This window comes from Cajanus cajan, chromosome 11 (assembly GCF_000230855.2).
Source record: "Cajanus cajan strain Asha chromosome 11, NIPB_CcT2T_4, whole genome shotgun sequence".
Classification (NCBI taxonomy): domain Eukaryota; kingdom Viridiplantae; phylum Streptophyta; class Magnoliopsida; order Fabales; family Fabaceae; genus Cajanus; species Cajanus cajan.
Window position 1 is genome coordinate 36937709 of NC_138527.1, and position 123391 is coordinate 37061099.

Below are 123391 nucleotides of genomic sequence, written 5' to 3' on the forward strand. Positions count from 1 at the left end.
ACCTTCATAGGAGTTGGAATTTAGGCGATTGTCCTATTGAAGCTTAAACATTTGACTTAGAAATTTGTCTAGTCGGAATTTGTTTACTCGTGACTTTGGCTTTAACATGGAAGCCTTTACATACCTTTATTATCTCTCTTACTAGGCATTAAGGCGATACCTAAGTCAAAAACCAAAATTGAATTCAGAATCATAGCGGTTTCTTGGGAACCGAAGTCGGAAACCGATTACCTATGTTTTGCTTGGATAAGATGGCAATCTGTTTTGGGCCGATTGTTTATACGAGTATACACCCTTTAGAATTTTATACTTATTGTACGAATCGGAATTTGACCAATTGAGTTCACAAAAATTCACTTTTACGTGGCAAATCTTACTCGGAATCTTAATCGGAATTTTGACAACTAACCTGTCGTTCAAAAGCAATCTTTAACATAGGATCTTATTCGATTCCTAGGGTTGATAGTCAGAATGCCGATTTACTTGTAGTTCGAAAGTCAATTTTAACTTAGAATTTTTTTTCTACATTTTGTTGGAGTCAGAATTTGGGCGACAGCAGTGGTTTAAAAACCCTTTCTAACTTAGAATTTTCTACCTTTTGTAAAATCGGAATTTGGGCGAGCTACACTTTGAGTTTGATTTTAAAACAGAAAATTATCCACAATTTGTAAACTCGGAATTTGGGCGACGTCACTGTAAAATCTGACTTATCTCTACTCGGTCGATACCCGAATAAGTTACCAGGCCACAAGCCCTCTCGCCTTATCGGCTCAGGGCTGGAAGGCTAGTGTACCGTCTAGGTAAAAATCCGACTGATCTCTACTCGGTCGATACACGACTAAGTTACCAGGCCACAAGCCCTCTCGCCTTATCGGCTCAGGGCTGGAAGGCTAGTGTACCGTCTAGGTAAAAATCTGACTAGTGTACCATCTAGGTAAAAATCCGACTAGTGTACCATCTAGGGAAAAACCCGACTAGTGTACCATCTAGGTAAAAACCCGACTAGTGTACCATCTAGGTAAAAATCCGACTTAACTAATCCTCACTCATTGCGCGGCCTCGTAACAAGAACGGTTGAGGAAATCCCTATGTTCTCGGGGCCCATAAGGCCCATGGACGACGAAGTATAAAACCTAAAATCCTAAGGCTAAGAAGGCAGATTATACTTTTGAATGCTCTGGCTTTGAGGCTTGACCTAGGCAGAAACCCTAGCGCACCTCGTGGCCCAAAGAGCCCATAAACAAGAAAGTATAAAACCTGAAACCCTAAGGCTAAGAAGGCAGATCACACTTTTGAATGTTCTGGCTTTGAGGCTTGACCTAGGAGAAAACCCTAGTGCACCCTTTGGCCGGAACATATATAATTGATTTGTCATATTTTATTATAAATTTTATCTTTTTATAAATTAAAATTAGGTGAATGATGGCTTATATTTTTTAAAATATTATTGTGATGTATAATTTATGCTTAAAAATTATATAATTATTTTTTATATTTTATTTTGTTTTTAATTAAAATTTAATTTTTTAAGTTTTACAATGGTATAAATTTTTATAAATATTTTGAATAATTATACATCCAAATTTTTTAAAATTATATAAATATTTTTTAATATGTATAATCAAATATAACAACTTATTAAAATTTAAACACATATAACATAAATTTTTATTATCTAAGAATTTATTAAATATAATTTTAAATAAATCATTTATCTAAATGGAGACTAAGATGTATTTAACACTGATCAAAGCATATATCGACAATTTGTCCCTTCAATTAAAAAAAATAAGGATACATCTCTCTCTCAATATATATATATATATATATATATATATATATATATATATATATATATATATATATACATCTCTTTTTTTTTACAAAAAGAAATCTAAGAAATATTCATCAATTTTGATTAAGAAAATTTATGATAACTTTAGTATTTAGTGATCTTTAAATTAGAAGGGATTGTGTAGTTATCTTGTACAAACTTATACATTATATAATAATAAATTTACTTTTTGAAATTTATTTCTCAAAATTTAAAAAAAATAATGAATTAAATTTTCATTAGAAGTGACAGTCAGTTTATATATTTTAATTTTTGCACAAAAATTCTCATTTACCTTTTCCAAATGCTGAAAATTTATTTATAAATGTTTAGAAAAAAATTATTGACATAAAAACGCACATATAATTAATTTGTCGCATCTAATCAAAGAAAAACGAGAAAGTTTTGGTGGAACACATAAGTAGTGGAAATAACCACAGGTGGCATCAGTTTAAAATATTTACTCTCGCTGACGCGTGACGGCCCCACGCGTGCACCGTGCACCGTGCACGAATTCTCTTCCCACCAAAAATACGACGACGAAGAAAAGCACGTAGACCGTATGCATAGATAGCCTGCGTGAGCTTAATCCTTAGTCACGAGGAAACTTCATGGTAAGTTCCTTAATGTTTGGTCAACATTTTACATTTTATAAATTATTTTTTAATAATTAAAATTAAGATTAGAAACAACCCATAAATATCTTTTCATTTGAAATTAACCGACCAAGTTTAATGATTATTTAATAACAGTCAACTAATTAGAAGTTATTATTAATATATTTTTAATTTATTAATTAAAACTTTAATATATTAAATACTATAAAAGTTTATAAAAATTGTATTAATATAATTCGATTATTTCTGTAACGTCTTAATAGACCTATGCACTTATTATAACTTAATGACTAGGCAACAATAAACATAATATCATTTAATTTAGGATTTTCATATAAGTAATACCTAGATATTCATGTAATAATATAGGTAAAGAGTAGAAGATTTGATACAAATTTTGCTTATAACAATTTAAAATATAAAATCCTTTTGTGAAATTATAACATAATCCTTTACATACATACAAGTTATAAAATTAGAAAACAATAAAATCATAAATTGTCGATCAAGCAACAACTGACTATATCATAATAACATTTATTAAATAAATGATATGTTGCTAAATGTTGTGTTGTTAAGTTGTGATGTTGACATGTTGTTAAGTTTTATAACTTATTAGAATGTTGTCTAATAAAAATATTGTTGAAGCTTATATGGATTGTTGAATGTTGAGCTGAAAGTTATGTGGCAAAGTTGCTTAGTTATAAAGTTGCATTCATGTGATGGAGTTGTTTATGTAGTTAGCTTATGACTTTTATATTATGTTGTTTTTTTTGCATACAAGTTTACTCTTATTTTTCCATGTTGTTGGACTCTGATAAGAGTATAATCAGGCCAAAAGGCAAACAAGATGTTGTGTCATGCTAAAGATGGCTTGTTTGGTGGAAGTTGTTTCATACAACTAGTTGTTGCTTGATCGACAACTTACGATTTTTAAATTTGCAAATCTTGATATGATATGATATATGTGTATGTTTGTGTGCATATATATGGATGACAAGTAAACTTATATTTATAGGTAATACCCAAATTTGTATGATTTTGACGAGGAATACCTGATTTGACAAGTCGTAGATAATATTCAATTTATTAAATTAGGTATGAGGATGGAAATGAATATATATATATATATATATATATATATATATATATATATATATATACTTGTCTTACACCCGTACTCGCTTTAAATTTCTAAAAATTTAATTTAAAAAAAATACTTGACATTTATGTAATTCTTACTCTATTTTAAAAATGTAATTTTTGTAATTGTTACTTTATGTTAAAATTTTTAAAAAAAAATTAATTAATTTTTGAACAAATGCATCTGACTTTTTTTTTTTTTTTTCTGACTGCTTGAGGTTCATTCCTTGGATTAGAGAAGATAATTTCGGTGTATTACTAGCTTGTATGATTGGATAGTTTTATCATTTTTCTTTCATCTATCTCTTTCTTAGAAATGATAGAATTTATGCTCTTTATACTTTTTATTTGTCTTAAATTTATGACACCTGTTTATTTCATTCAAACAACGCCGATTTGCCCTGCAAAAATAACAAGAATTCTGCTGATTACAGGACTAACATTACTCATCATATTGCTCCAAATGTCCATGTTCAGCTTCTTCTTTTTCACTGAAGTTGTAATTCTCTTGTTCTAAATTAAATCTGATTTCATATCAAATAGTGTTTTTAACTCATTCTAAAATCTGACTCTAAATGGTGTTTTCAGGCCCTTCTACGATTCTATCTATTTTTTTATAGCCCACTAGATGGGAGATTGCAAGCAAGCAATATACATAAGAACTGGAAAAAGTGTTCTTTTGGAAGTTAATCCCAATGTTAGAATTTCTTGATCATTCAAACGGTTCACCGGTATCATGTATAAGTTTCTTTGTGAGCAAAATGAAATAAGTTCTCAGATGTTGCTCCTAATCTTTACTAGCTGGCACTGAAACTGATCCAAAAAGTGAGCATATATGGCTGGCATTATATAGTCTTGGATCATCACTAGTCTGATTCGATCGAAGTCAATTTTTTAACTTAGAAGAAAAAAACAAACTTGTCATATATAAAAATTATTCAGGACAATAATAATTTTAAACCATATAATAATTTCTCACGTATGAGAGTGTTTTCCCACTGAGCTCGTTGATACCTCCAATCATCACCAACAGCCAACTTCCTTGGTACCTCCTTTAATCTTCACATATGGCCAACTATTATGCTATTGCACAAGTAGAACTGAATCATATGACATTAATCAAGATAGAAATAGGCACAATTTTATCATCTGTGATCTTATTAAAAATTTAATATAAGATTCATTGCTTCCAGTGATGAACCTATCCTATCCCTGTAAAAAGTGTATTAGACTTACAAGGGATGTACAATACCTTACAGAAAATGTGAAAGTTGAACGAACAAGCTAAAAGGAAGTGGTTGATCTTGGTCGGAAAAGTAAAACTATCTCACTTATTACATGTGGATCTAGTCAAGATAAATTTTTCTGACATGCTCAAGTGTATAATGTTCCAATGATCAACATGTGCCTAATAGAATAATTATGGTGAAATACAGCCAAAGAATTCACTTGTGAAATTCTCTTCTGGACCTAAATATAGTATGTTTTATGTGAAATCATAAAAAATTAAATACATTTAAATAATTAACGTTCTTAATATATACACAATTGAATTTTTTTTAGTTATACATTTTTACAAAATTAATCTTTTTGTGCTGGTACATAAATTCATAGACCAAAAATCTTAAACGATAATAATGTACTTGGAATATATCAATCAGTATTCAGTGATCAGTGACGAGGTAAGAAAAATAATTTGAGGTATGAACAGAACCTAAAACATGGAGCTACCACCTGAGTAAATATGTTAAAACGATTTCCTAATCTTGATTTGCTGCACCACCTTTACATTACCACACTACATTATTATTGAAATCGATATTCCTAATATATGGGATGGGAAATTAAGAACCAATGGTTGGCTATTATTGAAATCGATAACCCTTGTGTCAGAATCACCGCATCCCTTCATCATAACTATTACTTACAAGTTACAATTCAAAGTGCTCTTAAGTTCATGAAGAAAGATAATTCTGACCCATAAACACAGTCAACAGAAAGAGTCTGAAATATAAAATAAACAAGTATATAGCATAGGTAAATCTACATGGACGATCTTTGATAAACAAACAAGCATATAGCATAAATCCACATGGCAGATCTTTGATTCAGATTTTATGAGCTTAACAAAATCATTCAAATGCCCATTGGTTTTCCCGACGAACTTCCTCTTCTTCCTCTGGAGTAAAGTCATTCTTGATATTAAAGGTCTTGCGAATTTCCTCTGGAGTCTTCCCCTTGATCATGTCTGCTACAGTCTGGCATGTAAGGTCCAGCAGGCTCTTGATATTCAAGTAGTTCGCAGCCTAAAGAAAAAACTTTTACATTAATATTTAATAATACATAATTAACCCACTAAATAAATAGAGTATATGTGAGCTTTCCATTGCCCAAATAATCAAAACATGGAAAATGAGGGATCGTAGTAGAAAATTAAAGTTTATGAGTTGGAATTTGCAAATATAAATATGCAGGCATTTAATTTCTCCAAAGTACTTTAGACATAAAAGCAGAAGACCTCAGCCATTGATGATAACATTAATAAAGTGGACGGTAATATTAAGGAATGATGAATGTCATCAGTATAAATCTACAAGTTTACATTTTAAATATTAATTTCAGATGTTCTAAAACATGTTCTAGTTGCACTTTTACCACGACCAACGCAAAATTTTGGTTCCCTAACAATAGTGTTATAAACTCAAGATATCAGGGTGTAGCAGTCGGCCCCATAAACACTATAGCACATAATAGTGGACAGTGGGATGACTGCTACTCTGAAATTTTCTACCCCCTCCGTCCCAAATTAACTGCAGTGTTAGCATTGTAAATTGTCCCTTAATTAATTAAAAGTAATGCATTTGTTGGGAGGGTGGGGTTATTGTAGTAAAATTGCATAAAAAGTGATACATTTATTGTCATTTTTAATGTGTAGAAACTTTAAACTGTAATCTTTGTGGGTGGTGAGAGTATATAGTTTTGACTAGTAGTTCAATTCCCCAAAAATGATACAAAAAATAACTCAAAATTCATTAGTAACAGGAGGCAGCAGGTCGCCAGAAAAGTAGCAGCAAGGCATCAGAAAAAAGGAGAACAAGGGCAGCTCGCTGAAGAGGAGAAAAGACAGAATAGAACAGCAGCACCCTCCAGAGAAAAGAGATGTTGCTACTTGTCAGAGTAAACAGCAACAGTTGCCGGAGAAGACAGAAGCAAGGCAACACCAATGGAAGATAGGTAGAGCGAGGGTTTGAGAAGAAGAAACAAGCTCAGGATACGAGAGAATCAAAGGCTGGGTCTACATATTACAAAACGATTATTTATGGGATGTAAGTAAACCAAAGCAATAAGCAAGTCGACAAGAAGTAAATTCAGTAAATTTGCATGCCATATATGTAAAAATAAAAACTGGCACATTTAAGCCCAAAAAATATTTGGACATCAAAACTAGGAACCTATATCACAATAACATTGAACAAAGCAATTAGATATCATGCAAATATTCAACCTAAAAAACAGCCACGAACAAACAAAAAAAAAGTACAAATATACCATCATCGATTGAATGCAAAAAATACTCACCTAAATGTACAAATAAACCATGGTCAAAAACTGAGATACATAACCACAGGTAATGTGAGTGTTGTTCTCCAGTTATAATTGGAGTTTTACCTAAGTAATACACGTTGACATTTAATAGAATCCTTTACTTGGCACATTACCTTACGAAAACTCCAACTCTTATTGAAGAAATACACCAACAAAACCTATGGTCCTGCATGTAAGTCTAATCCATAAACCATGTCTACAAAAGAGCAACACTAAATCCGCATCAAACTCACAATCAACAAAAACAAGCACAAAAACCCTCCGCTAGGGTTAACCTAAAACATCCCATCACATAACAATTTGCCCAATCGCCAGTTTTGCAACCACACACAGCTCGAAGAACCTCGCCAACTACATCACCGATCACAAAAAAAGCAACAGCAAACACATGAAAAATACAACCTAAAACCAAATTCCAAATAAAAAAAAATCGATTAAACCGCCAAATCGAGAAAATAAGAATAAAATAAATAAATAAATAACTGACCAGGATGAGATCGAAGAGCGTGGCCTGGTCGACCTTGACGAAATCCGTGTCCCAAGCCTTGAGATCCTCTTCGGAGGGTTTGTCGTCGGGGTTGGCGGCGTCGACGTGCTTTTTGCAGTACTCGATTACCTTGGCCAGGATCTTGCTGGTGACGTTAGGGAGAGGGATTCCGCTGTCGGCGCAATCGTCCTCGATCATGTGCTTGATTGTCTGCGACTCCAGCGCCACCGCCTCCTCCACCTCGAACGCCTCGCCGTCCGAGCTCTTCAGGGTGATCTTCTTCGCCGACGACATCGCCGATTGATTGGATTCTGATTTGGATTCGGAAAAGGGAAAGTCGCAAACCCTAGCTTTTCTCTGATTGGGGTGAAAAAGGTGTAAATAATAAAGGGATTGCCTTATTTATACCGCTATTGGGTTGGGTTGGGCCCTCTTTTCCTTTTCTTTCTCTTTTAAATGTTTTGTTTCGTTTCCTTTGTTTATCCATTCTCCTCTCTCTCCCACGTGCCTAAATAAATCACTGTTGTTTAATAGCGAATTTGGTTTTCTGATGCACTTTTTTTTTTTTTTTACTAGATACATTTATTTTCTCTTTTTTTTTAACCACCATAACCATAAGTATAAATATTACACTTTTTACTGAGAGATATGGATATGGATTCAAGTAATAAATGTATTATTTTTCTAGATTATATGTTATTCTTTTCATATTTATTTTTGTTAAAATGGTAGATTGGCCATAAAATAGAAGGATATAATTATTAGATTTAATCTAAATATAATTTACGTTCTTATTGAATCATAGATATGTAGATAGCTGAATCAAATAAGAGATAAAATAATTTAAAATGTTATATACATATATCAACAGAGATAAAAATAATTAAAAAAGATAAGAATAATTTATGTCTAAGAAGTTATAGAAAGTCTCCATAAAATCGTAAATGAAAGGAATAAATAAATTTAACTCAAGAAAAAATGAAAAAATAAAAGATTAAAAATCTATAAATTTTTTTTTTTTTTTCTGATTCGTCCCTGGAGTATCCATCATTGAAGGGAGGCACCTCAAAGTGGGATAGCTGGTCCCAAGATTTAACGTGGCTGCATAAATAAGGCAGGACTCGAATCTCTGACATTGCTTAAACGTGGATCAACCCTTACCACTGAACCACACGCTTGGGATTAATCTATAAATTTCTTTAAATATTACTTGAGATATATTTTATATTTAAAAATTAAAATTGTATTCTTAATAATTAAAAACAACTTTCTATTGAAAACTGAATTTAGACCTATTAGGAGTAGTAACAACGGGGTTTTAGTTAGTTGGATGGCATTAAAGACATTTTTTTTAGCTTAAAAAAGTATTTTAAAAAAATAGTTGAATGATACTCTAATATGAAGTTAATGGTTATCTCAAATTATCCAACTTAACTTAAAATTTTAAGTATAAATATTTGAATATTAAAAAATAATTATTGATAGAAATCTAGATATTTTAAAGTCAAATAGAGACAAAAGAAAAAAAACAAATATATATATATACACATTGTTTTTTTTCAAAATATTTTATTTTAAGTTCTTTTTGATCCTCAACAAAAGTAAAATATTTTGTTATTATTGTTTTGGTCACTAAAATGCTTATATTGTTCTATATCAATATGCATGTCACCAAACAAGTTAACTAAAAACACAATATGACAACTAACATGTTATATCAACCAGCCAATGACTCATTGTCATTTTATTTTTAGTAAATATTGTCTCTACTCTTATATATAAGACCTAAATTTAATGTACTAAGATAAAAAAAAAATAGTTAATCTAATTGATATCAATAAATTTATCTTATTTTTATATATTTTTTAAACGTATTATTGTACTATTTTTATATTTAATTAATATTTATTTCCATCTCAACCAATTAAAGTGCATGTCATACATTACTTCTCTCTTATAGTTAATATTGTTTATTCTCCAAATCTATTAAAATATATATCCTTTAAAGAATTTATAATTAATATATTTCAATAAATTAAGAGAACATATTTTAATTTGGAGTATTGTAGTCTAAAAATAATTAATACATTAAATACTATGAATTGAGTCTTATAATAATGAACAATTATTTTAAGTTGAATCTTATAAAAAGGAATATAAGTAGTAATAAATTTATTTAAAAAAATTATTATTTTTATTAAATAAATTTATTATTAATTAAATTTTAAGCTAAATTAATGCTAGATAAGAAATTTAAGAAAAAAAAATTAACTCAAAAAATAATGTTAAGTGTTCAATTTATATCTATAAAGTTAAGTGATTTAGTGATTTAAATGGTAAGTTTATTATGAAGGTCAAGAGTTATAATCCTTATAAGATCACTTTATATAACATTTTTAAATAAGGAATCTCATATTTTAATATTATACCACTAGTCCATGATATCACTGCAGTATTCTTATTATTAAGAAAACTAAATGAGCTTTATTATTGAGAAAAAACGGTTGAACAAAAATAATTATAATAATTTCATAAATAATCCTGCACTTTAAAATGTTATAAAAATAAACTTCAATAAAAATATAATCATTTTAGTAAATTAGTAGTTTTTATTAAAAATATTACTAGTTTAAAAAAATCTCACATCAAAATTAGCTTTAGACCTTTGATGTTCGCTTTAAACCTCCTGATTATCTGGCTGAAATGTGAACGCATGTCAATGACAACGATTTAGACAGTCCTCCAAAGATTAAGAGTATCAACACTCTTGCAGGCTGATATTATGTACAAAGAGCTTCGAGATTAACTCCGTCTCCTTTAGCTTTATTATTTTGTCAATGTATCAAGAAAATAAAAACCAAAATTAACAAAAACCAAGATTAGTTTATTGAATTAGTTACGACAAATGATATATTTTAATTTTATACATGACAAAGCATGCCAAGAAATTAACTCAAGACAGACTATATTAAACCAGGGAAACAAAAAATAGGTTTATGATACACCATCAAGGCATCTACTATATCTAAAAGCAACTTTTACCAGTACAACAACATAAAACTACTGTACAATAGTTAAACGAGGCCAGGTGCGGTAAGAATAAAAATACATAATTCCTGCCTTCCAGTGAGAATTATAATATGCTCTTCAAGGAACATTGAATCCCTAAACAACCAAATGATAATATCATTTGTTAGTTAAGATTCCATGTACTGGGAGGGTGGAGGGCTTGTTTTGGTCTTCTCATGGCCTGCAAAATGGTTTTAACATCAAATATTTCGCATGCAACTTGAGCATTGATCAGCAAGAAAAATTTGGAGCTGGTAAGAAAACGCCGCGGTAAAATAGAAATTTATTATAAGCTAGAACAAAATTCAACAGCTTTTGCTGAGAAAAGGAAAGACGACAAAGACACCTGCATGGTTAATTAGCACTTCGAATTTTGCATTCAAGCAAGCTGAAGAATTAGGACATACCACTAAGCCCACGGATCTCCACTTCTCTCCATTCTTGCACAAGGGCACAGCAGCAACACATCAAATGAGAGAGAAAATCATCAATAAAGCCCCCCTAGCATAGAAAGTAGTTGTGGGTAAAAACACATTGAAAGGGAGCAGCAAATGTATGCATAATAGTAAGACTAAATACTTATGTATGCTCAAATCTTAACATATTCATTATCTCTATATTTTTAACTAACCTTGAAAATTCGACTATCAGAACCTATTTTGAAATAATAAGATACCGAATGATATGAGCATGCTTAAATAGATGTGGATTATGGAATATATCTCATGGAATAAAATGAATACATTTACAATGAGTAATGACTAATGATGTCAATAAAAGTTTCCGTGCAAAGCTAATCATGTCTAAAAATCCACAAATACTGGGTAACAAAAAGGAGGGGATGTGAAGTCATATTGATGTAGAGAAGGAAGGAAGCATTACTGTGATGTTCAACATCTTCCGAAGCTTCCTCCTTACGCAGCAAGTATAGCAACAGCAAGACAATATTAATGAATATGCCATCAAGTCATTACATGCTTCTCCCGAGGCTGAAAAAACACAAAACTGAAATCATAGTAACAGAACCTCAATAATGCTCAAAGTGTTTCAAACCAACCAAATTGATGGTAAACATAACAAGCAACCAAGGTTGCCAAACTCGAGTCTACATAAACTTCTGGAACTTCTGTAGACTTGACTCTTAAACTCATAAGATTATGAGTTTGCCTATTATTAAAAAAAAATTAAAAATATAATGACAAATATGCATAATATAATACTCTTAACAATAATCTAATATTTCACTCCATGATATAGCAACGTAAAGTAGCAAACTACAACAATAATGTGTTATAGTACAAAAGTACTAAGTAAGATTAAGCTACACAAACAACCAAATTATACATAAATCCATAAAAACATACGATACTAAAGTGAAAACATTTGAAAAATGAGTTGATATCTTCAAATCACTTGAATCACAGTAAAACACTAACATTATGGGGTCATGAGGAGACAAAAGTTACATTTGATTTCAAACTCATTAATTTGCTTTTTTGACTCGATAGTTTATACAAATTTAAAGAGTTAACCTAGCTTTATCCAGAATAGAGTTTGAGTTTGACATAAAGTTAACTTGTTTTCTCTACCTAGAATCGCAAACTCATCAGTTTGACAACCTTGCAACCCATGAGAATTTTTTTTGCAACAAAGAGAACCCTTAGCATTTACTTGTAAGGTATGGAAAAGATCTGAATTACATAAAATTATGTCTTCATTATTGGTAAAATTCAATATATAACTCTGCTTCTGATAGAACACCAGTTGTAATAGATGAAAATAGGATTAGATGACTCCAGCAGAAACTACAGCAATTTATTGAATGTCCTAGAGTTCAGAAACCCCTACAGTGACTCCCCCTTATAGCCGAGTTCTAAAATTACATTTATTAAAACTAAGTTCCATTTTTTCTAGAATAGACTTTCCAAATAGTGGGTCTATTGGCCTGAGTGGTTTGAGTCATTATCATGTCCAGTCTTCAAAACATAAGAAAGTGTAGATAAGACTTCAGACAAGGTTTATTTTAGTCTGAACAAGACATTAGGGTTATCTGGAAGCATCAATGAGTGATCAGTCTAGTTCTGAAATGGAGTGTGGTGACTGTAGAAACCATAATTTAATCTTCAGCTAAGCTAACAAAGTATAGATTCCAAATTTTATCACTCCAGTTTCCCAAAAAAAGTCATGTTAAACAAGGAAGAGAATTGAATACGGCACGATATCTCATTCGCACTGATACATAATAGTGTTAAGATTGATGTCAACATAAGTTCTAGCTTTTTGTTGGCAGGAAACATTTAAAATGAAACAGCAGTCAGAAGTAAATTCATCACTTTAAAGCATTGTAGCCAACTTACATATGGGCCTGTTTCTCGCAACAGAAGCAATCTTTGAAAATGTCCCGCAAGGATAGAAGAATGTCTTCATACCTGCAGAGCAAATGTTATACTTATTATTAGTGATGGAAGTATAGAGGTATTGAAGGTTCTCTGGAGTTAATTCTTTTTTGTTTATACTATTTCCTTTTTTTTTTTTGCGGTTCAAAGGACTCCAGATATCTATTTCATAAAAAAAAAACATGAGGGGTTTTCAAACAACTATTCATGTGTGTATCAACATGTAAGTTAAAAACGGCGAAAAGCAATTTCCACAACTACTATCAACAGCATCTAGTCTGATTGAGATTCACAGATGAAAAAAGGTGTCCAGCAACATAAATCTTACTAGTTCCTGATTCAACATGAATTCATCTTATTCCATGTGCATTTGACAAGCCATATACATCAAGACAACAACAACCACCAAACATTTCCCACTAAGTGAGGATAACCACATCAGATCAAATAAGACCATAATATTTTATTATGAATCATATTTACAAACAAATAAATCATTGGCCTCTAAATATTTCTTAATGGTTTTGCTTATTCTTTTCTTGATCTCTCTCTTCCTCTAGATATAGGGTACCCTCCATCTAATCTATTCTCCTTATTTAAGCTTCTTCAAGTCATCTCTACACATGTCCAAACTATCTAAGGCAAACTTCTACCATTTTGTCTATGGTAGGTATTACCCTTACCCCAACTTTCCCTCTAATTCATTCATGCCTAAATTTTGTCTAGTATGACCACTCGTGAAACACAACATTTTAATCTCTACTACATCGAGTCTATTCTCTTGTTAGCTTTTTACCACCCAATACTCGGTTGTACACAACACTGCGATTCTTATAGCCATGCAATCATTTTTTTCCTCAAGTTTGAACCATATCTATCTTACTTTTGAATTTACACGCAGTTGTCTATTTCATGAAATTCAGTGTTAAGTAGCATATCATGCAAATCACATCCCCATAAGTGCAACTTGAGGGAAATTACATTTGTGAAAGAGAAACCTTAGTTTACTCAAACAAAAAACCTCAAGATGATGGCACAAAAGAACATGGTTTTGTGACTTGGATTTTGAAGCATCATATATGAAAAAGGGTTGCAGACTATAAACTAGTATTACTGACATGATGGAAATGAACAAGAAAGTGCATTATAGTTGATAAGGCTACAAATACAGTGAACCACAATATACAGGTAATGAACCTCGGGTGAAAGAATAGTAAACAAAACCTAAAGAAAATCAAGCAAGGGAGAACATACAAAGAGAAGGTTCAGAACAACAAGCAAGTAAATCAGTGTGCCAATCCTCCTGCTGATATGAACCTCCAGTTGATACCAGATCCTTTTGTGCGACTGAATATCTGTTTGACATCAATATAAGTAAAAAATCACAAAGGTAAAGACAGATAAACTAATTAAAAATAGTTATTGGCTGCATTCCAATGGAATAAAGGGATGGAAGCAGGAACTTCAAGCTTTTAGAATTAGAATAGCTAAAACTAAGGGTAAACTTTTGACTTCCTAGATGAGAGAAGGGTATAGTCAAAGAATTCAAATTTCACATAAATATTTCGACATTTGGACAACTAGTTATCCTGATTGAACCTAAACACATTGAAGTTGAGGAAGAGAGAAATAAATCACCTTGCCGGTGAATGCTTGTCAACTTTTGCATTGTATTTTTCATCAGATGAATGGTCCTTGTCACCGTTGGCATCAGAGTAACTGTATTCCTCTTTCTTGTGATTTTTCTCCGCCAAACACTTCTCTGGAACAGAATAAGCTGCAACTTCTGTGACATCTAATAAACGTTGAATGACTTCACACTGATTCATATCCAAATTTGCTTGTGACCGCTGTAGCTCTAGTTTAAGCTTTTCATTTTCTTTTTTAAGTGCTTCAGTGAAAGAACAGTTAGGGTATGAACAAGATAGTGTTTTCTTCAACACAGCAGTGTCATCTTTGTCAGGCTCAGGTTTAAAAATAACTGTCTGTGCCTTTTGGTCCTCATCATCCAATGTGTATTCACGTTGATCCATTTCAATAACTTCAAGTCTCTCCTGAATATTCCAGAGCATGAAAGAAGTAATAGATTGTTAACCATACATTCAGACCAAATTTACAAACACAGATGCTACCATTAAAATGACAATATAAACCAGGTCAAAATCCTCATAAATATTGGGAATGCGCAAAATCCAGAAACAAAATGCTGCAACTTGCACAACAGCCAGACACATAGACATTCATCTGTATTCTCTCACAAAAACACGAGAAGAGGAACAGGGAGTTTATTAATTGGTCGATGGCTTACAACATAGGCTACTGCCTTTTTTATAGTGTTGCTGATTGAAAACTAAGGTAAAAGTAAAAGAAATACCCAACTCTGTTTACAGGATCAAAATGAAGCAGCTAAACCTTATGGGCTAGGTAGCAAATAGTACAACACAAATGACAAAACATCAAGGGATGTAGTGATAGGATCAAACTAAATGGATCCTTAAGAAGACATATTCAAACTAATTTTCCATAGATTTAAGCATACAAGTTGCATATCAAACTAAACCATTTAATATGGTTAACTGGCTGTACGCTGTACATATTCAGTACATGCAACTAACTAGGGTGGGACCCAAATTTTCACAAGCCAAAATTTCAAACTTTCAGTGCAAATACACTACAATATTTCAGAGAGGTAACTGAAACAATCAATAACAACTAATCTGGGGTATCTAGCAAAATATGGACCATGCTGGATAAAATGTTTAGGACAACACTGAAGATGTGAGTAACCCCTTTTTAATAGCCTCAAACTAAACCACTGTACAATGTTGAAGCTGACAAGAACATGCAACAAGTGTTGAAAACCTTGAAATCAAGATTATTATTATAAGCTAAGATGGCTAAGTAAACAATATAGACATAGATTTGAAGGGGAATACAACTCTGGCATGATTGATCAGTAGCTTCCTAGAAGTTAAAAGAGTAATTCCAATAAGTAAAAAAACATTAACTTTTTCCTCTATCATTTTTTAGGTGATCAACAATACAAAGACCATTCACAACAAGAGATAGCATACAATTGAGCACGGCAAAGTAATACCCTGACTCGAGCATTGTCCACAAGAGTAATGAGAGGAACAAGACGCAGGTATCTGTCAATCTCATTCTGAGCCTTCCTGAACTGGTAAACAATGTTCCATCCCATAGCCAGCAAATAAAGGTAACTCCGGTCCTGACAACTATTGACCAATATGTAAGACCTTCTGAGCGCATCTTCCAGCTGCTCTAGAGGCTCCCTAGTTTCTGGGTACTTCTTCAGCTCCGAGATCTTGAGCTGCTCCAGCAAGTTCCCAATCAACTTCAGATGCTGAGCAAACTGCCGGCAGTTTTTCTTATGCATCCGCGCAGTGCTGGCAGCTCTCACAATCATCCCAATCAGCCGCACAGCATCCACGCCAGTCAACTGCGCCACATTTGCAAGCTCCCCCATTTGATCCCATGAAGCCATGCTCTCAACAAATCAACCTAAAAATCCAGCCACATCAGCTCAGAACACCAATTTCCAAAACTCCATTTTAATCCTTAATAATTTCATCAAGAAATAGCAATAAATAATAATGATGATTATAAAATAAAATAAAATAAAATAAAATGTCAGAAAAATTAGAATAAATTATAATGATCATTATATAAATAAAAAAAATAATGCACCCTGAACACACATGCATAAAAATTATCCATACCTTGTAAGAAAATAGAGGCTGCTCCACTCGCACGACACAAGACAAAGTGAAGCAGAGAAATCTCAACAGTAGAATAATATTTCAGGCCGGATCAAGCATTCCTCAGAAAAATGTCTCTCAGAGATAGCATTGCCGTTGAAGATCTTGGATATTCAGGGACAAAGACACTGCAAAATTAGCAAATGCAATTAAATCGGTCAACAAAATAAATAAACCGAAAGAAAAAAAAACAAAAAATCTTGACACTGAAGAAATCTAAAGTCACTGCATCCATGCATGAAATCTATAATCTATAATTAAAATACAACCAAATCCGGTTTAATCTCTCTGTTTAGTTATTTATTAACATTTAAAAAAAGTCGAGAAGCGTGATAAATGCAGGATTAAACAGTTTTACCTAAACAAGGAAATGAAAAGAATCGATGAGACGCTACAGAAAAATGCATAAGCAGTGGTTGTTATAGGAGGCTCGTGATACTTACGTAAAAGAGACATGCGGAGAAAGGGAAAAGGAGCATAGAATTCAGGTGATTGCAGGCATTGCTTTGCGCGAAGGAGCTCTAGTCCTTGTATATCACTCTTTGTCTCTCTCTCTCTCTCTCTTGCTCTTATCGCTCACAGTTTTCGGTTCGGTGGTGTTCTGTGCAGAGTGGAGCTTGGCCGCATGTGATGTGCACCTCCCACTACGCAAAAACCCTCCGTTTTGAGTGTTATTACGGCAATGCCACTCCGTTTCACGGACTGTCACACTGTAACGGCGTGACACGGAGAGGTTGACCCTTCCAGAAGGAGTTTTTTAATGGCGTGCCAGCTGGCACTTCTAGTGTGAGCTTGCTTGCCAACAAATGAAACGCACTACTTACCAAAGTGTAGTGTAGTGTAGCTAGCATAGGTAAAGGGCGTAGCTTAGGGATACAAAATTCATGTAGTAATATAAAAATCTAAGAAGCGGTTACGGTTTTGGATGGACCCGTCAATTAAAAATAATTATAAAAAAAATGGTGTTTTAATTATAATGTGATTAATGAAATATTAAAATAAATGGAGGACTGTCTCTAACTCTAGGGTCGTGTCAATGAGATTCTTGCAAAAGAGGAGTGATTGATGAGGAAAAAGAATGGTTGGTTGGTTGGATTGGAAGTTGAGAGGTTGAAAAGGAAAAGGAAAAGGGAAAAGAAAAAAAAAAAGGAGGTTGCAGTAGCACAGTCCTACCAAACGTATTGGTTGAATTGGAAAGGGCGAATAGCGTCATTTAAGGAGGCATAATGGGATTGATTAATTATGATGAAGAGGTGTGGATTGAGAAAAACGAAGGGCAATTAAGAAGGCGTGGAGGATATTCTTGTGTGTTGGAATGGTGAAGATTCATTGATTGTGGCAACTGCGACGTGGAGAAGCAGGAGTGTAGTGAGGAGCACGTGGCGTTCATCTTTTTATGTTTTCACAGTTCTCAGTTCTCACCAATTACAAATAGTGGCCTTCTGTCTGCACCACCTACGATGCATGCAGCTCCCAACTGTCTCCCAGGACACCACTATGCTCTATTATGGTCTATGGAAATGGACCCTGCCCCTAAGGGATGTTTATATTTATATAAATACTTTTTTCACCAGATATTCATATGTTTTAAATATATTTTTAATTAATATAAAATGGACAAATTTTAATTTTAATGTTAATAAAAAAAAATATTTTTCATTCTTTTAAAATTTATAAATATTATTTTTAATTTTTGTAAAATAAGTAAATATTAATTTTGATCATTGTAAAATATTTTTCTTAAACTTTTGCCCCTTTAAAATTTAAAGTTATTAATTTGATTTTTAAAGATCATTTTAAGGTATATAAGGAATATTTGTTTTAAATATCTATATAAAAAAATTTAAATGTCATTTATTTTAATATCACTAACAATTATGATAATACTTGAAAATGTCACTTAACAATCTAATAAAAAAAAAGTAATTAAATATATGTAAGTGGTTAATAATTAGGTGATATAAAAGATTTGTAGTAATTTTAAAAAATGTGAGAAAATTGAATAACAAATTTACAGAAGAAAAAAAAACTAAATAAAATGATATTCCAATTGTGAATACTTTTTTTTATATATAATAAAACCGGTTATGATTTTTAAATAATTTTTCATATATCTAAAACTAGTTATATATCCGATTATGATTATAATTGAGTTTGCAACCGGTTATAGTTAAAACCAATTAAAAGTAAATTTATATCTGATAGACTTCTACTGTTTATATGCTTTAATTTAATAATTCTTTCTATATTTAAATTATAAAAATAATTTTTGAAAAAAAATGTTTTTAAGACTATTATTTAATGAGTTTTTTTAACTATTTTTTTTTCAACAACACTTCTTTAGGATTTTTTACTAACTTCTAAATTTTTTTAATCTATTATATTAATTTCTAAATTAAATTAAATTTTTTAAAATAATGAGAAATAAAAAATAATTCAATTATAATATGCTTTACATATTAAAAAGTATTCATTTATTATAAAATTTAGTTACGCTTAAAAATTATAAATTTTAGTCACATGAAATAAAAATGTATCCTATGCATTAATTTTAAATATTATAATTGATGGTGTAAAAAGTATATATATTTTTTCAGTATATTTTAATTAAATTTATGTATAGAGGTATTAGTTTTCTTTATTTATTGAAATTTTGTATAAAAATAATGAACAATGAAAAGTTTTTTTTGACTGTGTAGTATGCATGATTGTTAGTAAAAGAGAGTTAGCATGAAAAAAATCAAGATTGATTTAATTTAAAGTTAGCATTATTTTTATCCCCCACAAACACTTTGGCGTCTAACTTGAGCACTGATTAAAATGCAATTCTAATGTTTTTCTTGTGCGAAATCTGTCCCCACGATGTCGTGATTGCACTTTGATTGTAGCACCATGTCGTGGTTTTCTCTAAAAAATAATCTAGTTACTGTGATTATAGTAAATGTTTATAATAATAATAATAATAATTTACTTTACATTTTGTAATTTTGCATTAATTTTTAAAATATTATTATTAGTCCTTTACTATTCAACTATCCAACAACTTATGAAACAGTTATTGGCTTGATATAATTTATTTTTAAAGTTAAATAATAGTAGATTTTAAAAGAACTTTTTATGGAGGTGTTTATGAGGTAAAAAATTGTAACTAGTTAGGGATATGCACCTACTTCTAATTACGTTCTATTGTGCTATCCATGTGATCTGTTATATCCACCTCACATTAGCACATACTGATACTTTACGTGCGCTGTTATCTTAAAATATGGAATGTATGAATGTTTTTTATAAATGGTAGCGTTTAATAACTCTTTATCAGTACTTAGTGACCATAATCTCTCACATGAGACAAACTATGATGCTGCTGGCAGGCAAACTACATGATACATCATATTATATCAACACATTGGTTGTTGCATCACTATAATATTAAACTTAGGTTTGCAAATATTCTACAATATTTATCAAAGTTTGGACCCTTTACCACACTGCCAACGTGGATTCAAGTATCATGCATCTAGAGGGCTTTTGAGATAAGAAAACATTATGTAATGCATATTTTTTTAAAAATGCCAATATATTATTTATTTGAATTATAATAAAAAAAATTGAATTGAGTTGAACTCTTTTTTTTAAAAAAAATAGTAATTTTGAAAGATATTATTTAAGGAGATCGAAATTTTATTTAAAAAGATCGTATCACTTAAATTAATGATTTATTGATACAAATTATATTTTTCTTAATATTTTATACTTGGACAATTATTAATATTCTTTAATAAATAGGGTGTTGTTGGAAAAGAAGTAATTAACACTTCTATGAAAAAGACAATATTTTAAAATAAATTAAAATATCCAAAATACATATAATTAATAGTCTATGAGATGAAAAAACAAAGGAAGGGATGAAAGTAAGAAAGATTCCGAGGCATGAAAGCCACATTTGGTATTTTAGTTAACCACTTAGTTTTCATCACATTTAAAGGAAACACAAAGTGGTTATAACTTTATGTCTTTGTCCAAAATTGTTTTAAGCCTAGAGACAATTTTTTATTTTTTTTTGGTGTGTGGATGGCATGCATAAGAGATGAAGATGGGTTTTAATTTGTCTCATGGTAGCTATAGAAATTGCCAGATTGGGACCCTTATATTTGTTAATCAGGAAAAAGACACCCAATTGACAAGATAATGCTGGCTCATGTGGCTAAAACAATTGAAGAAAGAAGCATAATTCGCTGTACACTTCCATTTGTTTTAATTAATAAAAGAATATATATTCACGGTGTAAGATTTTATTATTGTTTTTATATAAATACAAATTTAGATTACACCAAGACATATCTCTTTCAATAAAAAATAAAAAAAAATAACAATCTCAATAAAAATATACAGTAAGATTTATACATTACTGCTAATAAAATAAATATAATAATTTAACCTATATCATTACTATTTTAAGCGAAAAAAAAACTAACTATATGTGTATTTGTCAACTCCTAATTTTAGTATAAAAGTGATTTATTTTATGATAATTAATTTATTATATATTTAATAAGTTTGTTAACTTTATAATAATTATTTAAAAAATTATACCAAAAGTGATTTTGATTGGTTTATAATATAAAAATTTGATTTTAATATAAAATAAAAGTTTGATTGAAAAAGATATTGATAGCGTAAAAATATTTTTTTTATTATCATTTAAATATGAACTAACATGTTAACAACAATTTTAAAATTATATTTAAAAGGATTTCTAGTTAATTAAGATGTAAGTAATTATGTACAGAATATATATATATATATATATATATCAAAATTAAAATTCAAAAATAATGTTTGATGGTATAAAGGAGTTTAATTTATTTTTATATATTGTCGATGTACCGGGAGGACCCTATCGGTCACGTGGACCAACACGTGTCGTCCCATCAGACACCCATGCGAAGTGAATTATGCCCAAAAGTCTTGACATCAGCATCGACTCGGGCTATAACCAAAGGCCGAAGTGAGCTTGATAGCACGATCGGCTCAGCTTAAGGCCGATACGAATAGAACCATAGACATCTTTGCAGGCCACGAACCGGCTCGGACAAGTCCCGAACAAGCAGTTCAGCGCAGCAAATGCGTAACGAATGAGGAGGCAATAATTAGAGCCTTTATCGTGGTTAATAAGGATAAGTGCGTGATTAAGGCATAATTAGCCTATTAGCATCGTATTACCTAATTTGGTAAACTTCAGGAGAGGCCCACTACTGACAAGGCCCATCAGCAGTAGTATAAATAGGTCACTTTTGTCAAGGTATGTCACTGTTCATTAATTATCCTAAAATATCGTGCTTGTCCTGACTTGAGCGTCGGAGTGCCTTTTGCAGGTACCTCCCCCCTATAAAGAGTCCGTTTGAAGTATCTGTTCGGCCCTTCTCACCAAGAAGACTACGAGTGTACCCTCAAGCAGGTACATTTTGGCGCCCACCGTGGGGCCAAACCGAAAGCATTGCAGAAACATCGAAAGTTTACGAGTAAAAGAATCATGGTAAAGACAAGGAATACTAATTTTGAAGGGCAACAGTCCGAAGAGGAGCACCAGTCCGGGGCCGAGACGGTTGAGGAGACAAACTTGACCGATATGGTACGCCAGATGAAGGAGGAAATGATCGCCATGAAACAGCAGCGAGAGAGAGATGTCGCCGAGATGGCCGCATTGAAAGAAGAGAATGCTGCTCTAAAAAACCAATACCGAGACCCCACATGGAAACCATCTGAGACGACCCACACTCAGGGATCGTTCCACTCGCACGGTCATCACACCTCTATCCCTCATACCTCTGTCGCGCCCCCAGGCATCCATGCTTCGATCGGAAGACCGGCACAACCAATGCCGGCCGGGGCACACCGACATCCATTTACGTCGAACATCATGCAATCGACACTTCTTGACCACTGGAAGTCCCTGCCCCTTGACAAATACGATGGTACAACCGACCCAGATGAGCACGTGGATGTGTTTTTGACACAGGTTACCTTAAGCACCACCGATGATGCCGCGCTATGTCGAATCTTTCCGACATCCTTGAAGGGGCGAGCGCTGAGTTGGTTCACCCGACTCCCAGCCAATTTTGTCGACTCATTCGGCACGCTGGCCTCCCAGTTCACAATCCAGTTCGCCACCAGCCGCCCTCATCAGCTAACCTCGTTGGCATTAGTTAGCATTCGTCAAGAAAGAAAGGAGTCTCTTCGGACGTTCATGAGCCGATTCAACAAAGCGGCTCTTGAAATCCGAGACCTAAACCCTGTTGTGGCTCTACATCATCTCACAACCGCTCTAAAACCGGGTCCCTTTGCCAACAGCATCTGCAAAAAACCGCCGACCGATATGGATGACTTGCGGCGACGAGCCGATAAATACATGCAAATGGAATAATTAGCAGAGTTCCGCAATCAAGCCAGAACGGAGACAACCGCTAAGCTGGAAAAGCCGACTGAAAATAATTTTCGGAGCCGTCCGAAAGAATTAGCATCTCGCGAGAGGCCCCCTCGTGGCCCAAGGTATTCACAATACACACCGCTCAATACCAGTCGGTCGGCAGTGCTAGAGCAAGCGTTGACCTCGGAGGTCCTGGCCGTCCCGAAACGAGCTTCGACCCCTCCTAGGGCCGATACAACGAAGTCTTGCAGGTATCACCGCAATCGAGGGCATTCAACAGAAGAATGTGCGGCCTTGAAGGATAAGATTGAAGATCTGATCAAACAAGGACATTTGCAAGGTTTCATCGACCGCTCGAACTCATCCCGAAACACCCACCGGTCGCGACGGGACGATCGGGCTGAACAAAGAACAGAAAGTCGTTCGTATCGAGAACGCAGTCGGTCTAGAGAAAGGCGAGAAGAGCCTTCAACGCAGCCTCGCCGGGTCATCAACACCATTGCTGGCGGCTTCGCTAGCGGCGGTTCGTCTTCGTCGGTGCAGCGTAGACACCTACGGGCCGTTCGACATGTGCATGCCGTTGAAACTGTTCGTCGCCGCCTACCCACCATAACTTTCACCGAGGCCGACTTCAAAGGTATCGACCCATACCAGGATGATCCTATGGTAATTAGTGTTGAAATTCACAACTGCATTGTGCGCAAGACATTGGTAGATCAGGGGAGCTCAGCCGATATCCTTTATTGGAACACGTTCAAACAATTGGGTATCCCAGAAGCCGAATTGATTCCCTACGATGAACCTTGGGTAGGATTTTCAGGGGAAAGAGTCAAAACAAAGGGTTATATCAAGTTGTCAACCCGGTTTGGGTTTGAAGGAACCGAATACAGAGACGTTTCGGTCAAATATGTGGCGGTTCATGCCAACACGTCCTATAACATTTTGCTCGGTCGGCCGTCCTTAAATCGGCTCGGTGCAATCGTCTCCACTTCGCACCTGGCTATGAAGTTCCCAGCCGACTCAGGGCGAGTAATCACGGTTCACGCTGATCAAAAAATTGCGCGAGAGTGCTACTTTGCTAGTTTGCGATTACCGGAAATGAAGCACGAAGCAACAAAACCAGCAGGGGTACATTCGGTATCACAGCAGTCGGCCTTAGACCTCGACCCCCGGATTGATCAAGATGAGTGGGTCGAGCCTATTGAAGACAAGCAACCCATCCAGGTGGGGGTGTCCGGAGCTCAAGTCACCTACCTCGTGACCAATTTATCCGAACAAGAGCATCTGGCCCTTAAGCAAGTGGTCCTTGAAAACAGTAACTTATTCGCCTGGTACCCGTCTGATATGCCCGGCATTGACCCCAACTTTCTTTGCCACAAGCTATCAGTGAGCAAGCAGGCAAGGCCGATCACTGAACGGCACCGGAAGGCTTGAGAGGAAAGGAAGGCGGCGATCGAAGCTGAGGTGGGAAAGCTATTAGATGCTCGGTTCATCCGAGAAGTACATTATACAACATGGTTGGCCAACGTAGTCATGGTCAAGAAACCGAACGGGAAGTGGCGCATGTGCACCGACTACACCAACTTGAACAAGGCATGCCCTAAGGACGCATATCCCTTGCCCAACATTGACCGACTTGTTGATGGGGCATCCGGCCACAGATTTTTATCCTTCCTTGATGCATACTCAGGATATAATCAGATCTGTATGCACCCTCAAGACGAAGACAAGACAACGTTCATTACTGAAACAACCAACTACTGCTACCGAGTAATGCCGTTCGGCTTAAAAAACGCCGGAGCCACATATCAGCGATTAATGAATAAAATTTTTCATGATCAAATTGGCCGAAGCATGGAAGTGTACGTTGATGACATGGTGGTGAAGTCAAGTACAGTGTCGGCACATGCACAAGATTTGACCGAGGTGTTTCAGGCGCTATGGCACCACCAAATGAGACTTAACCTTGAGAAGTGTGTGTTCGGAGTCTCGGGCGGTAAATTTTTAGGATTCATGCTGTCCAGTCGAGGCATTGAGGCAAATCCCGACAAGTGTCAGGCCATCCTAGACATGAAAAGTCCAAGTACTTTGAAGGAGGTTCAAAAGTTAGCAGGCCGACTCACCTCCCTCTCTCGGTTCCTTCCTTGCCTGGCCGAGATAGCTAGACCTATCCTTCTTTTACTGAAGAAAGTTAAACGGTTCATATGGACCCCGAAGTGTGAGGCATCGTTCCAACAGTTCAAGGAACGCCTGGGCGCACCTCCAATCCTTTCCAAACCAGTCGTCGACCTCGACATGATTGTGTATTTAGCCGTTTCTAGCACATCAATCAGTGCCGTCCTGATTCAGGAAAAACAAGACGAACAACATTTGGTGTACTTCATCAGTCGGACATTACAGGATGCCGAACGACGCTACCAGTTGATAGAAAAAGTAGCCTTAGGGCTCATCTACACCGCCCGCCGGCTCAGGCAGTACTTCCAAAGCCACAAGATAATTGTCCGAACCGATTGTCCAATTGCCAAAGTCCTGAGGAAACCTGAGATTGCCGGCCGGATGATGGCATGGTCAGTTGAGCTCTCAGAGTTCGACGTAACTTTTGAGCCGAGAGGCCCCATCAAGTCACAACATTTAGCCGACTTCATCAACGAGCTCACTCCTCTGGGCCGTTTCAAAGACGAGTCGTGGACCATACATATTGATGGGTCCTCTAATGCTCAAGGAAGTGGGGCAGGTATAATTCTGGCTAGTCCCTCGGGCATCACTGTAGAGCAATCTCTGCGTTTCGGCTTCCGAGCCTCTAATAATCAAGCGGAGTATGAAGCCTTGCTAGCGGGAATGCGGTTGGCAACCGAGATGGGTGTGAAAAAAGTCATATGTTGGACTGATTCGAAGATTATGACCGAACAGGTCAATGACAACTTCCAGGTCAAGGATCCCAACTTGTTGCAATACTACCACCTCTTCCAAAAGCACAGGGACGATTTCATTGAGGTTCAGGTGCGGCACGTCCCACGATGCAACAATGAACGAGCTGATCAGTTAGCCCGACTCGCCAGCAGCCGGAAGCCCGGACAGTTGCGCAGAACCATTCACCTAGAGATTCCCTCCCCGAGTGTGACGGCCGAGTGCATGTCAACCGAAGTCAAAGCGCCGACCTGGATGACCGCCATTCGAAACTTTATTGTTCGAGACGAATTACCAACCGATCTGATGAAAGCCAAGAAATTACGAACTCAAGCGGCTCGGTACTCCATGGTAGCCGAAGTGCTCTATCGGCGGGGATTCTCCACCCCACTGCTCAAGTGCATTGACAACCTACAAGCCGATTATGTGATGCGGGAAATTCACGAAGGCATTTGTGGATCTCACTCGGGGGGGCGAACCCTGGCGGCTAAAGTCTTACGAGCCGGTTATTATTGGCCAAATCTAGTTACCCGCTTCGGCATTCCCTATGCCATCGTCTCGGACAACGGCCTTCAATTTACTGACAAGAAGTTCAACACCTTCCTTGAAAATCTCGGCATTCGTCACCGGTTCACATCAGTCGAGCATCCCCAATCAAACGGCCAGGCCGAAGCAGCGAACAAAGTTATCCTCACAGAGCTAAAGAAACGACGTGGTTCGGCTAAAGGTGCATGGGCTGAAGAATTACCGGAAGTCCTTTGGGCATACCGGTGTACACCACAATCAACAACCAAGGAGACACCCTTTCGCCTAACATACGGCGCAGATGCAATGATTCCGGTTGAAGTAGGAGAACCTTTGTTTCGACGACAACACTTCCATGAAGAATCTAATGATGATTCACTCCGAGCCGAACTCGATGTCCTTGATGAAGTGCGAGAAAGGGCACAAATTGTAGCCGAGGCCTGCAAGCAACGCATGAGTAGACGCTTTAATTCCAACTTAAATCCAAGAACGTTTCATGAAGGAGATCTTGTTTGGCGAGCGACTGGGTCGGCCAGGCGCAACTCATCCGAAGGGAAGCTCTCGGCCAATTGGGACGGACCGTTCCGGATACGGCACGCACTCCACAATGGAGCATACAAGCTGGAAGAACTGTCCGGCAAGATCATTCCGAGAACGTGGAACTCCACTCATCTGAAGACATATTATAGCTAAACTTGTATTTACATTTCAACTGCGTGTAAAATGGTGCACTCTTTTCCTTGAACCGATCTTTTTTCCTCTTATAAAATTGTGAAAAGGGGTTTTTGGTTGGCAAGGTTTTTAACGAGGCACCAGTTCATTAATGAAAAAGCATTCTCAGTATTCAAGCTTGTCAATTGTTTCGTCTTCGTGTTAAATTATACAAGTCTTCCCTCCCGAGATGTCTCTCGGTCAAGGATGTGGCTTTAATCATTTTACAAGTCTTCCCTCCCGAGATGTCTCTCGGCCAAGGATGCGGCTTTCACTAATTCAAGTCTTCCCTCCCGAGATGTCTCTCGGCTAAGGATGTGGCTTCAAATATTTTATCAAGTTTTCCCTCCCGAGACGCCTCTCGGCCAAGGATGTGGCTTGTTAAAATTTTTTCTCTTCCCTCCCGAGATGTCTCTCGGCCAAGGATGTGGCTTTAATCATTTTACAAGTCTTCCCTCCCGAGATGTCTCTCGGCCAAGGATGCGGCTTTCACTAATTCAAGTCTTCCCTCTCGAGATGTCTCTCGGCTAAGGATGTGGCTTCAAATATTTTATCAAGTTTTCCTTCCCGAGACGCCTCTCGGCCAAGGATGTAGCTTATGATTAAAATTTTTTAAGTCTTCCCCCCCGAGACGCCACTCGATCAAGGATGTGGCTCACGGTTAAAATTTTTTACAAATCAATTTTTAGTATTACACAAGCAGGGTAAGTTGAACAGCTAAGGAGTAATGACAACACAAATTCATTATGGCGCCATCGGCCTGGAGAAGTACAATGATAAAAGGGCACTATCGGCCCATTCATACAAAAAGCGATGAAAATTCAAAGAGCACTACCAGCTCATTAACACAAAACGCACACAAGAAACAATTTAAGACTGCACCTCCGCCTCCCCCTGCACTGGGCCATCTTCCAGAGCGCCTTCCTCATAGGCCGTCTCCTCGTTCGGCCCGGCTGCACGAACCGGAGCCTCCTCGTCCGGCTGCTGATCTGGCGGGATAGAAGTTAGATCCACTAACTTCCCCTGGAAGAAGTCCTTGGTCATGTCCAGCTGGAAGTCGGAGGGGAAGTCACCAAAGCAACGCGCCTGCCGAGCCGCCTGGTTGAACCCAGCCTGATGCTGAGACAGAACCTTGCTACGAGCTTTTTCTTGATAAGCCCCGAAGGCTATTTTCTCGGATTCCAACTCTTTGCTCAGCAACTCAACCTTCCCCGTTTCATTCTTCAAGGCAACCTCTAAACGCTGGACTTTCAGCGCCAAGTCATCAGCCGTACGCCCTCGACGGTCCAACTCGGCCTGGAATTTGCTGTTGGTCGTTTGGGCGTCGGTCAGCGCCGCCAAAGTCTCTTGTAAAGACTTCTCCTGCTCCGCCAGCTGACGAAGGAGGCCGTCCGCCTCTCCGTTCGGCTCCATCACAATACTCTGAGCCAAGGCGATAGCCCGAACCTGGAACTCGCATAAAAAGTTCCACTTTTGAGCCGAGCTCATGCGACTCAACACCCCTTGCCCAGCCTCGGAGGTCAGGTCCTGGCTCAAGAAATCTTGAGCGTTGACATTGCCGGCCAAGAAACTAGGCCCAATCAACCCCTCAGGAGCGTTCGGGTTGGCTAGTCGTTGCTGCTTCGCCCGCCGGCTTTCATCCACGGCCCTTACTCTTTCGGGCCCTCTCTTTTCACCATGAGGCTGGGTCGGACCTTTGCCCCCTTTCTTCACCCGGGCAGTTGGCCCCGACCCACCACCTTGTGGAGTGGAGGTATTCCCAGCCACGGGAACGTTGGTTGGAACCCTGTTCCCCGCCGTCGCTGCCAGTTGGTTCCTAATCAGCGTACGGATGTCCAAGTCGTCATCAGCATGGTTCGCCATTATACCTGCACATCATTAGTCAAAATCAATGATAACGTAAGAATTCAAACAACTAGGAAAGTTACTATACCAAGTAGTTCCTCAGTCGGGTCAGCCGTTTCAAACAGCCGAACCAGCGGTCGACAAGGCAGTGGTCGAGGCAGCTTCAATAAGAAGTTTAAGCTAGTTCGCTCCTCGGGAGACAGTCGGGACTTAGACACGGTATCGTACTTGCGTGGCTTTCGGGTCTAGTAGAATGGAAACAAGGGCCGTCCGTTGTCATCAAAAAAGTATTTCTTCCCTGTTGACGGCCTAATCATCACTTTAAGAAATCCTCCCTTGAAATTCTTGTAGGAGGTCGTAAACGGCTGCAGCAAACAATCGGCATGCCGAACCAATGACAACCACTTAACCTTCTTAGCTGGCCGAGATGAATAAAAATACAGAAATAAGAGAGGAGTGGGCTCGAGGCCGAGAGCTAGGCACAGCCGCCTAAACCCTTGCATGGCGGCCCAAGTATTGGGGTGAAGTTGAGTGGGGGCCACGTTCAGCAAACGCAATATCCCCGAAAAATACTCGTCAAACGGTAATGCGACCTTTAAGTCGCGAAACATGTAATCATATACGTAGAAAAAGTGATATTTACTATTTCCTTGGTCTAAAAAGACGAAGTCTGGGTTTGGATCGCCGTCACCTCGGCACGGCTGAAAGAAGATCGGAGAGGGATCCTCTACAGGCTGGGAAAGTTACACAATTCGTAGCCGAAAGAAAAAGCGCGAGAGAATTCTTGTCGGCATACCGAGAGTAGACACTACCCACTTCCCCGTGCACCCATGAATAACCAGGCGTCACGATAGGAGGAAACTGCCTCGAAGCCGTGGAGGGCCGATCTTCTGAACCTATTACAAATGCGGAATCGCCTTCACTCATCGTGTGCCTTGACCCTGAAGCAGATCCCGCGTGGCCCGACCCATTCGAGGCCGAAGCCGATACATCGTGTCGGTCCGACGCTGCCCCCGACGCGACATTAGCAGAACCACCCGTATCCCCAGAGGAGTCAAGATGAACGATATTTAAATCCGCCATTACGTACCTGATTGTTGAGCTTGACCTATCGTTGATGAATAATCCAGCACTTGAATGATTTCGGCTCGGAGCAAGTACTCACTGTGTACCTTTGAGGTCCCCCCCCCCCACATGCCTTTTTATTGGCGCTCCCCGCGAACACCCCAAAGGCCACACCCCTCTGCGCACCGTTGGATCACTGGAATCCAATGGTTCACAACGGGCGGCCTTTCGCATGCGTCATTAATACCCAACGGTTACAACCTTTGGTATTCCCCCAACGGGCACAACCCTTAGTCTTCCACCAGCGGCCATAACTCCTCGCGTAATTAATACTCAACCGTTGCAACTCTTCGTTTCCCGCCAACGCTTGACCTCATCTTCAAGGCCACCACCAAGACATTTTTACCCTTTGCGTCGTTCCACTCCTCAAGGCTGGGGGGCTTGTGTACCGGGAGGACCCTATCGGTCACGTGGACCAACACGTGCCGTCCCATCAGACACCCACGCGAAGTGAATTATGCCCAAAAGTCTTGACATCAGCATCGGCTCGGGCTATAACCGAAGGCCGAAGTGAGCCTGATAGCACGATCGGCTCAGCTTGAGGCCGATACGAATAGAACCATAGACATCTTTGCAGGCCACGGACCGACTCGGACAAGCCCCGAACAAGCAGTTCAGCGCAGCAAACGCGTAACGGCACAGTCTAAGGCCGAGCCGAATGAGGAGGCAATAATTAAAGCCTTCATCGTGGTTAATAAGGATAAGTGCGTGATTAAGGCATAATTAGCCTATTAGAATCGTATTACCTAATTTGGTAAACTTCAGGAGATGCCCACTACTGACAAGACCCATCAGCGGTAGTATAAATAGGTCACTTTTGTTAAGGTATGTCACAGTTCATTAATTATCCTAGAATATCGTGCTTGTCCTGACTTGAGCGTCGGAGTGCCTTTTGCAGGTACCTCCCCCCTCTGAAGAGTCCGTTTGAAGTATCCGTTCGGCCCTTCTCACCAAGAAGACTACGAGTGTACCCTTAAGGAGGTACAGTCGATATAAATTTCTTTATTCTATCAACTAATTAAAACATATTATAAAGAAACCCTAAGCGAAGAATAAGAAACCCTGAACATATTATAAATATTTTTTAAAAAAATTATTACATAATTCAACAATTTCTGTTTATATCATAATTTATGATTAAATGAAAATATAAAAAATATAATGTCAAGATATATTAATTAAATATTGTATATAATTATTGTTATCTCTTATTTATTTTTGTTTTGTAAGTTTTATATTTGGATCTTTATCCTAATTTAGTAGTATAATTTACTAAAACTTATAATTTTCTGTTAATAATAAAAAAGGTTAAATTACATATCATTTAGTCCTTCCATGTTAACATCTATTAATTATTAAGTTTTAATATTTATTTATGTTTATATGATGTGTTATTTAGTAATATGAATATTCATGGATAAAAAAACTACAAAAATGTAAATAAGATTAAAGGTATGAATCGACAAGAATAAAAAAAATAAAAAGGCAATTTAACATAGTAAAAAGTATTACTAGCAAGAAAAATTTAGAAAGTGTCGCTATTATTTTTTTCTGTTTTAATATTCTAAAAACATTACCTGTTATACTGCAGCAAATGCAGATTGGTGGAATCCAGATTTATGTGTCATTTAATCAAGAGAAACAAGTCTTTTTTTTTTTTATAATTATTTTTAGTGTTCAAGCCAAGTATGATGAAAATAAATGAAATAGTTGATTTGTTTCTAAACATTACATTTTCTTTTGTGGTAATAACATTGCGTTTACGTCACGTCAAGGCAAAACTGAAAATCGGTGTAAGTTTAAATGCCCAACTTCTTAAAATATTCCAATGCCTAAAGTAAGTTATTCTCTTCTTATGGAGTTTGAGTGCATCGAGTAGTGCTTTGCGTTCATAAATAGCATGTTGGAAAGAACTGTAAATAAATAAAAAATAATAATAATAAAAAACAACCTAAGAATAAGAACAGTAATTATGGTCCATTGACGTTGGTGGACCTTAAAAAAGCATGCAATCGTCCATGGACAGTTGGAAATCATAGTAGCTATCGTTTTCTGATTTTGTAGTCTTCCTTGTCATGGCCATTCGGTTGAGATCGCAAAGGAAATCACTAACCTTTAGAACTGTTATAATTAACCCATGACACGGTATGGTGCCAACAATCATGTAGGTACCATAGTGGACACGAAAGGTAAAATTATAAAGCATCATTCAAAATCATTGTCCCCCTCGTCCTACATAAGGGCAATCAATCACAAGGTTGAACAAACACAAATGCATAAGTTACGGCAAAAAGAAAAAAAAAAACTATATTAAACAAAAACAAAATTTTTAGGATACAAATTTTGATGTAGGTTTTGTTTATCTATCAATCTATTACCACCTCCTTCCCATAATAAAAAAAAAGGGTGTTATTTTATCTTTTAATATAACTATTTTTTATAACCCTAATAATATTTTTTTTAACATGTTGCCATTATACTAAATGTTTCTGACAAAGAAAATTGATGATAAGTTAATTTGGTAAAATTATTATTCTGATTCATTTATTTATGAACTTTTATTGATATGAGTAAAAAAAATTTAAGACAACAATTGTTTTGGGAAGAAAGGAATATTGTCAAACTTGGTAAAAAAAATGAGTAAGAAATTAATTTGAGTTATCTATAATTTATAATTATAATAAGGATAATAGTATTTTTTTTGTATACATATATTTTTTTTCCTAATTTTATTCTTCTAATAATTTTTTAACTTATTTTACAAACTACTTTCATTTTTTGAATAATTATCTATTCTTATATAAATTTCATTTTTTTTATTCGTAGTGCATTTTCTCTCTCTTTTCTAATAAGTGTAAGAATTTTAATAAGGAGTTAATTATCTATATACTATCACTATAATTTTTTTTTAAAGTGATAATGTATAAATGATTAACTCTTTCCAAAAGAACAAATTAATGTTGGGAATAGTGATATTAGGGAGCAGAGAAAATGGTGGTCAAGGAGATGATTCAGGCTAGGATTCTGAACCGTTTGGGTCCAAAAGGAAGAATTGTAGGAAACTGGGTTTTTTAAAAGCCGACCTTTAGATAGGCCTTAAGGCCCAAACCCATTTCTTTTACAAATAATAAAGAAAATACTACATTTTCATGATTATTTTTTCAAATTTCGAAAAAAAATATATATTATATTTTCATATTTACATTTGCAAGAATGGAATTTCAGTCCGTGAAACAAATGTATTCTAAATAATTGATTCATAAACATTTTTTTATATAAAAACCAAAATATAAGATTTTTCTTTAAGAATTAAAATGAATATATATATATATATATATATATATATATATATATATATATATATATATATATATATATATATATATATATATACTTACATAAAGAGAGTGAGAGAGAGAGTCTCTTTGATTTTTCTTATCAAGTCCCACACCAGAAAACACAATCTTTTCAAACCTTCCTTTTAAGGAAAGGTCATGATTGGGAAGTCAAATTTATATGATTATATCAGAAGAAAAAGAAAAAAGCTTTTAAGTTTTTATTATAGAGTGAATAGTACTTTGATTTCTGAATTTAGGTGATGTTAGTCATATTAATATTTGAATCAAAGAAAATTTCAAAAAAACTATTTGAAAGTGCAATTATTTTATTACATTAGTTTAAAATTAAAAAAAATTGTGTAAATAAAATAATAATATTGATATGTATTGATAGTAAATAATTAAATTTAATTATTTGTTTAACATTTTATAAGTTATTCAGCATTTTCTTAGATTCGGGGATTGTGACAATGTTCTTTTGAGAACAAAAGTGTCTTATTTACTCTTTCATCGTAAATTAGTTACTTAGTTTGATAAAAGAAAGAAAATGAGGAGATTTGACGAGTGAAAATAAATGAGTTGATTTATGTAAGCAAAGGAGTGAAATATGATAAAATAAATTGAATTTGATTGAGAACTTAAAAAAATAGTTTTTTAAAAAAACAGTGAGGAGAAAAAGGCTTATCTTGTTTTGTTATCAAGTCTCTTGGAAAAATTAATTTTTTTGAACCTCCCTTTCTCTTATATAAATGAATGTTTTCTACGTATTTCAACATCTAAAATAGTAAGCACTAAAGTATTAAGTTTATATCTTTTAATTAAATTTTTATTTTTTGGGGGAGTGTATGTTAATGTCACTCACTGGCTCAGTCCATGAAACCCCTTTTAGGTAAAAACAAACAAATAATGATAAAAAAAAAAGTAAAACAAATAAAACATTAAAACTTAAGCTATTTAGGGAAAACAAATTAAGTATTAAAAAATTATATATTTTGTAAGAAAAATATTAAAGAAATTAAAATCATCAAATTATCAGAATAAAGGTATCTAAAATTACTAAATTAACAAGCCGTCGAGTTTAAAATTTAAATTCATCTTTGTATCTAAGTAAAACTTTATAAAATTTAAGATCATCAAATTAGTACAACTCAAGCATAAGTGTAAGTTAGCATGATGTTACATCTACATTAATTATTAAAAAGATTAAAAATATTTTTTAAAATTTATTGTAGCAATTACACTTTAAAAAATATATATTTAAAAAATGTCAAAATAATCAAATTATCATCACTAAAGTTTCCTTTGAGAAACAGAGTTAACACGGAGTACCCTCATGTAGACTCTCCCTAAAATTTAATCAAATGACAAGAATTTTATACATTGTTTGAAGATTGAATGCATAATTTTATGCATATTGAAACACATAAAAAGTGGTTCTTTATAGAAGAGAACAAAGAGTAATTCTTGACTCTTGTAACTATTTTTCAAAACCTTTTTTTTTTGTTCCCATTAGAATCTAATTTTCTTCACCTTATTTATTTATTTCCTTAATGTTTAGAAAAAATGAGTGTTAAGTATTTACACTATTGAGATATCTATATATAATTACTAAATCCAAATGATGGAACAAATAATAACCCAAAAAAAGTAATCTTTACATTTTCCTAACTTTGTAATTAGCTAAATTCTATCTAGTTTACACTGTTACTCAACACCACCAGTTAATACCTTAAACCTTACAAATGTGAACATTATCACTTCCCAAATTTTAAGCATAAAATTGGGTTCACAAATAATGAAGTATTTAATTAACTTTTATGATCAAGTTTACACTGCACAAACACAAGTAAAAGAAGTTTTGGTGTATAGAAGAACAAGTTTGCAATTTTACTACACATGTCCAAGAATAAACTTGAAGAACTAGTTCAAATAATTTACACAGCAATGAGTATACACAATTATTAGAAACATGTTGAAAGTAATATTGATTTTAATCGTAATGAAGATAAAAACGTAATTCTTGATACAGATGATGATAATTATTACAATGGTGTCAACTTGGGCAAAATCCAAATCCAAATTTTAATTATTCCTTTCTATACCTATTTCAATTATACCAGGAAAGAAGAGACACTATGTGTGTGTTTGTCTATTTTTCAAATAAATTAAAATAAAAATAATAGAAAAGCCTTTTTGGGCTTCTGATCCTGCAGCTTATTGGGCCTGGGCCAGAATTCAGCATACACACGCATGTACCTCACCCCTTCCATGCCTTTCAATGATTTCTTCACCTTTTTCTCGCACCCATAGGCCAGAGCTTGCACACTCCATATTTCCACAGTCTTCAGTAATCTAAATCATCACAAATACTCTAATTAGTAAATAAATATTACACCTAAACAACTCTTATCTACAAATATTGCATAATTATCTAAACTTAAATTATTGAAATTGAAAGCAACAAATTACATAACCGCGTTGTGCTAATGACACGACTCATTCCATATAACAGAGTGTACTAAGAAAGATAAATTACCCAGCAGGAAGAATACGAGAAAAAAGGATTTAAATAATAGACAAATTATGTATATTTATTTCAAATGTTTATTGAGATTCTGCCAAATTTTTTATCATTATTCAAATTGAATCCGTATTATAATTATTAGTGGATAAAAGGCATCGTCTCCTTTTCTTAAATATACATAAATGTTAGTGGTGGTAGTGAGTAATTATTAATTTTTTTAAAAAAATTATATCAATTTTTTTTTATCTTTGTTAATTATTATTATGTAACTTTTTAAAGATTATAATTGTCAAGAAAATATGTAAAGTAAAACAAGAAATCTGTTTTATATATAAGTATAAATAATTATAAATTTAATTAATGGAAGAACAAATTTACTATCTTTTATAATTATTATAATATATATGTTGCAGTAGTATGAAAATATATTATATTTTAAAATAGTTAGCGCTTAATTAGAATATCCTTAAAGTAAATATTTTTGTAAATTATATATATATAATATGATCTATACATTTAATAAGAAAAACATTAAAGTGTAATTATTTTTATCTCCATTTTTTAGTAGACTATTATACATATCAGATGTTAATAAAAATATTTTTTTATATATAATAATTATCCATAATCATGGATTTCACTATCTCTCTCTTTATATATAATAATAATAATAATAATAATAATAATAATAATAATAATAAATATAACAAATGCATTAATGATCAGAAAAAAAGTTTATAAAAATTAAATATACAACTTCATAAAATGACATAATCATCCTTATAAATATACATAAGAAAAATAACAAATAAGTAGAAAACATTAAACATAAAATAAGATAAGTATAATAAAAAAACATGTGAACATTAATAATAAAGAAATCAGACAAAGAATAAATAAAATTACAATAACATCCTTTATATGTCACACCAATATCTCTTATAAGTTCCATTAAGTAAAAACAAAACTTTTTTTATTATTTAATTGCTGTAAATTACTATTCATTTTAACATTTTTGTTATATTTTATGTTTTATTTTTACTAATTTTTATTTGTTGTATTTTTTCATAACATGAAAGTAATTACAACTTTAATAGGTGACTTCTATGAAGTTCTTATTTTTTTTAAATAATCACTAACGATGAATATTTTTACTATATATAAATGCAAATTAAATATAAACTCTATAAATTAGTTTAAATAAAAATTTACTCTCTTTAAAATACTTTTTTTATTTTAATTTTTTACTTCTAATTATTTTTATTTATTTTATTTAAATTTTAATTGTTTTTATTTTAGTATTTTGTTTATTTAGTTCGTATAATATTTTCATTTTTCTATTTTAATCCATGTACTTTTTTTGGTTTTTTTATTAGAACGAATGAACGATTAATATGACAGGGAAGAAAAAAAATGAAACAAAAAATTTGTAGGGAGGAAGATTTTATTTTTTCAAGACTAAAATAAAAAACCCCAGTTTACATAAGTAAAAAGTCATTTAAGAAAAAAATTAAACTGGTAGTTTTCTTTTTAGGAAGTGGAAAGAATTAAGATGTTGGTGAGAAAAAAGAGGTCATAAAGCACAGTAAAAAATAAGTAATAAGGCTAACAGGGGTGAAGTAGGAATAGGGAGAGGTTAAGAGGAGGCATATTCTCCATTTCTCTATTACGTAAATCCCAAGCGGAGACCAGCACGAAGAACAAACACAAGCTTGGTTGGACCGGTAGTTAAGAAGAGGGATCGAAGCCAAGTTAGAGGCAGAGAGAATGATGTTAGACGGAACCGAAGATGAAGACAAGTTTCTGGCCGCCGGAATCGCTGGCCTTCAGCAGAATTCCTTCTACATGCACCGTGCATTGGTATCTCCTCCGTTAAACCCTAACCTCTCTCTTTCTTCCATTCCACGCTCCCTCCATCACGCTAATTTCAGATTCGCCTTTCAAATTCCTAATTCATTGGATCCAATTTCGATTCGTCGCAGGACTCCAACAATCTCAGGGATGCTCTCAAGTATTCGGCTCAGATGCTCTCCGAGCTCAGGACTTCCAAGCTTTCTCCGCACAAGTACTACGAACTATGTCAGTTCCTCTCTCAGATCCACCTTCGCTTTGTTTTGTTTTTTTCCGTTGGATCCTGCAACTCTTTTCTGTCATTGCGAATTGTTAATTGCTGTTTTAGACATGCGCGCCTTCGATCAGTTGAGGAAGCTCGAGATGTTCTTCGAGGAAGAGACTCGTCGCGGTTGCTCCATTATTGATCTTTATGAACTCGTTCAACACGCCGGCAACATTTTGCCTCGACTGTAAGTGGCGGTGTTGCGGATTCCGTTTTTCGTCTTATAGTATTTGTTGATTATATGCTGTTCGTGATATAAAAATATTCTGGAATCTTCTGTTACCATAGATAGTACTATCTTTGCGGTCCCTATGGCGGAATGCGTTTGTTTTTAGGCTTGTTTCTGAACTCTAATTGTGCATTATTTTATTTCATTTTATCTCTTTGTGAAGCAATGTGCCGTCGTGTTGATACTTATGATTCCTACTAATGATGTATTTCCGAGATTGGTATTATTTCGTCATAACTTCTCTCACTGATGCCTTGGCATATGTTTTGGTGGTTTTGAACCTTGTTGTTTACACTGATTTTCAGTGAGAAGGGTTTAATGTTTTGAAGTTTTGCAGTGGTGATGTGTTCATTTTTTCAAGTTTAATATGCTTCTTGCTTGTGAGCTTTTAATTTTATTATTGTGATCAGGTATCTCCTCTGTACGGTAGGATCAGTATACATCAAGTCCAAGGAAGCTCCTGCAAAAGATGTTCTTAAGGATCTTGTGGAGATGTGTCGTGGCATTCAGCATCCTGTTCGTGGACTGTTTCTTAGAAGTTACCTTTCTCAAGTTAGTAGGGATAAATTGCCAGATATTGGTTCAGAGTACGAAGGGTGAGTAAGCAAGGTTTTTTGCTCTCTGCTCCCTTCTTAGGCAGGTTAATCCTCTTTGAGGTTTCTTAGTTGAGTCAGATTTGAAGTTTCAATGAGCTGTGTCAATGGTAGTGAACATTTGGAACCTAAGTGATGGCACCCTAAGCATAACCATTTCTCTATCTGGAGTCTGGACCACCAACCACACTATTATCTCACCGCACCTTTGCAGTGTTGATGCATGATGTCAACTCTTGGTGTCTAGTCTTTAGAATAGTGGATCTTCCTTCTTTGTTTCCTATTTTTAGTTGTTGGTTGGTTTTCTTCTGTCTTTCCGATTCACTCTGGTTTTTGTATATGCCTTGTTTGTGGGGCAGTGCCAATTATTTTAAAGCTGCACCAATTTGAAATTGAACTTCATGCATGAATGCCTAATTTGACAACTGCAGGGATGCGGATACTGTAGCAGATGCTGTAGAGTTTGTAATCCAAAATTTCACTGAAATGAACAAACTTTGGGTGCGGATGCAACATCAGGTTGGTTGAATTGTCTGCACATCATTACAGCACTCATGTTCAGACATGCATGTCGTCACAATAGTTGCACATCACGAGGGTAAAATATATCATGAGGGCATGATTTCTGGACATGCAGGTGTAGTAATGCATGTGAATCATTCATACTCTTAGCTGACCCTGAGTTGAGGCTTGCTGTCGGGCTTTCTGGTCTGCAGGGGCCTGCCCGGGAGAAGGAGAAACGGGAAAAGGAAAGGAGCGAGTTGCGTGATCTTGTAATACCTGAAGCCTGTAAACTGGTTTGCTTCACTACAATGGAGTTGTATACATGATGCAATGCTTATAGAAGGCTTCTCTTGCTTTTTTGTCCTTGATACATTGTTAGGTTGGGAAGAATCTTCATGTTCTCAGTCAGATAGAGGGTGTTGACCTGGATATGTACAAAGATGTTGTACTTCCCAGAGTACTGGAGCAGGTCTAATTGCTTTATTGTTTCTATTTCCAATCATCGAAGACATGGTTTACTATCTAACCAAAAAAACCTATTCCTTTTTCTCAATTATCATGCACAGGTAGTGAATTGCAAAGATGAGTTGGCTCAGTTCTACTTGATGGATTGCATAATACAAGTCTTCCCCGATGAGTATCACTTGCAAACTCTTGATGTGCTGCTGGGTGCTTACCCTCAACTTCAGGCTAGTGAACTTGCATGTTTTTTTGTATTGCTTCCTGGAGGATGCCTTGATGTATATATGTTTTTTCTCCCTCCAAAACATGAAATGTTTTATACATCAAAGAGGGTTGTGAAGAAGCACCAATAAAATATGAAGAAGATACTTATCATAATATTCAGAAAAATAGAGAAAGTAAACATCAATATAGTTAGAATTTTCTGAGTTAGCACATTGTCCGAGCTGTCAAACTATTTCACAATTATCAGTCAGCTGTAATACCGGTAGAGTTAGAATTTGAGGAGGGGCTGTATCTGGTGTCTATAAATTCCAATTTTTTCCTATAGAATATGACTTTAAGTTGAAGCTTGCATTAGTTAAATAATTGAGTGTGTCTGTTCATATGTAATAGATAATAGATGAAAGCCAGCATGCCCTACCTATATTTTGTTGCATTTATTTGCAGATAATGTTAGACTCACTGAAGCATTTTAAATTATATTTTATTTTTGAGATTTATAATTTTCTGATTTATGGTACAGAGGTACTAATAATTTGTTTAAATAAATTAGCATCTGCATTCTAAGTTCTAGTTGACGTCTCATACATCGGACAATAAAGTGACATCAAGGGAGCCACTCTGTGTTGAATGCCATGGTTTTATTAATTAAACATACAATTGTTTTCTCCTCTGGATTAATCGATAAACACATGCTTGACTGTGGCTAGTGTACTTTGCTCCGAACTATAAAATTTACATCTAATTTTCGTTTTATGCTGCAAGTTCCAGTAGGTATCGTCACTTACTATTTTTCTGTTTTTTTTTTTTTTTTTTAACTGTATTTTTCAGCCATTTGTTGATATCAAGACAATACTGTCCCAGTTAATGGAAAGGCTTTCAAATTATGCTGCTTCGAGTGCAGAGGTGTTGCCAGAGTTTTTGCAAGTGGAAGCATTTTCCAAATTAAGCAATGCCATTGGCAAGGTATTTTTTTCCCCATTTGTTTTTATCTCAGATATTATTGTCATCTAGTGCAAACATATGTATCTCTATACTGCTTGCTTCCTAGAAGTCAAGAAGGTATCATGGTTGTCTAATTTTGCAACCAACATGATTTAACCCATAATAACCAATAGCAGGCTATAGCTGAGTGGTGGAGCGAAGCTGTGTTGGACTGCTCAATGGGATTCAAATAGCAGAGCAGTTTTCAATAGGGGCCATTACATCCCCAATAGCAGCCAAAATAGCTGCTTTTCGTGTGCTATAGTGACACTAGCATATAACCTTCAAAAACTCATTTTTACCTCTAAAACACTGATATGAGGGTGTTTTTCGGGGTAAAATATTCCACAAAAAAGTTACCTCTGTTCTTTCACACTTTTTAAGACTGTTTTTTTTTTTCATATGTTTTGTTCTTTATTCTTCCTTTATACTTCCTAGTTCACATTCTACTAATTTTTATCTAATTTTTTATGTTTTTTTTTCTATTAATTTTCACCATTATCTTTCATTTTTTTTTTTACTTCATTACTATGTTCTTATTGCCCCTAGGTTGATAGTGATCGTGTGTGCAAACTGTGACATATTATTTGTCATGGATTTCTTTAATTTTTGTATATTTTGTTTTGTTTTTTGATTATTTATATGCATAGTATATTTACTATTTAGTTTGTATTATAACATTTAAAATAGCAGTCATCCCGGATCTGAGATTGATAACTATGATTTAACAAAGGACTGACTATAGGCTAATTGATAGACTTGATTCGTAAGTGATGAATGATAAAGTTCTTAATGTGCTGTCACCAAAAGAAAATTTCAAAGGAATAATACAAATACAATGTCACCTGTTAATCATGCTTAGAGATTGTTGAAATTGCACGGTAGAGATGGAGGAAAAGACAGAACAAACTCTGAAAAATAATATAATATTAAAATATTTTAATTGATGTCATGCAAAAGCAATGCACTAACCCTTATTTATACTAAATTACTAATAATAGATATTAGATTAGATTCTTGATCCTAACTAATTAAGGAAACAAATTATACTTTATAATAAAAGAGTTAATCATTCATACACTGCCAGTGTAAAGTTTTTTACACTAGCAACCAATCATATCTTTTAAATTATTTTATTTTATTATTATTTCATTAAATAAGCAAATGACATGGCATTATTTAAAAATATGATTGGTTGCCAGTGTAAAAAATCTTTACACTGACTGTGTATAGGTGATTAACTCATAACAAAATATGATCCTATTCCTAAAAGGTCATATAAAAATATGTAAACATATTTTGATAAAATAATTTATAATGATATGATGAGATGTTCTCCATGATATTTTAAGAGCCTGTTTTATTCTCTCTCTCTCTCTCTTTTAATTTCAAAAATGGTTTTCTAAAACAGTTTTACTCTTTTCAATAACGAATTTCTTATTTAAAATCTATTAAATTTTGAAAGTTTTTTGTAAACATAGTGTTTTAAAATTAAAAAGCAGAAACAGCTATTAATTGTTTTCTCTTCCTCTTCTTTTGTTTTCTTCCTTGTCCACAACTTTCTATGGGTCCCTCAACTATGATCTTGTTCCAGCAGTTGCGAGAAGCTGTGTACTAGTTGTAGTTTCTTTTTACTACATCGAGAGCTCAGTCACAGGAGAGAGAGAGGGAGGGAGAGAGAAGCTTGAGTGAGAGTGTGAGGGCTCAGGAGCATGCCATTGATCGAAGGAAGAGAACATTTGAGCGAGAAGGCAGAAAACATGCTACTGTGAAAAAGTTGCACCCATCCTCTGTTTGTAAGTGTGTTTCAGGAAGGAGTCCAAGCATACGACACACTCTGTTTGCGCAATGTGAAAAGAGGAAGTTCTTAGTTCACAGGGAATGCAATTTTTACCATCAAACAATTTTTTTAAAAAACAGTAAACAAACAAGGCCTACCAGTCTCTCATACTGAAGTTTACTAGGCTTTAAGCTTGTTACAATTACACACTCTCAAGGGAGAAAAAATAAATTTAAAGGGTGGTAGGTGAATAGGTGATAAATTTGGGAATAGGGATGAGACCAGAGCATCTGTGTTTGGAGACGAGTTGAGAGTAGGCCAGAGACAGGGGGACCAGATGGTAGGCCATGTCTGGAATTGGAGAAGTGACAGACCACATCTAGGACAAATAATTGGGACTAGACACCTGCTGTGCTTGCATTAGACAGGAGCCATACAGGAGCCTAAAACAATGACAGGCCATAGATAACCACAACAAAGAGCACCAAGAAACAATTCAAAATTGTCAAACTTGATGAACAGGGAGAGAATGTCAGTGTTGACCATTGGACCACTAAACTGCTGTCCAAGGTAGCCAAACAGCCACAGGAAGGTCAGGAACAGGCGCAAGGGGGTCTGGAAAGGAGAAGATGGTGAGGCAGGGAACAGATGGCAACTGGAGAAGGCTTAAAAGAATAGGACAAAAGCAGCAGCTATGAAAAAGGTGAAAGATGTTTGGGATTAATGACACGCTACCTGAAGTTGGTGAAACTAGACCTATGATGTTGAAACAGAACACGGAGCCATTATTGAGAAGATAGCAGAATAGGACCAGTAGCATTATGATCTAAAAAGATTGAGAGGGGCATACAAACTACATGCATTGACAGGAAAGGGTGCATGAGCATGCATGGATGGGCCTCTAGCTACAGAGCTTGGAAGGACAGCTAATTGGCAACATGACAGTGAAATAGTGATGGGATATAGGTCATTGGGGATTGTACTGTTCTAATACATAGTTAAAATTATAGTAGGAAAGGAGGAAGGATGAAGAGAGACAACAAATGCTGAGTAATAAATTAATATTAATATATGTGTAATGACATGATGCTAAATCAAGGCATTAACCTTTTTCTATCAATTCTGGACTCCTGATCCTAACTAATTTAGGAATCTAATGAGATAGAATAACTTAAGTATTCCTCAAAGATAGGATATGTCAACATATGATATGATATAATAATGATAAGATGAGATATTTAGATATTCTAATGATCCATGTCTTTGTGCATCTTTTTTATGCATGTTTGGGTTATGCTCCGTTTTACAGGGAGTGAAATACTCTGGTTAATCTTTGATTCTTCCTCTTTCTTTTACATTCTGTTTATAATTAAATATTTCTTTCATAATGCATACTTTCAGTCTTCGATTATGAACTTTGAGTTTGTTGTTCTGATTCTCATTTTCCACTTGAATATTGAAATTGTCTTATTTTTCATACTTTTTGATTAGGATGCTCTTGAAGAGAAAAGTGTACTTCTTTACATCTTTCTCATGTGTTTTTCCTATGATACAATGTTTAATGTTATTATCGCTATGCTCATGGATCGTGAAATACGGTGTCTTCAATTGTTATGCAGGTGATAGAGGCACAGCCTGACATGCCCACTGTTGGAGTTGTAACTTTATATTCATCCCTTCTCACCTTTACTCTTCATGTCCACCCTGACCGACTTGATTATGCTGATCAAGTTTTGGTATGTTTTATTGAAACTGTTTCAGCACATTCATGTTAACTTTTTGATTCATACAATTAATCTTACCTAAATGTAGCCATTGACATTGTTTTATTTCTTAACTCCTGGCTATACACTAATACCCTTTCAAAGAAAGACACAATTTTGATAGAATTTTATGTATTAGAATATAGTTGCTGCATTTAATGCATGTACATTTGATTGAATATTTAGCAACAGTTTTTTTTTTTTTTTTTTTTTTTTTTTTTTTTTTTTTTTAAATGTAAGGAAGCAAACTTATTACTTTGCTTTCTCAGCCCCGTGCTCTGACTGTGTTTGCTTGTTAGGGAGCATGTGTGAAAAAACTCTCTGGCAAAGGGAAAATCGAGGACAACAGGGCAACCAAGCAGATTGTTGCTCTATTAAGTGCCCCACTAGAGAAATATAACGATATTATGATTGCTTTGAAGCTTTCAAATTATCCTCGCATAATGGAATACCTTGATATTCCAACTACTAAGGTCATGGCAACTGTTATTATTCAGAGCATTATGAAAAATGGAACACGCATTTCTACTTCAGAAAAGGTATGTTATATTTTACTTGTCTGCTTGTCGGTTCAAGTTCTTATTATAACATAGCATGATTTGTTTGTAGGTTGAAGCATTGTTTGAACTTTTAAAGGGGCTTATCAAGGATTCTGATGGTATTCCAAATAATGAGGTCAGTTCAGTACCATGACTACTCTCATGAGGCTATTTCTACAATGCCCATTTGACTTCTTCCATTACATGTCAGATGTCACTTTTATAATATAATGTTTTATATGTTCTTATAAATTTAAGATAAATATTCCTTATTTTTCTGAACAGTTTTTTCCGTGCATTATACTTATTTTTCCTCCTTTGCCCTAGTTGGATGAAGATGATTTCAAAGAGGAGCAGAATTCTGTTTCCCGTCTAATCCAGATGCTTTATAATGATGATCCAGAAGAAATGTTTAAGGTGAATTTCTTATATCCATTTGTTATGATGATGATGATCAAAACAAATATGTTTTGTACTATTTTTTTTGTCTGCTGGAGATTTTCTCTTTCAAACTCCAATTAATAATTTCAGCTGACTTCACTTTTTACATGCTAGTGCTTCTGTACTGAAAGCTGCACATGGATTTTACCCAGGCTAATATTAGAAAAGAAATCTTTGTTAAAAACTAAAATGAAATTAACTTGGGGTATTACTTTAACATTTTAATTTAGATCATTGCTGGTCATGGACTCCTGTAAATATGAATGATTTTATGTTATTTTAATGTTTCTAACTAGAGCATAATGATGCTTGATATGTTGCCTGTGACTGCAAACTACATTGTTGACCCCCTATTCAGGGGGGTAGGGGGTTGTGTTAGTATTTTATGAGTTCAACCTTTAATTTGTGTCATAATTTTCATGCTCTAAATTGCAGATCATAGATACTGTGAGGAAGCACATACTGGCTGGAGGACCAAAACGTCTCCCTTTCACTGTTCCACCTCTTGTTTTTTCTTCTTTAAAGGTTTGGCAGACCTTTTTGATTAATTGCCTGTTTTTATTTTGTGATGTTTTGCTTTGTTTGTTTCTTACATCATGATGAATTGATGGTGCTGGCAGCAAGCATAAGTTGGAGACCAAATCTATTTAGCTTCTTGGCTTGGTTTTGATGTTGAGGTTGATTGACATATTTCTTTGATTTTACTACATAATTTATTTGGAATCTTGGATTATAGCTTACTTAACATACTTAACATGCTTACTTCATGCTAGAAGCTTGAGTTGATAATTAACTTGTCCTCTATTTGACATCTTCGATAAAAGAGGCAAATGGGTTAGTTAGTTGTAAACATCATCAGATAAGAATTTTATCTTTCTATTTCCAGCTTGCAGGAGTCATATTGGGAGCTCCATTGCTCATTGAGATAAAGTGGCACAATGAGCCTTGGTATCTAAATCAAATTCAAAATGCCAAGACTCATCATATTATCTTTTACTTGATGATTTCCAGTGTTGTTCCCCTGTTTTATCTTAAATGAAAATGAAAATGAAAATGAAAATGGATGTCTTCTACTATTCTGCTTTTTTTTTTTTAATAATGCAAAATAGTATATTTATTCTGTGTATGTTACTTTCCTATTACAGTTGGTCAGACAATTGCAAGGTCAGGAAGAAAATCCTTTTGGAGATGATGCATCAACAACACCGAAGAAAATTTTTCAGCTTCTAAATCAGGTAATGCTTTTTTTTTTCTCCCTTAATAAAAGGATGTGGGTTTTTGTTTTTTTTAATGGTGATTTATGCCAGCATAATTTTGTATAAATGATGATTGAATATTTAATTATATAGACTGAAGATTTGTTGGTACAACAACTAATACTCTAAACAGTTGACATTTGCATGATTTCTCTGTTTTAGGTTTGTGTCCAATGTATTTTTAAAATATTATGCATAATTAATTGGCTAATTTGTTTGATGGTACTTTTGTTTTTCTCAGACCATTGAGACCTTGTCAGGTGTCCTGGCACCAGAATTAGCCCTGCAGTTGTACTTGCAATGTGCTGAGGTATTAGAATATATTTGGTTATTAGCAATTAGCATATCAAAATGATATTTCCAAACTAAATTTGCTAATTTTATTGTTTCTGTTCTTGCATTAGGCTGCAAATGACTGTGATTTGGAACCCGTTGCTTATGAATTTTTCACTCAAGCTTATATTCTATATGAAGAAGAAATTTCTGTAAGTACCCCCTAATAGTTTTGTACTTCTCTCCCTTCCCAAGAAAACAGTCCTGTTTTCTTTCATTGGATTGTACCGAGTTTGGAGGAGGAATGTCTGTGTTGACAAAAATTTACGAGTTAGCTGTGCTCAACTATGCATTTATGTTTTTTATAATAGGATTCCAGAGCACAGATCACAGCGATCCATTTAATAATAGGAACTCTTCAAAGGATGCATGTCTTTGGTGTTGAAAACAGGGATACTTTAACTCACAAGGCCACAGGGGTGATTATTGAACTTCGTTGTTTACATAGTGCTTTATATGTTTCTCTACTACATCCTCATTTTTGGTGCCTTCTCATTCGACAGTATTCAGCAAAGCTTTTAAAGAAGCCAGATCAATGCAGAGCTGTGTACGCATGCTCACATTTGTTTTGGGTTGATGATCATGATAACATGAAAGATGGAGAGAGGTTTGTTTCCATTGACACTTCTAAGGAATGCTTGTTTCTTTGCAGTGCTATGCTTGTTAGATTGTTCAGGGTTTTGTGGTTGCTGTTTGGTCGAACAGAAATAGTTGGTGAATTTTAATTGTTTGCCCGCCCAAATAATCCTATTGTAGTTAATTCCATCTCAAATTTATAGAACTATGAGCTACATATGTAGCTATCTAGTATCGCGTACATTTTACACGTATTTGTATATATTTCAGTATACTTAATGTTGATTGAAGATATTTGAGGATTGATCAAAATAATAAAGGAAACTAAATATCGTCTTTGCTTCTAAATTCTAATTAAAGAGGGGGGGAAGTATTGATTTAATATAAAGGACATGTTACAAAATGAAGACGTGCGGCTGCATAAGAAAGAGAGTACATATAAATGATATGATGTTTTCAAGAATGAAGACTTGAATTTATAATATATGGTATTAGATAAGAGTAAGAATGATTTTGTCAATGCTGCCGACCCTCAAGGGAATGAATATATATTTACATTGACCATGCAGAACATTATAAGCTGGAAAAGCAGGGTGAGGAGAGAAAAATATATGTAGGAATTTGGGAATTTTTTTCTTTTATTTATCTTATCTTGATTCTTAATGTTTTTGTCGTTATATTCTAAAATTTTGAACCAGGGTCCTATTGTGTCTCAAGCGGGCTTTAAGAATTGCAAATGCTGCCCAACAAATGGCAAATGCAGCACGAGGTAGCACCGGATCAGTAATGCTCTTCATTGAGATATTGAACAAGTAAGATTAACATCTATAATCACGAGTCAGCGTTGTTTATTTTTAGTATTTTGCTTCGCAACAGTAAAAAATGGAATAATGATAATGTGTATGTTTTTTCTAGGTATCTTTACTTCTTTGAGAAGGGAAACCTACAAATCACCGTTGCTGCTATCCAGGGCTTGATTGAGTTAATTATGAATGAAATGCAGAGTGACAGCACAACTCCAGATCCAGCTGCCGATGCTTTCTTAGCCAGTACTATGCGATACATAGAGTTCCAGAAACAAAAAGGTGGCACAGTTGGCGAGAAGTATGAAGCCATCAAGGTTTCACATGCTGGATGAGTGATATTCTCATGTTAGATTTTGAAACAATTTGTTCTTGGGCTGTTCAGCAACTGATTTCAATTGTCTTTGGATTTCAACTGAAGAACCACAAGTTTGTGTGTTCCTGATATGTGCTGGCAGCAAAACTACTCGGTCATTGAGTTAGGACTCCCATTCACTGTGTAGCTAAACAGACCGAGTCACTATTAAACATTGCTAGATTTTTTCCCCCCTCAATTTTACATAAGTTAAGTGAAATTATTTGTAGTACAGTTGCTATATTTTAATTCTTAAAAGTGTGCACAAGTGTTTACACGGATTTGTGGATTTCCAGTGCAGAGTCTCTATAGTCAGACAATTAGTCTATGTGTTACGATTTTTTTAATACTTGTAAATTAAATTGTAAAAACAAAATTTTAGAAAGAGGTGGAAGAGGAATAAAAAATTGAAGGAAAAAAGTCTAGAGATGATTTGTGTTTTGATTTTAAAAACTAAAGACTTATTATAAGAAAATTAAAAGTTACTTTGATGTTCTTTAAGGTTTCTTTTGGGAAAAATTAAAAACAAATTCGGTTTTTTTTTATAATAGAATTCTCTTATTATGGGGTTTATTATTATTATTATTATTATCATTTAACTAGTTTGTATTAAGTATTATGGATTATTGGTACATTTTTAGGTAGGAATGGAATGTTGGATATTTTTGGATGCTTTGCTGTCTTTCAGATTTATCATCTCGCTCTTTGGCTTTATTTATCTTTATATTAATTTCGAAGTTAAATTCTTCGAATAATTGAGGGATAATAAAAAATTGTAAGAATTGAGACCGGTATTGGATTCTTGTTTTAGATATGAAGTTAGGATTAGATATATTATTTTATCTTTGCAAGGGTCAATCCAATTGAGAAAGAATTATACCTTTTAAAAAAATCTTTTTCTTTGTAAGGTCAATCCAAAGGGAAAGAATCATACCTTTTTAAAAAATATATACATAAGAATTGAGACAGGTGAATGCAACTGAAAACGCATGTAAACACGTTGGTTAAAGATTACAAAAATGGGGCTAAGCAAGAGTACCGCAGTCGCGCATGTTTCTAAAGGCTGAGTTATTAGATTTTCAATAGTTTAAAACATGATTAGTAATTTCATATTCCTATATTTTTATAGTGTTCCGCTTCATACATTCTGTCTTTCAAATAGGGTAATCCATAAGTGTATCTGCTTCATGTTTTGGCTTCTAACAAGAAAGGTTATTTGATTGCTTATTGTTTTGCTCCATAGTTGTAGTTCAATAAGTTATTAACATTATTAACAAGAAAGGTTACGATTCGGCAAAACCAATCATCAACCCGAGTCTCGTCTATAATTGACTCGGTGAAAATCGTAGTTCTCACTTCCCGCGCTATTGTAGGCGTGATTCTCATGCAACATAAACCATAATTATACATGAAGAAAAATCCATTTTCATAAACCAAAATAGATTTGACTTTTCATAACACTAATAATTTTCCTTTGCGTACTATTCGTACCTTGTAATTAGAATGGATAAAAAAGTAACGTTGGTTGACATTGTAATCTGAATTTTATGAAATTGACTTGCAAAAACTCAACCCACTAAACACCTTACTAAGGTCAGGTCAACGCCCAGAGATTAGCACAACACATAAAAAAGGGCAGTCACTCGTCATAAAAAAATTTAATGGATGAAGAAAAACTTTTGTTGGCGTTTGTTATTCGAGGCACTTGGGATTTGTCATGGAGACAACGTGAATAAAAATAATACGAGGAAAGGAAGAAACTGCTTCAACCTAACTATTCTGTTCGGCCAAATGACAACTAAGAAACAACTAAACCTGTGCACACGGCCAAGCCTTGAATCGAAATATAATATAATTTAAATATATATCTTCAAGCAAACAAGGTCGTTATCCTAACTGGGATATTCCAGTCTATTAATACATAAATCAAAACGGAAGTTATAAGAAAAAGGTGGGAACCATGAAATGCAAATTTGACTATTATAGTTGACAATAATTCAAAGAAAGCAAAGCATTAAACCACCTTATGCTTCAAGGAGATCTAGAGTATTTGTCCGAGGAACACCCACATAAACTCCAACTTCTTCAATAGCAAAGAAATGATAAAAAGAAAGAAGGGGAGGGTAATACAGGTAGAACAAAGGGCAGTCAAATGTTAACACCTAGTGGATCACAATATTGAACAGGCCTTTTGTGCTTTACCCTTCTTTTTCTTTTGCTTAGGTGGTTGAAGGACAACTCTTATGGCTGCATCAAAGACTGCCTTCACGTTCTGCAATAAATGCCACAAATAAATTTAAAAATATTGCATTAACCATTGTGATTTAAGGGGGGAAAAAAGAAGAAGAGAAGAAACACATTCAACCATGTACCTCCTGTGATTTCGAACTGCATTCGATGTAAGCTGGTGCATTAATCAGCTTCCTAAGCTCTTCTCCCTTTAAGGGAATGCACATGTCAGATTTAATTTATTAAATAACTAAACGAAGATTCCAGGGCAGAAGCAATATTCACCTGAGCTGAGGTAATAGGCACGGCACCAGGATGGTCAATGCAGAACTGCTTATCATCCCGAAGGTCTACCTCATTCCAAATCACAAAATAATATGGAACAGACTCTTAGTGGAGGAAACCATTCATATAATATGCACCAGTCAAGAAACTTAAACAACCATTTGTCCACTCAAAAGAACAAAAAAGGCTATGAACCTCACTGGAAGATTATTTGAAAATTTGAATACATGTCTAGAGGCAGGGCCAGCCTATCAATGTATGAATAAAACTAACAACCAACCAGAAACGTCAACAAGCGCTGATCCTAATGGCTGTAACAGTTAAGTTGAAAAAACAATTGGGAAGAAAATCTAAAGAAAAAAGAATAAAATGCACCAGAAATCCACCCGCTTCCGGCCAAAAAAAACAATCTGGTTCAGCAGTTCATCACTAAGATAATGGAAAGTTCAAAATTAGAATGTTGCACTTGTATCTAAAATCAACATTTACCAATCATGAAATCCACAGGGTTAAGTTCATACATAATGTAGCAATCTAACGAATGCATGGTATGACCATATCAGTATCACATAATGTAGCAATAAACTTACCGAGCTTTGTGCCAACCAGAATTATGGGGACACCAGGTGCATAATGCTTCAACTCTGGAATCCACTGAAAACCAAACCAACCAACACAAGCAATTCATCACCTTTTTTTTATTTTTTTTTATAAATGAAATATTTTCGTAACATAAAACATCCTTCATTACATGCCACACGGAAACCTTATATTATTTTCAAATGAATGAAGAGAAAACACATTCAAAACACCGGAAGTACCTTTTTAGAGACATTTTCATAACTGGCCTTACTTATGAGAGAGAAAGCCAGTATGAAAACATCCGCACCACGGTAACTCAAAGGTCTTAATCTGTTATAATCCTCTTGTCCTGTTCCACAAACAACACAATAAATCCAGAGAAAACTTCCAACATCACAAAGCTCACAGAGACACAATCACGCAGCATTACCAGCAGTATCCCACAAACCCAGATTCACAATGCTCCCATTGACAACCACATTTGCGCTGAAGTTGTCAAAAACAGTCGGCACATAATCCTGTTTCAACAAAAAACCCCAGTGAAAACAAAAAAACGACAATGCCTCTCTTTTCCACCAAACATTCAAACACAAAGTTACCAATTATACTAAATTCAGACCCATTTAAATTCAACACATGTAGTAAGCCCATGAAACATGACCCATTACCTCCCAAATGAAGATAACATGCAAATGCAACCAAACTTTCATTTTCCCGGAATTCAACAAACACCCAGAACCAAAAATTTGATTTTTTCTAAAAAAATGGAAAATTAGAAAGGAGAAATAACTAACGGTGGGGAAAGTGTTGCTGGTGTAGGAAATAAGCAAGCAGGTTTTGCCCACAGCACCGTCCCCAACAGTGACGCACTTGATGAACCTAGAAGCGCTCATCTTTGGAACTCGGAGTAAAGAAAAGAAACGCGAAAAGCCTCAGATCTTCACCTGAGGACCCGATCACACACCCCCTCCAACTTCTTCTTCGTCTTCTGTCTCAATTACACATCTGCGCCAAGCAACGCACGCACACACGCACACAAACAAAAAAAGGAATGAATGAAAATGGAAGAGAAAGAGGAATGTGAGAGAGAGAGGAAATGGGTTGCGAAAAAACGAACCCTAGCTGCGAAAATGCGGAAAGAGAAAGGGGGAATGGAAAAAGGAGAGAGGAGGAAACCCTAACAAACAGAGGCTGAGAGAGGAGAAGGCATTGACGGAGGAGAGAGAGAGAAAGAGGGAACCTTTTTGGCCCGCGAGTTTTTCCTGTTGAACCGTTCTCTCATTACGATTACAAACTCAACTCTTTTTTTATTCTTCAAATCAAATTCATACCATTTTAAGTTTAACTTCCCCTTTTAATCGCACACAATTTCGGATCCTCTTCCATCAATTCGTGGTCACCCCTCTTCTTAATCTCATTATTCTTACTCTTACTTTTACATTTTTAAATTCATTATGCTTTCACGCAAACTCGCCCTAAAATCATATCTAATAAAAGCTTATTCAACTTGCAACCAAATATAGCCATTGCCCCCACAAAAAGAAAGCACACGAGTTTTTATATTAAACAAATTTGTTTCATTCAAATTCTAGATGGAAGAATAGTAAAGCCTTTTCAAAAATATTCTTATTTCTATTTTTAAATTTAAAAATGCAAGAGTAAGATAAATAATTTTTGAAAATTTTCTCCTCTCCTTATAAATCAAATAAGAAAATAGTTATATCTCTTTCTCTCCATTAAAGTTTTTCTCTTCCTTGCAAGTTGCAACCAAACAAAATTTCAAAGTAGATGAAAAAATAATTTGAACTTTTTTTAAAATTATCTTTATAATTTTTTAAAATAATTTTCTCTCTTTTCACTTAATTTTTTTTATAATCTAGTTAACTAATATTTAAAAAGAGAAAGATGAGAGAAATATAAATATGTCATTTCTAGTGATTTATGATTAATTAATAATGTAAAAGATTTTACACTAACAATACATAATTATTAAATTCAAAGATACAATAAATTTTATTACCAAAGATTATTAATAAAATAGTCATGTACTTGTACTTATTAATCAATGACTGAGATTCACTCTTTAATTTGGACATAAAATCACGATTAGATATATTACTTTACTTCTATAAAGGTTAATTCGATAGAAAGAGTTATACTTCTTTGTTAAAATAAAAAAGTCTTATTTTAAAGTATATTTAACAACTTTGAAAGCATTAACATAAGCTTAATAACTAAAATTTTACATCATAATCTTAAATTTAAATTTTATTGTTGTCAATGTACACACACACAAAAAAAATTCTTACAATATTCCTTGTTTTAAAATAAAATAATGATACATATACAACTATTTAAGAATTACTATGATTGACCTAATAGTAAAGGGGTCAAAGTAGTGTTGTTGTCGATGTAATTCAAATTCATGAAAGAAATATACAACTTATATTACATTATTTTCTCATTGTAATTTTTAAATATCTAATTATTTTTAGTATAAAGTAAATAAACTTGAATATTTATTAAAAATATAAATGTATTTAGTTTATATAAAAAAAATAGTTTACCAAGCAAAGGTTATAGAATAATGTAATATACTAATAATTTATTATTATATAATGTATTATCTATGATATTAAGCCATGGTTGCCCTTAAAGTCCCTCCACTTCCCATCAACTCCGCATTTCTGTAACCCTAAACTTTTAATCAAAATTGCTGTAAAAATACCACTTTTAATCAAAATTTAAAGAACATACAGATATACCTAACTTTTTTCTTTTTCAACAATGTCAATATATCTATTTTCTGGTACAACGTACCAGCATGTTGTGAAACTCACTAAAGATATACATTAAGAGCAAACATCATTGATTGATTAGGATGTCTAATGAATATGAAACGCCAACCAACAAAATTTATGATTACCATTATATTGATAGTAGACACCAAACTTGTATATTCATTTTTTCTTGTTTCTTCTGTTGGGCTTTCATATACAACGGTAAGTACGCTATCTGATTTGAAACTTAATCCGCAAAACAAAAAGAATGTAAATGACTATAATTAAATCAAGAACGATATAAAAAATTTCCAATATTCTTTATTTTTTTAAAATTATGATATTGATGTGAAATATCTACCAATTTCATTGATCTTTATTGAAAAATTCCATTGGCCACATTTAGTAGCTATGTGCAAACATTTTTTTATATAATTAAAGAGTATTGATAATTACTATTCTAACTGAAACCCTAATTTAAATAATAAGATTAATTAAATATTTTTTGTGATTGTATGTATAAATTTTTTAATAGTTAATTCAACTAAAATTTGGTTGTGTTGTAAAATAAACAGTGTAAACTTTACAACCAAATATTTGAAGAAAATTATTATGGTTAGTCACTTGTAGTCATAAATAAGCATATCTTAACTTTTATCCTAATTGTGATATTGCGGATTAAAATAAAACTATTTTATTTGGTATCAAATATGTACTTAAAAATTGCATCTCTTATTGATTTTGTACTTAAAAATATCATAAATGTGTGCATATGCTCATGGCTTAGTGAAAAATTCTCGTCTTGAGTTATATTCTTTGTTTTTTTACCGTGTAAAAATAATATGCACTATTTTGGATATTTAGCTACTGTCTTGGTTGATAAAAAAGCTTTCTTTGTGACTTTTATGACTAAAATGTTATATACATGATTATACATAATAGTATATAAACTTTTCATCTTGCATGTGTTTTTGGCCTTTTTCTCTGTATAAATGTGGTGTTGTTATGGATATTTTGGTTCTTGAAAAATAATGTTCCTATGTGTATTTGAATGTATTTTTAGTTTAAATTTGATCGGGTTTTGTTTGAGAATGATTTGAGCCTAAAATGGCCAAAGCCCTAAAAATCTCTCAAGCCTTAATCTTAAAAAAGATTAAAGCTTGGACTTCTGAATTATGGATCCCTAAACCTTCCATATTTGTTATCGTGACGACAATCTAGTTGATACATTAAATAAAATTATAAACATTCAAATGGTTTATATGGTTGGTTTATTGGGCTGCAACTAGAATCATGTACCTGTTCTAAAAATATGAAAAAATCATTTCCTATTTTTGTTGGTAATGATTGAATTATAAACTCTTTTTTTTTTGGGAATAAATTGTAGATGATAATAGATTGGGGATGAAGCTAAAACCTTGTTTCTATCTTTTTGTTTTCCCAGTTATCATTCAATAGCGTTCTTGAAGCTAAAGGAAAATCTTCTGGTTGTATTAGATGAAATGGTAGGGAAACTAGATTGCATATAGTTTAGGGAAGCTAAAGGGAAACTATCTTAACCCTCAATAGAGATACAATTTGCAGCAAAATAGAAAACATACCGTGGATACTGCTGCTCCGTCATGTTCAAATGCAATTTAGGCAGATTTAGACATTATTCTTAGTAACCTTTTAGCTGTTTAGGAATCTGTAATATCAAATTTGGATTTTGTACATGAACTTATTTGTTTATCAGACAATAGATTTTGCATTGGTAGATAGGAAATTTTTCGGCGATAATGCAACTATATTTGTGAAGAATGGTAAATTGGTAATCAATTAATTATATATACATCGTAGTTCTTTTTTGTTTTCCAGGCACAACATGGTCCTTTACTTTTATAAGTATTATATTTGGTTTATTACACTACATTCTCCGCATGAAAATTATAATCGTCCATTTCTAAACTCCATGCAGTATATGCAACTGTAACAGTTGGCTTCCACACCCCCAATGGAACTGTTTTCATTTAATTATATTAGAATTTGAGGAATCATCTTATTCTTCATGCCACTGAGTTCTCTTAACTGTTACTTCAGAACAAGAGATTATTTTGCATCCATCAGGTTTAGGTTGTTGCCTTTAATTTAACCATACCCCCACCTCCCCCCAAAACAGAAACAGAGATAAATTTCAGCATTGTTATGAGCAACAAAAAAGATGAGAAGATCAGAAGAATATGATCTGCTCAAATGATAATTATTGATCATTCCTCAATTTCTAATAATACAACTTCGTAATAGACTCTTGCATACATAATGGGGGCCATGGTTGGCAGCCAAAGTACACAAGAAATATACAAGTGAGGTTATCACAACATACAAAAAACCCACTAAACGGAATTGGATAAAGCTGCAATAGAAACATGGAGCACAAAAATCAAGATTTACAGAATGCATGAAGCGTATCGTCTAGGGCCTTTCTGTCATAATCCCCCGTGAAAACACAATTTCCCAGAGGACCCTTTAGAAGGATAAGCCTTAGCAACCCATCTGCTACCTTCTTATCCACCTGATATACCAAAATAAATGAACCATAAACCCTACTAAACAGAAATTAAACATTAAAAAGGTACTGAGAATCAAGCATCGGTCATTACCGCCATGACAGATTTAAACATGTCCACAGTCATGGTCTCAGGAGGAGCTGTAGGTAACTTAGCCTGTTTTAAAATGTCTCCAACTCGCTTCACAATAGAATCATCAATCCAACCTAGGCGATAGGACATGTCAACAGCCATTACCTGTGTACATGGCAAACAGGTTCCTCAAAATAGACCTATAGTATTAAACACAAAATTCACGATATTATTTTGTTAAAAGAATTACCGTGCCAGCTGCAACAGCCTCTCCGTGAAGCCACTGCCCATAGCCAACCCCAGTTTCTATTGCCTAAAATAAGTGCCACAGAAAGAGTTAAAATCAGAGGAAAATTTACTGAAAAGGAAAATGCATAAAACAAACATTTTTGGGAATAGTTCAATGTCACAACAAAAAAACAAACATTTTGGATTTTTAACCATTATATTTTAAAACCTATAACATTTAAAGAACTTGAGAGACTGTCTAATAAAGAGGATGTAAAGAATCTATAATAAAGAGGAGTTCTAGCAACATACTCTTTCTAACACATTCTACTATTGCATAAAATTTATTGAAAACTACAAAACTAGAGAGAGTCATTAAATAAGAAGTAAGACCCCCACAAAAAATTATGATTTCCAATAAATTTCATCAGTGTGTTAAATATTGTATTGTTAGCATTTCTCAATAAGATGATAACCAGTAACAGACAATAATCACTTACATGACCAAATGTATGACCCAAGTTCAATGTTGCCCTCAGTCCACTTTCCTTCTCATCTAAGGAAACAACCTCAGCCTTGTTTTCACAAGATCGCTTTATAGCATATGCCAGTGCACTAGGATCTCTGCAGTGGATGAAATTAACTTGTAAAAACTAGAACAATGAAAGGGCAACGTGAAAGCAGTTGCACAACATTTTGATAAAAATGAATGGACCAATGGAACAAGAAACTATGTGGCACTAATAAGCTATGATGCACGGGTAAACCAAAAATTGTATCTGAATCACATATTCATATAATATATCAGTACTTGGTATTTTTGGTGTATCACTTTTTTGGATATCCGTCATCTTCCCAGTATTTACCAACCTCAATTACTACGTATTACATAGGGACTTGAGAGAGGGGGAACACAATGAACCTTGAATATGGATAAGATAACCACGTGTAAGTAGTTTTATTTTATTTTTACTTATATAACATATCTTGTTTAATATATAGGTATTCCTGTATCTTAAACTTCTCAAGAAAACTATTGCATTGTATCATATCGGATATATTAATTTGTACCTGTGCAACATAGGTAATAAATAATGTCAAGTCATAAAGCTCAAGCTTGGGGTACTTTTTCCAGCCAAAATACACAGTTTTTAACATAAATCTCCCAGACAATTAGCTTTTGTGACCTCTTAGATGTTTCACCTATCAGTAATGAAAATGGAATGGAACGCACTAATAGCAGGAACAAAAGCTTATAACAGCACAGTACTTAATTAAAAATTTACCTTGCCAGTAATGCCTGCATATTTTCCTCTTGCCACTCAAAAAACTCTGCATCCCTAATGAGGCCATACTTTATAACCTCTGCAAACCCTGATGCCAGTTCCCTATCTGGTAACGTATTTAATGTGTCTGTGTCTACAAGCACACACTGAGGTTGGTAAAAAGCCCCGATCAGGTTCTTTCCAAGGTGATGATTTATCCCAGTTTTGCCACCAACTGAAGAATCGACCTGGGAACATAATAAACAGGGAATGGAACAACATAGATAGAGTGGAGACTAGAACCATTAACAGTAGCTCGAGCCACAAGAGGTTAAATAAACATATAACAATAAAAGTAGTTTAAAAAAAAGCAGCAAAAGACCTGTGCCATCACAGTGGTAGGAATCTGAATAAAATTAACACCACGTAGGAAGGAAGCAGCAGCAAAGCCACACATGTCACCAATCACACCGCCACCAAGGGCAACAAATGTACACCGCCTGTCCAGTCGCGACTCGATGGCCTTGTCGAAGACTTTCATAAGAGTATCCTATCAGTCAAACACAAACACTTTCTTATGTAATTCCCAAAAGCACCAACAAGCACCACACCCAATTCGAACACAGACGACCTACCATGTCCTTGTACTGCTCACCATCAGGTAAAATTACACTCTCCACAGAAACATTTGGGTTTCCCCTTGTCAAAGCATCTACAACCTTGTCTAGATAAAGTGGTGCAACCGTTTTGTTGGTTACAACTAGGACCCTCTTCCCATGAACATGCCTATTACAACACAATTATCTAGTAAGAATAGAGCACTTTAGAATAAACATTAAACAAGTAATAAAATTCATGCCTTATTAGAAACTTCAATTATTGGAAGTAAGTACAAGAAGAAAAAAAAAATAGGATTCTCATCTAAATTCAACTTCTTCCATAAGCTAAAATCAACTTATGTCCTTAACTTTTATAGGAGCTAAGAAATTCAATTCATTTTACCTTCTTCTTTTCTTCGTCTTCTTCTTTTAAAAGAGTCTGATTAGATGAATTTCTCCATAAAATATGAAAGAAAATCCATAAATTAAAATTAGTTTATGTATGAGCTAATTTGTAGAAGTTCTCTCATGTCAGTTTCTCCAAAAACTTTTTTCTTTTAAGTTGTGCATAAGCTAATTTTATCTTGTCAAGAAGCTAATTTTATTTTTCCTTTCTATTTTCTTCTACTAAAGAGTGTTTCTGAAGACGTTTACTCACACAGTCTCTATGTCCTAGCTCGGAAATAAATTTATTCAAACATGCCAAAGTAAGACACAATACACTCCACATTGCACAATAGAAAATTCCGAAAGTGCAAATCCACATACACACATATCGGAAACAATTACAGGAAAAAGATAAACACAATTAAGTTAAAGATATTGAATTGATGAAGTAATCATTACCTCTGGAGATAGTCTGGTTCGTGTAGCAACCCGGATCCGATATAAATGGGATAGCTCCGATTGCCCAAATCGACTTGGACGATTTCGGGAAGTGCAGGTTGGGATTTAGCAGCGAAGGGATCCATGACTTGGGACGACGATGATGAGGCGCATATCCTTGATTTGCGAGCGGTGGAAACAGAGGCCCAAAGCCAGTTATTGGAGTTGAAGTGGAGGTGGGTCTTGGGAAGGGAGAAGAAAGAGGATTTAGGGATTGGGGTTTGTTGGTTGGTGCGGAGGGAAAGAGAGAAATGGGTGGGCGCGGAAGCCATTGGAGATTGAGGAATGGAATGGGTTTGGTGGTCACAGGTTGGTGAGTGAAGAAGGAAACATTAACAATAACATCATGTGTTGGTACAAACAACACTAAGAATGACCAGAGGGTAGGTAAGGACCTCTGTTTCAGGTGCATGTGTTTGGTTGGAATCACGTTTAGATAAATTAAACTAACACTTTAATTTTCATTCCTTTTTTTACACCATTTTAATTTTCAAACCTTTTTTGTTATAAATTTGATCTTTTTATTAGTCTTTAAAATTAGAGAAGGATACTTTTTGGCTGGAGTGGGAGTGAACATTAAAAATATAAATATGCTTATCAAAATAAAATAAGATTTTAATGATTACAATGAATATTGAACTTGAAAATACAAATTCTGATATGACTTTGTGATAACTCAATAATATTTAATAATTATTTTAATAAATTTTGAATAAATGTATTTATTAAAGTAGAATTTTATTCATTTTTTATAATATATTAATTATAGGAGACCACATTTGTAATAAAAATAAATGAATAAGATTTACTCATTTGCGAAATTATATGATAAAAAATTTAAGCCTTAAACTAAAAAAACTTGTTAAATAGCTCCTTCAATTTGTAAAAAAAAAATAAAAAAAATTTAAATTATAATAGTTAAATTGCAAAAGAGTTCTTTTATAACTTTTTCTTTAATAAAATTATGTTTAGTTGATTTTCTAAGATAAGAGTTTTTTTTTTTTATTTATAGATATTCTTCTCAATTTTTTATTTATTTATTTTTATTTTTAGCTTTATATTGAATTCAATATATTTTTAAAAGTTATCAATAATTAAAGATAACTTCTATTATGATATAACATAATTAATGAAATCTTAAATATAAGTTATATGTTTAAAAATATTTATTAAGAATTTTAATTATAATATAATTTATACATTTAAATTATTTATTTATTATAAATTATAATTATATAAAATAAATATTTATTTAGTGCATTTGTACATACTAAAATATTAGTATTAATACGTTCATGAAATTTTTAAGAATTTTAAAATTAGGTTTTTAAATTAAAAATAATTCTAATAAAGTATTTGATATTTGTAATTAGTTCTTTAGAGGTAGTTAAATTGTCGCAAATATTTTTGTTTTTTTAAGATTTCAAGTTGCTAAGAATTGATTTCAAATACTCAGTTAGAAAATTTTTAAAATTCATACACTCAATTAAAAATATCTTAAAAAACTTAAGAACCTAATGATGTACTGAATCTATAATAACAGCAAAGTTTAAAATATCATTTGGTTTTTATTTTATTTTATAAAAATTTAGTTAAATTTTTAAATTAAAAAAATTATAATCGAGACTCTAACTTTTTAATTTGTAAATCCGTGCGATGTACAAAACTATGAATATATTAATTAATATAAATTTATTTAAATTATATAAATTAATTTTTTAATGTGATAATAAGTTGTAATGAATAAAGATGCTTTAAAAATTAGTAGTTTGAACAAAAATAATAGTGTGCTTTTGGAATATGCAAAATACATAAATCCAATCAAAACAAATAACTCACCAGATAAATTGTTATAAAAATAATTCCTTAAAAAATGTCTTATATCTCATTATGTCTCCTTGCAAAATGTGGTGTAATTATTGTACAAATAATAGGTTTACCTTTATTCTTAACCATCAATTGTTTAAAAAAAATATATCGAACAAATACAATATAAACTCAAGGGAAAATAATACTACAATAAAAAGGAGGAAAATAGATTGCAATTGCACAAATCTAATGAGGTTCTGAAATTGTAGTTTTCAAAATAATTCTTAAATTATTACCATCACATATATCTTTATGCATGTCCTCCAATGAAATATCATTCAACACAAAAAGGTGAAGCATTGCTCAACTGTTTTTTTCCTTCGATTCTCCTTGGTATCCTTAGTGGCGAATACAACCTATTATGTATAGATAGCACAGTAATCAATCATTTTCCTATGAAAATGTTTCAAATCTCAATGTTTTTCATCTTTTCAATTACATTTTCAATAGACTATTTTAGCATCCTCATGTTCATTTTACTATCCATAACCACTAATATTATACACACATACACATAAAATTAAATTATAAAAGTATTTTGGTAACATCAAATGTGATCTTAGATCACTTAATCCTTGAAAACTCAAAAACCTAACCAAACAAATTACAACCTTCAAATTCAACAAAAATAAACCTAAAAAATATTTTAAATAGTAATAATTAAATACTTTTTTTTTACATAGAAAAATTATATACACTACCCTCTCCTACATTTTTCATCGTTTGTTATTTTCTTCATCATCTACCACTTATAATCTCATCGACAAATAAATAATCACCTTCCACTAACCTTTGGAGTTTAAGTAATGACAATTTATAGTTGTTGAAGTTAATAACATCTCATATTCTCACTTTTTTTAATATAAATATATGCTTAAATAATATACAATGAAATACACCGTAAAATATAAAAGTAATGTAGGTAGTTTCGGTGAAAATGAAGAAAAGGTTAAACAAAGGTAATTTTGGTTTATTCATGATTGGAAAATCTATATACTTTGATTCAAAAGAAGAAAAAAAAAGGTGAAAGGATAAGAAGTTTGGGAGTTAAAGATGAATATGAATGAGTGCTTCATTAGGAATATGGATAGATGTAAAATGTGACCTTTTTTTTTGTAATTGAGTGCTTCATTGAAAAGTTGGACAAATGTAGAATATGAATGAGTTTGAGTTAAATGCATATCGAGAACATTAATGCATGTGGAGGACATAGACAACGAATCTTATTTATATAAAAGCAATGAACTCTTTCATATAAATTGCATACACAAAAGAGATTATCCTTTAAGAAAATACGTGCTTTTTGAAAGTAGTAATTTTATTGTGATTTCATTGTCAAATATAAAGTACAAATGAATAAATTTTTTTAGTTAATAAGATTATGTGAGAAGAATGATAGTCTGTTACATAATTATATATATTTATAATTAGAAAATAAACCCTACAAAAAAAGGAATGATTTTAAAAAGAAAAAGATTGAGTGTTTGATAAATTGCATATAATTAATTTCAAAGGTAGCAATTAATTTTTAATGGATAGTAAAAACTTAATAATCATGTCTTAATTGTGTATAGATGTAGAATAAATAAATAAATAAATAAAAATAAAAAAGATAAATAAGAGTAATATCATAGGATATATATATATATATGTATATAAGGATAAGGATATAAATATGTGAAATTAATTTATGACGTTTTGAATTTTTATAAAAATAATATTATGTTTATCTTTTGTTAAGTATGGATCTTGAGCAATATTCTTAGAAAGAATTTGTCTAGATTAGTTCTTAAATCAAATTAAATATAAAATTAAAATCAAGTAGTATATTAAAGTCTATTAAAATTGACTTAGTGATGAAAATGTGTAATTGAGTGTATAAAATTTTAGATTTTAACTTTGTTATCGTTATTATATTTTCAACAGACACAAAATAATAATAAATAAAATAAAACAAAGTACTTTTTTTACTCCATAAAATTAAGTATTTAATATGTGAAAATATGAGAATACATGGACAGTCACAATATTTAATAGATTGATAATCCCAATAACAAATTAAAAAAAAACACTTTTATAAATTTTTAATTTTTTTTTATTCTATCATAAATATATCTAATTCATAAAGTTAGAGACTAATCACGTTTATGATATTATAACTATTACTAGCTTAATGAGTTTTTTTTTTATAATTATTTTTTTACATAACAAAGGTTAAACATGGACAAGTGATATTGATATTTTATTTTAACAAATTTTTGTTATTATTTTATTTATTATTTTAAAACAAAAAGATTTTTAGTCCTACCATTAGAAAAGTGTTAGAGAAAGAGTATTAGAGAGTGTTAATAATGATTTTGAATCCTTATTTTTAGTATAAATAAATTATGTTAAGAGAAAATTTTGTATTTTGTATGTGCTCAAAATCTTTAACAAAGATTAATCATGATTAAAAATGTCACTAATAAATATTTTATACTAATATCATGTTAAAATTTTAATATTTCTCATTATACTATTATATCACAATATAAATATTTTTCACATCGTAGTATATCTAACCAATATTATATCACAATACATTTACTAGTAATATAACAAATGCAATGTATAAGATAGATATTGATTTTACTTAACTAAAATTGATAATAAATAAATATTTTTAAATATATAAATTATATTAAAATTAAAATTTACAAAAAAAATATTTTTAATATATAATTTCATATTTTAAATTTATAATAAATCATTTATATTATAATATATAAATATTTTTAACCATATCTTTTAAAAATATATTATAATTATTTTTTAAAGTAAAAATGATAAATTGAAAGATATAAGAGATCGAACAAAATCTTAAAAAATACTATGATAAGAGAAAACACCCCTAAAATGTTATTATAATTAAAATCTCTTAAAAAAAGCAAATTTTCCAAGATATTTTAATTCATATATGAAGCGGGATCGTAAATTCAAAATATATTTTATGTATTAAAATGTTTATTTATTATGAACTTTAATTATAATATAATATAATATATATTTAAAAAATTTAATTATTATAAAATACACATATAAAAAATATATATTTAAAATGTACGTTGTACCTATTAAAAACACTATTTTATAATATTGTAGTAGATATTTTTTTAAAATAAGTATTTTATTAAATTATAATTTCGTTTTCCTAAAATATATATAATGGATAATTTATAATATTTATGACTAAAACTATTAAACTAATCAACAAAGCGTTTACTTTGCCAAACCTTGTTTGGAATTTTGTTGGTTGGCAAACGAGGGTTGTTTTCAAGGATTCTCTGTTCTTCTCTCATCCAAGGATCAATCTTAATCGGAGAGATCGGCTTTTCTCTTAGGTAAATTTTCCCTCTCCTCTCTCCTTTAGGGTTTTCAATAAGGTTTAAGAAAATGTTATCAGAGAATCAATAACTGACATCACAACATAAAATGCCTAAACTGAGATACCCCTGATTTCGGATGATATAAAGTTTACGTCTTGGCCCTTTTTTGCTGTGTACTATGCTGGCAGTGAATCATAGTTATTTCTGGGTGTTCATTGATTTTTGTGTCCTCCTCGTACCAAGAATACTTGCTTATCATGCTGCCAATCTCACATTTATTGTCAATGGGTGGGCTTTGTGTTGAATGCACTTTTTGATTCACCACTGCACTGTTAGTTATTGCTAGCCATATTCAACTAGAATCTTATGAACAAAAGAAATAGAATTCACAAGTCACAACGTGTTTGGAATTGTTTAGGGCCCACATTGAGGCTGAATATACAGCATGTGTTTAGTTATACCTTGGTTACACATCTCTCAAAATTTCATATCAAAACTGTAAATTTCATGTCAAAGCAGTCAGTTACATACTATGTCATAGATATCATATCAAAAAAATGAGCTTATGCAAAAGCTACTTCTATTTGCTTCAGAATGGACACGCGTCCCTTGGCTTGAGACGGGAAACCGAACACACCGACAATATGTAGTATTGTGTTGGATACCTGAATGTACGTTTCGTGCTGTGTGATGCAGTTCCAAATGCCTACTCACTCTTGTTATGAACATTCTATTGTGGATGCACGTGTGTTGTGTGTGTTTATGTCCCTCTTTATCAAACACTTAATGTAAATTAAACTATAGATGGCAGGCCAACTTACAAGATCAAGAAGACTAGAAACTCAGCAGCAGGAACAGTCAAGGGCTAGGTGGACGACATCACTCACTAAGATACTTGCACAGCTTATGGTTGACCAAGTACATAAAGGGAACAAACATAACAATTTATTCAATAAGAAAGCATGGAAATATATTTGTGATGAATTTTACAGCAAAACAGGTCTGAAATGGGACAAGGAGCAACTCAAAAACCGGTATTCGGTCTTGAGGAGGCAGTATGCTATTGTAAAGTCCATACTTGATCAAAGTGACTTTAATTGGGATGAAGCCACAGGATCTATAACAGCTAATGATGAAATTTGGGCTGAATATATCAAGGTATGTTCCTTCATCTTCTGTTTGTTCTTATTGATTAAATATCGAAATATGGTCCTGCTGAAGGAGGAAACTTTGAACATATGATCAGTTTGACCTTACCTTATATAATGTCACCCCGTCTGCTTTAAAGAAAGGGAGTGGAGGAAAAATAAAATAATTTATCATTATACTCTTACAGAAGACAAATAAAGTCATTAAACTCAAGTGTTCAAGTTAAGAATAATTTAATTAGCAGGGTTTAAAATCTCTTTAAGTATTTTCCTTCTCCTGATCTCCTTAATATTGCAGGGTAGACAAGAGTGGGAGGTGAGATTTTGTCCCCCTTATTTCCCTCCCTCTTGCCTCCAAGTGAAGATTTTAAATTGTAGTCACAGCTGCAATTCTTTATATTGCAGGAAATTTGGGACAAATGTGGCCAGTGTGACCACAAGTGCAGTCTGAGTGTCCAAAACCCTTGATTTTGCAGTCAAAATTGTGGTCACAAACTGCTTTATATAATCTTGCTCCAGATATTTGAACAAAACAATATATTAATGAGGGTACAGATTCATGAATGCGTTAAATGAAAAATGTTTTTGATGTTTTTAGCCCATATGTGTGCAATTTGAAATTCTCAAAAAGTTTGCTTTTCATTTCAATGCTAAAATGTGGAATAAGTAATTTTAAGAAGGTAACTGTTGAGAATGCTGTGGCATAATCTGTCTCTGGAGTGGAACCCTGTTAGTTTTTAGAAGAATGCTAATAACACATTATAATTAACACATTACAATTGGGTGAAATACTAAAATCCGTGTGGAACCCACTAAACATGTGTTTGTTGGGATTATTTTGGATCTCTTAGGAAATTAGAAAGAAACTATTATTTTTCTAAAACAAAATTAAATTAAATACGGAATAAATAGAGAATAAGAGCAACTTGGATTTAAAGAGTGTATCGAAAAGAGTGTGATTATATTTCTAGCATTTTTTGTAGTTTCTATTACAGCCTGCAGTATCTTTATCACAGGATTAGAGCTTCATTGAACACAAGTTGGAGCTGTTATCTGTGCTCTATATAATAATAATACTTGATTAACTCTTTTAGAAATTACAGAAACATCCCGATGCTGAGACTGTCAAAACCGGTGGCTGCCCAATCTTTAAGGAACTCTGCACAATATTTTCTGAGCCAGCAACCAATGGCAAGCATGAATATTTAGTTGCATCTGAGAGTGAACATACTTCTATAACTCCTTGTCCAGAGTTCTTGAACATGCACCAAGAGGAGACCTCATCTGAATCTCAGGATGAGGAAGATGCTATTGACCCTCAAACAGTTCAACCTACTACACCTACTGCTACTTCTACCCGTAAAAGAGGGCGTAAAGGAATTGATGATGCTATTGCAAATGCCATATTTGAGATGGCATCTGCTTCAAAGATGAGGGCAGTTGCCATAGAACAACAAAATGCTAGATTTAGCATTGCTGACTGTATTAGGGACTTAGATTTGATGCAAGGTGTTGATCAACAACTTTATTTTGCTGCTCTAAATCTGTTCAACAAACCTAATGCAAGGGAGATATTTTTGTCTCTCAAAAAGGATAAACGTTTAACTTGGTTGCGTGGCAAGTGTGCTGTTGCATCCAATTAATTTTGTATAGGATGAAAAAAAAAGAAGGAAAAGATCTCTTTTGTTCAGAGTTTGATCCGTTTGTGGCAAGTTATTCACAAGCTTTGATTAGATAATCTCATTCATATCACATTATAGTATTATACTTCCTCAAGTTTTAATGTTGAAACTTGAAACAATATCCATGATTGCATGACACCAATCAATGTTTCTAAAAATTCTAAAATAGATTATTGAACTTGTTAAGTAACTCGCTTATAGTTAATTAGTCAACTGCAATTGAATTGTATCTAAAAGTTACATTGGCAATTATTTAAGCAGTTTGTTATGTTATAATAACTTGTTTTTTAAGAGTAATTTAGTAAATTTTAACTTTTGTTTTCATAAAATATTTTCTCAATGTAATTTATTAATTTTTTTTTTCAAAAAATAAGTCAGTATACTTGTTAGTAAATGTTATATACAAATATGTTAATGTACTAGTTTTTAGCCTATATAATACACATGATGATTATTTATTTTATAAATAAAAAATATAATGAATAAATACTTATATGAAAAAGTATTTATATAAAATTGCATTGGAAGTGTGACATGTTAAAATACTTATATAAAAAATAAGTTAGTAAATTTAATAATTAAATATAATATTCCAAATAATAAACTTATATAAAATTAAATTATGCAGTTTTTTTAAATTAATATACAAATATTATCTTGCGTTGATAAAAAAATAAGAGTAAATATTTTGTGCACCGACAGTGTAAAAGATTGTTAAGCCATCATCTAAAACAGTTTATTTATTTAACAAAAATATTTTATAATCAAATTTCTTCATAAAATTAAACCGAAAGAACCATTTTTTTTTTGGTGGAATAATCGATTCAAATAGGTTATCTAGTTTGTTTTGATTTTGATTGTTTGTCATCAGTTTAACCGATCAAACTGGTCGGTCCAATTTTAAAACAACGGCGCAAAGCATGCGGTCAGTAATAGATTCTGATTTGATTTGTTTCATCCAAATCTGATTTCTCAGCATCGTTGAAAACATTTTAAGCAGTAGCACCACTTAATCTGAAATCTGACAAGTGCAGAACTAACATTTATGTTTCCAAATCCTCCACAAACTAATCGAATATCACATCGAGCATTTCATAAAACAAATTATTAAAAAAATTCATTATTAAAAAAAATCCATCATAACTATTTCACATATTTATGTCAAGTTTTCAGCCTACAAAATTATATTGTTTGGTCGGAAATCCACGTACCAAATTAAATTCCATTCCGCACATATAATTGCAACAGAAAAATTCCTGCAGGAAACGTGACAGGAGCAGTGATTCGTTGGCATTGACAAGACACGTTGGCAACAAATTTCTCACTCCTCTAATCATCAAATTTTCTCGACTATATATAATCATATTAACAGTACATCATGAAACCAAGTGAAACCCATGCTAAGTAAGTGCTTAAGGAATGCGGATTCAACACCAAACTTGCCCAAAAAAGAAAAAAGGTGAATTAGATTGCAATTGCACTCTCCCAACATCATGATCCATGATATTAGTAGTAAACACAATCTAATGATGTGGGCAAGGGTGATTATCATCTATACATGACATTTGAATGTTTGATATGAATTTGAATTCATTCTCCTATGGTAATATTCTCTTCACGTCATGCTCCTGTTCAGCAACTTTGGCTTTGTTGTATACAGACTCAAAAACCTCCATGCACACACTTGAAAACCCCACAATCCCTTGAAACACTTGAGGGCAACCCATTTGCAAGTTGTTCAGTGTCATTGCCCTTGTTACACTCACTGACTTCTCATACTTGCTCTTCTCCTCCTCTGCCTTGGCCCTCAAGCCTTCCACCTTGGCACGCTTCTCGGTAACCGGGTCCTTATTGCTTCTCAAGGATTCCGGCATGGAGTATGGACCATACTTGCACTCCAAGGAACGAAGCTGAACCACCTTCTTCTCAAGTTCTTTGAATGCAGAATCTGACTTCTTCTTTTGTTTGTGCTCCTCTGCTTGCTGCACTACAATGGCATGGATAACTGTCAACAAGCTCTTTATTCCTTCTGATGCTGCTGTGTCCGGAATGCGATCGACGGCGAGGTGCCACTCTTCACAAAGGGTGTATATCTTTGACTCCTCCGGGGTTCTGCTCAGAGGGTTCTTGCTGAACTGGAAAAGGCTTAGCCTTAGCCAGCCTGTGAGGGATTGGATGTAGTCACGGTGCGCCTTGAAGAGGTTGCAGAAGGATTGGTGCCATTGCTGCACTTCTAGCTCCAGCTGAAGTGTTGATTGCCTGTGGATCTCGGATGTGGGATTGTTTGATGGTATGGTGTTGAGGTACTCTAGCTGCTGAACTATGTGCCTTTGGACTTGGTGGCACTCATACATGCTTCTCCACATGCACATTAATCTGCCAACATAACAAACACACAATGGTTAGAAGGCTTATTTATTTATTTTTTTTGTTTTCTCACAAGGTAAAACTAACTTATGAATCTTATAGCATGTTTGGAACATCATCATAAAATCACATCAACTAAGTTCATTGATGTAGAAACTACTTCTTGTTGCTTCAGTTGGATATGATCAAAATTATAGATTTTGTCCCAAACACACTTAGTTTTTGGAGAAATTAGATGAGTGTTTTTAAAAAATTGAACTACTTTTGAGAAGTTAGATGTCTAGAGACTGATGATGATCTGCACTATAAATTTGAGACCAAATAAGTTCAGTTGACGCAGAAGCTATTTCTAATCATTTCAGTTTAGGGTTTCTTGGATGTACTGAGAGAGTGATGGTCAACATTATATATTTGGTCTCAAACACTTAGTTTTTGGAGAAGTTAGATGTGAGTGTTTTTATAAAAATGAATTACACAAGTTTATTCTAATTTAGAGAAACTTAACTTATTTTATATTCTAATTGTTTATGAAAAAAGTTATTCTACTTTGTTGTATTGTAATGTCAGTTATGTCAGTGTCAAAGAATATCCAAGCAGGAAGGGATTATGCTACACATTCTGTTAGAAAATCAGAAGCAAGTAGCCAGGACAACCATGCAGTGACGAAAGTAAATAAAATGGGCATGGAAGGATTTAAATTTTAAACCGTTTGACAAGGATCAAATTATGGCAACAGTTTTGCCTGTACCCAACAGAGTAGTATATAACAATATATCACGTTTTGCTTGTACGAGTTGCCAAAGTATAAAGGATATCATATTTATAAACAGAAAACAGACAGATGAGAATCATCAAGCGGGACCTTAACATCCTATCCGTTGTTACTTGTTAGTACATATATCATAACTTACCGAATTGAAAGTCCAATGGGAAATTATATGGTACAAAGTGCGCTACAGTAATGCCTAGTTCATGAAATAAAAGGGGTTTGTTTAGAAGCGATAAGCCCTGATCACAAGGAAACACACTTGATCAAAAATGAGATTTTGGCTCGTACGGTTGTACTTGTCACGCCAAGTTTGGAGCACAAAATTAATCAGTGAAAACTATAAAGCAGTCAAAAGCAATATTTTCTACTGTTACTGATACTACGCATATATTCTGATTCTGACCCAATTTGTAGTTGACTTCCACTCTATTGCATGCCACTTAGCTTTTCTCATTCCCACCAGCAACCTAAGACACCAAAAGGGTCCCAACCAAACAAAAATGTATCCCTTCCTTTAAGATTCAGTTGCTTATTTGCTACTAAACTAACATTTTTTTACTATTGCTGGATAACTTTTCCTTTTAGCTCATGACCATCCCATTTCTGACACAAAGTTATGTATATAAATAAAGTGGAGAACTTACCCTTTGACAAGCTCAATGAGTTGAGGGTAGAGCTCTACCTCCCTTAATTTGTTGATTTCAGCAGATGTACTATCAATGGCCTGAGAAGCAACCATCATTTGTGATTCTAATTTCTCCACTTCTTTCCTTGTCTTCTCTGTCTTCACATAATCAGCTCTCTTCAACTCCACCTTCCTTAGCAGTGCCAACTTCTTCTCATGCTCCATCTTTATAGTCTTAGCATTCTTAAACCAAGCAAAGAAAAAGTATTAGAGAAGTTAAGCAACGATCAGCGGCAATTGTCAAATTAGCTAATCTAATAAAAAAAATAGTAGGGTACTAGAAGTTTTATACAAAATTGAACAATTCCCAAGTAAATGAACACACGAAACCTTAGCATGAATGAAATATCAGTTGTGAAGAACAAGACTTGTTCACCAGACCCACATCAAAATTTATGCCCACAAAAGAGAAATCCTCTCCAGCCTTTATTTTCCTTTTCTTTTTCTTTTATTATTACCCTTAAAGGGAGCTCAGGAAAAAGCAACACACCTTAACCTCTTGGTACAGTTTCTTCTCCCATGCATATAGTCTCTCCACAGTGGAGCAGTGCCCTACAGTTCCAACTCCATTAGCCCCAAAAGCACCAACAGAAACAGGAGTTGCCTCAGCCAGCTTGCCAAACCCGTTCAGTTTAGGACTTGAACCCCAAGCCCATGATGAAGGACTCAAACTCCACCCATAGCTGTGCACTTTACCTACCACCACAACAAGTACAAACACAACCCTTCAAAATCCAAAAAACTGAAGAAAAACAAACTTAAAACAGCATACAACATCAAATGTAAACAATAAACATAAGGATCAAATCATCAATTCAACACAAGATCTCTCTCTCTCTCTCTCTCATTTTCCACAAAATTAAGAAGAAATGAAGAAAAAAAGGAAATTTGCCAACTTGGTTAATTTCAACAAGGAAGCAAATCTGAAAGAGACGCACACTGCACAAAAGGGGTTAACACTTGACACTTAAAATTTTTATTACATGCATGTGATTGTGAGGCTTACATGCTTTACTTCTATCAGAAAATCCAGAGCTTGGAACTTCAAGGAGCAAAGAAACATGGGAACCAGCATCAGCAGCTTTGAGAAAATAGTCATCAAGCTCTTTGATAACTTCAACAAGATCTTTGCCATTCCTTGACACCACCATTGCAAGCTCACTAGGGGTTTCCTTGGAGAATCCACTCACCACCGACGGCGGCGCCGTCACGCTCGCCGCCGCCATCACCACCACCTCCGACCCCGCGGTGGTCGTCGCCTCCCACTCCTCCTCCGTCGCCGACCGAGAAGCCACTGGCGCCGGCGTCTGCCTGAACGGGTCCCAGAAGTCCCAAGCGGAGGACGCCACCGGAGGTGGCGGCGGAGGCGGAGGTGGAAGAGCGGGGGAGGAGGTGGTGTCGGAGGTCCACGTGTAGGAGCTGGGGCTCATCGGAGGAGGAGGCGGCGGCGGCATGGGGGTGGGAGTTCTCGGCGGCGGCGGCGGGAGAATGGGGTGAGGTCGCGGCGGAAGGTGGTGGTTTCCGTGGCGGAGGACGGTGGTTTCGGCGTTGGCGAAGTGAAAGAGTGCGGAACCGGTGGCACGGAGTGAGCGAATGTACATGACATGCGCGGCGGAGAAAGCGTGTCTTGCTTGCACGAACTGCTTCATGTAACGCTTCCTGGCTTTGCAACGCGACACCGTTTCTTCACTCTCTAGTTTGGAGTGGCAGCAACCCATCTTGTGTTTTTGGATCAGCCAAGGGAACGGTGTTGTGGGGAAAAATAAAGGTTTGTTTTTGTGTCCGTTGGTGTGCTTGGTGGTGCTGCAAAAGGTGCTTTATTTTTGGGCCAAAATCAAAACTCCAAAACCTTCTTCACTCTGGGACACTTGAACTAATGAACTTGAATCAGAATCAGAGGTTAAAGCAGAGAGAGTGAGAGAGAGATAATGAAGTTTATGATAGTTATGTTATATTGTTATGCAGTATTGCATTGGGGTTTCTCTCTTTCTCTCTCTTTCTGAGGAGTGGTGGAATAGCGATGGAGAAAGAGAAAGAGAAGTATAGCACACAGACAAGGGGCTTTGGGCAGAGAGCCTGCAATTAAAAAAGACAGTAACTGTTATTTTATGTTTGGAACTAAGTGGACGAGAATACCCCTCTCAGCTTTGCATAACATGCATGATGCAGGGCACGACATACCCAAAGGCTCAGTGCCAGATCAGATGCACGGTCTCATGGGATATCCTCCAACTACAGCATTTGCTTATTTGGACTCAACAGTAGAGATACCGATAGATTCTCTCATCTATTTAAAATTCATTAAAAATTACATAAAGTCATAAATGCAACTCATTAAATAAAAAGTAAAACTTTCTAAACATTTATATTTTTCTATAAATATCGGTCAACAATAAATGCATTTAAAAATAAAAATAAAGAATGTATTAAAAAGTAATTAAATACTACATATTATATTCATGTATTGAATTATATATATGGGATAATTTATTATTTTTTTTCTCATCACTCTCTTTTTTTTATATATAAAAGAATGTAAATGACTGAAAAGTGAGAGGACTTTAATTCGATTTATATAATGTGTTTATAATATTTTTATGGATGAAATATATATATATATATATATATATATATATATATATAATTGTATTAGAAATAATATATATAACAGAATTTCTCTTTTAGTAGTTGGGTGTGGACATAAAGGCCATCTCATCACAGGATTCTCACTGGTGGACGTGGTATTGGATGAGAATAGTTTCAAAATATTTTCTATTGAACAAAGGCCGTTACTTTTTCAAATTGACAAGCAGGAATGTGGCATAAGTTTTGTTGTGATGGATAGTATATTACTTCTTTATAAACTCCATGAGTTAACTTACCTGTCCAACCTTTTGCTAATAATTATATCATTTGTGTTCCAAGTTAATTCGGGTCTCTATATTTTATAGGACGGTGCATGGTTTACTCCTGACATAAGAATGGGAAGAATGATTATATAAAAAAAAAAGCAAGCATATAACTTATAATATTCATGAAATAATTTTATTGGTTGTTTGAGCTGAATCTTCTCCTTGTGAAGGAAACAAATTCTTTTTCTCTAGCTGCAGCAAAGTAATTAATGAAAGGAATGAAATCCCTTCCTTGGAATGCCAGCATGAGCTTCTTGTTCATTCCGTTGTCGATCTCTCGCCTTATATATAAAGCCTTCACACCAAAAGCTTTTCCACAAAACAAATTAAAACATAGTTGCATCTGCAAAATATAACTAGGACAATATGGTAAAGGCTACAGTTGGTGGTGAATATCTGAAGGAATTTGAGAAGGCTCGTCGTGACCTTCGTGCTCTTATCTCCAACAGAAACTGCGCCCCTCTCATGCTACGATTAGCGTACGTTATACCTGCTTTCATTATTCTCTTTCTCAGTTCAGAATATTACATGTGACAATAGTTTAGTAACAATTTTATATGTTATTAATTTGTAGGTGGCATGATGCTGGTACCTACGATGCTAAAACAAAAACAGGAGGTCCCAATGGCTCTATCAGGACAGAAGAAGAGTTGAATCACGCAGCAAACAAGGGGCTGAGAACAGCAGTTGAGTTCTGTGGTGAGTTTTCTTCTTATCTAAGTTAAATTAATTGCTCTTTCTTATCAGTTTAATATCCTAACTACTTTTGGTTAATTTCTTTGGGGAATAGAGGAGGTGAAGGCCAAACATCCAAAAGTTTCATATGCTGACATTTACCAGGTTATAAATTTAGTTTTGGCTTTATAAGTTGGAAAATATTAACCATGTCTTTGAAATACTGGTTAAAGAATTAAAAGTAGAATGATTTTAATGAAAAATGTAACTTCACATTCTTTCACATAACTTTATTGTACTTAAATTTTTTTTTTTTTTTATATATCAATTCTTTAACTAATACTCTAAGGGCAATAATTAGCAAGAAGTTATTTATTTGGAGAGTCACTTGTTAAGTTATATGAAGTTGGATTTGTATTTCAGCTTGCTGGTGTTGTTGCAGTAGAGGTTACTGGGGGTCCAACTATTGATTTTCTTCCCGGGAGAAAGGTATATCATGCATGGGGAAGTTTTGTTTTGTTTAGCCTTATAATTCACGTGTTTTGATTTTCGATTCTTTATAGCTTATATTTACTATATACTATTTTCTTTACTAGGATTCATTGGAATCTCCAGCAGAAGGGCGTCTTCCAGATGCCAAACAAGGTAAATCACTGTTGCTTGTGTTGCCTCCGGTTTCTACCATTTCTAGATACAGATATTTAGTTGACATCACTTTTAAGTTTTGTTTTATACTCCCTTATATAAAATTAATGTCACACTATTTAACAAATTAAAGAGAAAAAAGAGAAAGCAAAATAATTTATTTATTTTAATAAATATATGAAGTGCAATAGAAGTTAACGTGCAAAAATTACTTTCCCTCAGGTTGGCTTTGCTGTTCAATGTTACCATTTGATGAGAGAGTTGAATTTTGCAATCTGCTTATACCTTAAGCTTTTGGAGGAGCCAAAAGCATTTTAAGCAATATTTTTCTTCTTTTTTAAAGTATATAAAAGCCAACGCCGTACAAATTAATAAAAACTAAGATGAGGTATATTTTGAGTATGAAAACAGTATACATGAAAAATCAACAAAATTTATAATCAAATAAAGTTAGCAAATTTATTAGGAAAATTCATTGATATATATGGAAGAATTTCAGGTGCATCTCATTTAAGAGAGATCTTTTATCGCATGGGTCTTGGCGACAGAGACATTGTGGCTCTATCCGGAGGCCACACTTTGGTAAAAACTATATTAATTACATACAAGAGTTCCTTTACTTAGTATAAAATATACAATTAATCTCATCATTATTCACTTAAATTGATAAGGGTAAGGCACATAAAGATCGTTCTGACTTTCATGGTCAATGGACAAAGGACCCTTTGAAGTTTGATAATTCCTATTTTGTGTAAGATGCTCAATTACATGATGTCAATATTGTTTGTGTATTAAAAATGTATAAAAATTGAAATTTCACACAACACTAAACAGGGAATTACTGAAAGGGGACTCAAAAGATTTATTGAAGCTTCCCACAGACAAGGCTTTAGTTGAGGATCTTAAGTTCCGCAAGTATGTTGAACTGTATGCCAAGGTAAAAGAGACAAAGAGTTGGAAACATTTTATTATCATTATTTTTTATTACATATAATAAGATATATTCAGGCTCATACTAATGATTTTCAATTGTACTATAGGATGAGGATGCTTTTTTCGCAGATTATGCAAGCTCACACAAAAAACTCTCAGAGCTGGGCTTCAATGTCAAGGATCGTTCCATGTTGGTGAAGGGTGCTATAGGAATTGCCATTGCCTTAACTGCTGTTATCTTGGGTTACTTACGTGAGCTGAACATTAATAAAACCAGTTGAAGAGACTATTACTCACGTAAATGTACTAGTCCTTACAACAGGACACACTTGGCTGATTTTCCTCTTTCTCAAAAATAAAAAAGCTTGTATATAATGCGAGGTTCAAATATCATATCGTCTCTCCATATTCATATAATGTAATCTCGAATCAAATGATAGAATTAGTGACTATATATAAATATAAATATAAGACAAACAGATAAAAATAAAATAAAAAAAAAAAACAAAAAGTGAGATTTTTCTTTAGTTATTTAGAGCATATGTAATGAGAAACAACTTCCTGTACCATATGACTGTCACATCAGTTCTAGTCCACTTTATGAGTTACTTAAATTTTAACAGAGTTGCTTATAAAAATAATTCTGCTAAAATTTAAGCAACTCATAAAATGAGCGAGAATTAATTTAACAGTAATGTAACACAGGAGATTGCTTATAAGTAAGCTAGTCGAGATGCTCACATGATTAAGAATCAAGTGACTTTGGTGGTGTCTCTTGTACTCATTTCTTAAACAACAGACGCAGCCTGCAACTGGAGGCTGTCCCTCACTGCACATACACATGGCACGTACTCTGCCGTTATTCTCAGGTCACGCCCCATTCTGCAAAACGCCTTACAATCTGTCTATTCATAGCCATAAATAAGCAAGGCATTCTAATCCGGACACTGCGTATCCATCCAAATCTGCCCTAATTTAGAAAGGAAAAATCTATGTTGACCAAGTTTGGATTCAAATTTTTCTTGGTAAAATTGGGAACGGGAGTGAGGACCAAAATGTTAATACCTATTCCATCCTGTCCTCATACTTATTTTGCCCCGCTTAATAATATAATTAAATTTTTTTATATATATAAATTAAAATTAAAAATTTTTATATGTAAAAATTTATATTATCTTATTTTTTTTTCATATTTATTAAAAACAAAAAAAATATCCAGAAGTGAAGGTGGGAAAACCCAAACTACGTCAGAAGTGAGAATGAATACCTAAATTTTATCTCTAACAAATTTCGGGGACGAGAATAGTTTAAATTTACAGGGACAAATGTGAGAAACATAAAACCTATCCCATTATCATGCTTAACTATAAATATGGCATATAATTAATATTATAATAGTGTAATATAATTGTAAAAAATTATGTTGATTTTGTAGAATGAATTAGTTTCTAAACTTATTTTCTTAAAATATAAAGACATTTTGATTTTAATAATGAATTTATTTGAATACAAATTTAAAAATGTATTTAAAAGTCCTATGTCAAAAAATATTTATTATTTTTAATAAAAAAATTCTTAAAAATACTTTTCATTTATGTAATAAGTTAAAGTTTTGTTGGTGAATTTAAGACATTATATTGGTTGGGTTTAAACCACCATGATAGCCAATATATGTAGCCATTAACAACTCATGCACCACATTGTTCCTTTCTTTGTGAAACCATGACCATTATTATGAACAAATTAAGTTACCCTAGTCAAGAACCAAGCGGTCTTTGCATATCCGACGCTCACTTTTCCATTGATTGATTTTCACTGGCACATGTATGTGTAGTGTAGAACAAGTTAGGTTCCATTTAGTATAATAGCCTGCAAAAGATGCGTGGCTTTTCATGTCTGGATACAAATGAAGAAACAGAGTCATGGAACGTGCATGAAGGAACAACCCGGCTGCGATTCATGTTCAGACGAACGTGCATATAGAAGATTTAAGATTGTCAAGACATACATGAAGCCCAACATGGGAATGAGTTGGTTGAATAATCTTTGCAGCCATTTCGTTTTGACTTGCTGCAAAAGTTGGATGCTCCTTCTGTGGGATAATGAGTGTGTATTTTTATGTGATATTATTGATAAAAAAAATATGTCTATTTTGTTAATTGTCGATTTCTATCGGTTAATTATTTTTAATGAAGGTTCATATTTTAATCATATATTTTTTATATACAAGATTCAAATTATTATGTTATATATATATATAGATATAGATAGATAGATAGAATAAAATATAATAATATTAAATATTATTATTTGTAATGTTTTAAAATCAAATTTCACATTGAATGAATAAATGTATTATTTTATAATGTTTAGTTGGTAGAAGTTATATGTATATAAGAAAATTAATTAGTCTATAGTTATTAGTTTTGAGATACCATATTTGTGAAAAAAAAAGAAAGTATTACTTCATAATTTATTTAAATTTTTTTGGTATTATTTGAAAAATTATGAAAAGTAATTGAATTAATACAATTAAATATATTTTTAATATTATATAATATATTAAGTAATAAATTAATAAAAATATGAAAACTTGAGTGAAATATAAATTTAATATGAAACATTTCATAAAAATAAACAAATCTTTTTATATAATAAATTTTTTTTAATACATTACTTCATAAAAAAATTCAGAATTTTTAATTAGGTTTTTCAAATTAAAAAAAAAAATTCAATTCGATCGATCATGTTTCTATATGTTTATAATTTAGTGCCTCGAATTATAAATTTGTTTATAATTCGTAAATAACATAATATACTTTAGAGCTTCATACTTATATATATACCCACATTACATTATTGTTTAATGCCATCATTCACATGCATAAATTGTTAATCTTTACTTGTTAAAATTCATATATCAATTCATAATTTTTATGATTAGGGAGATTTATAAAAAAAAATTACGGGTCAAAATTAATTAAACCCTAATATACATATATAATTAAATATTTACATGAAATAACAATATGATGTGATTATCCACCTAGATGTAATCAAGTAATGAACATTCTATCAAACTTCATAAATTGTTAATGCACTTCTAACTACAGACTAAATTATAAATGAATGACTTAATTATATATATATATATATAGTTTAAATGAACCTATATTTTAAATGAAAATATTCCAATCTACAATGATACCTTGTGAAAATATACGTGATAAGTAAAGAAAGAAGGTAATGTGATGGTTTGAAGGAAAGGCAAGAGAAGAGATTCTTTTTCCAGCGCCTGCAGCGATCCTTTGCTTACACACACTCCCATGATCTCTCTCCATCGTTAACCTAAGCCTTCATAAACACCATCAAAGCAATCATAATTAGGTTGGACATGGCCCTAGTTGACGAGGAGTATCTGGAAGAAATAGAGAAGGCTCGACGCCAACTTCGCCTTCTCATCACCATCAACAAGTGCGCCCCTCTCATGCTTCGCTTAGCGTACGTCACTCACTCACTCACTATAATTGCTTCAGCTGCTTTCCACAACCACTCTACCTACGTACCTTAACATGTTAATTCCAAACAGGTGGAACGATGCTTGTACCTACGATGCCCAAACCCGAACAGGAGGTGCCAACGCTTCTATTAGGACCCCACAAGAGTTGAAACACCAGGCAAACATCGGATTGGAACGAGCAGTTCGATTATGTGGTCAGTGCTCTCTTTCCTTTTCGTTTCTTCTTTCTTTCACTCAATTCACCAACACAATTAACATTCTTCCTCGCTCTCTAACAGAGGAAGTCAAGGCCAAACTTAAAAAAGTTTCTTACGCCGATCTTTACCAGGTTAACTACTTATATATACTATCTCACTATAATTATATTTATGGTTGGAATTGGATTAATTATTTTCCAGTAATTTCAGCTTGCTGGTGTGGTTGCAATTGAGCTCACCGGGGGTCCAACTATTAACTTTTATCCCGGTAGACAGGTAGGGTGTTCATGGTCCATGGATTTCATTTTTTTTTTAAATCTAAATTCAACGGTTCATTTTTAATAAAGTGGATCAGATGTTTTTGAATTATGGATTAAATTTTTTAGAATTGAATTTGTTTAATTATGAATCATGTCAAGTTGAATTTTTTGTTCACTCTTATATAAAGTTACATATATGGTGTGGGACAAATTTTGTTTGGATATATTGCTAATTAGTTAACTTATTATTTTGTTTCTTAGGATTCGGATGAGTGTCCACCAGAAGGCCGCCATCTAAGTGGCGAAGAAGGTAAGAAACCTATCTTGCTAGTCCATTTTTGGCTTTAATATTTTCTAAGTTTCCATGTCTTTTGTGGAAACCTGATCACTTCAGCCTTCATGTTACTTATGTGAGATCTTGCCTTTCATTTCATAATTTATCGACTTTTTCATAGAAACTGTTGTTATATATAGATCCTATGGGTGATGATGATAAAGTTTGCCCGCGGATGTCTGTTAAAATTGTTTGGTTGTTCCTTTGTTTATTGTTATTAGGATCTAGTTCTTAAAACATTCCAAGTATTTGTATCTTGACTTACAATTGTTATGAAAATTAATTCTTTGATATGGAAAAATTTTAGATGCAAAGAGTTTAAGGAATACCTTTTCTCGTATGGGTCTAAGGGACGATAAACATATTGTGGCTCTATGTGGAGGCGTAAGAACGATATCATATACCAAGGGTCCTTATGGTAAGAACGATATATCCTGCAATCCCTACTTATAGTTTTAAAGATACAATTAATTTCATTATTATTTGCTTTAATCGATAAGGGAGACACATAAAGATCGTTTTCACTTTGAAGGTCAATGGACAAAGGACCCTTTGAAGTTTGATAACTCCTATTTTGTGTAAGATGTTTGATTAATTACGTGATGCCAAATTGCCAATTGTTTGTTTATTTGAAGAAGTATAAAAATTGAAAGTTTCCATAACACTAATTAATCAGGGAACTATTGAGTAAGGATGCATCATCAAGGCTTCCCATGGACGATGCTTTAGTAAAGGATGAAAAATTTCGTCACTTTGTTGAACTATATGCAAAGGTAAAGATCAAAGATTTTTTTGTTGTTTTAGGACAAATACCGTCATAGAGTCGGATGAAAACAATATATTGTCATTACGGTTATTAGACATATACACATGTCTTTATATTGATAAAATATTATCTTTTGTTGTGCATAAGAGGTTATTAGACACATACACATGTCTTCATATTGGTAAGATATTGTCTGTTTTGGATCTAATCCTCACAGTTTTATTTTTAGTTACTACCTAAAAAACCTCTCTACCAATGGAGACAATTGTGTGTATATAAACTCATGTCTATCCTCTTATTTAAATGATGTAGAACTTTGCTTGCATCTCAACACTATTTTTTATTCATTGTAATAATATAAATTTAGTTTTCTTCTCTTCCATCACTCACGATTATATATACTTCTCTACGATTTTATTGTAAGATAAATTCTCATAATTTTGAGAATGGAATGTAATGCAGTAAAAAACGATACATTTGGTACAATTGGTAAATTACATTTATTAGATAAAATCAAACAGTTCAAATTATGGTCTCGTCAAATCAGATTAATTTAAAACATGAATTCAAATTCTGAACTTGTAATTTGATTTTAATTCAATGATTATGATTTCTTAATTAATTGCATCAACTGCACTCTTTTTTTTTTTTTTTTTACTGTATTGAATGTCGATCATAATTTCCATTTGTATTAGGATGAGGATACGTTTTTCAAAGATTATGCAATGTCACATGAGAAGCTCTCTGAGCTAGGTTGCAATCTGAAGAAGCCAAATCAGCCAAAGGGATCATTTGAGAAGCTAAATCAGCCCAAGGGACTTATAGGAATCGGTTTAGTATCACTTGTGGTGACCGTGATATTAGGTTACTTAATGAAGAAGCGGAAGAAAAACCAATTAAAGGTCGAAGAAGATTTAGATACCAATCTTTAGATATTATTTGTGATATTTTTTAATTAAAATTATAGTTTTATTTGATAATTTGTATAAGCTTTTAATAGAAACTCTTATTTGTAGATGATTTGTGACAAAATTGTAACTTTAGTTGAATAACATTATAAACAATGCTTAAAAATTATAAGTTTTGTTATTAAAAAAAATATTCACAATTGGACTTTGAGCTTATTTTCTTCATTTTCTTATTTTAAAAAATAGTATATATAAGGACTATTTTGTTCAAACTTAAGAAAATAATTATTTTTAAATAAGTACTTTTAAAATGATTATTTAAAAAGTAGATAGAAGTGGTTTCTTAAAAAAAAAAAAAGTAGAAAGCTGCTTATTTTAAAAAAAAAATTGTTTAAACAAGTACATAAAAATAAAAGGTGCTTATTTTATTAAAAAAAACATTTTTAAAGAAAAAAGCTTAAACAAACAGCCCATAATTTGTGAACTTCAGAAATCTTCAAATACTACTGGAATATAATGTACATTTTATATTCCTTTTGACCCATCACCCACCTATTATTATTATTATTATTATTTTTTACATTAGCGACTTTTTTGGTAAATGAATTTACTCTGTTTTAGTCCGGTAAATTATCATTTAATGATTTGAAACGAAATTAATAAAAAAAAAACTTATTACTTTTTTTTTTTTTCAATTATAAGCTTGGATTTAAAAAGTTAAATCAAATATTCACAGCGAGAGTTAAATACATAACATATAGGCAGAAATGCTTGGCGTATGAACATAGCGGTCAACATAATTTGCATATAGGACTAACACGTTGCAATGTTGCATATTTGCGGATGAAAATTGACTATGTTTTTAATTTTTTTATTTTATACAAAAATAGTATAAATAAGTTTTTTTATTTTATAATTTTCATAATTCAAATAATTATGGCTTAATAAAATTAATGTTGGTGAAATATATATAATAATGTTAGGTCACTTGTGAGAACCCATTTAGTAATTTTTTAAAATTACTGGGTTGAAGAAAAAAATTTCTTAAGTAATAATTTATAAAACAATAGACTTAATTACACTTTTTAGTCCATTTTACTATTGTCATTTATCAAATTTGGTCCTTCCATTTTTTTTCTCACGATTTTGGTTCCACAATTTTAATTGGGTTATTGGTCTATTTATTAACTTAATATTTAATATTTAATAAAAAAAATGACATGGCAGTACGTAGAGTATTATTGTGAATGTGTAGTATGTGTTTAGCAACAACATTTTTTTTAAGTATCATATGTTAATTTAATAGATGAATTAAAATTGCACAAATATAATGTTTAATGAAATCAAATATATAATTAAACCTAAATGGTAATATTGAATGAACTAAATTCGTGAAGAAAAAAAATTGGGAGAGGAGGATTTTGAGAAATGGCATAACAAGGAGCAAGGAGATGAAATGTATAAATAAACCTAAATGGTAAAAATATATATTGTGAAAACATAATTACAAATATGGATATTCATATTTTTTACGTAGTAACCCAAGCCAAAAACTTGAAGACGTGTGATGTTTGAAGTGAATCTTGTCCTTCCCCTTGGGAAAGAAACAAATTATTAATTCTTCCTTTCTTCACCAAATCAACAAAATGGACGAAAGCAATGAAATCCTTTACTTGCAATCATGATAAGCATATCCTTGTGTGTGTGTGTTTTATATACCTACGTACACATGCACGTAAACCATTTAATTAATCCTTGATTGGCAAAAGCAGTTGGAAAACAATTTAAAGCGTTGGCTGAGAAAAGTAATGGAGAAAACTCCAGTTGATGATGAGTACCTGAAGGAAATTGATAAGGCTAGACGTGAACTTCGGGCTCTTATCTACAACGAAAGATGTGCTTCTCTCATGCTTCGATTAGCGTACGTGCTGCTTCACTTTTCAATTATTTCTTTTGTTAATTTATGAAAATTTCTCTGAATATCATCTCAATGGTTTTAAATTAATATATGACAGGTGGCAAGATGCTTGTACCTACGATCCCGAGAGCAAAATAAAAGGAGGTCCGAACGGTTCTATCAAGAGTGATCAAGAGTTGGGTCGCCAGGAAAACGGGGGATTGAGCAAAGCAGTTAAATTATGTGGTCAATTTCATTTCTTATTCTTCTTTCCTTCTTCACTCTCTTCTTTTTAGCCTTCACCGTTTTTGCTTTCTTTCCCAAACAGAGGAAGTGAAGGCCAAACTTAAGAAAGTCTCGTACGCTGACCTTTATCAGGTTATCTAGTTTTAATATATGATTTCACCAATTAATTACACTATAGGATGTCATTGAATCATGTTTTATTAACATATCATAATGTTTCAGCTAGCTGGTGTTGTTGCAGTAGAGGTCACTGGGGGTCCCACTATTCACTTTCTTCCCGGTAGAGAGGTATTTTCATATTAAGGGTTGCCTACTTTCTTAATAGGGTTTATTACTTTACAAACAAAATGCATAATAATTTTAATATAGAAGAAGAAAATTAACCTATTATATAAATTATTGTATTATTTCTTTAATAGGATTCACTTGAGCCTCCACAGGAAGGACGCCATCCACATCCCGAAGAAAAAAGTAATGCAATCTTGTTGGTAGTTCAGTCTCCTACTTTCAACCATTTCTGACTCTCTCTCTCTTTTTAATGATAATATTATTGATATAGAGTACTTTCACCTATTTAATTGCCAGTTTGATTTATGTTTATAGCATACAAAAAGATGAATAGTGCCGATAGGTTATGGTTATAATTTCTTCTTGGTATAAAGCATATAGTCATGTCTTATCATGTTGATTCTTTGATATTGTAGAAAAAATATTGTATTTTGTGACTGCTTACGCCGAATAATCAATTGAAAAATTAGCCTATGTTAATTGATTATTCCACCAATCCATTTCAGAAGTCGTAACTTTTTTTTTTCTTGTAGAATTATCTTATTATAAGAAAAATATTAGATGTACACCCCGTTTTAAGGTGGATATAATATAATGGAAATTAAGGAGAAAGAGAGAGAGAAAAAAAAAATCAAAAGAAAAAGTGGTAGATACAATATGTAATGTGATGACAACAGTAGAAAGAGATGGAGGGAAAAAAAAGGTAAAAATAAGTTGCAAAGAGGATTTATGTCTATATTACTCATTTTTTTAATATAAATTTTTTAGATGTCTTGTGTAGAAATTTCTTTCATATGGAAAAATTTCAGGTGCATCGCATTTAAGAGATATCTTTACTACTCGTATGGGTCTAACTGATCAAGACATTGTAGCTTTATTTGGGAGCCACACTTTGGTAAGAACGTTATATCCAAGAGTTTATTTATTTATTTATTTTAATTAAACAATATATCCAAGAGTTCATAAATAGTTTTTGACTATAAATGTTATTTCGTTATTATTATCCCCTTCAATTTATAAGGGCAAGGATGATCATTTTGGCAAAGGAAAATGGATAGGAAATCTTAAGAAGTTTGATAACTCCTATTTCGTGTAAGTTGTCTAATTACATGGTGAGGATTTTATTTTTTATTTTTTATATTAAAGTATAAAATTTGAAATTTCACTCATAACACTAAACAGGGAATTATTGAAAAAGGATGCATCCTTGTTAAAGGTTTTTCCCGCAGACATTGCCCTGGTAGAAGATAAAAAGTTCCGCAATTATGTTGAAATGTATGCCAAGGTAAAATAACCATTTTTTTTTTTTTTAAAGGTCGAATACACGTCTATAGAGTTAGACAGAAGCAATATAATCTTATTTATTATGGAACTTAAATTTTTATGTATTTATTGATCGTGTGGATTTTTTATTATATTGAATTTGGATCTTGATTTTCAATTGTACAGGATGAGGATGTTTTTTTCAAAGATTATGCAGCTGCACATAAGAAATTCTGTGAGCTAGGCTGCAATCTTGATACTTCCATTATTCCGAAGGTGCCACCTGAGAAGTTAAAGCTAATTATGCCGAAGGTCAAGGGAGTTATAGGAATTGTTATAGTCTCAACTGCGACATTAGGCTACTTACGAAGGAGAAAAAATAATCAACTGAAGAAATAATTACTTACATAATAATTAGAGAAAAATAACTGATTGAAGAGATAATTAATGTTCAAATCTCCAAAATAGGCTCGTTATCTTCTTTCTTCTTAAAAAAAAAAGGATTATGTATAATCTGTGAACTTCGAATTCTTCAGATACAACTTGAATATAATGTAGATTTTATATTTAATTTTGATATATCTTCTTAATTTGTTATGATTTACTCAGTTTTATCCATGAAATTATTAGGTAGTTCATATTACTGCCTCGATTCATGGTCGAACCTTTTTTTACGTGACACGAATTTAAATTTTTTAATTGATTTAATACATTAATTGGTCTTTTGAATTTTTTTTAAAAGGTATAATTTGGTTTTTAAATTAAGAAAAAAATTGTAATTAGATCATTTATTTTTTTATTATATATTTCATAATTTAATTTTTAAAATTAGATGCTTGTTTACTATTCGTGGAATTTAATAAAATATTCTTTTAACACATAATTCTATGTTAATATTTTTGTATGTACATTATATTTTAATTCTTATCCATAAAAACTACATACAATCTCTTTAATCGAAAAAATTATAGAATGTAGAAAATTTTAAAAGATATTTATTAAAATTTGATACAAATGAATGATGATACTAAATATATAGTTGTTTAAGTACGTGGATATAACAAATATTATGTGAAATTTCAAATATTATGAATGGATCTATATAACTACAAAAGGTGGTAAAGTGAGTTAATATATTTAAAGTGGGATGGAATAGATTATTTCAACAAATATAATGAGTTAAAAAAAATGTAATTTACTTCATTTAGTCTTGAGTTGGTTTCACTCGGTGTTGAGTTGATAGATTGATTCAATTTAGTGGGTTAGTGCTTTTAAAATGGTAACTTAACAAGTTGAGCCATTTTTAACTCATCCAATTTTTTTTTTATAAAAAATTATTATCTAAAATATTTCAATATGCATTATCACTTCAACTTATAATTTTATTATTATTTGTAAAATTGATTAGGAATGTTATATTTTCCGTGAAAAGAGGCAAAGTAATTGTTATTAGATGTCAAATTTATTTGAATTGGTTGTTGAAAGGGAAACATCTAACTTCAATTTCAAGTCTTATTTTTTTTTTAAATCTCAAAATTAGTTAATTTCTGTAAGTACTATAATTAGTAAACTACTTTTTATATTTATAACTATTTAACTAATTAATATCAATAATATTTTTTGAATTAGGTGTAACCTTCACTAAGGGGAAAAACCAAGATTTGGGAAACCAAGATTTGGGAGAGGAAGAAAAAAAAACTTATTTTGAAGGAAAAATAGGAGGTGAAGCAAAAATGTCAGATTTTAGCTTTGAACTGGGTTGGTGGGACAATTATCCAACATTGATCTAACATAAATCAACAACAAATTTATTTTTCAAAATTATAAAACAAAAAAAGTGGCTTAACGAGATGATCCATCGAGTTGATTAATTGATTTAACAGGTTTGTTCGTTCAATCTAACCCATTAAAAATAAGTAGGTTGGTATAGTTCAACCCACATTATCACTCCTGAATAATGATGACTTTGAACATGAGTTGGTGGGACAACTTTCCAAAGTACCATTATTGAAGGAGTACCAAAATAAATGATATTTAGTCTATATAATATGAAAATAAAAATTTACATAATTCAATTAGATAAAAAAAATATGAGAGAAAATAAATTAATTGCAAAAAATTAATTAATAATTATTTTTCTACTAGTCAACAAAAATCTGCTTATAATTTTAGAAAAATAAATCAATAATATTAAATAAAAAGAAGAAAGTGTGACCTATTCCTTTTTTTTTACATATGTGATCTTCCGTAAGTATTAATGTAAAATTATAAATAAAAATTATCTTTAATTTTTTCATTTTCCTTTCATCTCTAATTTCTATAAGAATTAAATATATATTTATAGTTATTGTAAAATGCACGAGTTTTGATGTTGGACTCCATTATTTTTTTATTTTTATTTTTCATCCTTTTAAAATTTGTAAACATTAATTTTAGTCTTTGTTAAATATTTTTTGTTCTTGTAAAATGAGTAAATTTTAATTTTAATCCTTGTAAAATATTTTTATTTTTGATTTGGATCCCTCTAAAATATAAAATCATTATGTTTAGTTCCTATAAAATAATTTAAGTAAATAAATAACATTTATTTTAAGAACTTATAAAAAAAATTAGAAATGTCACACACTAACATGATATTACTAACACTTATGAAAAACATCTAAAATGATCAATTAACAATTTAATAAATAAATAAATAGTTAAAAATAATTATAAAATGACATGAAAATAATGATTATAAATTTTATAGGGATGAATTGCAATATTTTTTTATAAAGACTAATATCGAATTTGTTTATTTTATAAAGATTAAAAATATATTAAGTATTTTTTAATTCTTTTTTTTTTAATCATGAACTATCTTATTATACTAAAATTTATCATGAATGTTTTTGTGATGTGTTATTATTGTCTATCATTTTTTCAATATATATTGTACATTTAGTCAATTTTTTTACCAATTACTTATTTAATTATTTATATTTTTAGGTTTAGAATCAGAGTGATAAACGATATTTAAATAATTATAAAGACATTCTTGCAAGAATAAATAATAATATAAAAAAAAACTGAAGTCCGACCTTAACGAAAGTTATAACTTATAACTCATTGTAAGGACTGTGAGGAAGTAAATAAAAAGAGGAATAGAGTAACAGAATCTCTCAGAACTTGATTTGGCTCAATTTGATTACTTAGGATTTTATAATATATTAAAGACACAAATTTATATGAGGCTTTTGAAAAATATAAGTACTTAAATCTAAAGATACATATATAGGATAAATGTGAATCTGACATATGAATTTAGAATATAAGGATTGTATAGGATCACACTGGTTGTTCGGTTGTGGTAGAGCGGCAGCCTCGGTGACGGTGTGGTGGGAGTGACGATGATAAAGATGGTACTAATTCTAATAATAGTGATAAGTGATAATTTTATTTATAATTTTTAATATAAATAATCTATTTCAATATGAGAGATATTATTAAATTGTTTTTATTTTGTTTCTCATTTATGAGGAATTTCAAATAATATTTTTTATAATGAGAAAAAGTATAATTAATATTTTTTAGATTAAAATAAATAATTTAAATTAAAATATTAAAAAAATAAAAATATCATATATTATTATTGTAATTATTTTTTTATCATAATTACATAATTTTCATAATCACTACTATAATTATTGCTTTTAAATCATTATCATTGTATTATCATTGTTATCACCATTATTATTATGATCATGGTGATGGTAATGAAAATGATAATGATTGGTGATGTTGTTACAATGGTAGTAGAGGCAGTGGTGTGACAATGACGACAATAGTGATAGTGTTGATGATGATAATTATGATGTTAATTATGAAAAAAATAATTAAAATGACAATGATACATGATACTTTTATTTATACTCCTTTAATTTAAATGATCTATTTTAATTTGAGGATTGTTAATTATTATTTTCATTTTTTATTATAAGAGATATTTTTATTTGAATGTTGGAGATTCCACGTTAACTAAGATAAGATTGTAATAATATATAAATACAGAATAATTTTTAGCTTATAAATCAGTTTTATAAGGCTGAATTAAACTTTAAACTACTTTCTTAATAGAAATGCTTTATATATATATATATATTTGAACTTATCTAACTAACAAAAATATAAAGAGTTACTAACAGTACCTTTATAAATTATGATGTTTTGTTACAACTAATTTTTTAAAACAAATAAAAATGACTTAAATAGTGGATATTTTTTTCTTTTCACTTTCACTTTTTTCCTCTACACTAAGTGATGAATTCTTAACAAGCAAATAATTTAAGTAATTAAATTACTTTTTCTTTTTATCAAATACTATCCCAAATATTTTAAATCGTTTTGTAGAAATCAAAATAACATTGAGAAAACTATAATAAAATTGTATTTGCTAAAGTAGAGAAAGATTTTATGAATTTTTTATTCAACTTGTTCTTCAAAATTTACACATAAATATGAATAATATTAATTTATGATAACTCATAATATATTAAAAAATATCTTTAGTAAATGAAAAATTTTCTTTTATATATATATATAAATAATTTTTAAAAATATTTAAATAAAAAAGATAAACGTCAAATCAAACTATTTAAAATACCAAATGTTAACATGTTTTTTTTATTTAAAAAATAACAGTTTTAAAACCTTTTAAATATATTATGGTACCGTAAAATTTGTCATAAGTATATATATATATATATAATAAAAATAAAAACACTGTTATTAATTTCTTTGGTGAAAGTTTTAAAAAATTTCAAATTTGTTTTAGTCCTTTAATTTTTTTATATATTAAATTAATTTCCATAACACCGATACTAATCGAATTGTAAGCGAAAGCAAGTGAAGTGAATCTTGTCGTTCTGGCTTGTGTGAAGGAAACAAATTCTTGTTCCTTTCTTGACCAAATCAACAATTGTTTTTCCACCAAAGCAATCAAATCCTTTACTTGCAAACACGATGGGCATATCCTTATGTTCTTTCTCAATGGCTTTATATATACACACATGAACTGTTTGATTTTTTTAAAGCAAACAAGAATGGAGAAAAGTCGAATCGATGAGGAGTATCTGAAGGAAATAGAGAAGGCAAGACGTGAACTTCGGGCTCTCATCTACAAGGAAAAATGCGCCCCTCACATGCTTCGCTTAGCGTACGTCATTCCTTCGTATTGTTAATCATGTCTTCACTTCATTTCTACCTATCAAATATACAATGTTAGTTATTTAATGGCAGATGGCAAGATGCTTGTAGCTACGATCCTGAGAGCAAAATAAGAGGAGGCCCTAACGGTTGCATAAGGAGTGAACAAGTGTTGAAACGCCAAGAAAACAAGGGCTTGGACAAAGCACTTCAATTATGTGGTCAATTTCACTCTCAAGTCTCATCCATTAACACTCTTTATTTTCACCCTCACCATATCTTTTCTTTCTTCTTTCTTTCCAAAACAGAGCAAGTCAAGGCCAAACTTAAAAAAGTTTCATACGCCGACCTTTACCAGGTTAAATGCTTATACGATGTCACCACTTTAATAACTTAATTAGCTAATAACTCATAGCATTAAGTTTGATTATATTAACGCTTCAGCTAGCTGGTGTCGTTGCAGTAGAGGTCACTGGGGGTCCATCTATTCGATTTGTACCTGGCAGAGAGGTATTTTTATATATGTATTCTTTTTTTATGTACAAAAATCATAGATATATATATATACCTCCCCTTTGAGATATAGGACCAATAGGAGGTACAAGGGACATAGATTATCAAAGAAAAGAAACTGATTTACATATATGATAAATAATGTAAAGTAACATGAAGAAACTAGAAAGAAATAAAGAATACATATATATAGATCAATAGAAGATTTATATACTAATTTTGGTCCCTAAAGTTTCATAAACACGACTTTTTAATCTCTACTATTAAAATTATTTTGTTTTTATCCTTATAAGTATCATTTTTCTTGTATACCACAAAGGTTAAAAAGTAAAATTCATAAAATTGTTTCGATATGAAAGATTGCTTTTATTTGTCACATATGTGTTTCATCTTCTTTGACCAAAGTTATAATTGTATTTTTTTTAAAATATGGTTTAATTTTGTCTAACGTTTTGGTGTTGTAAGTTTTAAAGTAATTCAATATGTTTATTTTTAAGATCGAGCTAAATTGGTTTTTTCATCTATTTTTTTTTCTCTTAGAACCATAATTATATAATAAATTTTTCTTCAAATTTTATTAGTTTTTAATTCTTTGAAGTTATTATTTCATTTGTAAAATTCATGATAAAACACTATATATAATCTTTTATTATGTATAATTAGTATATTTTAATTCAAACACTTAAGAAATATTCTCCTCTTTTAAATTTTAAGATAAGAACCTGATGTTAATAATTTTGGAATATATTATTTTTAATTAATAATTGTAAAAAAAATTAACAAGAAACAATTATTTAAATAAATTCGGTTGTTAAAGATTATTATGTAATATATTTATTGATTCAGAAGAAAAGAGACAATGTTTGAATGAATTAAAAAAGTTGCTAACAAATTTCTAAACTTACATATATTTTTTTTTGGGTACATAAAATCGGTAACATATAATATTAGCAAATAAATATTATTAAACAATATAACAAATAAATACTACTCTATTTACATATCATCAAATAATTAAAATATTTAAACGTATTAATCATCACCTGACAAAATAATAACCTTCGTATTAAATAGCAATTTACTGTTAGTTTCAATACATTACCTTATTTTGTTTATTAGGATTCAGACGAGCCTCCACAAGAAGGACGCATTCCAAATCCCCACGAAAGAGGTAATGAAATCATGTTTGCTACATTCTGCCATTTCTAAATCTCTCTTCCTTGCCTTAATTTTGCTTTTCTCATATTACCATTTAACAGTTGAATTAAGGTATTTTAATAATGGACCAAAACGTGCATGCGTTGGTTAAGTATGGTGTGAAATTGCTGGGATCACTTATCAATCAATTTGCTTCTGTTTGTTAAAACATTCGATATACATGGTCTTCTTTTTAGCCATTACATATTTCTGTCTGGTCTTATTTAAAGCATTTGTAAGTTTGACTTAAAACTGTTATAAAAAATCTTTGATATAGAAAGTTTTCAGGTGTATCACATTTAAGGGATATTTTTACTACTCGGATGGGTCTAACTGATCAAGACATTGTAGCTCTATTTGGGGGCCAAGTTTTGGTAAGAACCATATATCCAATTAATAATAAGGGAGAGACATCTGAAAATCAGTCTAGCATAAAAGGAAAAACAGATGAGGCAACCGAAGATCACTCTAGAAAAATAGGAAAAACGAGTGAGACTTCTGAAAATCATTCTAGCAAAACAGAAAAATTGAGTGAGACATCCAAAGATGACTTTGGCAAAATAGAAAAATCAAGTGAGGCATCTAAAGATCACAATGACAAAAAAGGAATATGGACATCGAATCCATTGAAGTTCGATAACTCCTATTTTGTGTAAGATTTCTAATTGCATGATGAATACTTTTTTTTATTAGTATTTAAAAGGTATAGAAATTGAAATTTCATGCAAAACCAAACAGGGAATTATTGAAAAATGATAAATTTACACTTAACATGGACAAAGCTCTGGTGGAAGATAGAAAGTTTCGAAAGTATGTTGAAAAGTATGCAAAGGTAATGCCAAAGATATTTTCTAGGTGAAATACAGAACCAAAGAGTTAGATGGATGCAATGTAATTTCACATGTCTAATGATTATGATTTTCAATTGTCTAGGATAAGGATGCTTTTCTCAAAGATTACGAAGTTGCACATAAGAAACTCTCTGAGCTAGGCTTCTCGAGTCCTTTCATGTTTCCTAAGGTGCCACCTGAGAAGCTCGAGCAAATTAAGCCAAAGGCCAAGCGAGTTCTTGGAATCCTTATGGTCTCAGTTGCAATATTAGGTTATTTACGAAAGAGAAAAAGTAACCAACTTAAGACATAATTAATTATCAACACAATAATGTTCAAGTCTCCCCTCTGTCTCTTTTGTTTTATTTTGAAAAAGAGATTATATATAATTAGTTCAGATTTCTTATAACACTTCTCGAATATAATGTGCATTTTATATTTTTTACCCATCTACTTAACTTGTTATGTTTTGTTCTTGAAAATTATCATTTAATGATTAGTAAAAACTCATTACATTTGTACAACCATAATTTTGAGGTTTCAAAAAGTGAAATCAATCATTCAAAATAACCAATCAATCAAACTCCATACAGCCCATACAAATAAATTAATTAACAAAAAAAGTTGCATTGGTTTACTTAATGATGGATAAACTCTCAAATTGATCTCCTTAGTTACACGTCATTGTATTAGTTCCTTTAGAAGTTAAATAAATACATATTTTAAAAATATTAAATTGTATTATTTTTTATAGAAAAAGTCTTTAAATTAGTCACTTGAAATTCTAAAAGTTACCACATTTATCTTTATGGAGGATTAAATTTGTGTAAAAAAAAAAAAAGATGAATAAAACCTTTAACGAATTATTTTGGTGACAAAATTATTGAATGGCCATTGGTAATGTTTTAGATGTTTGAAAGATTAATTTTAAAGAATGTTTGATTGTCTAAGGTAAATTGTTCATAAATTCTTTAGCATCAACTTTTTTAGGACTCTAATGTTATTTTGATTTGCCATCAAAAGTCAAAGTTTGACGTTTAAAACAAACTAGTTGCATGGTTTTTATTTTAATGGAAGGATTATTGGGCTTAAGATGTAGGCATTATAGTTAGCATTTGAGCAACAAATTTCTTGGTGGCTCCAGGAGACATAAGCATTAAAGAAGAGTAAAATATATATATTAGAGTCCATAATTTTTACCACTCTCTCACACACTGCAAGAAACCAAAAAAAAGAGTCCATAATTTTAGACTATAAAGGGCCGTGGGCCCGTTGCAGTGGCAAGCGAGTAAAGCCACTGCCTTAGATCCCTTAATTTTTTTTTTTATATACGTTATTTAAAATTAATTAATTTAAATTATTAAAATGATACATTTTATAAATTTATTTTTTTCACACTTAACTTATTTGAAAAAATATAAAAATATGAAATTAATTTGAATTTTTTTACAACTATCCCAGTAAATGAGAGTTTAAAAAAGAATAAATAAAAAATATTATATTAATTTTAAAATAAATTTAACTTTTAATAAACATTAAGCCGATCTTAATGGAATTGACTTGTTTCCTAAATTAAAAAAATTAAAATAATTACTTTAAAAAATTTATTTATTTTATTTAAAATATTAATCTATATTAAAATGATTTTTTTACATACATGTAATGTCTATAAAATAGTATTGAAGATATTTGAAATTATTGTTATTGTCAAAATGATTTTTGAAAATTATATTTTAAGATTTATTTAAGATAAATTATATATGTTACAATAAAATGATTGAATAAATTATGATTAAATAAACTATTAAAATTATTTGATTATTAAATCTCAATTAATAGATTCGCAGTTCACAATAATAAAAAAAATACAATGAGTTATATTAGAGTATGACTCAATATAATTAGAATGACATGATATTGTTGATAAATAATTTTGTTTCTTAAATATATAATTAAAAGTTTGATTTTTAGTTAGTGTATAATGTTAATAAATATTAATTCTTTAAATAAATCTCAATACCTAAAAAAATTAGTCTTTAACTTTTGTCTTAAAAAAATGTCTTAATTTATTAAAAACAGAGCATAACTCATAAAATTTATCTAAGATTTCAAATTTTCTAAATACGACCAGACTATTGGAAGACAGTTCTTCTACCAGCTATGCATGGCTTTTGGTCTTTCTTCTTTTGTTGCATGTTGTCAACCTGAAAGGTGGGTTATTGCACCATAGTTGAATTGAAAATATCAAATATTTTAATTATTTTATAGGGCCTCTTGAGCCATATAGTATATATCCTCTCCACGAAAGTGCCAACTTCATTTTGAGATTGAAAGGTCTCAAGTCTCAACCATGTCATATTGTCACTGAATATTGAACCAATAAGTCAGGAGTAATATCTATGATCAAAGAAATATACAAACCTCTTTGATAGCAAAAAGTTTGATAAAAATTGTAGAAGCTTATATATGTAAAAAAAAAAAAGAGGATGGTTTGCTAACCAGATGAACACGGTGATTTTAAACATAATCAGCAAAAGTATATTATCGGGTTGTTAAGTTTAGCTTAGAAGTTCAGTTGCTAATTCATGTCAAGTGGCCTATTAGCTCAGTTGGTTAGAGCGTCGTGCTAATAACGCGAAGGTCGCAGGTTCGAGACCTGCATGGGCCATTTGTTTTTATCTTTTTATAAATTTATGATTTCAATTTAGACCATGCTCCTTAGGCTTCATACTTCGTAGCAATTTCTATGTTCTTCCTCGAATCTCAATTCTCAACCACCTAATTACACATGTCACCCACAATAAGAACAATAGAATTAAATTACATTTATAGGATCCAGTTCTAAATTATAAGTACTAAGAACATTTATAATGGGGGTTGCTTATAAGCGACCCCTGTGTCACATTGCTGCCCCTAAAATTTAAGCAACCCATAAAGTGAGTCAGAGCTAATTTGACAGTGATATGGTACAGGGTTGCTTATAAGCAACTTCCATTACCGAAGTTCTAATAATAACTGAACTGAGTCAACAAACATTTGCCAGGTTTTATTACTCACTGACATGTTAAAGCATTAATGTGGATATCATAGAGACCAGGCTTTTAATATTAAGCTGCCAAGGCACACACAACAAAAACCACAGACCAACTAAAAAACATTACTCCTTCCGAACTGAATTATTATAAGCTTCATTTACTCCTTCCTGATAACATGTTGAAGGAACCACTGAACTAGTTTTCTACTACCAATTTATTGGACCTTGTTGAGCCTTTGTCATTCAACAATTGCCCTGTTTATAAGCATTAAGCACGTGAACAACAGCTTTTAGTTCACCACAAGCAAGGGCAATGTGAGCATCCATATTTACAATCTTTCTCACCCTTCTGCATAACATGCATGAAAAAAAAAAAGATAAATGCAACATACGTCATAGTACCTTGCCATGCTCAAATTATTCTTATGCTTCTATCACTCTTATTGTGCTTGTTGCTTCTTAAGCATCAGCAAGAAGTCGAGTACACTTATAATGGACTGGGTTGAGGAACAGGCCTTACCCAAACTGAATTTCTAATGCCACCATTGCAAGAACAACCATATTGAAAATTTTTGCGGGCCAAACATTAAATGTAGGACTTGCATTCAGTTTGTTTATGTGGAGCATGGAAAACAATATGAGAAACATTTATTTGCTATTAGGTGTTATTCAATGAGCAAAAGCAAAGAGACATAACTCATAGACAGTAGATGCCCAAATCTCCAAAGTCACCATGGACAATGGAGGAAATGTTGATGTCAAAGGTAAAAGTGTTGCTGCTGTTGAAACTTTTTTAGGTATCAAATATATTTCAAATATTTTATTTGTTATTGAAATAAATCAAAATCTTTTAAGCGTGATACAAATGCTTGAAAAAAAAAATATTCTGTGTTTTAAAAATATGGGATGTACAATTTTTTATCTTTCCGAGTGTGAGCTTATGTCCACTAAAATGAAAGATAAAGGTTTTCCAATAGAGTGAAAGAAAAAAGTCACACATTATTTTAAATAAATATGAAGATTTGAAAAATGGGTTACTTGAATAGACATTTCAAACTTTAAAATGTGATTTGAATGGGTTAATGGTAGAAGCTACTCAAGAGATGTCTACATTTGAGTACGACAAACTTGAAGAAAAGAAAGAAAATAAGGTTTTAAAAATTTTAAAATTTATGTTAAATCCTTTTTTATGGATCATGGAAATTACAATAATTATGGTCATGACTTTAGTCAATGGAAAAGATAAATTTTTTGATTGACAAAATTTAGTTGAAATTATTGTACTTTTTTTCAATTCAATAATGAGTTTTATAAAAAAGAACAATGTTGATAATGTTGCTGCAACTCTCATAGAAAAGGTTTTTCAAGATGGAAAGTGGATTAAGAAAATTGTAAGGATTTTTATTATTTCAAGCGAGAAAATTAGTGTTAAACTCCAATATGTTAAATTTTTTAAGGTTCATTTACTTGAAAAAGATCCAACAAAGAAGTGTAAAACATAATAAAGATCAAAACTTGAAATGATGAAGAAAAATCTTTAAAAGGAGTATTGACAATTAAGATTTTTCTATTGTCATAATTTAAATATTTTAAAGTCTTTGGAATCTTTTGTTTTGGTTGTAAGTTTAATTAAAGGTTACTTATATTTAGAAAAAAAAGTAAGTTATGCATGTAAACGATGTTTGTTTGTTAACTTAATTATATTTTGTTATTTGTTTTACCCAATCAAAGATTAGTCAATTTTAGTATTTAAACACTTGTTATAAATATTTTTAAAATGTGCAAAACTGAATTCATAACTCAAATATATCATATTACTTTTTATCCTTTTTATGTGTAATATTACAGATTTTCTAAGTTAAACCCCTATATTTTATTTAGTTATACATCTATATTTTTCATATTCTTCTAAAAACTTCTCAATGTAACACTAATCAAAATTCAAGGCACATTTCTTACATATTTATTGTGAGGGGACTCGTACTCCTCGTGCCTTACTATATTTATTTATTCATTTCAATATATCAGACAATATGTAAATGGTAGTTGATAATAGATTAGTAAGGAAAACATAAAGTTTTTCCTTCTGCACATTGCAATCCTCTATGCACACACAATAGACCACTAGCTACTACAGCCATTGACTACGAGTGTCAGGAAAAATGGATTTCATTTCTACAATACATAAGTCAACCTATGTATTTTTATGCGGTAATTAAACTTGTATACTGACTATACATTTCTAAGCAACCCTTTGTTAGTTTGGGCTTTATGAGAGAGAAGTCAAGATGTTCTTTTGGTGAGTGAAAGAATGGTGGACACCATCATTTTGAAGTCAATTGGCTTTGTTAAGTAAGCATCCATGCCCACCTCCAGGCATTTTGCTTCATCACATGACATTGCATGTGCTGTAAGAGCAACAATGGGAATGTGCAAGCCTGTTCCCACTTCTGATTTCCTTATTGCTTTTGTTGCCTCGTACCCATCCATCTTTGGCATCTGTTTCCACAAAGAAATAGACGAATCAGAATAATAAAGCTCATATTCACTTGCTGTAGAAAAGAAAAAGAGGTTATTTTAGAATCTATTTAAATTTAAACTTAAAAATATTTTGAGAGATTCTCTATAAAAAATATTCTTTATTTGAGTGAAAAAAAACTCTAAAAAATCTTTCTAACTTCTATAGAAACAAACTCTTAATATATAACATTTGCCCTTGTTAGAATTTGAAATTTTTTAGATTGTCATAATAAAGTATTTTAAAGTCTTTTTTTTTTGTTTTGTTTGTAAGTTTGAATAAAGATCGCTTTATCTCTTAAAAAAAAAGTTGTAGTTGAAATAAATTATGCTTACTTTTTAGTTTTTAACTTAGTCACACTTAATCTAATCAAGAGTTTGTTAGTTTTAGCATTTAAATATTTATCGGAACACTTTTGAAGTGTGTAAAACTAAGTTTATAACCAAAATAAATTATATCAATTTTTACTTACTTTTTTATCTGAGGTTGCTGGTTTCTTTCAAAAACATTTCTAGATAGCCCGATTCTAGTGTCCGATAGCTATTTGAGAGTATTCTGTACTAGCATTTATAACTATTTGAGAACATCTAAAACTATTAAAAGTAAAGATATGATATGCTTTTTTATTATTATTTTTTTTTATCTCATACCTGACAATCCATTAGGATCAAGTCATATGGAGTGATTCCCTTCTGGAGTGATTCCCTTCTACGATCTTCAGCAGGGAACATGCAACCAAGAGCTTCTACTGCCTGTTGTCCATCACCTACAGCAACAACAGCTGCTCCCATTTTTTCAAGCATTATGGTTGCAACCCTTTGAAGCACCGGTGTATCTTCTGCAAGCAATATCTTTAGTCCTTCAAGAGATTTCTTTCCATCTACTGCTTTACTTGAGCTGGTAACCCTTTGTGTTTCTCCACATTCAGAATCTTCATCCTGATCTTCGGTTGAAATGGATGATTCTTTGGTGGACTGTGATTTAGGTTGGTTGTCTTCGGTTCCATAACTGGAGCTTGGACTAGAAGATTCTTCCTTCCCCATATTATGTTCTTCCAAATATTCATTTTCATTGACTAGGGAGTTATTCATATGGTATGGTGATGATGGATGGGATTTGGCTACCTTTTCAACTGGTTTATCTCCATCAGCACTAACATGATTAGAACCACCTACTTCAGATATGTCAGAATCATCAGAGCTAGCAGCTTCAAAGTGAGTAGAATCTATCTCAAGAAACTCATGCAAATCGCCCTCTTTCATTCTTGGAGCAGTCATGTTCTTCCTCTGTAACTCAAGATTTCTCTCCTTTATGACAGCATCCAAAATATGAATCATTTTTGCTTTGTACAGGGGTTTGTTGACCATCAGTACATGCCCTTTCCTACGAATCTCCATCTTTATGGTATTGGAGGTGTCATGATTTAGCACCCATACAAACTTTGCTCTACCAAAGTACCTGTGAAGAAAGTTAAGCTGCTCCTTCCATATATCTGTGCTCAAGTCAAGGAGTCCCATGTCAACAACAATGACAAAAACCGGGTTCCTCATATCTCGTATATTGAGTAGTTTAGACTTCAATTCCTCTTTTGCTGGATAGTGTGCATCAAAGTCAGTATTATGGACTGAACTTCTTGCATGAAAGAGTTCCCTCAAAACTTGAGTTAGTCCGTTCCAATCAGATGCTTCCATTGTGCACACCCCGTTTTTCTGTAGCCACTTCGATGTAATTAATCGACCCATGTTTCCTTGCTGTGCAAGCAGTACCTACATTGACACTTCTTATTAAAGAACCTGTTTATTATCCTTCCAGTGATTTTCTGTTGTAGGTGTAGGGTCTGACTAACATGTCCACATGGCACATGCATTTGCATTTAGTAACAAGCATATTTTCAAGATGAACTATATGTAAATTTAAATTTTAATTAGTTAATGCACAAATCAATACAGAAGTCAGAGTTAAATGATAACATGTTGCACACTAAAAAGAGGCACTACATTGTAACAATATATTTTTAAATATGAACTACTTTTATTTATAAAATCAAAGCAAATGTATGCATTTGTTGCAAAACAAAACATAATTGTTTATGGGATTTGTATCCTATTCTAATTTTGAATAAATCCTTTCATGTTAGTGAATAACAGCATATGATTGATTAAAAAAAATTTGATTAACAGAAGAAGGTAATGTTAGAGAAAGAAAGATATTGTTTTTCATTATATTAAGGATCTATCATGATTGGTTACAAGATCACTAGTTATATTTTAAGGAAAAAAATGTCTTTCTCTCTTTAACAAAACTTTATCCTGTTATTTAAGAATACGATAGGATACAGTGGCACAACACAAAAGAAGCCTGATGTCATTCTGCTTCTGCTTTGTTTACTTGCAAAGTCAACTAAAAGACTGCAACTACTGTTGCAATGTTGTCAATGTTGAGATACAAACAAGTCTCACATCGATAAAATAACACAACAAATAACAATTTATATAATACAAACATACTTCAATGATCGAGAGGCCTTTTAGCTGATAACCAAAAGCAAAACCGTGAGGACTAAGGCCCAAAGCGGACAATATCTCATCATTGTGGAGTATGTTTGTAAAATAACCGTATAAAAATAACACAACAAATAACAACTTATATAATACAAACATACTTCGATGATTGAGAGGCCTGATGACCAAAAGCAAAACTGTAAACTGTGAGGACTTAGGCCCAAAGCGGACAATATCTCATCATTATGTTTGTATAATAACCTTATAAAAATAACTTTCATAAAGTATTCTCTCAGACAAATACCATATCTCATCATTGTTGAGTGATGACCAAAAGCAAAACTGTAAGAGCTTAGGCTCAAAGCGGACAATATCTCATCATTGTGGAGTATGTTTGTATAATAACCTTATAAAAATAACTTTCATAAAATATCCTCTCAGACAAATATCATAAAATAACTCTATCAGTCAACTGTGCAAAAGTTTTTGCATTGTGGATTCTCAGTAATGCATAGTCTATCACATACACAAACATTCACACAACTCAAGCATATAATATTTCTTATTTCAAATGTCATCGGTCCAGAACAGTGGTTCTACTTACCACTAAGCCATTTTCTGTCAAATCTACTGCACACTGTTGTTCTATGACATCCATGGGCGCACTGAGTATCAAGCATAATCGCATCAGTGTTCCTGGACCCTCCTTTTTGACAACTTTGATGTCTCCACCCATCTTGTTAACCTGCCACCCCACAGTAGTAATGACATCAAAGAAAATTATATTCAAGTCTCACAATTGATTTTATATGTTTGTGCTGTGTAGACACATTCTAGACACATTCATCATGATTTATGAATGATAAGTGTACTAATGTGAAACCGTACACGTTAAGGGTCTTACTCACCAAGTTTCTTACAATGCAAAGTCCAAGACCAGTGCCTCCATGCCTGAAATGAGTAAAGGTTTCAGAGCTCCATAAATCTTCAGCATATAGCTTTCAAAAGGCTTTTAAACCATTGGATATCAGTTTTATACTAGTTTTGAAGTATAATGGCATTTAATGACAATTTCATAACTCATCTAATGATCATGATCATTTGTTAGCTAAAAGAATGTTATGGAAGACTTAATCTTATCTTCACTGAAAATTTAAATTCCTTACAGTCTTGTAGTTGATGGATCAGCTTGCTCAAAGCTTTCAAACACAGAATCCCATTTGCTTGGGTCAATACCTATATCACATATACAGGAAGAAAATGATAGTGATTTATACTTGAATTGATTTTTATTTTGACAAAAAAGGGACGGTTCGGTGTTGGTTTTTCAGACAAGTTTTTAGGTTCATACCACAGCCTGTGTCATCAACTTCAAACCAAAGTATCACTTTATTATCTTTTAAAGATGTTTTCTTTGAATGGTTTGCATTTGGCTTCTCTCTGCACTTTTGTAAACTCCGTGATTTCTTCTGGTCAAGATGAAAATTTGGACTACCAACGGAAGAATTTCGATTTCCACACCATCCTCGCAGAATAATATGACCCGCTGCAACACATTTGAAAGAGTTTATATTCGTCTTCTTTCAGAGCTTTATTGATTCGTAGTCATAGCAATAGACCCGCTGCAACAAATTTGGACTACCAACGGAAGAATTTCAGGCTAATGAATGTTGATATGATCACCAATTGATTTCTGATCAGACAATCACCCCTCTCCCCACAACAATATAATAAAATTGAAAGGTGTTACCTTGATGCTTCAACACATTAATGTGATTTATTTAAATAAAATGATAATTATTTTTTAAAAATCAAAAGATCATCACTCAATACTTTGTTGAAATTTAAATGAAATTCATTATAGAAGGAATGAATAGGGTTCAGATAACCCACAAATGATTGACAACTTACATAATGTAGGAGCTAACTACAAAACAACCAAAACTAACTCTCAAATTGTAGTCCAGTCATTATGTAGTACTCCCCATAAGAGAAACACTCCTGAAAAGAAGAAGCCTTTTATCACCTTCTAACATCATGCTTCAGGAAATGCAATGGAACCGACCAGTGTTTGAAAATTTGAGATAATTTTGGGGGGTGAACATGGAAGTTATTTCCAATGATACAATTTTAAATTTTTGTGAGATTTCTTATATTTCAAGCTGTTAAACTTCATTTTTTTTCATTACCACTAATCCACTATCATAACAAGACTTGAACATAAAAATATTGGCTTACATGGAGTAAACTTTATTGAATTGTTGATCAGATTTGCAAATATTTGAACCACCCTTGCAGAATCACCGCGAACTACCTTTGGCATATCATCTGCAGGATAACAGTTATTGGCTTTGATGCATCATTTGCTAGTTAAAAGAACTTATAATCATCTTCTTGTCACTGAAATTACAATTTCTCATACTGAATCATACCAGACAGGTCTAAAACAGTCTCCACATTGTGGTTAATGCACTGAACAGAAAACATATCTACAAGCCCTTCAAGTTCCCTTCCCAAGTCAAATTCTGCATCTTCCAGGACTAGTTTTCCAGATTCCACCTAAAATCTTTATAATATCAGGAAGCTTATGGAAGAAGTGCAGTGGTAAAGAACTGAACAAAATGTTAAGCTCATAGCTCACCTTACTCAGATCCAAGATGTTATTAAGTAGACGGAGCAGAGCAGTTGAGCATTTTCTTATTTGAGTAACGGTTGAATATTGTTCATTTGTGAGACAATCATCAGATATAAGAATGTCAAGCAATCCAATTACTGCTGCCATAGGTGTCCTAAGTTCATGACTGTAATACACCAAAGAAAGAAACCATGAAGCATATTTGTGAATGCTCAATGGAAGGATCATCTCAGACTAATAAACCAAATGAAAAGATAGGTCATTAGAATAGCTTTAGTACAGTGTCATAAAAAGGATCTAGTTTATAGTAACAAATCAACATGTTTCATAACACAATAAGTTTTAGAAAAGTTGCCTCAAATTCCTTCAAGCCATTGATTATTGTCGAATAAATTATTCCTTGTTCTCTAAATTTTATACTTAGACCATAAATTGGATAAAGCAAGCTTCTTTTATTTGTTTCCAAAACTATACTTGTAAAACAAACCTCATGTTTGCTAGGAATTGACTTTTATAGTTGCTTGATGCTTCTGCTTTTCTTCTTGCTTCCAGTTGATTTATCAGTTCTGCTCTTAGATTCATTTCCTTTGATACTCCGTTTGTCAATATCAAAATGCAAACACATCCAATGACCAAAATACATAACGATGCAGATATCAGAATAACCAACGTTTTGAAGGCTCTTTCATCTACCTGCCCCATGATATACTTTCTTGGTATGATGATCACACCTACCTGTAGTCATATTCCAATAGACTCTCAGAAACTATAATAGGCAGAAAATTTCACTACAATATTCTACCTTATCATCAACAGATCTTAAGTTTCAAAAGTGTACCATATTCAAATACCGATCCTTACAAAAAGTAATGTTATTTAAAAGATCAAATATAAGGAATAGGAATAGGTGTAGTATCTTCGAACTTACCAAAGGAAGTCTCTTCAATTTTAGGAAAAATGAGTCAATGTAATATCTCTGGTGGCCTAGCTTGACATTCTCTACATGAACCTCATGACTTGGAGGAAAATTGTTCCCATAAGTTCTCTGTAACCACTCAGCTCCGTGTCGTATTACATCATCTTCACAGTCAACAGCCATCTTAAGCTTAGGCTTTGTTGAATTTGCCAGTAGAGGTGCACTTGTGGAAGTTGCAAGTAAATAACCCTCTTGTGATGTTAAATACATATGGCCACTGTGCAACTCGACTAGCTCTCTCATTAGCTGTCCCACACTATAAAGTGCAGTTGTGACCCCCACAACTGCCATAATGGTCTTATTAGAAGAGTCCCAAACTGGCAATGCTGCTGAAAGCAACGGTGAATCAGTAAACTTGCTCACTGCAACGTGCCAAGAAGCTACACCATCAGGTACTTGTGAAAACCCAGCTATGTTGATCAAGTCTTCAGGTGCAATTTTCATAGCTTTTCCAATCTTTTCACCACTCACTGGATCAAGTGGTTCACGGTACCAGATTGCAGAATAGTTACCGTGAAGGGCCTTATCATCCCAAGCTTGATGTGTGGAAAAGGAATTGATCTCATTTGAGTTGCTGGCACCCATTGAGTAATTTGCAAGATCAGAGTATATGTAAAATGTGTTGTTGTCTTTCAGATCCCTATGGAATGCCTGAACAAATCCATTCTTATAATTGATAGTTATAGAGTTTAGAGCTTTCCGACTAGCAAACAAGGACCATGTTATAGCCCTCATAGCTTCATACAGCTGCTAGAGTTACAACATCACAAATAAGCAACACATAACCGGTTAATAATCTAAGTTCTAATATAGTATCAAACACAATACACAGAAAGAAGATGAGATACATGGATCCATTTAATAGGTCATTTTATGATAGTTTGAAACTGCAGATTGAGTAAATCAACTATTCGAATCTAAAATTTTTGGTACAATTTAAAAATTAATTCATACTTTATGATATAATTTCATTTTAACATGTAACATAGTTTTCAGTATCCAATTTATCTAGAACTTGGTGTGTGTAAATTGTAATCATCAAAATAATACATGATTCAATTATAAAATTTAACTTTGTATTTATTAAAGGGCAAGTGTATTTGAGTCAACCTCAACTTGCTCTGCTTGATTTGCAGGGTTGCTGTAGCGTCTGATCACATACTGAGATAGTTTGACCTGAGCTGTAGTAATTTCAGAAGTAGAGTTTAAAATATTCCACATCCTCAAAACGGGGCGTTGCAGAAGTTCATAACGCAAACCATATGCCAAACTGTTAAGTGATTTTGTTGTGTAAATCTTGGTGAAATGCCATGTCAGTATAGTGAGCAGCCCTATCAAGATGGCTAGCATGATCTGCATGAAAACAAAATAGTGGTTAGTTAGATTTAGGAAAGGGTCTAATCTAGCAATCTTTTCTTTTCAACTAATTATTGGCTTCACTTATGTAACTTCAAATATAAGTAAGAAATAAGAATATGTTTATACATATAAATATTTAGTTACTAGCAAAATTAGAGACCAAAATTTGAGCAAAATGACTGACCATGATTGCTAGTCGAACCACGAAGACACTATAGTAAGATGTGAGACAGTGACTACTGGCATACTGGAATTCTTCTTTTTCCACATCCCTATGGAAAATTCTTCGACCCTTTAGGCTGATGCTTTTGTCCCATGAACTGCATAATCTATGAAACAAGTATCTATGCTTGCCACCCATTGGCGAGGTTGAGGCTGGTGAACATTCAGAACTTTCAAAATGGATTTCGTCTTTGCTTTCTGCCATAACATAACTCCTTGCAGAAGCTATGAGCTTATAAAGTAACACATGAAAGAGATTTCAACCTGTTTATGCTTGGCCTGCGTGTCAGACAGAGAAGACTCAGTGTGTTCAGTTTTGAATATATAGTGAGTGTGTGCGTAACAATGCATTAATGATTTATTAATAATATAACATCACATTGTTTAATAACAATATATATTTAATCTTCATAATGCATTCATATTAGATATACATTGAGAACAACTTTTTAATAAACGATAAGATTGTTTAAAACTCGCATTCCAATATTGTATCAAGAAAAAGCCAAGACTGATAACTGATAAGTGCAAAGAGAAAAAACTTTGCCCCCAAAAAAATTATAAAGAAAATATAACTATTTTCTTAATTTTTTAATTAAGTATATTTTAATCTCGTGTGATTTTTATCATTAGGATTTTAATTAAATAATTTTAATCTTTCAAATATTTCAATTGTGTGATTTTATCTCTAAAATTTAATTAAATAATTTTAACTTTTTAAATAATTTTGATCTTCCAAATATTATAATTATATAATTTTTTTATTTATTTAAATTATATATATTATAATTTTTATTCATATATTAAATATATGTATTTATTATTACTAAAATTATTAATGTATATAATATAAATAGATAAAAATTTAAATAATTATAATACTTAAAAGATTAAAATTACACAATTATAATATTTGATTTGCGAAATAAAAATTATATAATTAAAAATTAAAAAATTAAAATTATATAACTGTGATATTTTAAATACTAAAATTTTTCATAAAAATTTAAAAAACTAAAATTACATAATTACTAAAAGATTAAAAATCACTTTTCTTTTTTAAATCTTCTGTGACAAGTATATCATGATTCATAACTTTACATATATAATATAATTAACTCTCAACTTTCATGCACTAAAAAAATCACTCAACTGGAACGAGTGACTGTTAATACCTAGAAAAATAACTCACCATTATCTTTTATCTTATATTTTATTTTTAAAATAAAATACATAAAAATATGGAGTATTTATTTTCTCATAATTTGTACCATTATGTAAAGAAAATATCTTTTTTTACTAACTACGTTTAGTTTTCATTTTTTACATAAACTTTTTTGTCTTTTTCCATATTTTATTTCTGAAACGGCTCATAAATAATTCATGATGAAAATAACTGTCATTTTTTTTAATGCAAACGAGTTTTTTTTACTTAAATAATACTATTTTAAATTTTTTTTACCTAAATAACAACTGTGCACATTTATTTTCCCAACTAACACCATTTACTGTTCACATTCAGAACGGGCCGTTCCAGATTAAAAAATAACACATAACGAATGGATCAAAATGGGTCGTTCCGGATTCAAAATTAGCACATAAAAAGTGGAACAACCCGTTCTGAATCCGGAACAGGTCGTTCTAGCCTATAAATAAAAAATTTTTTGTTCGATTTTCACTTATCAAATACTAAAACTCAGAAACTAACATCAAATAATTAAATTTATTGAATATTAACATTATAAATATAACTAAATAAATTTATTAAAATTCAATACAACATTAAAGATCAATGATGGCGGAAACTGAATTCATGACCAATATTTGGATATGTCTTCATAGTGTGACCAGGGGTGTGACCATGCGAGCAAGGAATATGAACTTTTTGGAACTTGCCGCAATCATACCACATTACATTTCGTCTTACTGTAAATCTCCCAACGGGTCATGTGAGTAAGAAATATGAACTTTTTGGAACTTGCCGCAATCATACCACATTTCATTTAGTTTTACTATAAATCTCTCAGCGGGTCATGCGAACAAGGGATATGAACTTTCTGGAACTTGCCGCAATCATACCACATTTCATTTAACCTTATTGTAAATCTCCCAGCGGATCAAACTTCTCTTGGATGTTGCGTTTCTTTTAACTTTGTGGCCAAATCTAGAACTCAAGAGAACTTTCAAGGGTTGGCCAAAGTCCAGCAGGATTAGAAAAGAGATGGACATTAGAGAACAACATAATCGTGTAAAAAAATTGTTTCTATTATCACACCCCTAGTCACACTAGAAAGACATATCCAAATATTGGTCATGAATTCAGTTTTCGCCACCATTGATCTTTATTGTTGTAATGAATTTTAATAAATTTATTTAGTTATATTTATAATGTTAATATTCAATAAATTTAATCACTTGATGGTAGTCTTTGAGTTTTGGTATTTGATAAGTGAAAATCGAAAAAATAAAATAAAATGTTCTGAATCTGTAGGCCAGAACGGCCCGTTCCGGATTCAAAACGGCCCGTTCTAGTTCCACTTTTTGTGTGCTAATTTTGAATTTGGAACAATCTGTTCTAATCCATTCGCCATGTGTTATTTTTTAATCTGGAACGGCCCATTCTGATTTCAGAACGGTCCGTTCTGAACATGAACAGTAAACGATGCTAGTTAGAAAAATAAATTTGCACAATTGCTATTTGGGTATTTTTTTTAAATAATATTATTTAAGTAAAAAATTCAATGCAAACATGAATTATCTTTTCTCTGCTAGTAAATAATATGTAACCAAATTGTCAAGTAGAAATTGCAAACATAAGAGTAACTAGCGAGGTCAATTTGAGCAAATTAAAAGAAAAAAAAAAGTAACTATCAAACAAAAGCTGCACTTAATGCTTAACACCTAATAGAAGTATATCAAATGAGATTTAACGATATAACTAGAGGCTATATGACTTCATGCTTAATCATTGGGCTTTTTGACTAAAGTGGGGTTGTTTTAAAAGTTTATTACGTAAATGGGGTTGTTTTGAAACTATTTACGCCTTTGGGGCTGTTTATAACGGTGTCGCTATGGGCTATAGCGACACCGGTGACACGTGGCATTTTTTTCACTTCAGGGAAGCCATGAAAGCCATATAGATAAAGTCGCTACAGCCCATAGCGTCACTAAACAGCTTAAATAAAGTCGGTATAACCCATAGCGCCACCAAACAGCTTAAAAAAAAATAAATTCAAATGTAAAAAAAAATTAAGTTAATAATTTTTATAAAAAAAAATAGTGGCGCTATGGCCTATAGCGACACAGTGTCGCTATAGGCCAAAGCGCCACTGTGATAAATAATAAAGTACATATTTAATTCGTGATAAAATAATCTAAAGGAAAAAAATATATATAAAGAAAAGAAATTACACAAAAAATAAGTTTATAAATAGAAATTAATATTTAATTTGTAATATAAAATAAATAAATTTTAAAAATAATTAAGTAAATAATTCAAATAAAAAAAATAGTGGCGCTATAGATATGTATAAAATAAACAAATTATAGAAATAATAAATTTATAAATATATATTTATATGAAATTGATAATATAATTTACTAGAATGTTGAGTATATAATAATTTTTAACAGATATATTTTATTTAAAAAAACTGGGCAAAAAATAAGTGAAGGAAAAAAATGTAGAAAAACAAAAATGAAAAAGAAAAACTGGTAGAATAAATCTGGAGACTCCAGCCTTATTTTTTTTATTTTTTTTTAAAATTTTTGTTTTTTTTTCTACTTAAAGTCGCTATGGGCTACAGCGACTCCAGCCTTTTTTTTTTTAGTTTTTCATTTTTTTTACCTCAGTTTTTTTTAAATTTTTTTTTTTGTATTTTTTGGTTATTGGGTCATTTTTTTCTCCAGATTTATTCTACCAGTTTTTTTTTAAAAAAAATTTTGTAATTCATTTTCTTTTGTTTTTCTACAGTTTTTTTCCTTCACTTATTTTTTGCCCAGTTTTTTTTTTTAAATTTACATATAAAAAATTATTAATAAACTTAAATAATAAATTTTCTTTAAACTACACAATTAATTATTTTTAATTAAATTTATTAACAAATTAATGATAATATATTAATTTTCTTTATTTACTTATTTTTGCCACAATTTTTTTAAAATTTAACATATTATAATATAATTTTATTTTAATTATTTAGTTTCTGTACTTTTAATTTTAAATATAAAAACGCAAAATTAAAAATAAAATCTCATTATTGCAAGAAAAAAAATACAAAATGTGTGGCGCTATGGCCCATAGAAAAACAATATAAATTACAGAAAAATAAACTTTATAATTACAAATTAATATTTAAGTGCTAAATATAAATTAAAAAAATTTCCAAACAAAATAAGTTAATAACTAAAATAAAAAATAAAAAATAATTAGTGGCGCTGTGGGCCACAGCGACACTAAGAGTCGCTGTAGGCCACAGCGCCTATTTAAAATTATTTAAAAGGAGAAAAATATATATACAAAAACAATATAAATTACAGAAAAATAAACTTTATAATTACAAATTAATATTTAAGTGCTAAATATAAATTAAACAAATTTTTAAACAAAATAAGTTAATAACTAAAAAATAAAATAAAAAATAATTAGTGGCGCTGTGGGCCACAGCGACTCTGTGTCGCTATAGGCCACAGCGCCACTTACATAAATAATTAAATCTATTTTTTAAAATTACGTTTTTAAATAAATATTTTTTATTTTTATAAATATATAATAAGTATACTCAGTTGATTATTTTAAGATTACATTTAAATTATTTCAGTTTTTTTCATTTTTTTTCTTAAATGGTGTCGCTATGGGCTACACCAGCTTTGTTGGCTCACATACTGTGTTGGTCCAGCCCATAGCGACACTGTTGTGGCTCATTCCAGCCATCCCTACGCCAAAAAAAAAAAAAGCCACGTGGCATGGGTGTCGCTATGGCCCATAGCGACACCGTTGTAAATAGCCCCAAAGGCGTAAATAAATTCAAAACAGCCCCATTTAGGTAAATAATTTGGTCAACAACTCCACTTTAGTCAAAAAGCCTAACCATTGTGTAGAACCCATCAACATCATCAATTAAAAAAGAAAAAAGAAAAAAAGAAAGCTTAAAATCATGTAAGGTAAAAGTAAAAGAAAATCATATCAATACTAATCACCCAAAGTAGAAGTTGTTGTTTAAGCTCACATCATCAATGCTTAAGCACTAAGGGCAAAAGAAAATAATGTTCAAATAAACATAACCAAGTTTTTAAGAATAACAAGTAAAAGGAAAAGGAAAAAGGAAATCATGAATAGATGCAACATTGATACTCCAATAAAGTTAGTCATGCAAAGAATATGAAACCAAGGGGAAAAAAAGTGATTTACGACATACGACACACCTTAAAAATAACAGCATAAACAAAAAGTTACAACTCAAAATTGAGGAAGAAATCAAGAAAAGGAAAAGGGCAAACTTTGAGAGCCCTGAGTAAGAGGAATGCAAAGTCTTTTTTCATGATGGATGTCATCTTTCTTTGGTCATTTTACCTAACTCTACAAAATAAGTTTATAAGATAATATAGTTGTCCAAATTAACCTTATAAGAACAATAATAATTACAAATTTAATCTATATATTAAAAATTTTAAATTTAATAGATCGTTTAAATTTAATGTAGAACATGAATTATTGAACAAAGTAAATCTAGATCCTTCTCATATATATATATATATATAAAGTGAGTTTTTTTTTTTCATAATTCTTAAAGAATAGATTTGCAATAAAATTTAATTAAAATGTACAATAATCTAAAAGTATTTTACAATGTCGCTTAATAATATATTTTTATGCACAGTTAATTTATTAATTTTTATAATAATTATACTTAATATGATTTTGGATTGATTTGGAGTATAAAATGTTTTAATAAGACGAACACTTGGTTTGAATAAGAGTGCATAAATTAATTTCGTTATGATAATACTGTAAAACACAAGTTGTATTTGAACTTAATTAATGGGGTTATTAACTGGACTAAAGTTTGATCAAGTAGGCCAATTTCATTTGTAAGGCGATTTAATTATAAGAACACAACATAAGAAGACAAACTATTGATATTAAAGCATATAATCCATTGTAATGTCAATTACAACTAGCTAGAATTAATGAAGAACACACTTTAATTGTGTTGTATCGTTACGCACTTGTGTAGAAAGACTCAAGAGACTGGTTTTATTAAGTGGAGACGTTCTATTTCTTATATATCCATGATGCTTATGGCTTTCATCATATGCCACATTTGCCACTCACAAAGAAACTTCCAGGTTTCGATACTATCATATTCATATATATATATAAAAAAAGAAAAAATTCACACCTTTAGCCAAATTAATTAAGATTTGGTGTTTTGTGGCTATTTTTCTTTTTGTTCTATATATTTCACAATTTTCGTGTATCTTTGAACCTATCTGGTATAACGCGTTGATGTTAAGAAGTAACTCTTACACTTCATTAAAACCGAATTTTCTGTCTTGTCTGAAACGAATCATCTTTTAGTTCAATCAAAATTACTAACATGTGTAACTCTTTATACTTTTTTCTTTTAAAAGATTTTACTACATTCTTTTAAGATTTTTTTTTATAAAAATAGCAAAGATTACAAAGATGATCGCAATAAAGATTGAACCTAGGTCTTCATGCTTCTAACTACTCTAACTTCTCCTCACCCAACTACTAGACTAACCCTAGTGGTTTACTTTCTTTTAAGATGAACTCTGGTATTATATCTATGTATTATTGATCATATTATGCAGAAAGATAAAAATTATCCAAGAGCAATTTGACGATCATAATAATAATAAAAATAATAATATTTAAACCCATAAACTATTTATCAGAGTTTGTTTATTTTAAAATCAAATGAAATTATTCTAAACCGATAATCGTAATTAAAATATGTATTTTTCAATCATAAATTTACAAGTGGGTTAAGAAGACAATGGATGAGTTTATATTTTAATTTCACTTACTTGTAAATTAAGTTGACCGAAATAAATTTATTTGATAGATGCACCAGACAATATTGTGCTCTATCTTCTAATTTTTGTTCTGCACTCTCATCTTTTGTTCTCTCTCTTTTTTATTTTTATTTTTTGTTCTCTCTCTTTTTTATTTTTATTTTATTGTTAATCTTCACTATTAATCATGAATATAGATATTCTTTTCATCATTTAAAAGGTCTCTGACAATCTTCTCCTCAAACAAAGGATCATCCGATATTAATTTCATTTTACTGCTTACTTAATTTTATTCTACCAAATAATTACAAATTTTATTTTATTTTTTATCAAATCAATTTTCATATATTATTTCTTATTTTCTTCCATTCCTCCTCCTCCCAAGCATTAAAAAAGTTTCAACCGACTTTGAATTTTCTTCATACATAGTCTCACTCGGTCTCTTCCGTAGGAACCCCTTTTCTAGAAGTAATGATAGTTCTCCCCATTTGAGTTCCAAGTTATGAGAGAAAATGCAAAGCCTTTGGCGGTACGTCATAGCCATCCATTTTCCATAACCATCATCATTCATCATTCATCATTCATCATTCATCAACCTCAAATCTTTTATTTTATTTTCCCAAGCAGATTAGTCTTCCATGCTAACTAATCCACTCATTAAGCCCATTTGCTAGCATTTTTATATCCTTTCCCAGGTTCACACTATAACATACAGTATGAACACAAGTGCATTACAACACCAATGACTAAATATGACACATTCTCTATTTTATTTCCTAATATTAAAATATTATTTATTTTAATTTTTTCTATTACATTTTTATTAAAATAAAATTACATTTTGTGACATTGACAAAGAATAAAACGAGAATTTTATACTTATTTTTAGTGGAGACCATAAATATCATCTACATAAGTTGATTTACAGGGTGAATAGTAATTTATTCCCACTTACAATCTGAAAGACTAAAACAGGGGGATTATTCTATTTTATTCACTGCACAATGAAGTCTTACATACATATTTGTTCTCTGAGCATCAGCTACATATGATATGGCTGCCAAAGGATAAACCCCAACAAAATGTCAAAAATGAAAGTTAATGATGCAGAACGTGTGAACCAAGAAAGAACCAAAAAGTCGGCATCATATATATATTTTGTGTCACAACTCTCAAGTGGTGGTAGCTATAGTAATCAATACACAATCCGATTCTGATCACAATATTTAGTGTGACTATTAAAAGAAAACTTGGTGTAGATAAATTATGTGGGCCTATTAGGCGTGCACATTTGACTTCTAGAACACATCTTTTGTGCTCCAACTCACTAATCCACATCAACCCTTTTCGTGGTCTCATAAGCTAAGGGTATTAAGCTCTTTTAAATAGTGTATAGTGGGAAAAAATTTAAGTCTAAACCGCTTGGTGCCAAACAGTGTTAGATTTCCATTGCATGGCTAAAAGAAGGCCTAACAAGAAACAATATCATGCCATAAATCCAACCAAGTGCAGCACTTTCCTTTACCCAATAAACACCTCTTCACTCTTCACACCGTTTCTTCCATCAATCACTATTGTCATTTTAATAATCTACTATTTCTTATATTATTTATTTTTCTTTTTTTACTCATCATGTTATTACTGTAACTATTCATAACCCCGTTGATGAATTTATCAACATACGTTATCCATTATTTTTAATTACGTTTTTTTCTACCCACAAATCTTAAACTCGCCTTTCTTAAAGAGGAATCCGTTCCAATTCAACCCGGCTAATGATGAATAAATTTTGAATTGAATTATTATAACTTTATAAGAATATGTAAAAGTAAAGTATACGTAGTAAAAGGCATTTTCCAAATTAACTTTGTCGACCACTTTAAATTCCTGACCAAGAAAGTGTCTTCGGGGATAAAATTTTAGGAATTATTTGATATGAAAAAAAAATATATCTTATTTTTATTTGTTATTTCGTGGATAACTATAAAAGTGTTATTTTTTTTACGTAACTATCTTAAATATTTATAAAAAAGTTTTATCATTTATAATAATTTTTTATGGTTCTAAAAAATTGTCGATAAATAATACATATAGTTTATACTAAAAAAATATATATTTTATTATTTTTATTATATAAATATTTTAAAATAGGAAATTATATTATGTTACTTTCTTATATGTCGACTATTTATGTTAGTCTTTCATATGATAATTTTTCATATTGGTCTTCCATATCGGACTATATCTATCAACCGTTAATTGATATCAAATCTCAAAAAGATCAATCTTTACATCATAGTCTTTCATAGGTCAATTATCTCTCACTCATGTCGAAGATAACCTAGCATTCAAGTGATCAATAATAAGATTTCATGATCTCAAAATAGGTATGATAATGACCATAAATACCAACTGCTTAATCGACTATCTCTTACTTGCACAAGAAATGACTGAGTATTTAAACGATCAATAATAAGATCTTATGATCATCAAAACGAGCAAAATAATGATCATAAATACCAAGATTTATGATCATATTAATGACAATAATAATATGATGTGATTTGCGGATTTGTAGCAACAAGCATGAGATTTGTGTCTATAGCGTCACGCTAGTATAAATAGAAACAATAAGGTCTAGGGAAAACAGTTTTGATACTCACTAAATATTCGTAGTGAAGTAATAACATTAGTCAGATGAAGCGCAAAGAGTAGTTAGATGAAACATTGGGTATTTTTATATTAGTTCATTTCAATCACCTAGATTATGTTCAGTTCTCAATTCAACTAGATTGAGTTCCACCATCTTTAAAACAAATATATAAGTATTCTTTCAACAAGCCACTTATGGTTTAACCCTAAATATTCTTTGACTTGTCTTTTCAAGCAACTACTCAAATATTCTTTTAACAACAAGCCTCTCCAGGCTTAACAACCAAGTATTCTTTTATAGTCAAGTCTCTCTAGACTCAAAACAAGTATTCTTTTTTAGATAAGTCTCTCTAAGATCAAAACAAGTATTCTTTTTCAGACAAGTCTTTCCAGGTTCAACCTTATAACAATGGTTAATGAAGGTTACACAAATGTTGTATTCGTCTCACTTAGATATTATATAACCAATACAAAGCAGTGAACGTTTACGAAAAAGAATAAATTTATAGAGAATATGTTTATGTCCAAGTGTATCTATATGTGTGTTTTCTGTTCTTTCTTGAGCTTTGAATCTTCTTATATAGTAGCTTAAAGAAAATTATCGTTAATTACAACACTTTTAAGTCCATCTCACAAGTTTGCTTTATTTGTTGTCATTGTTTTTCTTTGTGAAAACAAGTAACCGTTTGACTCATTTAATGCGAGTATTAAATACATTTTACCAATTGGTACCTCTTATCTGATCAAGGAGGCTACTTGTCAACTTTTAATACCAAACAGAGCTTGTAGAAATAATGTCAGCGTAGATTAGTTGTAGTAGCGACTTTATCCGCTTTTCTATGTGATTTTAGGGATCTTAGTTTTGACGGAAAACATAGTTCTTCTCTTTAACATATTTGTGACTTCCAAGATGATTTTCTGGTTTAATCTGTTAAGGAATAAATCATTCAATACAAATTTGTCACTAGTCTCAATAAATAATAAATAATTAATGTATTCGAGACAAACTATGTTTCATTTGATTTACATCGTCTTAAAGATGATATGTGTCTTACATTTCGTTTGATAAGTATCTTCAAAGATATTTTTGAAAACATTTTCTTTTGTGAAAATATTTTGTTTATTAACATTTAAACTTTAAATTCAAAGAATCTAAGATCGTTTTTTGACTTAACAATGATTATAAGTTTATAACCTTAGTGTAAAGAGCATCTTAAAATCAGATTTTTCATGACTATAACCTTGGCGTGAAGAACGTCTTAAGTCAAAATTTTCGTGACTATAACCTTGGTCAGAATTTTGATGACTATAACCTCATTGTGAAGAGCATCTACAAATTGAAATTTTAATGACTACAAACTTTGACATGAAAAATGTCTTATGATCAAAATTTTGATGACTATAACCTTGGTGTGAAAAGCATCTAAAGCTTAGAATTTTAATAACTACAAACCTATACTCGAAAAATGTCTTAAGGTCAAAATTTAGAAGACCTAAACCTTAGTGCAAAACACACTTTAAGCTTGAAATTCAAATGACCTACACCTTGGTGTGAAGAACACTTATAAGTTTGAATTTAATAGACCTAAACCTTGGTGCAAAGAGGACTTTAAGGTCAAAATTTAGATGACCTAAAACTTGGTGCAAAGAACACTTTTTGATTGAAAATTAAATGGCCTACAACTTGGTGTGAAGAGCACTTTATTATCAGAATTTATATGACCTAAACCTTGGTGCCAAGAGCACCTTAAGATCAAAAAATAAAAGATCTACACCTTGGTGCACATAACACTTTAAGGTTGGAAATTAAAAGATTTACACCTTGATGCAAAAAGCACTTTATGGTCAAAATTTAAACATTTATAAACCTTGACATGAAGATCATTTTAAAGATCTTAGATTATACAAGCTACTCCCTAATGCAATTAAACTTCTTAACATCCACAATCTCCTATTCTAAACAACTACATGTCTTGAAAACCCAAAGAATAATCGAGGATTACATTAAATTTCACATTATTAATGGCAAGTCCCGACAGTCCTCTGATTGCTTTGGCATGATTAATACATCCCAAGATATACACGTAGATTTCCAACCTTATCATTGAAAAGAAAATCTTGAAAAATATATTGAAGATTTATAGACAATACAAATTTATTTTTTAAATTCGACGAAACATGGCTATGTTGAATCTCAAGCTTTGTCCAACTATCCTAGCATAATTACATATCAACACTACTTTACCAACATCATTTGAATCAATTGGTGAAATACTGACCTACTTAAAATGTATCACCAAAAGAGCGACCATGTGAGAGCATAGACTCTTGCATTCTTGTGCTTGAGCTTGCAGAGCTATGTACCATGGCGGTCTCCTATTGGTTAAGAGGTCTCCTAGGCGAATGCTAACTGTGTACGGAAGGTAACCAATCACTTAGACTCTTTGCACTCTCGTATTTGAGCCTGAAGGGCTATGTACTATAATGGTCTCCTACCAACCTACTTAACATGTATCGCCAAAAGGGAGATTGTGTTAGAGCATAGACTCTTTGCACTTTCATGCTTGAGCCTGGAGGGCTATATACTATAGTGGTCTCCTACTGACTGAGAGGTCCTAAGCGAATGTTAAAGACTATCTATGAAGGATAACCAATCGCTTAGACTTTTCTCACTCTCGTATTTGAGCCTGAAGGGCTATGTATTGTGCTAGTCTCTCATATGTCTACTATTCATGCTAGTCTCCCATATGCCGACTATATCTATCAACTGTTAACTGTCAGGTCTCTAAAAGATCGATATTTACATCATAGTCTCTCATAGGTCAACTATCTCACACTTGTGTGGAAGATGACTAAGTATTCAAACGAACAATAATAAGATCCCATGCTCCTCAAAACAGGTAAAATAATGACCATAATACCAATTCGTTAACTGACATTAGGTATTTAAAAGATCGATCTTTACATTATAGTCTTCCATAGGTCAATTATCTCTCATTTACGTAAAAAATGACCGAGTATTCAAGTGACCAATAATAAGATCTCGTGATCCTCAGAACGGATAAGATAATGATCATAAATATCAAGATTTATAAATCTATTAATGACAATAATAGTATGGTGTGATTCGCGGGATTGTAGCAACAAGCATGAGATTTGTGTCTTAGCATCATGCTGATATAAATAAAGACAAATAGGTCTAGAAAAAACAGTTTTGATACCCACTAAATGTTCTAGATTCGGATAATAACTAGAGCTTTATGGTGATTGTCCTCCATATCAGAACAAAAATTTTAAAATAATATTTTATAAATATTTATGAAAGTAATAAATAAATCAAATTAAATCTAATATCTTTTTTACTATTATTAGAAAGTACATTTATTCTTATAAAATTTGACATAATAAAAAAGAGTTATATTTTTAATAAAAAAATAACATATCTTTAACTTCTAACTTTCTCTTAGAGACCTACTTCGTGAGTACTGTTAGAGAAGGTCCTTTAGGTCACATTCATATTAGCTAGAAATATTTAAAAATTTCTAAAAAAATTGACAAAAGATAAAATTTTCTCCTATTTAATAAAAATAGTTGAATATAATTTTTTTGGAATATTATTTCATAAATAACTAGGAATAGTTTTTTTTCTCACTTTTATAAGAAAAAAAATTAGCTCGAAATAATTGAATACAAAATTACTATTTTTCTTATGGTAATGAACCACAAACAAATTATTCATAGAAAAATAGAATAATAGCATATTATATTTTATAAATATTTTCAAAAATCCTATTTCTATTCTTTTGGTTCCCAAACAAAGGGACTTAATTTGGGTTCGGGAATTTGTAACAAACAGCATCTTATTGACAATCTTTTAGTCAAGAATTTAACTCGTACTCCTTTATATAAAAAAATAAATAATTATAATTTTTTAATTATAAGAAACAAATATTTATTTTAAAATATATTAATTATTAATTTCATTTTATAGTAGATGAACTTATTAATTTTTTAACATACAAGTTCATTAATAAAAGAAGTTATTTCTTGAATTGAGTGTAATTACTTAAGTTAATTAACTAAAAAACTAAAATAAAATTATTTTGATATTATTAATAAAATTAACTATCTTAATTATTTTTTATTGATTTTAATAGATTAATTGTTTGTTTAGTCAGAGATATATGGCGGCAATTAGCAAACCATGAAGCAATAGGCTGATATGGAAAATCTTGGGGCACTAACTAAAGATAAAAGAGCCGATTCAGTGACACTTCCTACTCATATTTAAAACAAGTTTTATACATTATTTCCACAGAAGCATGCAGCTACCAATTATATTGTATGGATCAAGAAGGAATTAAATTTCTGTGGTTTTCATAAAAGGCCTACGATAAGGGAAACTCTCCTAATTTGAAGTGATATATGTATTAATGGCAATAACAAAAGTCATCTTCATTGGGAAGGGTGAAAGATAAGAATGTCAAAATATCAATCAAGTCATTGAGATTATGTTCAATGACGGGAATCAAGTGGAATCCATGTCTTTTGCAAAAATATAAACATGTACAATGTACACCGATCATTGGGCAAATTCATTGGAGGATTTTTCTATATCATATATTAAGGATGACTTTGTCAAGCACAAGTATCTAGAGACTAGAGGGAACCTGTCATATATAATATAATATAAGAGCAGTACTGCAAAAATAATTAATCATGACCATACACTATATCAAGGATCAGTGGTTTTCATTTACAATGTCCGGTAAACATTCATCCGCAAATAATAATAATAGTAATCACACAACATAGTCATCGGTTAGATTCATCTTTCTAATGCCAATTATCATGGCAAAATCCTCTTATAGTAAATCACTGTTCTCACAGCAGAACTAGGGGTGCTGACACTGCGTCAACCTTTTTTTTTTTTTTAAAAAAAATTGTTTTATTTTGAATTTCCTCTAAGAGAGAGTTCATAATTAAAATTCCTTCTCTAGTCTTCTGATAAAATATCGAGTAATCCAAGACCACAATTTTTCAACCAATCGACTTGCTGATAAAAGTCCACGCCACATTTTAGCATATACTCATCTTTTAGCGGATGTTATTATAAACGTAAGTTTAGGTTAAAGATTTATATATTATATAGATATGTATAAAAAGGATGAAATAGTTTCAACACAAAAGTAGCGTTTGATTCGCTGCAAAGACTTGTGCACGTTTACGGCCATCGAAAT

At 31.9% G+C, this 123391-nt stretch overlaps 12 protein-coding genes and 1 non-coding gene across 18 annotated transcripts; 7 read left to right on the top strand and 6 right to left on the bottom strand.

Moving 5' to 3' along the window:
* Positions 1–5438: 5438 nt before the first annotated feature.
* Positions 5439–8074, bottom strand: LOC109800888 (SKP1-like protein 1A). Its single transcript, XM_020361806.1, has 2 exons — positions 7688–8074; positions 5439–5900 (listed from the first exon to the last, which is right to left on the bottom strand). Exons 1-2 carry the CDS (start codon positions 7979–7981, stop codon positions 5727–5729), a joined length of 468 nt encoding a protein of 155 aa, XP_020217395.1. The 5' UTR covers positions 7982–8074; the 3' UTR covers positions 5439–5726.
* Positions 8075–10635: 2561 nt separating this feature from the next.
* On the bottom strand, positions 10636–18383 carry LOC109800134 (protein MID1-COMPLEMENTING ACTIVITY 1). The gene is made up of 9 exons (XM_020360846.3): positions 17375–18383; positions 16893–17059; positions 16250–16674; positions 14791–15206; positions 14407–14507; positions 13114–13185; positions 11639–11745; positions 11164–11257; positions 10636–10937 (listed from the first exon to the last, which is right to left on the bottom strand). The coding sequence occupies exons 3-9, from the start codon at positions 16655–16657 to the stop codon at positions 10885–10887; spliced, it is 1251 nt and encodes a 416-aa protein (XP_020216435.1). The 5' UTR covers positions 16658–16674; positions 16893–17059; positions 17375–18383; the 3' UTR covers positions 10636–10884.
* A 19576-nt stretch (positions 18384–37959) lies between these two features.
* LOC109800928 (vacuolar protein sorting-associated protein 35A) lies at positions 37960–49570 on the top strand. The gene is made up of 21 exons (XM_020361858.3): positions 37960–38193; positions 38316–38412; positions 38513–38636; positions 39089–39274; positions 39703–39790; positions 39988–40044; positions 40155–40244; positions 40342–40464; positions 41291–41425; positions 44843–44959; positions 45286–45525; positions 45596–45661; positions 45853–45942; positions 46402–46491; positions 47112–47201; positions 47464–47532; positions 47627–47707; positions 47867–47974; positions 48059–48162; positions 48830–48943; positions 49047–49570. The coding sequence occupies exons 1-21, from the start codon at positions 38101–38103 to the stop codon at positions 49267–49269; spliced, it is 2385 nt and encodes a 794-aa protein (XP_020217447.1). The 5' UTR covers positions 37960–38100; the 3' UTR covers positions 49270–49570.
* A 1553-nt stretch (positions 49571–51123) lies between these two features.
* Positions 51124–53837, bottom strand: LOC109800932 (rac-like GTP-binding protein RHO1). Of its 3 annotated transcripts, none has more exons than XM_020361865.3 (8): positions 53626–53822; positions 53180–53390; positions 52816–52903; positions 52625–52734; positions 52394–52457; positions 51804–51868; positions 51662–51727; positions 51124–51561 (listed from the first exon to the last, which is right to left on the bottom strand). In XM_020361865.3, exons 2-8 carry the CDS (start codon positions 53276–53278, stop codon positions 51460–51462), a joined length of 594 nt encoding a protein of 197 aa, XP_020217454.1. In that variant the 5' UTR covers positions 53279–53390; positions 53626–53822; the 3' UTR covers positions 51124–51459. The 3 variants fall into 3 exon arrangements, with proteins under 3 accessions (XP_020217454.1, XP_020217453.1, XP_020217456.1); XM_020361864.3 differs by having other exon boundaries at positions 53503–53822; XM_020361867.3 differs by lacking the exon at positions 53180–53390 and having other exon boundaries at positions 53626–53837.
* A 3553-nt stretch (positions 53838–57390) lies between these two features.
* Positions 57391–61155, bottom strand: LOC109800929 (3-dehydroquinate synthase). The gene is made up of 8 exons (XM_083067067.1): positions 60722–61155; positions 59912–60062; positions 59659–59826; positions 59298–59524; positions 58512–58635; positions 58034–58096; positions 57805–57948; positions 57391–57716 (listed from the first exon to the last, which is right to left on the bottom strand). The coding sequence occupies exons 1-8, from the start codon at positions 61030–61032 to the stop codon at positions 57585–57587; spliced, it is 1320 nt and encodes a 439-aa protein (XP_082923193.1). The 5' UTR covers positions 61033–61155; the 3' UTR covers positions 57391–57584.
* A 4695-nt stretch (positions 61156–65850) lies between these two features.
* Positions 65851–68832, top strand: LOC109800930 (L10-interacting MYB domain-containing protein). Of its 3 annotated transcripts, none has more exons than XM_020361860.3 (4): positions 65851–66009; positions 66588–66665; positions 66799–67152; positions 68237–68832. In XM_020361860.3, exons 3-4 carry the CDS (start codon positions 66799–66801, stop codon positions 68783–68785), a joined length of 903 nt encoding a protein of 300 aa, XP_020217449.1. In that variant the 5' UTR covers positions 65851–66009; positions 66588–66665; the 3' UTR covers positions 68786–68832. The 3 variants fall into 3 exon arrangements, with proteins under 3 accessions (XP_020217449.1, XP_020217451.1, XP_020217450.1); XM_020361862.3 differs by having other exon boundaries at positions 68246–68832; XM_020361861.3 differs by lacking the exon at positions 66588–66665 and having other exon boundaries at positions 65872–66009.
* Positions 68833–70154: 1322 nt separating this feature from the next.
* Positions 70155–74728, bottom strand: LOC109800478 (pyridoxal-phosphate-dependent serine hydroxymethyltransferase, putative (DUF632)). Its single transcript, XM_083067066.1, has 4 exons — positions 73652–74728; positions 73136–73341; positions 72605–72828; positions 70155–71200 (listed from the first exon to the last, which is right to left on the bottom strand). The coding sequence occupies exons 1-4, from the start codon at positions 74361–74363 to the stop codon at positions 70423–70425; spliced, it is 1920 nt and encodes a 639-aa protein (XP_082923192.1). The 5' UTR covers positions 74364–74728; the 3' UTR covers positions 70155–70422.
* Positions 74729–75817: 1089 nt separating this feature from the next.
* On the top strand, positions 75818–78227 carry LOC109800688 (L-ascorbate peroxidase 3). The gene is made up of 9 exons (XM_020361516.3): positions 75818–76036; positions 76132–76256; positions 76348–76397; positions 76656–76721; positions 76829–76877; positions 77377–77459; positions 77549–77628; positions 77712–77814; positions 77918–78227. Exons 1-9 carry the CDS (start codon positions 75924–75926, stop codon positions 78089–78091), a joined length of 843 nt encoding a protein of 280 aa, XP_020217105.1. The 5' UTR covers positions 75818–75923; the 3' UTR covers positions 78092–78227.
* A 2836-nt stretch (positions 78228–81063) lies between these two features.
* On the top strand, positions 81064–83982 carry LOC109800265 (L-ascorbate peroxidase 3). The gene is made up of 9 exons (XM_020361039.3): positions 81064–81311; positions 81400–81524; positions 81609–81658; positions 81738–81803; positions 82049–82097; positions 82429–82539; positions 82654–82699; positions 82798–82894; positions 83583–83982. Exons 1-9 carry the CDS (start codon positions 81205–81207, stop codon positions 83817–83819), a joined length of 888 nt encoding a protein of 295 aa, XP_020216628.1. The 5' UTR covers positions 81064–81204; the 3' UTR covers positions 83820–83982.
* A 1543-nt stretch (positions 83983–85525) lies between these two features.
* Positions 85526–88060, top strand: LOC109800266 (L-ascorbate peroxidase 3). The gene is made up of 9 exons (XM_020361040.3): positions 85526–85716; positions 85811–85938; positions 86021–86070; positions 86161–86226; positions 86358–86409; positions 87036–87121; positions 87248–87318; positions 87409–87511; positions 87676–88060. Exons 1-9 carry the CDS (start codon positions 85604–85606, stop codon positions 87886–87888), a joined length of 882 nt encoding a protein of 293 aa, XP_020216629.1. The 5' UTR covers positions 85526–85603; the 3' UTR covers positions 87889–88060.
* Positions 88061–92351: 4291 nt separating this feature from the next.
* LOC109800264 (L-ascorbate peroxidase 5, peroxisomal) lies at positions 92352–95671 on the top strand. Its single transcript, XM_020361038.3, has 8 exons — positions 92352–92683; positions 92767–92894; positions 92982–93031; positions 93118–93183; positions 94306–94357; positions 94672–95035; positions 95122–95215; positions 95317–95671. Exons 1-8 carry the CDS (start codon positions 92505–92507, stop codon positions 95524–95526), a joined length of 1143 nt encoding a protein of 380 aa, XP_020216627.2. The 5' UTR covers positions 92352–92504; the 3' UTR covers positions 95527–95671.
* A 2136-nt stretch (positions 95672–97807) lies between these two features.
* Positions 97808–97881, top strand: TRNAI-AAU (transfer RNA isoleucine (anticodon AAU)). Its single transcript has one exon. It is a non-coding gene; the product is annotated as a tRNA-Ile (tRNA).
* A 2388-nt stretch (positions 97882–100269) lies between these two features.
* LOC109801216 (histidine kinase 1) lies at positions 100270–108760 on the bottom strand. Of its 2 annotated transcripts, none has more exons than XM_020362231.3 (13): positions 108421–108760; positions 107988–108230; positions 106830–107624; positions 106389–106636; positions 105908–106067; positions 105699–105825; positions 105505–105594; positions 104618–104812; positions 104433–104502; positions 104175–104217; positions 103871–104011; positions 101416–102531; positions 100270–100746 (listed from the first exon to the last, which is right to left on the bottom strand). In XM_020362231.3, the coding sequence occupies exons 1-13, from the start codon at positions 108661–108663 to the stop codon at positions 100531–100533; spliced, it is 3687 nt and encodes a 1228-aa protein (XP_020217820.1). In that variant the 5' UTR covers positions 108664–108760; the 3' UTR covers positions 100270–100530. The 2 variants fall into 2 exon arrangements, with proteins under 2 accessions (XP_020217820.1, XP_020217821.2); XM_020362232.3 differs by having other exon boundaries at positions 106830–107627.
* Positions 108761–123391: the final 14631 nt, after the last annotated feature.

Excerpts from the sequence above, each read along its gene's own strand:
- LOC109800888 (XM_020361806.1), bottom strand. The coding sequence starts at position 7,981 with ATGTCGTCGGCGAAGAAGATCACCCTGAAGAGCTCGGACGGCGAGGCG. Across the intron at positions 5,901-7,687 it reads CGCTCTTCGATCTCATCCTG|GCTGCGAACTACTTGAATAT; the intron begins GTCAGTTATTTA and ends TTTTTTCTTTAG.
- LOC109800134 (XM_020360846.3), bottom strand. The coding sequence starts at position 16,657 with ATGGCTTCATGGGATCAAATGGGGGAGCTTGCAAATGTGGCGCAGTTG. Across the intron at positions 13,186-14,406 it reads TTGTTCTGAACCTTCTCTTT|GTATGAAGACATTCTTCTAT; the intron begins GTATGTTCTCCC and ends TTTGCTCTGCAG. Across the intron at positions 11,746-13,113 it reads TGCGAGAAACAGGCCCATAT|CCTCGGGAGAAGCATGTAAT; the intron begins GTAAGTTGGCTA and ends GTGTTTTTTCAG.
- LOC109800928 (XM_020361858.3), top strand. The coding sequence starts at position 38,101 with ATGATGTTAGACGGAACCGAAGATGAAGACAAGTTTCTGGCCGCCGGA. Across the intron at positions 40,245-40,341 it reads TTCCCAGAGTACTGGAGCAG|GTAGTGAATTGCAAAGATGA; the intron begins GTCTAATTGCTT and ends TATCATGCACAG. Across the intron at positions 40,465-41,290 it reads GTGCTTACCCTCAACTTCAG|CCATTTGTTGATATCAAGAC; the intron begins GCTAGTGAACTT and ends TGTATTTTTCAG.
- LOC109800932 (XM_020361865.3), bottom strand. The coding sequence starts at position 53,278 with ATGAGCGCTTCTAGGTTCATCAAGTGCGTCACTGTTGGGGACGGTGCT. Across the intron at positions 52,735-52,815 it reads GGGTTTGTGGGATACTGCTG|GACAAGAGGATTATAACAGA; the intron begins GTAATGCTGCGT and ends TTTGTGGAACAG. Across the intron at positions 51,562-51,661 it reads GCAGTTCGAAATCACAGGAG|AACGTGAAGGCAGTCTTTGA; the intron begins GTACATGGTTGA and ends CATTTATTGCAG.
- LOC109800929 (XM_083067067.1), bottom strand. The coding sequence starts at position 61,032 with ATGGCTTCCGCGCCCACCCATTTCTCTCTTTCCCTCCGCACCAACCAA. Across the intron at positions 59,525-59,658 it reads CTACCACTGTGATGGCACAG|GTCGATTCTTCAGTTGGTGG; the intron begins GTCTTTTGCTGC and ends TTATGTTCCCAG. Across the intron at positions 58,636-59,297 it reads ATGCAGGCATTACTGGCAAG|AGATCCTAGTGCACTGGCAT; the intron begins GTAAATTTTTAA and ends CATCCACTGCAG.
- LOC109800930 (XM_020361860.3), top strand. The coding sequence starts at position 66,799 with ATGGCAGGCCAACTTACAAGATCAAGAAGACTAGAAACTCAGCAGCAG. Across the intron at positions 67,153-68,236 it reads TTTGGGCTGAATATATCAAG|AAATTACAGAAACATCCCGA; the intron begins GTATGTTCCTTC and ends TAACTCTTTTAG.
- LOC109800478 (XM_083067066.1), bottom strand. The coding sequence starts at position 74,363 with ATGGGTTGCTGCCACTCCAAACTAGAGAGTGAAGAAACGGTGTCGCGT. Across the intron at positions 73,342-73,651 it reads TTCTGATAGAAGTAAAGCAT|GTAAAGTGCACAGCTATGGG; the intron begins GTAAGCCTCACA and ends TTGTGGTGGTAG. Across the intron at positions 72,829-73,135 it reads AACTGTACCAAGAGGTTAAG|AATGCTAAGACTATAAAGAT; the intron begins GTGTGTTGCTTT and ends GCTTGGTTTAAG.
- LOC109800688 (XM_020361516.3), top strand. The coding sequence starts at position 75,924 with ATGGTAAAGGCTACAGTTGGTGGTGAATATCTGAAGGAATTTGAGAAG. Across the intron at positions 76,037-76,131 it reads CCTCTCATGCTACGATTAGC|GTGGCATGATGCTGGTACCT; the intron begins GTACGTTATACC and ends ATTAATTTGTAG. Across the intron at positions 77,629-77,711 it reads TTTGATAATTCCTATTTTGT|GGAATTACTGAAAGGGGACT; the intron begins GTAAGATGCTCA and ends AACACTAAACAG.
- LOC109800265 (XM_020361039.3), top strand. The coding sequence starts at position 81,205 with ATGGCCCTAGTTGACGAGGAGTATCTGGAAGAAATAGAGAAGGCTCGA. Across the intron at positions 81,312-81,399 it reads CCTCTCATGCTTCGCTTAGC|GTGGAACGATGCTTGTACCT; the intron begins GTACGTCACTCA and ends AATTCCAAACAG. Across the intron at positions 82,540-82,653 it reads ATATACCAAGGGTCCTTATG|GTCAATGGACAAAGGACCCT; the intron begins GTAAGAACGATA and ends TTCACTTTGAAG.
- LOC109800266 (XM_020361040.3), top strand. The coding sequence starts at position 85,604 with ATGGAGAAAACTCCAGTTGATGATGAGTACCTGAAGGAAATTGATAAG. Across the intron at positions 85,939-86,020 it reads CAAAGCAGTTAAATTATGTG|AGGAAGTGAAGGCCAAACTT; the intron begins GTCAATTTCATT and ends TTTCCCAAACAG. Across the intron at positions 87,512-87,675 it reads ATGTTGAAATGTATGCCAAG|GATGAGGATGTTTTTTTCAA; the intron begins GTAAAATAACCA and ends TCAATTGTACAG.
- LOC109800264 (XM_020361038.3), top strand. The coding sequence starts at position 92,505 with ATGTTCTTTCTCAATGGCTTTATATATACACACATGAACTGTTTGATT. Across the intron at positions 92,684-92,766 it reads CCTCACATGCTTCGCTTAGC|ATGGCAAGATGCTTGTAGCT; the intron begins GTACGTCATTCC and ends ATTTAATGGCAG. Across the intron at positions 95,216-95,316 it reads ATGTTGAAAAGTATGCAAAG|GATAAGGATGCTTTTCTCAA; the intron begins GTAATGCCAAAG and ends TCAATTGTCTAG.
- LOC109801216 (XM_020362232.3), bottom strand. The coding sequence starts at position 108,663 with ATGGCAGAAAGCAAAGACGAAATCCATTTTGAAAGTTCTGAATGTTCA. Across the intron at positions 105,595-105,698 it reads GACTGTTTTAGACCTGTCTG|ATGATATGCCAAAGGTAGTT; the intron begins GTATGATTCAGT and ends GTTATCCTGCAG. Across the intron at positions 104,012-104,174 it reads TTTGCATTGTAAGAAACTTG|GTTAACAAGATGGGTGGAGA; the intron begins GTGAGTAAGACC and ends GTGGGGTGGCAG.